This window comes from Cynocephalus volans, chromosome 9 (genome assembly GCF_027409185.1).
Source record: "Cynocephalus volans isolate mCynVol1 chromosome 9, mCynVol1.pri, whole genome shotgun sequence".
Classification (NCBI taxonomy): Eukaryota; Metazoa; Chordata; class Mammalia; order Dermoptera; family Cynocephalidae; genus Cynocephalus; species Cynocephalus volans.
Genome location: NC_084468.1, coordinates 53118907 through 53263085, shown reverse-complemented (window position 1 = coordinate 53263085; position 144179 = coordinate 53118907). Strand labels below are relative to the sequence as shown.

General features: G+C 35.9%; 1 pseudogene; it reads left to right on the top strand.

The window, feature by feature from the left end:
- The first annotated feature begins 35212 nt into the window (after positions 1–35212).
- LOC134386367 (triosephosphate isomerase-like) lies at positions 35213–35991 on the top strand (annotated as a pseudogene).
- The last annotated feature ends 108188 nt before the right edge of the window (positions 35992–144179 follow it).

Genomic DNA, 144179 nt, shown 5'->3' with positions numbered 1-144179 from the left:
TGAAACTCAGTTACCAAATGTGTGAAACTTCTCTCTGTACAAACTTTTGCCCCATATTCAAACACAGGGTAAAATATAGGGGCTGAGAGAATTACATTTGGATTATTGCAGACCTGGATCTGAATTCCAGCTCTGTCATTTCTTAATACAGTGACACTTTCCAAGTTACTCAAATTTTTAAACCTTAATTTTCTCATCTGTAAAAATAGGATAAAAAATTCCTACCTTACAGATGAATAAAATGCTTGCCTTAACTAGTATAAGGTAGGTAAGCTTTAAAGTAAATATTTAATGGATAATAGCTACAGTAGTGGTAATTGCACTAGTAGTAGTAGTAGTAGTAGTAGTAGTACTTTACTCCTTTGAAAATTTATCATATCTAAATGATGACTTATTGGACTAACAGTAGCACTTTATGAACTCCACTTTGAAACACCATTATTACAAGAAGAGAGTGAAATGTTGAAATTTGATTAGTGGAGACAGAGAATTAGTTAAAGTGCTATAGAGCCACTGGAATAGGTTCACTGGGAGCCTTTTATTTAATAGAAAAAAGTAAAATTAACCTCAGTGAAACTGTTTAATGGACTAAATGCAACTACCTGCAATGGTGACAATAGTTAAAATTTATGTTCAAGCCACTGAAAGAAACTTCTATTTTCTCTACCCTATGGTCATGAGTTTCTAATTGAAAACCAGTAAGAAAAAAGGAAGAAGAAATTGTTCAGCAAAAAGTAAATGAGTTCAAAACTGTGTATACATACCTAATACAAACTTCAGGTGACATCTAAGACTGGGAAATGGTTTCTACAATTAGTGAAGGAAGAAGACAGGTCATAAAGATTAAGATCAAAACAGGTTTTAAAATTGCACTTATCTCTTTCAAATTTGCGAACAAGCCACAAGGTATGCTAGAGAAATGAAAAGTGATCACTGTTGCTAAATTACCTGTAAGTAGTAACTAGATGGGTATCATCTTATTCAAAACGTTCATTAAACCCACATCTAAATTAGGTGGTGGGGACGCTCTGACGGGCATCGTGAACAAGGTAGCTTAAAATGTATAGTGTCTCACCGTTTCAGAAAAACAAAAACAAAAACAAAAAACCTGTAAATCTGGCACAAAAAGATAAATGAAATAGCATTAATTTAAACATATTAATAAGAGTATGTGTATTAGGTTTTAAGACAGAAAAAATTAAGAAAGCAGCCCTCATGTTCCAAAAAGATTCTATATGGAAAGAATTCCTTCCAAAAGAATATCAATTTGAAAGGTTATAGTAATTACATATATTGTGGCATATTTCACAAATATCACTTCAGCACATTTGCAAAAACCAGAGGAAATAGCCAGTGTTGGGTACATTCAACAACCCATGAATTTCAAAATTGTCATGTTTAGAATTATCAGAATAAAAAGATCTCTTTATATATGATTTTATATGAGTTTTTGTGTGAGTAGGTGCCTGCATTGTACCATATTTTAACTAATGTGTGACATAATCAGGATATTCTATTATGTACATGTTTGTATTACAGAATGCGTATGTGTCTGTATTGCTTATTGCTGTAGAGAGGGATGCATCAATGTATCTGAGAAGAGGAGGTAACCGGCCAGAGCATTCAGAAGTCTGTGCCCTGCACGTTTCTGAGTCAACATGCCAAACACCACATATCATTAAAAAAAAAAAAAAGTTTAGAAGAATTAATCAAAAATCTTCATGAAATTATTATTTATTTAAGAATAGTCTAACTAGGTATAGAGAATACCTACCTCACTTTTTTAGCACACGTCAGTTCTCGTTGTACATTGAAAACATACAGAAAATGTGCATATGTTTTATAAATGGACAAACTTTGGTTTAAAATGTTCCTTTTATTCTTACGTAAAGAAAAGATACCATGAGCCAATCAAAAAAAAAAAAGAAGAAGAAGCAAGAGCAATTCAAGGAGAAAGGAGAGACTGTTTTATTGCTAATTTCCAGAGGGAATTAAACAATCTTCTGTATTATGATAGAATCAGCATATCGAGGGCTGGATCTATAGATAATGTCAAAGCAGAAGAGGTGCTTTCAGCGTTGTGTGCCTGCTGAATCTTAAATATGAACGACTGCTGAGCTTCTGTTTGCTCCGTGATTTCCGGTCAGGTTTCATCAGATTGGAGCCTGCTGTTTAAGCTGTATTTAGGACATGACCCTAGCAGCTGGCTCCACTGAATGAGCCACTTCAAGGTGGTTATTACTATGCATGTAATAACTAAAGAATTTGGAAGAGCTAAGAAAAGGACTTATCCCTGTGTATTCTGTTGAATATTTTGGTAGATTTGAAATCCGACTAAGCAAGGCACATATGAAAAATGAAAGTACGGTAATTTAAACTAAAAATAATTTTAATATTACCATCTGGATGAGAAAAAATTGCCATATGACTATGTAAGAGTAATGCAAGTCTATTTTTTGTAAATGCCCACAGCTTAAAAAAAGTTTGGAAGTTTTTACTGTTTCATAAATTTAAAAGCATATTGCTGCAAATAACTGATTTTTAAGTAACATCTGGCAAAGTAAAAATGGTCACAATACATTTGCTTTTGTATCCACTGTCTATAAGGATAAAGATTATATCTTATTCACCATTATATCTCAGTAGGACATACTATATTGTAGGACATTTTATCCCTGTAGAACATATTACATTGTAGTCACAAATATGCATTTTTTAAATTTAAAGTTGTCTATTGACATTTAAAAACATCAAATGAGAGCTTTGGAGAATGACTAATGAAATTTAAAAACCACTAAAAAATGTATCTTATAATATGAAAAAATACTGAATACCCCAGAAAAACTCTATCCTGTACTTTCTGTGAAACAGACTGAAAACAAAAGTACAGGCTAATGATAAATATTATATTTCCAATTATTTAGATAAAGATGAAAAAAGAAAGGTAATGATTATATCCTTGCTGGGTCTTATAATTTCCATCTGACTCCAATAAAAATAATATGAAGAAAAGGCAGTATCAATTTTTCATATGATAATCAACTGGAATGTGATCAATATAGTCATAGACACACACATATACCACCAAATACTTCTGTAGCTAGTTATCATTATCAGGGTTATTAAATAATTTGGAGGTACATAATGACATATGCTAACAATTGTTGCTAAGTATTTCCATATAGAGTGGTAAGGAAACAAGTTTGTTTTGGGGTAACAATCAAGGGTTGCTTAAACACTAAAATATTCATAAAAGATCTCAGGAGAGATTGAGGCATTGGAACCTCCTAATATCAAGAGTCTGAACAAAATTTTTAACATAAAACTAAAATGTTGGGCTGAGGGAATGAGGAGGATTAAATGAAGAAATTTTATCAGCATTGAAACTGGGATAAGAAATCGACCATATTTTGTAACATTACATTACAAAGTAGTACTGTTTTCACCGTTGTAAATTATGAAAAGCCATAGAATTTTAAAATATTTCTCTTTCTGTAAAACACAAGTAAAAATTCCCATGGCCTTCTTTATTCCCAGTACCCAACTGAGTGATTTGCTGGAACTAAATTGTATCTGATCAAAAGTTGTTTGGACCTAATCTCTGATGGTAGGCTCAATTTCTGCATTCAAAAGTAGCTCTGTGACTATCCACAATCTCCTTCCATCCTATTATGGTGGCAGTGTCACTTGGATGGGGATATTATAACCTCTTCCAGGGAACTACCACAGCACAAACATTTAATCTCCTAGGAAATCTGGGGGGTAATCTCTTAGGTTGTATAAAGTTAACCTTACATTTATCTTTACTAAGAAAGTTCAGAAATGAACATTTTGTACAGTTATATAAATACAAATAAATGTTTTAAGTTAGGGCTTCTCTCTATTGACCTGTCTCTATTCAACACAGACTTAATGGATTTATTTTGCTTCCACTCAATTCTTTCCTATTCATTCTAAATGCTTAATGCAATTGCAAGTCATTATATTGCAATTACTCAATAAGAAAATACTTTTAAATGAGAGCTTATGAAAACATTTCATTGTATTTCAATTGGAGCCAAAATATAACTGCCTGTACAATTACTATTTTTTAAAAACAACTACACAGTAAGTAAAAAAGCTATGCTTTTTTTTCTTCATGTAGATTGCTAAAGGTCAAATATGGACAGTTAGAAAAATACCGTATTTTGTCCTCTTTTTAAGTAGGTAAATGTGAAGACTTTGGTTGGTGGACAACAATGAATTCAAACTCACTTATTCTATGGCAGTTTTCAGCAATTACATATTAACTTATCCACATATAATAAAGTATTTTTATTTTACTAAAACTGTGTTAGCATAGATAGTTCTTTTTAAAGTCACAATTAAAAAATATTCTAAAATTGAAGTAAAACATTTATACAATAAATTAGTAAGTGCATTTAAATAGCCCATACTTAAGATTCTCAAAATCTTTAATATATTTAGTTTCTAGCCTTTAAATTATATGTTTGAATGACTATAATTTATAATATGTAGTTTCACATGCAACTGCATAGCATTTGCAAACTCCAGCTAATAAATAAAAGATTAGGAATAGTATAAATTATAAGAACAAAAGACATTTTAGTCTGTGTTAAAGTGCTTAGTATACGAAAGAACATAAGTATCGATTCCCGTTTCTTTTCCTTTACATAAGAATTTTCTACACAGTTCCTGACATTTCATACTTAAATACAAAATATATCAAATTATTGTTGTCAATTACTTAATTTTCAGATGATTTCTATATTTGTAAAGAAATAGATATATAAAAAGTTGTTCACCTCTAATAAAATCAATCATTAAACTGTCCAATTTGGAATCAGTGCATATCATCTTTCTTCTCCTATCTTCAAAGTACACAGGACGACTCTATAGTGGTTTCTCTTCTACTTAAAGGAAAACGCTAAACTTTATTTCTTGCTCATCTATTATACCAAAATAATAATAAGCAATTAAAATAAAACAAAGCACTAAATTAAAAACTGTTATGGTGCCAAAAAGAGTAATGAGAGACCAAACCACTTAGTTTTTAGAATAGAGTATACAGAGCTCTTCTGATATAACTTGAATTGGTACTGAATGTATGTTGAAAACACATTAGAGTAAGTTATTTTTTACAATATATTTAAAAGTCAATCAGCAAATATGATCAAGTGGTATTTATTCCTGAAATATAAAGATGTTTCAACAGACAAAAATTAACAAATGTGATACACCATAAAACAGAATGAAGGATAAAAACCACATGGTTATTTCAATTAATGCAGAAAAAGCATTAGACAACATTCAACATCTTTTTATGATAAGAATTTTCAACAAGTTAGATATAAAAGAAATATACCTCAACATAAACATTTCATGTATAACAAGCCCACAGTTGACATCTTACTTAATGGTGAAAAGCTGAAAGCTTCTTTTCTAAGATCAGGAAGAAAACATGGATGCCCTCCCTTAACACTTCTATTCAACATAGTGCTGGAATTCATAGCCAGGGAAATCAGGCAAGGGGGGAAAAAGGCATCAAAATTGGAAAGGAAGAGGTAAAATTGTCTCTTTTTGCAGATGATGTAATTTTATGCAGAAAACACTAAGACTCTACTTTAAAAAGTCTGTTAGAACTAATAAAAAAAATTCAGTAAAATTTCAGAATACAAAATCAATATGAAAAATCAGTTGCATTTCTATACAGTAATAATAAACTATCTGAAAAAGGAATTAAGGAAAAAATATCCCATTTACAAAAGCATCAAAAAGAATAAAATATTTAATAATAAATTTAAAAATGAAAGTGAAATATCCATACACTAAAAACTATAAAACATGAATGAAAGAGATAGAATACACATAAATAAAAATATTCTATGTTTATGTACTCAAGTCACTAATATTGTTAAAATGTCAATACTACCCAAAGAGATCTACAGATTCAATGCAACCTCTATCAAAATTTCAATGTTCTTTTTCACAGAAAATATAAAAAACCCTGAAGTTTGAATGAAACTAAAAAAGACCCTGAATAGCCAAAGCAATCTTGAACAAAAAGCAAATGAATAATAATAATAATAAACAGAGCTATCAGCAACACACTGCCTGATTTCAAAATATACTACAAAGCTATGGTAGTAAAAATATTATGGTACTGTCATAAAAACAGATATATAGGCCAAGGAAACAGAATAAAAATCCCAGAAACAAATTTATGAACTTACAGTCAATTGATCCTTGACACACAACAGAATATTATTCAGCCTTAAAAAGAAGAAAATTCCTGAGGCACCCACACCAGAGCAGGTAGGTACCACTGTGGGATGTCCCCAGCCCAGGCAAGTGCATGCCACACACAGAGGCCCCCACAGAGAGGCCCAAGAGCTGACAGGACCAGGCACCCTGAGGCACCCACAATGGACCAGGTAGGCACTGCCACAGGATGCCCCCAGCCCAAGCAACTACACACCACCCAGAGAGGCCCAAGCTGTCTGCCCACAGGCACTGAGGCAGGCTTGCCAAATTGGCAGTCCTGGCAGGATCCTAGCCAGACAATAGCGTCAAATGAGTGGACCATGAAATCCCCTGCCACAATGACTAAACACCAAAGGAAAGATACCAGAAATATGAAAAATCAAGAAAGTACACCACCAAAGGGTAATAATAACTCTCAAGCTCTAGATCCTACGGAACAAAAAGCCCTTGAAATGACTGACAAGGAATTTTGAGTGATAATTCTAAGGAAACTAACTGAGATACAAGAAAACCCAGCTAGAAACACAATGAAATGAGGAAAATTATACATGACCTGAAAGAAGAAATGTACACGGAAATCAATGCCCTGAAAAAGAATGCAGCAGAGCTGAAAAATTCATTCAACAAAATAAAAAACACAACAAAGAGTTTAACCAGCAAGCTAGAACAAGTAGAAGAAAGAAATTCTGACCTTGAAGATGGGCAGTTCGAAATAACACAGGCAGACAAAAAAAAAAAAAAAAAAAGAAAGGAAGAAAGAAAGAAAGAAAAAAGAATTAAAAACATTGAAGAAAATCTAAGAGAGATAACAGACAACCTGAAGCACTGAAATATTTGACTCATGGGTATTCCAGAAGGGGAGGAAAAAGGTGATTGCATTGAAAACATATTCAACAAAATAGTGGCAGAAAATTTCCTAGGTATAGGGAAAGACACAGATCTTCAGATGATGGAAGCTCAAAGATCCCCAAACTTATTCAAGCCAAAAAGGTCCTCTCCAAGACATGTTATAGTCAACTTGGCAAAACTTAAAGACAAATAAAGAATCTTAAAAGCTGCAAGAAAGAAGCATCAAGTCACCTATAAGGGAGCCCCAATCAGACTAACATCAGACTTTTAGTCACAAACCCGAAAAGCAAGAAAAGAATGGAAGGATATACTTGAAATAATAAAAGACAAAAATTGCCAACCAAGAATACTTTACCAAGCAAGGCTATCCTTCCAAAATGAAGGACAAATAGTATATTTCTCTGACACACAAAAACTGCAGGTGTTCACTAACCACACAACCAGACTTACAAGAAATTCTCAAGGGAGTACTGGGTTTGGTACCTGGAGAACAACCACCTCTGCCATAAGTACTCAAAAAAATCAAAACCCACTAGTAAAATAAAAATGCTAACAATAAAGAGAAAAAAAAGTTTATCTACCACACCAAGAAACCAACAAATATAGAAGACAAACAGTAAATCAGAAAGGAACAAAAGACACTTAAGACATCCAAACAAAAATCAATAAAATGCTAGGAGTAAATCAACACTTTTCAATAACAACTCAATATAAAAGATTAAATTTCCCATTCAAAAGACACAGACTGGCTGACTGGATTAAAAAGGTGGACCCAACTATATGCTGCCTTCAAGAGACTCACCTCACCTGTAAAGAAACACATATACTAAGAGTGAAAGGATGGGAAAAGATATACATGCAAATAGAAATGAAAAATGAGGTGGAGTAGCTATTCTTATATCTGATAAAGTAGACTTTAAAACAAAAACCATAAAAAGAGATAAAGAAGGCCACTACATTATGATAAAAGGATTTATCCATCAGGAAGACATAACAATTATAAATATGTACACTCTTAACATCAGAGCAGCCAGATTTATAAAGCAAACAGTATTAGACCTAAATAATGAGGTAGACACTAATACCATAGTAGCAGGGGACCTGAACACCCCACTATCAATATTGGACAGATCATCTAGGCAAAGAATCAGCAGAGAAACACAAGGTCTAAACAACACTTTAGACCAATTGGACTTGGCAGATATCTATAGAACATTCCATCCAACAACCTCAGAATGCTCATTCTTCTTATCAGCACATGGAACATTCTCTAGGATAGATCACATGTTAGATCACAAATCAAGTCTCAACAAATTCAAAAAAATTGGAATTATCACATGTATTTTTTCAGATCACAATGGATTAAAATTAGAAATCAATAACAAACAAAACTTTGGAAACTGTACAAACACAAGGAAATTAAACAGCATTCTACTTAATGACATATGGGTCCAAGAATAAATTAAACAGGAAATCAACAAATTTATTGAGATTAATGAAAATTATGATACATCATACTAAAACCTGTGGGATACTGCAAAAGCAGTACTAAGGGGGAAATTTATCACATTAAATGCTTACTTCAGAAGAATGGAAAGATAGTGAGTAAACAACCTAACACTTCACCTTAAAGAACTAGAAAAACAAGAACAATCCATACCCAAAGTTAGTAAATGGAAAGAAATCATTAAGATCAGAGGAGAATTTAATGAAATAGAAACCCCAAAAATGATACAAAATGATCAATGAATCAAAAAGTTGATTTTTTGAAAAGATAAATAAAATTGACAAACCAATAGCATGGCTAAGTAAAAAAAGAAGAGAGAAGACACAAATAACAAAAATTAGAAATGAAAAAGGTGATATTGCAACTGATACCTCAGAAATACAAGAAATTATTAAAGACTACTATAAACAGCTATATGCCAACAAATTTGAAAATCTGGAGGAAATGAATAAATTTCTGGACACACACAGACTACCAAAACTGAGCCAAGAAAATGTATAAAATCTGAACAGACCATTAACAATAAAAGAGATTGAAGTTGTTATCAGAAGGCTCCTAACAAAGAAAAGCCCAGGACCAGATGTGTTCACTACAGAATTCTACCAAACCTTCAAAGAGGAATTGATACCAATTCTCTACGAACTATTCAAAAAACATTGAAACAGAGGCCATTCTTCCAAATTCTTTCTGTGAAGCAAATATCACCCTGATACCAAAACCAGGTAAAGATACAACAAAAAAAGAAAACTACAGGCCAATATCATTGATGAATATATATGCAAAAATCTTCAATAAAATCTTAACTAACAGAATACAGCAACACATATGCAAAATTATACACTGTGATCAAGTGAGATCCATCACAGGGATGCAAGGTTGGTTCAACATATGCAAATCAATAAATGTGATACACCACATCAATAAAATCAAAGACAAAGACCATATGATCATTTCTATAGATGCTAAAAAAGCATTTGACAAAATTCAACATTCATAATAAAGAATCTCTACAAGTTAGGTATAGGCGGAAAGTATCTTAACATAATTAAAGCCATATATGTTAAACCCACTGCCAATATCATTCTGAAGAAAGCTTTTCCCATAAGAACATTAACTAGACAAGGATGCCCACTCTCAACACTATTATTCAATATAGTGTTGGAAGTACTAGCCAGAGAAATCATAGAACATAAGTAAATAAAGGGCATCCAAATTGGAAAAGATGAAGTCAAACCGTCCCTGTTTACAGATGACATGATCCTATATATTGAGCAGCCTAAAGCTTCTACAAAAAAACTCTTGGAGTTGATAAATGATTTCAGCAAAGATGCAGGATACAAAATCAATAAGCAAAAATCAGTAGAATTTCTATACTGAATAGTGAACATGCAGAAAAAAAAAATCAAGAAAGCTAGCCCATTTGCAATAGCCACAAAAAAATAAAATACTTAGGAATAAAGTTAAGCAAGGATGTGAAAAATCTCTACAATGAGAACTACAAACCACTGTTGAGAGAAATTAATGATGACACAGCAAGATGGAAAGATATCCCATGCTCTTGGATTGGAAGAACTAACATTGTGAAAAGTCCATATACCCAAAGTGATATACAAATTCATTGCAATCCATATCAAAATGTCAATGACATTTTTCTTAATTGGAAAAAACTATCCTAACATTTATATGGAATAGCAAAAGACCATGAATAGCCAAAGCAATGTCGAGCAAAAAATAAATAAATAAATAAAGCTGGAGGCATAACACTACCTGATGTTAAACTATACTACCAAACTATAATAACCAAAATGACATGGTACTGGCATAAAAACAGACACATGGGTCAATGGAATAGAATAATGAATCCAGAAATCAACCCATACACCTACAGCCATCTGATCTTTGACAAAGGCACCACATCTACACACAGGGTATGAGACTGCCTCTTCAGCAAATGGTGCTGGAAAAGCTGGTTATCCATATGCAGGAGAATGAAACTAGACCCATACCTCTCACTATTTACCAAAATCAACTAAAATGGCTTAAATAATTAAATATACACCCTGAAACAATAAAACTCCTTAAAGAAAACATAGAGGAAACACTCCAGGAGGTATGACTGGGCACAGACTTCATGAATGAGACCTCAAAAGCATGGGCAACCAAAGGAAAAATAAACAAATGGGATTATATCAAACTAAAAAGCTTCTGCACAGCAAAAGAAACAATTAGCAGAGTTAAAAGACAACCAACAGAGTGGGAGAAAAAATTTGCAAAATATACATCCGACAAAGGATTTATATCCAGAATATACAGGGAACTGAAACAACTTTACAGCAAAAAAAAAAAAAAAAAATTTAACCCAATTAAAAAATGGGCAAAGGAGCTAAATAGGCATTTCTCAAAGGAAGATATACAACTGGCCAACAGACACACACAAAAAGGCTCAATATCACTCAGCGTTAGAGAAATGCAAATCAGTCCAGTTAGGATGGCTAATATCCAAAAGACTGTGAATGATAAATGCTGGCGAGGTTGTGGAGAAAAAGGAACCCTCCTACACTGTTGGTGGGACTGCAAAATGGTGCATCCTTTATGGAAAATGGTTTGGAGGTTCCTCAAATAATTGCAGATTGATCTACCATATGACCCAGCTATTCCACTGCTGGGAATATACCTAGAGAAATGGAAATCATCAAGTCGAAGAAATACCTGTACTCCAATATTCATTTCAGCACTATTTACAATAGCCAAGACTTGGAACCATCTCAAATGTCCATCATCATATGAGTGGATATGGAAAATGTGGAATATCTACACAATGGAATACTACTCTGCTATGAAAAATAATGAAATACTGCCATTTGCAGCAACATGGATGGACTTAGAAAAAATTATATTAAGTGATATAAGTCAGGTACAGAAAGAGAAATACCACATGTTCTCACTTACTTGTGGGAGCTAAAAATAAATAAATAAATACACAAACAAATGGGGGGGGGAGAAGACAGAACAATCACAATTCCTTGAAGTTGTTAAGACAAGAGAATAGATATGATGTTGATGGGTGAGAGAGGGGAGGGGGAAGAGGGAGGGAGGACTCGGTAAAGGGACACAAAAATCAACCACAGTGTATATTGATAAAATAAAATTAAATTAAATTTTTTAGAAAAGAAGAAAATTCTGCCATTTGCAGAATATTTGTATGAATGAACCTGGGGGACATTATCCCAAATGAAATAAGCCTGACACAAAAAGACAAATACTGCATGATCTCACTTACATGTGGATTCAAAAAATGTTGAGCTCATAAAATCAGAGAGTAGAATGGTGGTTTTCAGGGGCTGGGGTGTAGGGAAAATGAGGAGATGTTAGTCCTAGGATACAAGGTTTCAGTTAAGATGAATAACACTGGAGATATAATGTACAGCATAACGACTGAAGTTAATAATAATGCATAGTATACCTGAAATTTGTTAAGACAGTAGATCTTAAGTACTCTCACCACACACATACACACACACACACACACACACACACACACACAAATGTAACTATGTGAGTTGATGGATATGTTACTAACTTGATTGTGGAAATCATTTTACAATGTGTATGTATATTGAATCATATATACCTTAAATGTTTACAATTTTTGTCAACTATACCCCACTAAAGCTGAAAAATGTCAATCAGCAAAATTTGGAACAGTGCTTTGTACACTTAATAAGATCGAATTTTTAAGGTATGGGAATGCTTGATTAGTTCTTCTTAGTTCATATTCCTTGTAAGATAGTTACATAAATTGGCTAGTTACACTACAACATAGATATCTGTAATGAAAATTAACAGAAATTGAACATACAAGTACAAAGCAACATCTTAAATCATTAAAAAATCAGTATTCACAAACTAATCATTAAGGAAAAAACTAACTTGGAACTTTTATAGTAGAGACTGCAAATAGCTATATGTTCTTTATCTCTCCAGTAAAAATTCTTTCAGTTAGTTACTATGCAATTAGAGTCCAATGAGGAGACAAAAATACAATAATTTCAACAGGAATAGTTTAATATAAATAATTATTAACTAAAACAGGGGATTGGGGTAACAAGTAACTGGCTAGTAAGAAATAAAAAGAACTCTGAATGATGTAAGAATAGCACAGACATAATGAAAATAGTAGATGTAATATATAATATCCTTTACCCCAATGCTGAAGTAGATCATCCAAGATAGAGTTTCTTCCCTACTTGCCCCCTACTCCCACTCTAGAGCTTAGATCGAGACCTCCTTGGAGAGGGCATGCCCAAAACTTGTTGAATGGAACAGAAGTGCTGTAGTGTATGCCAGTTGTAACTTACTGGAAATCCACCTTCTGGAACTTGCCAGAAACCTGCCCTCTGAGGGCCTGGAGAAGCAATTCACAGGGAGATGCTTCTCAGAATCAAATCAGATGATGTATTAGTCTGTTTCTGTTGCTTATAACAGAATACTAGAAACTGGATAATTTGTAAAGAAATGAAATTTATTTCTTACAGTTTTAGAGTCTGGGAAGTCCAAAGTCCAGAGAACACATCTGGTGAGGGCCTTCTTCTGCAACAATTCAAGGTATCCAATGGCAAGAATGGGCTGAGCAAGAAATCTAAACTGCTCACTCACTCTCCTTATAAAACCATCAAAACCATGCCCATGACCACCCATTAAACCATCAACCCACTACTCCATGAATGGATCAATCCATTCACTAGGGCACATCCTCACAATCTTATCACCTCTTAAAGACCCCACCTTTCAATGACCGTAATTGGATTTTCCACTCTCTTAACACTGTTACAATGGAGATTAACTTTCCAACGTATGAACTTTTGGAAGACACATTTGACCCATAGCAGAGGAGTTACAGAGAAGCAACTGACTGCTGGGTGGTTCTGGTAGCCTTGAACTGCAGAGACAGGAACTTACAGAAGCTTCAAAGGGAGAAGAACACATCAGGACCAGGAAGAGACAGCTCCCTTCTCCTCCAGTCTGTTCAGAGCACTTTACTGGTGAAGTGTAACAAAAGTTCATCGAGCAAAGGACAATTGCACAGCTGAGAGGTAATAAGTCCATAACTGTCCCAGCTATTTATCTCATCAAGGAGGGTGTCTCTTTTACCTCCTCACTCCTTCTACTTAAGTTTGTAGCACCAATTCTCCTGCTAGATTTGTTTTCTGTTCTTAACATAATATAAATAGTATCAACTATAAACTCTTGCCCCCCCCCTTTTTTAATCCTTGTCCCGTTTCCCCCATTATGGTTAAGTGAAGAAAATAGTTTTACCTCTATAATAGTATTTTTTCAATCATGAGCAAAGTTTACTTTAATTACCAGTGACAACCACAAGCTGATGTAGATCTCAAGGCTTTCTAAAGTTTTCATTTTAATAATAGTTGATAATACATATGTGTTTAAATAACCTTTGCTTTTTAAAAAACTAATGTGTATATTATAGGAAACTGACTACATCAATGTCCTTTTGTTAGTTTTTAGGAAGAACTGTCTTCTGGGAGTGTCCTTTGTTAATCCACCTCTTGGGGCTAGACATAGACCTAGTTGCTGGAATGCTGGAAGAGGAAGAAGAGGAAGGGTGAAAGGAAGGGCTCTTTGCTAGTATCTCCAAATCTAGAAGACAGTTTTGGGTTATGACCTTAGGTCTATATGCACATTTTGCATAAGGCAAGATGTTTTTGTGGACAAAGTTTATTATTTCTCAACATCTAAGCTTTTTAGATGTCTTGAGGTGACAATGCATAATGAAAACAAGAGCTAGTGAATTAGTCGATTTGTAACAATCTTTTTGTTATACTTGACAGAAAAGATGGATGTTGGACATGGAATTGTTAAACCACCTGTGAGCAATGTATATCAGGAGTTGTTCATTAAGTTGGCGGTAGAGGGGCAGAAGGGAGTATAAAGAGAGGGATGCATGCAGATGTGTTTGTATTTACATTTTGACAATAGAACATATTTTATAGCATTCTATGGATTTCATTTTTTTTCATAACTTTTAAAACAAACAGCATGATGGAAAAAACTCTTAACTCTATTACACAGGAGACAACTGTGAAGTAGCCAATCCACTTCATATCTTCACTCTTCCCCTTCTCCCCACAAAAATCCTATGCTGTTAGGAAACTGCTTAAAAACTTATTTTGTTTTCCTTCTTTTATAGAATGGAATCTAATCTACTTAACTTGGCAAATAGACCTTTACATTCTGAGCCCAACTTAATTTTTTTATTTTTAATCCCTTATTTCCTTTCAGTGTAGCTCATTCAACATTCCTTGTTGAAATAACATCGCTCCCTCTTTGCTCAAAAAGTCATGCCTTTTTGGAAAATATGTGACTTAATATATTTTATTTCTTCTTCAGGTTCAAAAAGCCAAGGTTAATAAGTGGAGCAATTATGTCCACTTGGTAGAAATGGAAGAATCATACTTGTCTGCCATTTTTAAATATAGTGAGCTAATACATGTAATATGTTCAAAACATTGCTTAGTACTCCATAAGTGCTCTATAAATGTTAGCTCTTATTGTTATTATTTGTTTAACTTCAGTTTTCTCATTTCTAATATTTTTAAAATAGCTTTGATAATGCTACTGCACTTTCCAATTTTCCTACCTCAGAGTGAACAGAAATCTAAGAAAATACAGGACAGTAGATATAGGAAAAATACCAAGTCAATTGCATGAGGAGTCTCACTTCGTATTACCATGGCCAGAAATGTCTTTTATTCTTTGCCATTGTTACTGCCTTTCCAGTCATTCATCATTATACTGAAAAGTAAAAACCAATGAATCATATTAATTCTGATATGACTTGAGTTAATAATTTTGATCAGGTAACATAATGCTAAAATGGGCCAAGATTGAACCATAACATATCCCTGGATCTACTGAAAGTAAAGGAACTGAGTGTAGAGTGGAAACAGAGGCAGCCCACTGGGGAGAAGTGCACATGTCAAAAAAGGAATGGATGAATGCTAGAGGTCAAAACTAAAGGAGCACACTACATACAAGGGTACTTCAAAAAGTTCATGGAAAAATGGAATTAAATGATAATATGATTCTTTCCATGAACTTTTTGAAGTACCTTCATATATCCATAGGGAAATTGCATCGTCTAAAGAATTCTATAGTCTCATAAGCCAGATATACCTTTTGTTATAGATTGGATGCTCCCCAATCTCACTGTAGCTTAATTCCCACTGTAACTGTTGACGGTTGGAAATCCCATTACAGCAATTGAAAGCTGGGGCCTTGAAGATGCGATTAGATTGTCGAACAATGCCATAGTGAATAGAATAAAAACAGTGGTCATGGAAGTGGTTGAGGGCTTTAAAAATGAGAGTGCACCAGGAGCTCTTTCTGCTCCACAATTTTCTGCTAGGTGAGACCCCTGGGTCACTGTTGCCACCAGTAAGGCCTTCACAAATGTGTTACCTGGACTTTGGACTTCCCAGCCTCTGAAGCTGTAAGCAATAAATTTTGTTTTCTTACAAATCATCCCGTTCCATGTATTTTGTTATAAGCAAGCAGCAGAAATGGATTAATACACAATATACCTTGACAATTCAGGTACTTTGATAATCACTTCCGATTCCAATCATTATTTTAGAGAATATACAAATGGCCCAGAAAATGTATATTTAAACTCCATTCTGGAAATATAAGAACCAGGAGTAGAACCTAATTATTTTAATTAGGTTTACTGCTCTCATGGTTATTCTCTAGAAATATAACAATATAACAATATTACTTTAATATGACAAGCCAAGAAATGTACTTAAAGTCAAAGCATCGGCAAAGAAAACTAATAATTTGCAAACTGCTACACACTTAATAGGAAAAAAGGAGTATTCTACTGTACATTGCACAAACCCTTCAAATCAAACCAAAATTCAAAAAACTTCCTAGGAATGCATTTTTCTAACTTTCTCCAAACCCATTGTTTGATATTCTTTTGGCTTTCTGTTTCCTATAAGCTAAGTAACCAGGTTGGTGTTGTGCAGATTTAGCATAACTGTTCACACTATGCTCTTCAGTACTTCCAGGAAATTCTGATGTTCTTTGCTTCCTGATAGTATGCTGTCTATTTTGACATTGATGATAACATTATATAAACTGTATAAAACTAAACAAGCATTCAAAAACTGAGTAGGGGTTACAGATTCACAAGTTCTCATAGGACTTTCAGTAGGGAATAAAGTATTCTAGAGTGGGCCTGTAACACAGAGGCTAAGATGTTTTCCTCGGGATTCAGATCTGAAATCCCAGATAGAATTTAGAAGCTGGGTGACCTATAGCAAGCTCATAAGTTCTTTGTACCTCATATTCCACATCTTTCAAATGGATATAATATTAATGTCAAACCTATAGTATTAATTTTAAGATTAAATGAAATAAAAATGTATAAAGCACTTAATACATTACCTAGCTCACAGCAATCACACAATTAATGCCACTTAATGCTGGTATTGTTGCTTTGTTGCTACTGTAGCTATTCCTGGTCTATGGGGTAAGACAGGGAGTACAGCAGTTTGTATAAGAGGTTAGTAGTCTCTTCACAGACAGAAAATTAACTGACAGAAAAAACACAGGGACACCAACCCTTATTAGTGAGAAAGAAAAGGTCAGCATCAAATGAGCCAGATATCAAGGCCTATAAAGTCAGAGAAAGCATTTATTGTAAGGAATGTCTCAAATATGAATTAATTACAGTAGCTGGCTACATCTTCTTGGGCAACTCATCTCCCCTGGAACTCATTTTCCTCACATCTAAAATGGTGCTGCAGTGTACATTCACTGAGGGATAATCTTTGGTAGGCACTGTTCAAATACTCAAAACAATTTTATGAGTTCAGTTCAATTTATCATTTCTCTCTCACAGATAGGGAAACGGAGCCCAGAGAGGTGACATAAATTTCCTGAATCACCCAAAAAGTAAATGATGGAGCAGAGCCACATAGATCGGCTCCAGAATTCTAGCTCTTAGTCATTTGCCAACTCTGCCTTAACTAGATCAGCATGGAAACTACTTTGTAAGGTTTATCTAAAGATGGAGTGTGATGTTGCATGTAAAATAATGAGCACCAAGTCTATCACGCAGATAAACTGCAATAAATTTTAGCTATTACCACTAATATAATGTTGAAAAAGAGTCCACTGAAATTTGACATCTTTGTAACAGAAAGAGAAAAATGTGTATTTCTTATATAAATGAAAAAAATTCACTTAAATTCATTAGGCAAAGAAAATAAATATATACTTATGTGCATGAATACCTTAATAAGCAACATTTTCAATGTTTTTAAGTTTATTGTATTATATTTGTGTTTATTACATATCTTTTACATGTCTGAAATTTTATATCATATATAGCTTCCATTTCATTTTTGTGTCAAAACAGTTTCTGTTATAAGAATACTAAAACTATACATCCATTAAATCTTGTATTGCCTTGAACCATTTTTTTTATCTGATCTTAATTAGTTAATTGACATGAGTTTGTGCACTTATAAAAGTTATTTAGCCATTTTAAGCCTGGTTCTTGAATTCTCTAAAATATACATCATAATCACTAGACACTTTAGGATGGTGCTAGTTAATAAATGTGATGACAGGTGTGAAAAAAAAATTCAAGTTGTAAAATTCTTTTTAAAAGTAGAGGAATATATCTATTTTCATTTTTATCAAGATGGCTTCAAGAGATCTATTTCAAAAACAGAATTCTAGCCCATGTCTCCAAAGTCAGAGTCTGCAGTTCAACTGAATTATTTCTCTATCTCATTACATTAAATACATCCCCAGCCAGACTCATCATTCGCTCACATTAAGCTAGCAGCCTTTTTCAACCTGTAGAGAAGTATAATATTACAAAAAACAAAAAAACTTCAAGGGCATAGTAGACTTGGGGAAACCAGAGCCCGGATCTTCAGATTTCTAATCCAATACACTTCTGGTTAATTGTAGGCGAGTGTACAGTGTTGGATTATATTAGAGAGACAATACAACATGATGTTTAAACGTGCTGGTTTTGAATTTAAAATGCCCGACTATAATCTTTGCACTGTAATCTACTAGCCCTATAATCTCTGAAAAGTTACTTATACTCTTTGTGCTTCCATTTTTTCATCTGTTAAATGGGAAAAACTTCTACATACTTCAAATGGCAACAGTGGTGATTAAATTTATTAATTCATGAAAAGTGCTTTGAAGAACCTGACATGTATTAATACATTAAATAAATGTGATATTATTAAACAGTTTTTAATTGGAAATGTTCATTAATCATCTCGTCACCTTTTCGAGCTCTCATCAAATGACAACAAACACAAAAATTCAAATGGGGATTAACATATACTACCAACTCTCTTAGAGTTAGGTTGGAGAATATGATAAGGTCTTCTACTCCCCTGGGACTGAAACCTCCAGGCCCACACAATTTTTATTTACTTAAGTGGAGAGACCAGAGAATGGCCTAATACATTTCATTAGGACCACCTCCCAATTAAACCTGGTGATTTTGCCCGGAGAACTGGAATCAAAAGAGGAAAGTACACTTTGAAGGTGGGAGGGCAAGGGGATGAGAATGCATTCATAGCAATCCAAGGGGATCCAATGGATGTGACAGTCAGAAATCAGATAAACCACTCAGCATCCTAAAGAGAAAAGTGACTGAGGTAGTAGAAAGATAGCCTGTAAGTGGTCACAATATTACTCCTCCCTTGAGAAAAGGAACTGACACTTTTCTCCTTAATGGAAAACAAATGAACAAAAATAAAAAGTGGTGAGGGAATAAACATTCCTGAACAGGACATTTCTGATGGGTCAGGATATCAGTTGGATAAAAACAATTTACACAAATATTCATTCTTTTGACAAGTATTGATTTAGATCATAATAAGTGCCAGGCTTTGTTCTGGCACAAGACAAAAATAAATAAATAAATTAACTAATTAATAAGCTGAGATTTATAGTCAGATTCGATGACATACGGATTTTAGATACTGAGCAAATTAGATAGTAGAGGACCCTGTTTAGATACTTTGTGGAACATTTTGTGCTGCATAGTGTGTAGGTAATAATATTTTCCCAAAATGTGCTATAGTGCCCGGCACATGTTTTTTTTTCCATCTATCAAAACACATACTTAAAGCATTTCATAAGTCTTTGTTCTACTGCTGAGAAAGCTGGACTAAATTAATGGTTCTCAAATTTTTTTCTTAACACAAACTCTTGTAAGCAGATAAAATATTATTTTGAACCCTGTAGTGGATTGAATTATGTTCCCCCAAAATTCCCTGAAGCTTGAATTGTGTCCCCCAGGGTTTATGTATTAGAAACTTAACCCCCACTGTGACTTGAAGAGGGTGAGAAACCCTGTTATGGTAATTGAAAGTGGAACCTTGAAGAGGTGGTTGGATTGCAGGACCGTGCAGTAGTGAATGGATTAAAAATGGTGGTCAGGGGTGTGGTTCTGAGGGCTTTAAAAGAAAAGGAGAGTCTGTCTTTCTCTCTTTCTGCTCTCTCTGCTTCCAACATCTTACAATGTGACACCCTGGGTCACTGTCACCACCCCCAGATGGACTTTGGACTTCCCAGCCTCCGAAACTGTAGGCAATAAATTTTGTTTTCTTTATAAATCACTCTGTCTCAGGCACTCTGTTATAGCAACACAAAACAAACTAACACAAACCCCAAAGTGAAAGTTTACAAAAAATTCTCTGCTTGATCTCTGTCTCATCATCTTCAGCTTCCCCTGAGGTACTCCTGAAGAAAATTCATCTCCAAAGGACATATTTGAAGACCACTGGACCCATGAGCAGCAAGGATTCTTCCAGTTATTAAAGTGTATAGTTTTAAGAATTTTCATCTTCAATACACACAGCCAGAGAGCCTAAATGAAAAACCACTGCTAGCAGAATCACTTCCTTTCAAAATGTAGCAAAAAATAGAAAAAAATACACATATTTCTAAGAATGTCTTAGTAAACATGTGCTTAGATCAATTACAATAAGTTGTTTATTATAAAAACAGTATTATATAAATAAATTAAAGTATTGATTTTTTCTAAACATCTATTATTTCGCATAAATGTAAAGTGTGTTAATGAAACACACTCAAATGAGAAGCTGTTTAACAATTTTTCTTTCTTTTAGAGTCTTAATTGGTCGAGTTCTCTAAATTTGAACTATTGTAGTCATTCTCTATTATATTTCTACATATTTCCAAGACCTCATAACAAAATTTAAGATTGAATATGCATATATATGTTTACAGATATATGTATTAAAACTTGCCTTGTCAAGTATTACTTTGCCATCATACATCATATAATAATATATATCAGTCTAGTGTTTGGTAATAACAGCTCTGGCTGTTTTCCTTTTTCTATGCCTCTGTTCTTTCTGCTTTAAAATACACAGCATTGAGAAGAAGTGAAGCTATCAGAATACCCACTTTATATTAGTACTCATAGTACACAGTGAAACTGAAAAAAGAAATTGGCAAAGGATAAGAGCTTGACAGGGTTTTTTCTGTTCTTTGCTATTTTTCCTGGACACATGCAGATGGCTATTTAAGAATGGGCACAGTGTTCAGCCTGAGGTTTGCCAACAATGTAGACTTAGAAGGTAGAATAAAGAAAGTTATCAATGAGCATAGTAATGGCAGGAAATGGTTCAGAAGAGGGCCCTGTGTAGCATACAGAAATATCCTACAGACTTGAATAATCATTAATTATAAAATGTAGATTTTCAATTTTGGCAGAGTGTGCTAAACTAAAAAAAAAAAAAAAAAAAAAAAAAAAAAATCAGAGCCGAATAATTTAGTTATCTAAAGGCTTTTGGAAGCTAATCCTTACAAATAGGTTATCATTAATCCATTTATTTTCATTGGTAACATCAACAAATATTTATAGCATGTTAATGATGTGCCAGACACTATACTGGGAACTAGAGAAAAAATACTGGACAAGACAGCTTTGGTTATGTTCTCACAGAATTTTCACCCAAGCAAAATAGGCATAGTTAAACACACAAATCTAATTAAAAGTGATGTGTCCCATAAAGTATTTTCTCTAGGGAGCCGTATGTTATACTGGAGAGACCATGAGCTTTGGAGTCACAGATAATTTCTTTAAGGATTCTCACACAGTCACATGCCAGTTTTGCTATCTTAGATGGTTATTTAACCTCTAAGAAATTGTTTCACTAACTGAACAATAGCTACGTCTACTTTGTAACATCCCTTCAAAAACTAAACAAAACAGTGAATATAAAAACATAATACCTAGCACAATGCATATATTTGATATTTTATATCTGTTGTCCTAAATTTACAATAATAAAAGTAGAGATTAATGAGTTCCTGAACTTTTACTCAAATTATTCTCAGAAAAATTCTGTGGGCCATTCCAAAGTCATAACTACAGATGGGGTGAATGCTTTGATTCTGTGTGTGTAGTGTTATTCCAAGAGAATTAATTTTACTCCTCTTTATTGTGTCTTGCTTTGATTTCTCCTCTACCTGAAAAGAAATTAGCCTACAAGGAGAAATACTAAAAAACAGAGTTGATTCTCAATATTTGCAGATTCTGTATTTTGCCAGTTTGCCTAGTGGCTAAAATTTATTCGTGACCCCCAAATCAGTACTTTCAGTACTTTCGAGTTATTTGCTGAGGTACAAGAGGACAAGTAATATCTTTTCCTCACCCATCACAAGGTTCGTTGCTGACACCTCTATGACAAAATACAGATTAGCAAGACAAAAGCACACCAATTTATTTAACCAAAGTTTTACATGACACAGAAGCCTTCAGAAATGAAGATCCAAAGACCCATGGGATACTCTGTGTATTTATATGTATGGGTTTGATGAAGAATGGACAGTCATGTAAAAGTATGATTGGACAAAAAGGGGTATGACCCAGGCGTCATAAACTGGGGAGAACTTAGTAAGGACTGTTTGGCCTGTTTGTTCAGATTCTTCTTGGCCTCTGGGTGTAGGACAGACCCCTCTGGAATGAAGATCTTATGACCTACTTTCAGGCAAGGCAGGTTCAGAGAACTTCTTTATGACCATGCTTCAGGGGAGAAAGACAGGAGAAGGTCAGAGTGACCTTGCTTCTGCTGTTTTCTCAGTTGTCAAGGTGCCACATTTTGAGATGGTCAGTTCTGAGCCCCAACACTGATATTTGCAGAGCAGAAAATATTTGAATCACGCAATCCCCACATTCCCACCTAATGTCAAATTAGACAGTGTTCTGCCTTCTTGCTTATTCTCATACAGAGATGACCAGAGGAGGGAGATGGCAGGGGCCAGTGCAGTGCAAGAAGCCCAAGCTCTGAGGCCAGTTGGAGGGTTTGAAGCCTACCTCTCATACCAAATAGTGGGATGGCCTCAGTTAAGTCACTTAACACTTCTGAACTTTGTTTTCTCTTTTATAATAAAATAAAAAACTGATATCTACGAGGATGAGTTGTTTTTACGATTGATTATAATGTGTGTTTGTGTGTGTGTGTGTGTGCGTGCGTGTGTGCGCGTGCGCGCACAGATAAATGACAGATAGATGATAGGTGGATGTACAAATTTCTCCTAGGAGCAATGATTAAACATTTGCTACTTCAGTGTTCCTGAAGACTACAGAATATAACTACTATGAATAATAAAATCTATTGTATTATTTTATTTTTTATTTTTTCAAACTTTATTTTCAACTTTGTATGCTATTAAAGCAACTACTAAATAATGAACGACTTCAGAATATAACACAAATATTTTGGTTAACTTCATTCTGTAACAGAAAAAGTCATTAATGTTAATGCCAGATGACAATGAACTTCACCCAGGAGACAAAAGTTTACCTTTCATTATAAAGTAATTAAACTTTTCCCTGTTTATGACACGGTAAAGGGATTCAGAATGCATTTGTTACTTCTACAGATAAATTTTTTAAATGATGACATGATGAGAAAATTTAATGTTTCAATTTGTGAAAACAGAATTATCAGGTCCTGTCACATTTCAATTACTTAAGTAATCAAAATCCAAGTGGAAATAGAATGTTCGTAAGACATCCTCAATGGCCTGTCATAATATATTTTGTAGAAATAGAGAAAATTCACATTATTCTTATGTTTAGATTACCAATAAATGTAACTAAGCAATTAGATATAACTAATGAAATTTTTTAAGAATCTCATTATTTGAAATCAAATATAACAAATCCTTTGGGGTTTCTATGTGTTAAAAGCATAAACTTTGCATATTTGAAGTATACTTGAACACAGTACTCTTACCTTAGCCTTTATGATCCAAATACCTCAGAGAGAATAGTTGAAGCAAGCTCTAAGTTACTTGAGATTGTGATCTCAAAGAATAGATTCTGAAAAATAAGTCATGATAATTTAAAAGCAATCTTTCTGTGTTAGGCATGAGGCTCTTTTAATAGTTTCCGACAAGATCTGTCAAGCAATGCAAACTGTGATTGAAATTTTAATCTTAAAAATATCCCAGAGACAAGTTAAGCAAAATTGACTGCTCTTAACTAATATTCATATATGAGGGCACTTCAAAAAGTTCATGGAAAAATGGAATTAAAAGTATTAGCTTTCATTAAGATTTATTATCATGAATCTTTTCATGAACTTTTTGAAAATCTGTCATATATTATCAAGTATTTTCAACCAAGCTTGTACTTAAGGAACTGACATAGTAAAAAAAAATTCAAAAAAAGATCCAAGTTAAATATCTCTCATTTGGACAAAAATAGCTTCATGCTCAGAGTGATCTGTCAGCCTAGGACCCTCTTTTTCTTCTTTTTTCTCTTTTTGCCTCACATAACTAATTTAAAGTGTTGACTAAAACATGTGTTGTATATATGAATGTTTATTTTTAAATAAAAACAATTATCAAAGAGAACATGTATTCTATTATTTCTTTGGATGCTGACCTAAAATAAGTTGGCCTTTTTTTTTTCCCAGAGAATAGTACGTGATAATGTTGTAACCTCGATTTTACCAACTTCTAATATTTTCAAGATCCCTGCATGTAAGTGCAAATAGCTAAATTTATCACATTGAAAGGACTAAGAGTCATAATTACAGTACAACTCTGTCTCTGCAACAGTATGATTTCTATAGAAAGATGTAAAATTAAGGAGACAGACACCTGAATAAAATTATATAACTCTCTCAGTGGTCATGTAACCTGAATACAACTTCTGGGGTGCCTCTTTTTTCATATGGATGCAAATTGTTCTGGGATCACAGAGCCTTATTTATTTTCTGAACTCAACCATACAAATAGAACTCTATGGATATCAGTGCAGGAAATAGAACTTGACGTTGTTTAAAATAACATGAGCTAGGTCTCTGGTTCCAGAGATTTGCCACAGAATTGGGCAAAATGAAAGTGAGAATAATGTATCTTGATATTAAATAAAGCCAAGATATTTTTAAGGGGAAGTTCAGTATTAGAAATTCTAGCATCATTAATAGTAGAAGTAACTAAAAGTCAACATATCTGAACCCTTTTGCCAGGTTATTTCTACTATGCCATCGTGCTTCCTTGAAATGACTTTGAAATACAATCACAAATTTTATAAATATAATAGCATTCTATAATAGGGGAATTCACTATTATATGTATTTCAATACACTTTGGGTCAAATCATGTCTCCTAAAACTCAATCTCCACCAAAAACATGTTACAAATAAGGTGAAAAGTCTATAAAGAAAGCATCCAATTTCTATGCTCAAATCACCAGAATTACAGCACTATTTCATTCTTCTGAATTATAAACCAGAAAAATATCAAATTAAAAGCAAAAAATACTAACCAGAGCAGGTTAAATTACTGTGGTAGGCAGAATAATAGGTTCTAATCCCCAGAACCTGTAAACTACAGGTACATGGTAAAAGATTTTGCAGATATGATTAATCTAAGGATTTTAAAATAGGGAGATTATTCCGGATTATCCAGGCAGGATCAAAGTAATTACCAGTTTCCTCAAATGATAGAAGAGGAAGTTAAGAGAGTCAGAACCAAAGAGATAACTGTCTGAAAAGGACTCAGCCCAGCTTTGCTAGCTTGAAAAATGGTGGAATAGGGCCATGCTGTGGATTAAATGTCCCTCTAAAACTCATTGAAACTTGACTCCCATTGTAACAATGTAAACAGGGTAAGAAATCCAATTATGGTGTTTGAAAGATGAGGAGTTTAAAAGGTAATTAGATTGCAAGGACTGTGCCCTTGTGAATGGATTGATCCATTCATGAAGTAATGGACATGGTTTTGATGGATTTAAAAGGAGAAGGTTAGGTGAGAAGATTAGATCTCTTGCTCAGCCTGGTCTTGGATGTGACATCCTGGTCACCCCAGGACCCTGTAGAGAGTTCCCACCCAGAAGAAAGCCCTCATCAGATGTATTCCCTAGACGAAGTTCCCAACCACCAAAACTATAAACAATACATTTTATTTCTTTATAAATTACCCAGTTTCAGGTATTCTGTTGTAGGCAACAGAAACTAATACAGGACATGAGCCAAGGAATGTAGATGGCCTTTAAAACCTGAAAAAAGGCAAGATAGCAGATTCTCCCCTAGGGCCTGTAGAAGGAATGCAACACTGTCACCACCCTGATTTTATCCCATGAGATGATTTTGGACTTTGGACTTCTAAAACTATAGGAAATATAAGGGTACTTCAAAAAGTTCATGAAAAGATTTGTATTATATTTTCATTCTATTTTTTCACAAACTTTTTGAACTGCCCTCTTGTGTGTGTGGGTGTGTGTGTGTTAAAGCAGGTTAATTTTGGGGTGATGGAACTATTTTGTATCTTGATTTTTATTTGTAATTATATGTTGGTGTGTGTTTGTTAAATTCCATAGATCTGTACACAAAAAGTCCTGTATTTTATTATAAGTAAATAAAAAAGTTTTCAAAAAGTTCTTTAAAACTTTTAAAAGTAAAAGTTTATTTGATTTTGAGGAAATATTTCAAATATGTATTTAGAATTTCTCTGTAGTTTTCATTGTAGAGATCTTTCACCCCCTTGGTTAAATTTATTTTTTTGTTCATTGTAAATGGGCTTGCTTTCTTAATTTCTTTTTCTGCTTGTTCATTGTTGGTGTATAAAAACACTACTGATTTTTGAGTATTGATATTGTATCCTGCAACTTTACTGACTTTGTTTATTAATTCTATGAGTTTTTGCATAGAGTTTATAGGTTTTTCTATGTATAGGATCATGTCATCTGTGAAGAGGAACAAGACAGTACTGCTTACTGTTACCACTCCTGCTCAAATTAGTATTAGAAGTATTAGTTAAAGCAATCAGGCAAGAGAAAGAAATAAAGGCCATCCTAACTGGAAAAGACAAAGCTTTTACTACAGTGAGACATTTTCCTTCTCTATCTAATTTGCAAGAGTGTTTATCATGAAAAGATGTTGAATTTTGTGAAATGCTTTTTCTGTGTCTATTGAGATGATCATATGGCTTTCGTTCTTGGTTTTGGTGATGTGGTGTATAACATATATTAACTATCTTTGCATCGCTGGGATGAGTCCCTCTTGATCATGATGCATAATCTTTTTGATGTGCTGTTGTATTCTGTTTGCTAATATTCTGTTGAGGATATTTGTGTCTATGCTCATCCAGGATGCTATCCTGTAGCTTTCTTTTTTTGTTGTGTCTTTGTTTGGCTTTGGTATCAGGACGATGCTGGCCTCACAGAATGAGATTGAAAGAATGGCCTCTGCTTCAATTTCTTGGAACAGTTTGAAAAGGAGTGGTATTAATTCCTCTTTAAAGGTTTGGTAGAATTCAACATTGAAGCCGTCTGGTCCTGGGCTTTTCCTTGTTGGGAGACTGCTGATTACTGCTTCAATATTGTTGCCCATTATCGGTCTGTTCACATTTTCTGTCTCTTCTTGGATCAGGGCTGGTAGGTTCTATGTGTCCAGAAATTTATCCATTTCCTCCAGATTTTCAAATTTGTTGATGTATAGTTGTTCATAACAGAATCTAATAATTTTTTTGTATATTTGTGGTATTAGTTCTGATGTATTCTTTTTTCATTTCTGATTTTTGCTGTTTGGGTCTTCTCCCTTCTTCTTCTTCTTTTTTTTTTTTTTTTGTCTGTCCAATGGCTTCTCTTTTTTATCTTCTCAAAATTTTGTTGTTTTGTTTTGTTGATCTTTGGTATCATTATTTTGGTTTCTGTTGCAGTTGGTTCTACTTTGATATTAACTATTTCTTTCCATCTACTAATTTTGGAATTGGATTGTTATTGTTTTTCCAGTTCTTTGAGGTATAACATTAGGTTGTTTATTGGACATCTTTCTATTCTTTTGATGTGAGCATTTATTGCTGTAGACTTCTCTCATAGTACTGATTTTGCAGTTTCCCTTTGGTTTTGGTAAATTGTGCTTGTATTTTCATTTGTTTCAAGGAATTTTTGGATTTCCTGCTTTATTTCTTTTCTGACCCATTGGTCATTTGGGAGTATGTTGTTTCACTTCCTTTGCATTTGTATAGTTTCCAAAGTTTGGTTTGTTGTTAATTTCTAATTTTATTCCATTGTGGTCTGAATATATATTTGATATAATTTCAGTGTTTTTAAATTTGTTGAGTTTTAATTTGTGGCCTAACATATGACCTATCATGGAAAGTGATTTGTGTGCTGATGAGAAGTATGTATATTCTCCAGTTCTTGGAAGAAATGTTCTGTATATGTCTGTATACAGTGAGAACAACAAAGCATTGCTGAAAGAAATTAAAGAGAACACCAAAATGTTGAAAGATATTCCCTGTTCATGGATTGTAATAGTTAACATTGTAAAAAGGTCCATGCTACCCAAGCGATCTACAGATTCAATGCAATCCACATCAAAATACCAACAACATTCTTCACAGAAACATAAAAAACAATCCTAACATTCACATGGAGTAACAAAAGATCCTGAATAGCCAAAGTAATCCTGAGCAACGATGATGATAATAATAATAATAATAATGATAATAAAACCAGAAGCATATACTACCTGACTTCAAATTATACTGGAAAGCAATAATAACCAAAACAGCATGATAGTGGCATAAAAACAGACACATGAACCAATGGAACAGAATAGAGGACCCAGAAATCAATTCATGTACTTACAACCAACTGATCTTCAATAAAGGTGTCCAGAACATATACTGGGGAATGGAGAGTGTCTCCAGCAGATGGTGTTGGGAAAACTGGATATCCATGTGCAGAAGAATGAAACTAGACCCATACATCTAACCATATACCAAAATCAACTCAAAGTGGGTCAAAGATTTAAATATAATACTTGAAACTATAAAAACTTCTAGAGGAAAACAGAGTAAACACTTCAGGTTGTAGGACTGAGCAAAGATTTCATGAATAAGACCTCAAAAGCACAGGCAACAAAAGAAAAAATAAACGAATGTGATTATATCAATCTGAAATGCTTCTGTACAGAAAAAAAGCAATCAACAGAGTGAAAAGACAACCTACAGAATGAGAGAAAATATTTGCAAACTATACATCTGACAAGGGATTACTATCCAGAAAATACAAGAAACTAAAACAACAGTAATGATGATGATGATGATGATGATGATGATAGTAATAATGATAATAATAATAATAATGCAATTTTTTAAAATGGACAAAGAAGTTGAATAGACATTTCTTAAAGGAAGACATGCAAATGCCTTACAAGTATGTGAAAAAATGCTCAATGGCACTAATCATTAGGAAAATGCAAATTAATACCACATGGAGATGTCATCTTACCCCAGCTAGGCTAGCTATTACATAAAGGACAGAGAATAACAAATGCTAGCAAAGATGTGGAGAAAGGGGAACTCTTCCACACTGTTAGTGGGACTGTAAATGAGTACAGCCATTATAGAAGACAGTATGAAGTTTTCTCAAACAACTGTAGATAGAACTACCATCTGATCCAGCAATCCCACTACTGGGTATACATTCAAAGTAATGGAAATCATCATGTCAAAGGGATACCTGCACTCCCATGTTTCTCACAGCTCTATTTATAATAGCCAAGATAGGAAACCAACATAAGTGTCTATTAATGGATGACTGAATAAGAAAAATGTGGTATATATACACAATGACATCCTACTTAGCCATAAAAAAGAATGTAATTCTTCCATTCCCAGCTACCTGTATGAGCTTGGAGAAAATTATGTTAAATGAAACAATCAGGAAAAGAAAGAAAACTACCAGATGCCCTCACTCATAGGTGGGAGTGGAAGGAAAGAAAAAAGAAAGGAAGAAAGGAAAGAGAGAGAGAGAAAGAAGAAAATAAAACAAGCAACAATCACAATAATACATTGAACATTCAGAAGAAGAGAACAGAACTGTGGTTACTAGAGTTGGAAAAGGGAGAGCAGAAGGTGGGTTAGTGAAAAATTAGTTAATGGACACAGGAATGATTACATTTGGTAATGATGAATATAGTAATTATTCTGATTTGATCACCTCACATTGTACATAGGCATTGATTTTCAACTTTGTACCCCACAAATATGTTTAATCAATTATTTTTTAATTAAAAAAATAAAAACAAAAAAAGAGAAATTTTGTGATTTTTCTTTCTTGTTTCCTGTGTGCATTATTTCCTTTTGCCAGAATGTCCAAAAAGCAAATTAATGTATTATTTTATTTAAAATATTTGTATTGATTAGATCTAAATCTTATGTGTAAACTTCAATACTATTTTGGAAGAATAAAATAAATTATAATTTAATTATTTATTCCGTATGTAAAATGTATTGAGTGTATACTTTATGTACTATATTTGAATTCTGACAAGCATGATGATGTCAAATTCCCAAAATCCTTTAGTGGAGATCTCAGAATAGTCACTATTTACAAGTAGTGATAAACCACTCAGTAATTCGATATTCATAAAATTCATATTCTTTGGAACCCAATCAAAAATTACTGGACATTTAAAGAAGCAGGAAAGAAAGAATCACAACACAGAGAAAAATTTGTCAATAGAAATACCCAGAAATAGCAGAGATGATGAAATTAGCAGATAAGTATATTAAAATATTTATTGTAAATTTATTCAAAAATTTAAAGAAAATGCAAACAAAATAATTTAAATGATAGACACCATTAGATTAGACACTGAAGAAGAAAATATATATGAATTTCAGAATATATCAATCAAAATATCCAAACAAAAGCACAGAGGATAAAAAAGATGATTAAAACGAACAAAGGCAGACTAATCTGTGGGACCATACCAAGCATTCTGAAATATGTGTAACCGCAGTCACACATGGTAAGAGAAAGGTACACACAAAGTGTTTGAATAAATAATGGCCAAATATTTTTCAGATTTGTTGAAAAATATAAACTAGCAGAATTAAGTTTAACAAACTTTAAGAAACAAAGAACACCACGCCAAATCACTTCATATTCAAAATTTGGAAAACTAATGATAAAGAGAAAAAAAGTTTAAAAGCCATAGGGGGAAAAAAAAGACATTCTATGTTAGGGAAATAAAAGATAAAAATAGTTACTAATTTTTTTTTTTTTTGTATAAAACACCTCAAGACAGAAGTCGATGAAACAACTTTAAAGTGCAGAGAGAAAAGGACATGATTTGGAATTCTATAGTCAATGAAAATATCCTTCAAAAATGAAAGCAAGGTTGAACCATTTTTGACTTCTAATTTCCATTTCCTTATGTAAAGAGCTTGGAAGGCACCACACCATTCTAACAACAAGTAAAAATCTGAAAAAAATGAAAACTAAACAACTCTTCTTGAATTTATAAGAGAGGGAAAGATACAAGGCAAACAGCTGCCCCAAGTATTGGAGAGTCACAGATGTGAATACAGGGAGTCACAGCTTTCCATAGTGAGACTCATGAGCAGAAACTGCCATAGGAACCAAAGCTGGGGTAGAAAAACCTGAACAATAATTAAAAGATATCTTGAAGCTCAGTGCAGACAAGTATGACAGCTAAAATCTTCAAGGAGACTCAGTTACAGGGGGACTCATAATTTTGTGTGATTTGCCTTCAGGAGATTGACCAGGTTTCCACAGTAGATATTGGAGAAAAATTCCTTTATGTTTTCAGCAGAAGGAGAGGAAAACTATTTTGAAATATACCAGGGCACTCTTGTTCTTTCTAACAACGCCTGCCTTCAGTAGAGACTGGTTAACCGTGCCTAATCTGCTGGGGGTATTAAAAGAGCCTAACTGACCTTAAGGAAGGAAAATAACCAACTCCATCTCTCTCTAGCCATCATGTCTCACCTAAGGGGGAAGAAAAAACTGGAAAGCACTTTTGCCATTCATAGTTCAGAGTCATCGGCTCACTGAAAGATCTGGAGCTAATCATAGGACTATAGAATGCTTTTCCTCCTCCCACACCTTAACCATCACATTACTAGAGCCAATTTACAGCAGTTCCTTTGTAACAGGTATACCATGTCTTCATGTCCAGTGATCAAGAAGAAATCACAAGGCATGCCAAAGGGCAAAAGTCACACTTTGAAAAGACAGAGCAAGCATCAGAACTAGACATGGAAAGATGTTGGAATTTTCATGAATTTAAAACAACAATGATTAATACAGTACAGGCTCTAGTGAATGAAGAGGACAGCATGTAAGAACATATGTGCAATGTAAGAGATGGAGATCCTAAGAAAGAAGAAAAAAGAAGTACTAGAGATCATAAATGCTGTAACAGAAATGAAGAATGCCTTTGGTGAGTTTATTAGCAGGTTGAACACTGCTAAGGAAAGAATTTCTGAGCTCAATAAATATGAAAAGAAACTTCAAAAACTGAAAAACAAAGAGAATACTTAAAAATATACAAGAGCTGTGAGACAACTACAAGAGTTAAATATATGTGTCATGGGAATACCAAAAAGAAGAAAGAGGGAAAGAAACAAGAGCAATATTTGAAGCAATAATAACTTAGAATTTCCCCAAATTAATGTCAGACCCCAAACCATATTTCCATAGTCAAATTCAGAATTCTCTAATCCTGTTATGGTGGTACATAAATTTCTTGTATCTCTAGTAGAAAGGTTAAAAAAAAACTATTAAAAATAAGAATAGCCTTAATTTATTAATGTACAATATAAAAATATGTAAATTATAAAATCAAAAATTATAAAGTGAGGGGGGAGAAAAAGTGTAGAGATTTTTGTATACAATAGAAGATGTTATCAGCTGAAAATATCTTGTTATAACTATGAGATATTTTATGTAAGCCCTTCAAGAAGGCAATTGGAGTATGTCTATTATACATTGTATACTGTACCAAGAGCTGACGGAGTAAAAAAAGTTAATATTTTATTACAATAAAAATTAAAAAGTTATAATAAAGGTATTTGAAAGACATGGGTATTAGGAGACACATTTTTCCTATTTCTGCATATAAATGACAGTCAATTTACTCCAGACTATCTTTTCAAGAACATTTTTTATAAGCAAACAGCCTTAGAATGACAATGGTTTCATATATTCTAAGGTAAAAAAGAGATATTCCATCATCCTCCTCCCACCCACCCCCTTCCTCAGGGTTTATTTCTATTCCAGAATAGTAAAGATAGAGATAGTTCCTCCTCCTCTTTAACATTCCAGTGTAATAAAGGTAATGTCTCTTTCCATAGGGGTGGATGGGCAGTTTTCCAGAATCCTGTACACAAGACTGAGGTTTTCTAATCTCAGGGTTTCTCTCCTATAACATCATGGCATATGCAGGCAGTACCTTGCCCTCTTTGCAACTTTCTGTGGTAATTGGATTTCAGGGAACTGGCACAAGATGTGACTCTATTGTGGTTGCTGTGAGTAAGAAATACTTTTTTATCTTGGACCCACAAGTCTTGTGTTTTCTGCCATAATTTATGAAACCATGACAGGCTAACTCATCAGCCTAATGTTAGGTAAAATCTCTACCCTACACAGCTCCTGACTTGAAATAGGGGCATAAGAGAGAAAAATTTACTAATCTATACAGAGAAGTTAGCCAAAACTTTGTTATCAGCACTGACAGTGCACCGAGTCTTGAAGACTGAGTAGACATGTCTGACCTCGGAGGCAGGGAAAACTGCTTGTCTTTTAACTTAAAGAGAATTGTTTTTACCTATAGCACCAAAGCCTCATTTTCAATCTGGTAAATAATGATTAATACTTAGTTATCCTGAAGAACAGCAAGTTTTGGAAATAAAGAAGTTTTTTTAAAGTAAGCAAAATCATCTCCACGGGACCCAAAAACTCAGGTACATATCCTCAAAACTCCGTCTCCTAACTCTGAAATGATGTTCCAAATGTTTAGAATCAAGCATAATGAATTACTTTTACAAATGTGTTATACATCTCTTGTGTTCAGGTGGAGAGATAAAAAGTGTTGAGAGCCACTATTATGTAGTCAGTGTCAGTTAAGTGCATTATGGAAAGCTGGTTTTTAAAAAATAAAAAAGAAAGTTTTATAAATTCAGAATACAAGTAAGACAAACTGACTGTTCTCTTCCATTGTTGAGTTGTAATTGATGATGGCAGCCTCCCAGGCAGGGAAAGCAATTTATCCTTTAATCTAGGGGAAGTTTTGTTACATATAGTTCCAGCTGGAGAGAACATTACAAAGCATGATCTGTCTTTGTTTTTGATAAAAATTTGTACTAAAATATTACAAAGTATTTTATACTTCTATTATCCACACAGCAGAGAATAGTAGGTGATTGGTTATATTTAAAGAGTACAAGTGTCAGCTAGAGATCTCCCAGCCACTTAAAATCCAAGTAAAATTGACTTATTCTACAAACCTCTTTCCAGTCATTACCTTTCTCTGTGGCAGTCCAAAGTCCTACATGAGATTTTGGTAAATTCCTTGGAAGCTTTTCTTTTCATATAAGATCTTGCTTCTGTACATGTGGGAAAGGGCATTACTATTATTATTATTATTATTATTATTATTATTATTATTTTGAATCAGAGAAAGTCTTTTTTCTAAAAAAGACATAATTTCACTGTACAGTTATTTTATTAAAATCACACATTTATTTTATTAAATATGGAAAGGCCTAAAAATTAATTGAAAGTTCTCATTGTTCTCGTGCTTTCGATCTTTTCTGCAAGGCTGAGAAGATCGTACTCAGTTTGGTGTCTCTGGCTAACTGAAAAAAAAAAAAAAAAATCATTGAATGCCAGTGCTTACCTGGGTATTTTGTAGAAAACATGGATATGCCTTTGAGATGGTCTACAAGAAATATTACCAGCATAATCAATACCTTTTAACTGGAAGAATGGAACAGAGAAAAATGGAAGATAATATACAGGTACTGTAGCAGAAGCACTGGCTTTAAAGAAACTTCTTGCTTAGTAAACTGTCTAAGATGAAGAGATTTATTCCACAGGCAAAACAGTTGCAGAGACAATCCATGTTCCTGCTACTCCAGCATAAAGTCTTCTCCTTGAAGCATCAGGATCAGGTACTTTAAACACTTAAAGCTGTATTTTAAAAAATTGCTGGTGATTCTGACCTTCGGTGCCCGACTCACAGTGCCATGGCACCCTCCAGGAAGTTCTTCGTGGGGGAGAGCTGGAAGATGAACGGACAGAAGATGTCTCTCAGGGAACTCATCAGCACTCCGAACGTGGCCAAGGTGTGGGCCAACACCGAGGTGGTCTGTGCATCCCCCAACTGTCTACATGGACTTTGCCCATCAGAAACTAAATCCCAAGATGGCTGTGGCTGCCCAGAACTGCTACAAAGTCACTAATGGGGCCTTTACTGGGGAAATCAGCCCTGGCATGTTCAAAGACTGTGGAGCCACGTGGGTAGTCCTGGGACACTCAGAGAGAAAGCATGTCTTTGGGGAGTCAGATGAGCTGATTGGGCAGAAAGTGGCCCATGCCCTGGCAGAGGGACTTAGAGTAATTGCCTGCATTGGGGAAAAGCTAGATGAAAGAGAAGCTGGCATCACTGAGAAGGTTGTTTTTGAGCAAACCAAGGTCATTGCAGATAATGTGAAGGACTGGAACAAGGTTGCCCTGGCCTATGAGCCTGTGTCGGCCATTGGTACTGGGCAAGACTGCAACACCTCAACAGGCCCAGGAAGTACATGAGAAGCTCTGGCGATGGCTTAAGTCCAATGTTTCTGATGCAGTAGCTCAGAGCACTCACATCATTTATGGAGGTTTTGTGACTGGGGCCACCTGCAAGGAGCTGGCGAGCCAGCCTGATGTGGACAGCTTCCTGGTGGGTGGTGCTTCCCTCAAGCCTGAATACATAGATATCATCAATGCCAAAGAATAAACCCTGTCCATCTCACCTACCCTTCCTGCTAAGCCAGGGACTAGGTAGCCCAGAAGCCCAAGAACTGCCCCCACCCTGCACATGCTTCTGATGGTGTCATCTGCCCCCTCTTGTGGCTTAATCCAAACTGTACCTTCCTTTACCATTTACACCTTTTCCCTGTAATGGCTGGGACCGGGCCAATTCCTTCTCCACTTACTATGTTGGTTGGAACTAAACATGTCTCCAAGGTGGCTTCTCCTTGGCTGAGAGGCGGAAGGGGTGGCAATTGCTCATGGGTTCACTCAGGCCCCAGTGAAGGCAGGAAAAAGAAACCATCCTCTTCTCGCTTCTTACGCCATGAGGCCAAGAGCTCCCCCTCAGAGGCCGGTACTACCCTGTCCCACAGTGTTGATGCCTGTGTGTTGTGTATGTGAGCCATTCCACATGTGAGGGAAATAAATATCTGGTACTGAGAAGTAAATAATAAATAAACAAACAAATAAATATTAAACATTGCTTAATTCTTTTCAGAAAAGCTGAATTGTTCAAATTAAAGTGGGGCAGGTGCTAAGGTATGCAATGTTGATTCACTCCAGAAATTAAGCAAGTGAAAAACCTACATTAAGAGTATTCTCTCAATGAAATAATCAAGAAATCTATTATTACTCAATGGCATGAATGAATGTAGGGTGCTTGTATTTGTTATGGACTAAGTTATGTACCCCCCAAATTCATATGAAGCCATAAGCCCCAAATGTAACTGCATTTTTGAGATACAGTCTATAGGAGGTAATTAAGGCTAAATGAAGTCATTAAGACTGGGGTAGTAGTCAGATAGGACAAGCGGCCTCATGAGAAAGGGAAGTAAAGAGATATGAGGATAACTTCAAAAATCTCATAGAAAAATAGAATTAAAAGATAATTGGAATATTTTCATAAACTTTCTGAAGACCCCTTTCTCTCTCTCTCTCTCTCTTTCTCTGCACATGCACAGAAGCTATGTGAGGACACAGAGAGAAGGCAGCCATCCACAAGTCAGGAAGACAGCCCCCACTGGGAACCAAATCAGGCAGCTTCTTGATCTGGGACTTCTAGCCTCCAGAACTGTGAGAAAATAAATTACTGTTGTTAAGCCACCCAGTCTATGGTATTTTGTTAAGGCAGGCAAAGAAGAATAAAACAGTATTTATTTCTTAACTCTAAATCTGCTGACTGACAGACATGTATGTCTCACTCTCTTTCACACTAAGAAGAGAGTATTAGCAGCAAGAGCATAATTTTTAAGAGTTCATGGAAAAGAGAATAATAATTTTTTAACTCAAACTAAAGTTCTAGGTATGCCGGGAGTTATTGTCATACTTATATGTGGTTTACTGTTGCGTTGGACAAGTTTCTTCCTATTGTCTCTTTGGATATATGTTTTCTTTTTCTTACTAACCTAACATTCGATAGCCAAAGGGTAACCTAAATTGTTTGCCTTAAAATCAGGCTTATATATCAGCTCCTTACATCTAGAATGACACACTTATTCATATTCTTTATATATAAAAGATATTTTAGAGAATACAGATGATTTGAAGGTATAAAATAAACTTCATTTTTACAAAAATTATTAATGATAAAAATGCAGTATTTCATTTGGGGTAGGTCAAGGACACCAAGTACTGATCATTCAAAGTACTCAAGGGATATGTATATTTTAATAATATGGGTACACAGGCTTAATTGAAAGTGAAGGTAAATCCTAAATTACCATTACCAATTTTCTAAACTACATAATTTCTGTCTATATAAAATATCTATTTCTGGGTCTGCTTGTAATCCTCAACAGATTAATTCCTTATGTCATTTATTTTATTTTTATGAAAATAGTAAACTTATTTTTATGAAAATAGTAATCTTCATTTTCAATAACATAGTTGAAATTTGTAAACTTTCTGTGTAAATCACTTAACCAAGAAAATGTTATAGAGGACAGACTATATATATATATAATTTCATATACATATATGAGAGAATGAAACAAAATATTTGTATTAAAATGTGTATAAATGTGACTTCTAACTAAAATAATCAGCATAAAACTATTATTTCTATTATTTGCATTTTTCTCAGTCATTTCATTTCCATTCATAAAACAAAATCATGAAGATTTCACTCAATGCTTCATACAAAGTGACAGTACGAAATTAATTTTCTAGGATAAAATTTTTTTAATCATAATGATTGTTCTTTCTATAGAAAACTATAATGACATTTTTTCTTAAGAAAAAAAGAAAATTGAGCAAGACACTAGGACACCACAGCCTTTTAAAAGCAAGTTAAATAATTTATATATACAAACGTTCATACTCATATATATGTTAATGCACACACACACACACATATACACTAGCCAGCATCACCTTTTCTATTTATTTTTACCTAGAGGAAATTTTAAAATAATAATGACTTTCTCCTTTTTTATTTGTATAGTGTGCTTTGTATCAACGCTATGTCTGTCGTTGGAATTAGAACAATAACTTTCCTTCTATTTGAGGAGGTAATGAGCTTTTTTTTAAAGCAGAAATATTTTTTGAATGAAATAAATTGTAAAAATAGAGTAATGCTCAAATTGAGTAAAACTATTTCTTGCATATATATATATATATCTTTATATCAAAAATTATATGGTTATCCGTTTCTTATTTAGTGCTTTATCCCCAATTATTCCTTTCTTCCGTACTTTTTGCTCATTCTATTATTCTCTTCTGAGCTTAAAAACTATTCCTAACTTTTACTGTTGTACATATTCATTTTCAAGACCCTGCCAAGAGTTTTGCGGGGACTTGGAATTTACCCTACTTATAGACTAACAAGGTCACAAGTTAGCCTGCCACAGTTTAATGGATGATGGCAGAAAACAGGAGAATCCTAGATCAGAGACAAAATACTTTGTTACTCATGGCACAGTAAACAGCACTAGTGTCACACTGCACCAGTTCTTGCCCTTCAGGTCCCATGGGCAATGTGAAACAGCTGATGTGCATGCTGCACACAAAGTGGGTTTGTGTGAAAGCCCTGGCACCCACATTTTAAAAACCCCAATCTTTTATAATGTAACATAATAAACATGTAAATATAATGTAATGGGCTACAAGAAAACGTGTGGGAAAATTTCCAAATATTATCTTTATCAACCTGAACAGTAAATAAGCATACCCCTGCTCCAGAGAAATACACTATTCTTTTTTCGAAAGTCTTTTTGCTTGAAAAGATAGTCTGAGGGAAAAAATGGTAGTGCCTCTGCTCACAAGATATGCAGAAATGTGAGAAAGCAAAGGAAAATTGTATCCCAGCATAACCCCCCTTCCCTTTTAACTTTATATTATGTTTATGACTTTAAAAATTTTAGTAGTCACCTGGCCTTATGCATGCGCACACACACACACACAAACACATACTCTCTCTCTCTCACACACACACACACACACACACACACACAACACACAAGCATTTTGTCCTTTTTTATAATTTAGCTTACTTTTCGGATCACTGTAAAACTTCTGTTGGATAGTGCATAACACCGTGCTTTGTAAAGTACAGCATACACACATGTAATTATCACTCTTTCAATTTATTGACTATATCTTCTTCTTTTCTGAATTTATTTAGTATTTCCATGTATGTATTTGTTAACAAAGGTTATGTCTTCCATCAGAAAAAAATTTTCATAACTAAAAGTTAGGAAAATCATGAAGAGAAGGGTTTTATATTAGCAGAATAACTTCTGGAATTTACATTTAACAATAAAATATGCAGAAAATATGATAGTGAAAATATTCTGTAAACTTTTACTTTATAAAAGTAAACATTTTCTTTAAAAACAAGGCCTGAGGTTTATTCTGCCAGGACAGAACTGTCTGACAGAAATTTAATGTGACCACATATGCAGCTTTACATTTCTAGTAACCGTCTTTAAAAAGGCAAAATGAAAAAGGTAAAAAAAAATTAAATAATATTGTTACTTAATCCAATGTATCAAAAGTATTTTTATTTAAACATATACTCAATAAGAAAGTTATTAAGATATTTCATACTCTTTTTTCTCACCTAAGTCTTTAAAATCCAGTGTTCATTTTATACTTCCAGCACATCTTTTTTTTATTCTTATTGATGCAAGTTTTTATTGAAAATACTTCAACGTATTTAGATTTTATTTTTTTCATTTTATTTTATTTTTTTATTTCAAGTTCTCCATTGTCACATGTGGCTATTCATTGCCCTATTGGACAATGCAGAGTTAGAAGCTACTGAACTGAAGGCAGAATTTGTGTTATTTCTCAAGTTCACTGGGTGATCTATTCCCAATATATCCTCTTTTTAAAATGTACTTGAGGTACACATGTTATTTTTTCAGGCCCAGATAATCCATCTTAATGAGTTTGAAGGTAAAATATTTGCCAAAAGAATTTTGCTTAGCATCAGCAAATGGAATCAAACAGCAACAGGAATAAACTGAAATCATATCCTGAATTTAAGAATGGAAAGAGATATGGATCTGGAGAAAGATATGGAGAATAACAAAAGCAAAAATGCATCTTGAGGAACATGTCTGATGAAATAAACCTAAGTTATTGCGAGAAAAACATTACTTAAGGATATAAACACCTGGGAAATTGGAAAGAAAAAAAAAGATAAAAATTTGTGAACTTCTCAGTACAAATTCCCACTCTAATTAAAAAAAAAATGTCAATGGAAGATAATTGATAAAAGCAAAAATTTTAAAGGAATATGATTATAATCTTAATATTTTGTTATTAACTCACAGATCGATTTACAATAGTTAATATTGAGTTAACATTGTAATAACTGTAATATTGTAACAATACTGTGTCTATACCATACAGACTAAATAGCTTAGATAGATTTTACTTGAAAATTTAAATGTCCCATTAATCTTTCCTAATGTACTATGCATCAAATATCTACATAACAAATTCTTAAGGAAAGATAATTTATTTTTAATAAAAGCAACATAAACCAAATGTTTAAAATTTTAATAGGTAGTTTAAGACCTATTTTTTTTAATTTTTTTATTGTTATGGTAAAATGTATATAACATAAAGTTTATCAATTTAGCCATTTTTAAGTATACAGTTCATTGGTATTAAATACATTCACACTGTTGTGCAACCGTCACCACCATCTATCTCCATAATTCTTTTTATGTTGTATGACTGAAACTCTTACTCATTAAGCAATAACTCCCCATTTTTGCCTCCACCCAGCCTCTCATAACCACCATTCTACATTCTGTCTCCAAGATTTTGAATATTCCAAGCATCTCATGTAAGTGGAATCATGTAAGTATTTTATGTGTGTGTGTTACTGGCTTATTTTCACTTAGCCTAATGTCCTCAAGATTCATCCATGTTGTAGCATCTGCCAAAATTTTTCTCCATTTTAAGGTTGAAAAATATTCCACTGTGTGTATATACCACATTTGTTTGTCCGTCCATCTGTCAATGGAACTTGGATTGGTTCCACATTGTAGCTATTGTTTATAGTCGTTAATAACACTGCTATGACTGTGCAGACCCTGCTTTCAATTTTTTTTTTTTAATAGTCAAGTATGATTTGTGGGAGGTAGACAATGTGAATCAGCCTAAAAATAACTCACAACCCTCTGACCAACTTGCTTTCGCTTTTTTTTTTAAGTATATAACCAAAAGTGGAGGTGCTGGATCATGTGATAATTCTATTTTCAGTCTTTTTGTGGAGCTGCCAGACTGTTTTCCACAGCAGTTGTACCATTTTACATTCCCACCCACAGGGCACAAGTTTACAACTTCTCCACATCCTTGTTCCTAATGATTAGTGACGTTGAGCATCTTTTCATGTGTTTATTAGCCATTTGTATACCTTCGTTGGAGAAATGTCTATTCACATCTTTTGCCTATTTTTGAACTGGACCATTCATTTTTTTTGTCATTGACTTTTAGTTATTCTCTAGGTATTCTGGATACTAACCCCTTATCACATATATGATTTGGTAATATTTCCTCTCATTCTGTGTGTGGCTTTTTATTCTGTTAAGAGCGTGTTTTTAATAACCTTTTTTAAATTTTATTTTCACGAAGTTCAATTTATCTATTTTTTTTCTTTTTTTCTTTGTCTCTGCCTTAGGTATCATAGCTAAGAAATCATTGCCCAATCCATTCTATGAAGTTTTTGCCCTTCCAAGCATTTTATTGTTTTAGGTCTTATATTTAGGTATTTGATCCATTTGAGTTAATTTTTATATATGGTATTAGATAAGGCTCCAACTTCATTCTTGCACATGTGGATATCCAGTTTTCCCAGTACCACTTCTTGAACAAGTTGTCTTTAGCCCAGTGATTGGTCTTGGCTTTCTTGTTAAGAAATATTTGACTATACATGTGAGGGTTTATTTCTGGTATGTCTGTTCCATTTCATTGGTCTATATATCTGTCTTTATGCCAGTACCATACTGTTTTGTTCACTGCAGCTTTGTAGTAAGTTTTGGAATCAGAAGGTGTAAGTCCTTCATCTTTGTTCTTCTTTTTCAAGATTGTTTTGGCTAATTGGGGTCTCTTGAGATTCCATATGAATTTTAAGATGTACTTTTCTATTTTTGCAAAAAAAAAAAAAACTCTAGGATTTTGATAGGAATTATGTTGAATCTTCAGATCTCTTTAGGTAGTTGCTGTGGATTGATTGAATTGTGTCACTCAAATTTCATATATTAGAAGCTTAATTTCCACTGTAACTGCTGAGAGTGGGAAATCCCACTATGGTGATTTAAAGGTGTAGACTTGAAGAGGTGATTAGATTGTAGGACCATGACATAGTGAATGGATTAATAATGGTGGTTAGGGGCATGACTCTGAGGGCTTTAAAAAAAAAGGGCACATGAGAGGTTAGTCTCTCTCTTCTCCACAGTTTCTTCCATGTGAGACCCCTGTTTCACTGTCACCACCAAGACCCTCATCAGATGTGTTCCCTGGACTTCCCAGCCTCCAAACTGTAAGCATAAACTTTGTTTTCTGATACATCACCCAGTTCCAAGTATTTTATAAGCAACAGAAATGGACTAATACAGTAGTATTGACATTTTAACAATATTGAGTCTTCTAATCCATCAGCATAGAATGTTTAATTACATTTATACATGTCTTTTTAAAATGCCTTTCAGTTCTGTTTTGTAGTTTTCATTGTACAAGTCGTTTAACTCCTTGGTTAAATTAATTCCTAAGTATTTTATTCTTTTAGATGTTATTGTAACTGGAATTATGTTTGGAATTATGTTTGTTTCTTTTCAGATTGTCAATTGTTAATGTATAGAAATGCAACTGATTATTGTGTATTGACTTCATAGTCTAATACTCTGATACATTCACTTATTAGTTATTACTAGTTTCTTTTTTTTCATTATTTTTAGGGTTTTCTACATACAAAACTAAATCATCTAAAGACAGGAATAATTTTACTTCTTCTTTACAATTTAAATACCTTTTATTTCTATTTCCTGCCTAATTGCTCTGTTTCTCTGACTAGAATATAGAGTACTATATAGAAAAGAAGTGTTGAAAGAAGGCATTCATTTTTTTTTTTTTTCTGATCTTAGAGGCAAATCTAATAGCCTTTCACCATTGACTATAATGTTTGCTGTTGGTTTTTACATATGGCTTTTATTATGTTGGGATAGTTTTTTCTATTCCTAGCTTAGTGGGTGTTTCTGTTTTTGTTTTTTTATTATGATACAGAGTTGAATTTTCTCACATGCTTTTTTTGCATCAATTGAGATGATTGTTTATTTTTCCCCTATCATTCTGTTAATGTAGTGTATTATATTGATTAATTTTGGTATGTTCAGCAATCCTTGCATTCCAGGAATAAACCCCATTTGGTCATGTTATATAATCCTTTCATTATGCTGCTGAATTTGGATTGCTGGTAATTTGCTGAGGATTTTTGTATTGATGTTCATAAGGGATATTAGTCTGTAGTTTTCTTGTAGTGTCTGTGTCTGGCTTTGGTATCAGGGTAATGATGGCCTCATAGAATGAGTTAGGAAGTGTTCCTGCCTCTTTAATTTTTTTGGAAAGATTTGGAAGGGATTGTTAATGCTTGGTAAAATTCACTAGTGAGCCATCAGGTCTGGAGCCCTGTCAGGAAATTTTTGGTTATAGATGTAATCCTCTTACTAGTTGCAGGTATATTCAGATTTTCCATTTCTTCATTATTTAGTCTCGGTAGATTTTGTGTTTCTAGGAATTTGTGTATTTTTCCTAGGTTATCAGATTTGTTGGCATATAATTGCCAATCGTATTCTCTTATAATCTTTTTATCACTGTAGAATAGGTTGTAATATCCCAACTTTCCTTACTGAATTTAGTAATTTAAACCTTCTCTCTTTTTTTCTTAGTTTATATGGATAAAGATTTGTCAATTTTGTTGATCTTTAAAAAAAAAAAAAACAACTTTGGTTTTATTGATTTTCTCTTTTGTTTTTCTATTGTCTATTTTATTGATACCTGCTCTGTAATATTCCCTTTCTCTTGTTAGCTTTGGGTTAGTTTCTTCATTTTTTAGTTCTTTATGTTGTAAAATTAGGTTGTTGATTTGAGATGTCTTTTTTAAAAAGATATTTAATGTAAATGGATATATCAGAATAGAAAATACAATCTGCAATTCTCAGTTTTGGGGATAGTTCAGGACTCCATTGTTAAAGCAACATTACCTCATTTTCTTCTACCCAGGTCTTTCTTCTCCCTAACCCCAGATCTCATGCTTTATTTTTGAGTGCATAATAATTAAATAATTTTTAGCAATTTACTTTGTAAAATGTGGCAAGTGGTTACTCATGGACCATTTCATAAACATGGCTAAGAATTACTTAATATTTTACAAACCTAATCATGATACATACTACACAATAAGTACAGAAACTTTGGAGAATATGAAGGACACCTATCTCCATATGAGACAGGGAAGTAGAACTATCTACTAGGTTCCCATACTTTAAAAGAGCAGATCACGTTTTCACTAAACAGACTGAATCACATATTAAAGTCTGCTCTTTCCAGTGACCACTGTGATAAGCTCTCTTGACATGATATGATTCCATAAACAGCTAAATATAAAACTAGTCTTGGAAGCATTTATTATTAGAAAAGCTAGTGAAGTTTGGCTACGTTAAAAAACAAAAAGATAAGTAATGGCATTCATATATCAAAGATTTCTCTAAGGAATAAGGCAATAAAGTACATATTGACAGGAGGGTTGAATTCTTACTTTTATTCGCAGTATTTTCTGTTTGCTTGTTTAGAATAGAAATAATGTCACCACCAACAAGAACCACTGAATCAGGATGCAGTTGGATGCAATAAATGAGCAATTTTTTTTCCCTAAACACTACTTCTCATATCCATATTTTTAGCAGAATCTTGAAAGAAATCACTGGTATTCAATATCTCATAAATTCTGTTTGGACATACATACAGTTCCCTCTTATTAAAATGATAGCATAGTTTTTAAACTTTTTTAAAGAAAATTGTACTTTGAATTGCCCAGTGTCTTAGCACACAGATAAGCTTGGGTATGTATGTCCCAAGATTTTGATAAAATAGAACTGATTTTGAAAAATAGAAAAATATAAACATAGACAATGGATTCACTTAGCAATTTGTCTGTACATTGTTCTCCTACTGCAACCACATTTATTACTTTACTCCTTTTCTTACTCCAACCTCCGTTTCCATTTTCTTACCAAAAGAGTTTCTCCTGATTCATTTATGTTGGTTTTCTTGACTTAGGCTATCCTCTAATATTAGTGCCTCTTCTCTAAATATCAAACAAAAGAAATGACTGACAAAGATCAGAAGTAACAAACACTACCAATTCAGAGTCCCAGAAATTCTTGGAATGCAGAATTGATGCATTAACACATGTATTCATTCATTCGACTAGCAATATTTATTGAGCGTCTACTATATGTTGGACATGTATTAGACATTGGGATACCTCTCTGAAAAAGGCATAATTCTGTGTAACTTGCTAAACATTGAAAATTGCATGTTTTCCCCTACTGTCTTGAAAGTAACTGTCTTTTTGTTCTCTAATGATTATTCTTATTTTTCAGTGCAACTCTGTGCTGAGATTTTTATGTTTCTTTGGTCTGGACTAAGCAAGGCGGACTATGATTGGTAGGAACGATGCAGCAATAAATTTAACTTCTTAATTGTCTTTACAATCAAATCACTAAGTTTTTGTTTGTTTGTTTTTGATTCTTTAAATAGAGATGACAGATCATTCTAGCACACTGCAATTATTTTTTTCAACTAATTACTTAAAAATAATACAAAAACTTATTGCATAAGACCCAACTATTTTCAGCACTTGAAATTCACATTAGCTGAGTCTGTGGCATCATGACAGATGATATGTTCCTTTAAAGAGATTTCTTTTAATATGAAAATGTGTGCTAAATGTGGATAACCTGCTTATTCTTTTTGAAACAACAGTTTTATGAGCTTTCTACCCAAGATTTAATTAGCCCTTCTGCACTCTGTCCGTTTTTCAGAATTGCAGTTATTTCCATTTTCATTTGGATTAAGGAAAAGGTTGAGATGTATGTTTAAAACATTAGCTAGTCACCAAAAAGTAGAACTGCCTCCTGTGTTCTGCCAAGGAGAGTAAATTGCTTGGAAAGATGTCAACACTGAAAAACTGTCAATAACTTTTTTTGGCTGCTGTTGTTCAAAACATTTTATTAGTATTTGATCAGTGTTTTAAAACAGACCAAAATACACTCAGGATTTATAGACTTTGGAAACAAATGATTATATGGGAAGCCAAAAATTCCTTTCTCATTATATTGTTTCTATTCAATATTATGAATCCATCTTTGAACCTCTGGCATTCTGTTATTTTGATATGAGGCACGTTCCTTCTGGGTCCCATCCAAAGTGCTTTAATAATTAAAGTACCAGTGAAGTATCTCATAATGTTGAGAAAAAAGCACACAACAAAGATTTAGGAGACCTAGATCCAAACATATTTGTCTGGTTTCCTGCTTTACATATTTCAGGAGGTTGTGTTGATATAAAATGAAATCAGTCTGAATAAACTTTTACAAATTAGAATTATTCTATAAATATGTGTATTTCTGTGTTATAGACACCTGGTATCAATAAAAATGTACCAAAGAATTTTAAGACAATTGTGCAATTTTATTAAAACCCATAAAAATATATTAAGTGTAAAGAGCAGAATAGAAATGTATACATATAGTATACGCTCAACTATGTAAACAACACACTTAGAAATACCAGAAGGAAATACACTAAAACATTAACTATAGTCCTCTCTGGATATGATGACTATGGGTAAATATTACTTTCTTTTTTAATCTTATCCATTTTTTTTTCAAATTTTTAATAGTGAGCACATGCTAGCTTTATAAGAAAAATAGTGGTGTAAAACTTGGGAACTATCTTTCTTTTCAGTTTCATTTCATTTATTTGATTTATTAATAGTTAATACAGAATTTAAACTTTTCCCTGCATTACTGAAAATTGCTTAAAAAATAAATATTGGGTTATTTATACAGAAGGTTTCACAATTCTTGACATAGATCTCTCTTTTGAATATATTAACTGGATCTCCCAACAATTGTGAAATGAAGAGAAATATTTTCTATCTTACACTGTTTTTAAAAAATAGTTTTAAAGAGATACTAATAAGGGGAAAGTTGAAATCAGTCTGTGCTCCTTTACTATTCCCACCTTATATGTCAAACCCTAAAAATGTTGATATTAATGTTTAGTACTACATAATTTAGGTCTCTCTTTTTTAAAAACTTACATGAGAAATCCAAGGTTTCAGAAGCAAAAATGAGGGTAAGAAAGGGAATGTTTGATGGTAAGAAAGATAAAATTACCCCTAATATCTATCAAAAGATATTTTGGAATAGCAGAAAGAAACTGAAATGTGGACCATTCCATCCTTTTATTAATGCTCCTCTTCCCTCCCATACAAATTCCACAGAAGCAGTGGATTAATTCTCTCAGTGGTACTTATGTTACCCACACTAAAGTTAATTGAACTCAAAAGACAAGTCCTTCAATACTCTAATCATATTCAAAGGTTATAAAGTATACTGACTAACGAATGAATAAGGCACTTTGAAAACCATCTAAAATATAATATATAATTATCTATACCATTAGTGAAACATAAAAGAAAATTTTTCTTTCGTTTTTTAAACACTTGACTTAAGGCCAGTTTCTCATTTCATTTCATTTTTCTCATCTTGTTCTGGCTTGCATTCAGAATTCCCATTGACTTCCAGAAAGATCTTTGCATTTGGCTCAGTTTCAAGGTAGAAAACAAGATATTGAACAGACTCTTACTGCTTCTGAATACATCTCAAAGAACAAAGTTCCACCCATACACTGGCTATCACACAGTGCATTTTTTATCATCAACTTCAAACAGTTCAATCAACACTGTGCATAACATTTTATAAGATGAATTTTTAAAAAGTAGAAACGTTGCATACTTTTTCATTATTTTTTTAAGTTTTCTAAGTTATTGCATATATATTATTTCATGTGATCCTTATATTTTATGAAATTTATATGTAGATACAAGTTTCCCTATTGAACAGAGGAGAAAACATGGCATAGAATTATTAGCTATTTAATGATAACACCTAGCTCCAGGCTTTTTCCATCAGCAGTCTCTGTACTTCAGATTCCTGAAAAGTTGTGGCGTTGCTGAAGGGAGTTTTACAAATCAGCACAGTGCACTAAGTATTTTCCGTAGAATAGAAGTATTTCTCAAACACGTAGCAATGTAACTTTGAAATTTGCTTCGGTGCTGCATTCATTAATAAACCATTACCCTATGCCAGTAATATAGTATTATCATACAAGTAATATCTTTGTCATTATGTAATATTTCATTCAATGAATATAAAGGACCAACTACTCTTACATGTGAACTCATTTAAAATTATTTTGTGATATTAAAGTGGACTCTTAAATGTAGAGAATTTGAAAAGTTCTGAACTAGCCCAGTCTGATAGTCTGATAGAGAAAGGAGCACATAGAGGAAAAAAAAAAAAACAAAAACACAGATTATTAAGGAGGATGGATTAGGACATTTTGAGCTGAACAAACTTGCCTCAAAGATATATACATATACAGCAGATATATTCAAACTATTGAGGAAATGAAGAGAAACTCTACATCCAGATATATATATATATTGATTGATTCCCCTTCTTTAAATAAGAGATATGCTGTATAATATATCACTCCTAATTGAGACTTACCCGAGGACAAAGAGCCCCAAGCCCCAAGTTAATGTAACTAACTCAACCTTAGAGAAATTAGCTGAGCAGAAGTAATCGGCCTTACCTTTCAATGTGGTATCACATGAATTGATCAGTAAAGTTCTGAAAGGTGCCATTCTTGGAGTCGTTTTTCACTGTCTCATTCCAAGTCAGACTGTAAAAGGATGGGGACTATTCTCAGTACAGTAGCAATATCTTCAGCAGCTGTGTAGCTATGACAGTAACACAAATAAGGCACTGGGATGAGTGAAGTAAGGAATCACATTTGAAATAACACATAAGTTAGAATTTTCTAACTTATTAACAAGATATTGGGTCATGAAGCAATTCCAGTTTCCACTTACAATACTAATAATATCCACTACTGTCTTTTACTGTCCTAGAATTAAAGGGAAAGAAGATGACATACTAAAAGTGGCAGAGAAGAGAATAGAATAAGGAAAGGATTTATTTTTTTAAATGAGTAAATAAAAAATATGGTGGGAAAGAAGGAGTAAAATCAAAGAGTCCACAAATCATAAAAGAAAAATACCTATGGATGAGATGCAACAATGAAGAGTAAAGACAAGAATATTGATTGTATCCTCTAGATGGAAATATCATCACTCTGCTTCCAATTTGGATGCAATTCTGTCTTCTGGGTATAGCACCTTTTCAGAATTAATATGATTCTGACCCAACCCATTCTCCCCCAAGAAAAGATTGTGTAATATTTCAGTTCATTTTTCATGCTGCTGACAAATATTTATCAACTTCAAACCTTGCAGAATTACAAATTACTTTTTGTTTGTTTTCTTCAAGATGATAGAAATAAGATAATAACTTATCAGTGTTTTGAGTGACATTGGATAACAAACTTCAACAAATGAAGGAGAATTAGAGGAAATATATTTTCACATTTAAGATATGCCAAAGAATGAACTATTTGGGGGAGAATTAATGTCTTTTTTCCTAAGTAAAAATTTAAGTTCATAGAAACATAATAGATATTTTGAGTCTAAAATCTGCTGCCTAACATTCAATCAGTGCTGAAGATGAGGTGATATATTAGATGCAGTGTAATTATCATTACAACAAATCTGTAACAAGATCTATTTAGGCATTACAGCTATATAATGAGGTCATAATTACTACTACTAATAATAATCACAATGTGTGATTTCAAGAGACACTCATGCATCAGTTTAGACTGTGGCAGTCTTATTGAAAAGGAAGTCCCAACAATATTTAGAAATTATAAGGTGAATTTGTAGAAATGAGAAGGCATGAATTACTTTATTGTATATAAATGTATGGTAATACATACGTATATGTATATATTTCATATTATATATACATATATACACACACCCTGTACTATCTTTCTAATTTTTATTTAAATCTAAAATTATTCCAAAACAAAACTTTACTTCTAAAATAAATTTAAAATAAGATACTTAATTACAGATTAATAAGTTTCACTTAGTTCTGATCAATTCTAATTATCAAGGATCGAAAACACAAGAGCACTTACTCATTGTTAGTGAGACTGTAAAACGACAGGAATCACTTTAGAGTGATATATACATTATGAACGTATTTGGCTTTAAATAGCAAAACCCCAATTAAGAGGCATTTAAATTTTATGGATATATTTAGGACCTGTGTGGTGAATATTAAAACAGGCCATTCAAATCTCCATCTTCAGGGAATATGATTTCCCAGAGACCTCAACTGATGTATTTTTAATTCTTTCGACAACTTTGTTTCATAAACATGCTGCCCGTGGGAAGGAACATACAGACTATTCCTGGGTGATAAGAGATGAGACTCCTCTGATGGATAAATTTACTCAAAGATTCTACATCAGCCTTACCAAACTTTCTAAGAACTACATCGAAGTCTATAACTCCCTTTCATTTAACCTTTCTTAATTTTTGCTCTTCATTCTAAGGTGCCAGACCACATTATGATCTGATTTCTCTCCCAGACTTCCTTGTTACTTTTCATGGACGCTTGCTCTAAAATTTTGCTTTCATGTCTTGACAAATCCTATCTTGGAGTGTGTTTCTCATTGGACCTGTATTAATGTGTACTAATAGCAATTATCTTTCAATGTCAATGGGCATACCTAAAATAAAGACTGTGGTTGCTAAATACCGTATTCCACTAAAAGTAACAAAGGCTCAAAGGAAAAATAACTGATCCCAGGTATGCAGTGGTGAAAGTGTAAGAAAAACTTCGAACATCTTTCCAGAGAGCAAAGATGTATCATACATTGAAGAGAATATTTCAGAAAGAGAGAGTTATTAGTGTGAAAAGGCTTCTATCAAACAATCGGGGACAATTTGATTACATAAAAACAATGGCAATAATAGATTATACTGCATGATTAAAGAATTTGAGTACATAGTGACAAGACACACAAAAAACACACAAAACTGAGGTTAAAAAAAGTTGTTTTACTGAAGGATGCCAACTAACAAATAAAGCAGAACTGGTGGTATTACAAAATGATATAGGATTATCAATGGATGCTATAAACATTTGGTGAAAAATACTTGAGAAGATCAACTTCTTGCATAACAGCATAGGAAGTCTGCAGTACCACTTTCCAGTAAAACTGGTAAAAAATTATTTTAAAAAACCAGCCACTTAAATGCTTTTGGAAATGGTCCTAAGGGCATACAGCAATAGAAACATCTATTCAAGAGAATCTACAAAAATTCAGTAAGTAAAGTAAGAGTCTGTGGTATCTGAATGAGGACTGCTTCCTCGTACCCCCATGCCAGCTCAGCAAGATGGAAATTCCACTCTAGACTGGTACAAGCGAGGACATAAGGCTTCATCTTTCCCAGGCTTCCAGTCAGAGAATGTCTTCCAGAAGGAGCAAGACTTTAGCATTTCTCATTGTGCTCCCAGCTATCTATTGTTGAGGTTAAGTTCTGTCAACTGCAGTTGAAAGGTGGGAACTCTCTTTTCTACCTAACCCCCACTCACAAATTACAGGCTTTACCTTGGGCACAGGACTGCTGAGAATATGGGGATTCCAACTGCCCTTGCACTAGCTCATAGAGGAGTGTTTCCACACCAGTAGGAATAAATCAAGAAGAACCCAGGCTACTGTCCCCATGCTCCACTGAGTGCTTGTCTTCTAAAGCAGAAAAGTCACTCAGAAAGAAATATGCCATTGTCTCCACCTCCAGATTTAGAGGTCTGTTTCAGAGACTTTGCCTGGGAGAACTATCAGGCTATAAAACATGTAGCTCTTGATCTTTTCTGAATGGAACTGAAGTCTTATACACCAAAATGTGGAGAAGTTTAAATTAATGGTGCTCTTAAAAGCAGTGCAGATTGTGGTAGTGGGAAATTGTGAGGAAATGCATGGATTCCGTGAAGATACAGGCTAAAGTGTAGGTAAACTAGTTTCAAGAAAGAAGGAAGAACATATATGGAAGGAGCCTTTCTTAAGTCAGAATATCAAACACTGACTCCATATATATGTACAATTATGTGTTAATTTAAAAATTTAAAAAAAAACACCAACATCTGGAACTATTCCTTCAACGGAGTCCAAATTTGACTGGAGTAATTTGTTGAGCAATTTATGCCCCAGGACATTGTTGAAAACAACAGGACAGTTATTCAGCAATTAGTGGAGGCTAACAGGAAAAGAGATGAAGAGAGCACTGCCAAAACCCACTGTTATCTCAGGGTGGCTGGGTATACTAAAAGCTGTGCCTGCCGGAGGTGCCACATCAGAGGGTTAATACTGTGGGGGGTTGGGGGAGATAAAAATAGACTTTACTAAAATAACCCAGCCAGTTATTTAATAAATAAACAAGCAAATAACAATTCTATGTTCTGGAGAGGAGAAAGCAATGCCCACAGTGCTACAATACATTATCTGAAATGTCCATTTCCAACAAAAAATAATGAGACATGCAAAGATGCAGAAAAGTGTAGACCAAGCACTAGAAAAATGTTTAAATATCAGGCAACAGAAACTGCCTACAATAGCAACCAGATATTGGATTTATCACAAAAAACTTCAGTCAATTATAAATATGTTTAAAAAGTAAAGGAAACCATGACTAAAGAAGCAAAGGAAGGTATGACAACTAGAGGGGCTCAACATTGGATCTGAACTGTCAGAAGAAGGAATTAATGAACTTGAAGATAGATCTGTAGCCATTGTATAATCTGAGAACAAGGAGAAAAAAATAATAAATAAAAATGAGCAGAACCTTAGAGAAATGTGGATACCATTAAGTGCACAACATATGTGCAACGGGATTACCAGAAGGAGAGGCAACAACAAAAGTTAACAGAAAACATATTTAAAAAATAATGACAGAAAATGCGCCAAGTTTATTGAAATGCACTAACCTACACATTCAGAAATCTCAACAAACTCTAAATATGATAAATGAAAGAAAACTACAGACAGACACATAATAGTAAAAATGCTGAAAGACAAGGAGAAAATCTTGAAAATAGCAATAGAAGAAATGATTCATCATTTGCAATGGAATCCCAATAAGATTAACAGATTAAATTCTCAGCAGAAACAATGAATACTAGAAAGCAGTTGAGTGACATATTCAAAGGGCTCAGAGAAAAAATAAAAATAAAAAAAGACTGTCTATCCAAACTCCTATACCCAACAAAGCTATTTTTTAAAAAAGAAGGTGAAAAAGACACTCAAGATAAATAAAAATTAAGAAAAATTGTTGCTAGCCAGCCTGCCTTATAACAAATATTAAGGAAAATTCTTTAGGCCTAAAGCAAGTGATACTAAACGGCGATTCATTCTCACACACACAAAATAAGGCAAATGGTAAAAGTAATTATGCAATTATAAAAGGAAATACAAATGTACATTTTTTCCCTTTCTTCTCTTAACTGATTTAGAAAACAATTGTAACAAAATAATATGTATATGATGGTTATTTAACTTACAACATACAAAAATAGTGTATTTAGTAGTGTAGTGTATTTATTGTATATTATATTTGCAGAAAACAGCTAAAAGAAGGTGTGTGGAAGTAAAGCTGTGTTGAGCTAAGGAAATGGTTATAGATGGTAAAGTAATAATTATAAAAATGTCTTTTTGAGTTTATGACATTATTATTATTACATTTATTAAACGTATTAATATGTATTACATTTACTAAATATATTAATACATTACTAAGTGTATTAATATGTATCACATTTATTAAATGCAATGTGCATTTCTATAATATAAAATAATGGGAAAAGAAAATAGAACTATATAGTAGTGGTTTCTATATGTTACCAGAATTCAGTATAAATTTAAATTTGATGCAGATACATTAATATATCGATAAGTCTTAGAGTACCACTAAAAAAAATTTTTTTTTAAATGAAGAAAAAATTGTTAAAGGTATTTAAATGCTATAAATATTTACTTAATGCAAAAGAAAGCAGTAAGAACAAATAGAGGTATGAAAAAGATATAAAACACATAGAAAAGCAAAATTAAAATGTCAAATATAGATCCAAATATATCAATAATAACATTAAATGTGAATGGGTTAGACAAATCAATCGGAAGGCAGAGATTGTCAGACTGAACTAAGACAAAATCCAACCATATGTTTTCTTCAGAAGAGACACTTTAGATTCAAAGATCCAAATAAATTGAAAATAAATGGAAAAAATATGTATTGTGCAAACAGAAATGACAGGAAACTATATCACCTACACTAATATTACACAAAATAAAATTTAAAATAAAAAACACTATTAGGTAAAGAGACATTTTATAATGATAAATATCAGACAAATAAAACAGTTATAAACATATATACACCTGATGAGAGAGTACCAAAATACATGAAGCAAAACTGACAAATATAAAGAGTGAAATGATTTAACAAGAATAGAGACTCCAATGTCCCACTTTCCATAATGAATAGAACAACTAGGCAAAAGATTAACAAGGAAATAGAAACCTTAAGCAAACTAGCCCTAACATATCTATAACCCACTACCTCCAACCACAACAAAATATAAAAATATATTTTTTTCTTAAGTGTATATGGAGCATCTTCCAGGATAGACCATATGCTAGCCCATTAAGCAAACCTCAATAAATTTAGAAGAGTGGAAATAGTAATATGAAGCATATTCTTCAAACATTGAAGGGAAATTAGAAATCAATAACAGAAAAACAATTTGACAAACTCACAAATATAATTATATAATACATTTCTAAATAACCAAAGGGTGAAAAAATAAAAAGAGGGAATTCTGAAAACACTTTAAAGATAAGTAAAAATAGAACACAACACACCAAAACTTAACATTCAAAAATCAATTAATGTAATACATTATATTAATAGAACAAAAACAAAAATTACATGTTTATCTCAAGAGATGTAGAAAAACATTTGACAAAATTCACCCCCATATTCTGATAAAAACACTCAACAACCTAGAAATAGAAGGAAACTTCCTTAACCTGATAGAGTGGATTTATAAAAAACCCACAGTTAAGATCATATTTAATATCAAAAGACTGGCTGCTTTTTTCCTAAAATCTGGAAAAAGACAAGGATTTTGAACTCATCACTTCTATTTAATATTGCACTGGACGTTCTGGTCAGGGCAGTTGGATAAGAAATAAAAGAAAAGATATACAGATTGGAATGAAAGAAATAAAATTATCTGTGTTTACAGATGATATTATCTTGTATATAGCATATCCTAATGAATCCATGAAACAACTATTAAAATGAATAAGGTAGAGTTGCCTGGTTAGCTCAGTTGGTTACAGTGCAGTGTTATAATACCTTAGTTCAAGGGTCTGGATCCCTACACAGGCCAGCTGCCGAAAACAGAACAAACAAACAAAAAGAATGAATGAGGTAAATGAGGTTGCAGGATACAAGATTAGTATACAAAAATCAATTGTGTTTTTATACACTCGCAATGAACAACCCAAAAATGAAATTAAGAAAACAATTTTATCTACAATAACAATAAAATTCAAAAACAATAAAATTCTTGAAACTAATATTTTTAAATGTGAAAAACCTACATTCTGCAAACTAAAAAACATTGTGAAAGAAATTAAGGAAAATCTAATTCAATAGCAAGACATCCTAGGTTCATGAATTAGAAGACTTATTATTGTTAGATGAATACACTCATAAAGTTCATCTAAGATCCCAATAAGAATTCTAGATGACTTTGTAGAAATTGATAAGTTGATTCTAAATTCATATAGAATGGCAAGAGACCCAGAATAGCCAAAATAATTTTGAAAAAGAACAAAGACTTCCCAAGTTCAAAACTTGCTACAAAGCAGCAGTAATCAAGGCAGTGTGGTAGTGTCATAAGGAAAGACATATAGATCAATAGAATAGAATTCAGAGTGCAGAAATAAAACCATGTGTCTATGGTCAACTAATTTTTAGAAGCATGTCTACACCATTTAAAGAGGAAAGAAGAGGCTTTTCAGTGAGTGTTGCTGTGACAACTGAATGGTCACATAAAAAAAAAAATACATTAAGCCCTCAATATAAAAAAATTAACTCAAAATATCAAAGACCCAAATGTAAGAGCCAAATCTATAACCTTAAGCAACAACACAGGGATAAATCTTTACGATGTTGGATTTAGGAGTAAATTCTTAAATTTTTAAATATAACACCAAAAGCATGAACAATAACAACAAAAAAATAGACTTTTTGGATTTTATCAAAATGAAAACTTCTGTTCTTCAAAGGACACCATCAAGAAATAGAAAAGACAAACACAAAATAAAATAATTACAAATTATATACATGATAAGAGAATTGCATCTAGAATATATAGTCTTACAACTCAATAATAAAAAGACAAATAAACTAATTTTTAAAATCTACAAAGGATCTGAATACACATTTCTCCTAGGAGGATACACAAATGACCTATGAACCCATGAAAAGATTCTCAAAATCATTAGTCATCAGGGAAAGGCAAATCAAATAAAAACCACAATGTGATATCACTTCATACCCACTAGGATGGCAATAACAACAACAAAAAAGAAAATAAGTCTTGTCAAAAATGTAGAGAAATTGGAACTAACTCTCATCCACTGCTGTAGAAATGTCCATTTCACAGTTGCTGTGAAAAAACAGTTCGGCAGTTGCTCAAAAAATATAAACGCAGAATTAACGTATGACCTAGCAATTCTACTCCTAGGTGTACACCCAAGAGAAATGAAAACATTATGTCCACACGGAAACTTGTACAAGAATGTTTATAGCAGAATTATTCACAACAGTCAAAAAGTAGAAACAACCCAAATGTCTATCAATGGACGAGTGGCTAAAAATATGTGGTATGCTCAGACAACATAACATTAGTCAGCCATAAATAGGAATGTTACGTGCTACAACATGTAACACTGTTACATGCTACAACATGGTTGAATCTTGATAAGGGGCAGGGGGAAATTGAGAGTGGCAGCTAAAAGGTATGGGTTTCTTTCAAGGTGATAAAAATATTTTAAAGTTGACTATGGTCATCAATGCACATATCTATGAATATTGTAAAAACTATCAAACTATATACTCAGATGAATTTTATGATATGTGAGTTATATCTCAATAAAGTTAAATAATGATTAGGGATGAGAATATTTACATGGTAATAAAATATCACATTGTAGGTAATATATTAAAAACTGAAAAAAACATATCTGATATTTTGGCCAATTGAATAAACTTAACATTTCCTCTAGCAGAACAAATAGACACATGCTTCTGATGCAACACAATGGGAAGTACACATCTCCCATTGTGTATTCTTGCCAAATATATTTAATATGAATCTAACCAAAATAAGTAATAAGACAAAGGCAGATTTTGTGACATTTTCAAAGGGCACTTGACAAACATGCTCAAAATGATCAATGTTATGAAATATTTTAAAAGTATGAGGACTGTTCTAGATTTAAAGAGACTGAAGGAACATGCCAACCAAATGTAATCAATGTCCTTTCATTAAATACCTGAAAAAAATAGTAATAAAGGATATTTGGAGATAAACTGGAGAAATTTGAATATAGTCAATGCATTAGACAATGCTACTCAGTAACATTAAATTGTTCAGGTATTGTAACAATGTTGTGGTCATTCAAGAAATGTCCATATTTCTTGAAAATAAATACTGAAGTGCTAGGAGTAAAGGGTCATAATATCTGAAATTTACTTTCAAATATTCCATAATAATAATAAGTATGTTCACGTGTGTGTGTGCATGCAAAAGCACATGTGCAGACAGAGCATGAGTGAGATAGCAAGCAAATTTGGCAAAACTGAAAAAAAAATTACGTACCTAGGTTTTAGCCACAATATATGATTATATACATGTCTTTGTATATACATTATTGTTTTTACTTTTCTATAGATTTGACTTTTTTAAAATGAAAACTTGTGGGAGAAAGAGATTTATTCTTTCTTATACCACAAGAAGCTCATCAGGTAGCTATTAATGTGATTAGTCCAACTGTTCAAAGATGCCTTTAACAATCAACCATTTTCTATCTTTCCATTTCATCACATGTAGCATGTCAGCTTTTTGTCCTCATGTTCAGTGTCTTAAGAGCATAAAGATGGGTCTGCAAGATCAGGCAACACCAAGAAAGGAGGTGCCACCAACTACTCCTATATTTCTCATGACAAACGAAAAAAAAAAAATAGATTAAGAAGCCCCTATAGACTCTCTTACATCTTAGTAGCTATAACTATTTCATATAATCTTGCTTAGCTATAATGCTAGAAAAACAAACATTTGTTTTTCTTAGCCTCTATTATGAAATCGAGTAAAAAGAAAACACATTGACTATGGTTGTTTTGCTTAGCATATTATATAAAGCACAAGAACAATTTGTCAGTATCTAGTAATGTCAAAGATGTATACACACATATATTTCAGCAATTTTGTGACTAGATTGATGTCTTAGAGAATTCTCAACCCTATACACAAGGGTGCTTCAAAAAGTTCATGGAAAAATAGAATGGAAAAATATTACAAATCTTTCCATATGAAGAAACATGTGCAACAATTTGCCTGCAGTATAGTTTCTAATATCAAAAAATTGTCTTCAATTTAAATGTTCTCCAATATAAAACTGAATAAATTGTATTATATTCATCAAATATAATACTATACTGCACAGCAACTAAATGAATAAACTAAATAATATTTATGAACCTACATAAATCTCAAAAACATAATGCTTAATAAAAAATTAGAGAATGATGGCCATTTATATAAATTATATACAGAATAAAACTTTACAAACTTTGAAAATAGACAAAACAATGCTGTTTATTTTATGATTACATACATAATTAGCAATATATAAAACATGCATGAAAGAGCAAATTCAAAATATTGGTTACCTATAGAAAGAAATGAATAACTGTTGACAATTATATAGCACTTATTATGGGCCAGAAACTATTCTTTTTTAAAAAAATATTTTATTTTATTTTATTTTGTCAATATATAATGTGGTTGATTATTGTGGCCAATTACCGAAACCTCCCTCCCACCTCCCTCTCCCAACTCCCTCCCAACAATGTCCTTTCCGTTTGCTTGTCATATCAATTTCAAGGAATTGTAATTGTTATGTCTTCTTGCCCCCATCCCACCCCGTTTTTTTGTTTGTTTGTTTGATTTATATATTTATTTATTTTTAGCTCCCACAAATAAGTGAGAACATGTGGTATTTCTCTTTCTGTGCCTGACTTGTTTCACTTAATATAATTCTCTCTAGGTCCATCCATGTTGTTGCAAATGGCAGTATTTCATTCTTTTTTTATAGCTGAGTAGTATTCCATTATGTAGATGTAACACATTTTCCGTATCCACTTATTTGATGATGGACATTTGGGCTGGTTCCAACTCTTAGCTATTGTAAAGAGTGCTGCAATGAACACTGGAGAACAAGAATACCTTCAACTTGATAATTTCTATTCCTCTGGGTATATTCCCAGCAGTGGGATAGCTGGGTCATATGGTAGATCTATCTGCAATTGTTTGAGGAACCTCCATACCATTTTCCATAGAGGCTGCACCATTTTGCAGTCCCACCAACAATGTATGAGAGCTCCTTTTTCTCTGCAACCTCGCCAGCATTTACCATTCAGAGTCTTTTGGATATTAGCCATCCTAACTGGGGTGAGACGGTATCTCAGTGTGGTTTTGATTTGCATTTCCCAAATTCTGAGTGATGTTGAGCATTTTTTCATATGTCTGTTGGCCATTCGTACATCTTCCTTAGAGAAATGCCTATTTAGCTCTTTTGCCCATTTTTTAATTGGGTTGCTTGTTTTTTTTCTTGGAAAGTTGTTTGAGTTCCTTGTGTACTCTGGATATTAATCCTTTGTCAGATGTATATTTTGCAAATATTTTCTCCCACGCTGTTGGTTGTCTTTTAACTCTGTTAATTGTTTCTTTTGCTGTGCAGAAGCTTTTTAGTTTGATATAATACCATTTGTTTACTTTTCCTTGGCCAGAAACTATTCTAACAAATCTGTATTTGATTATCACATAACAATGTGAAGAAAATTATTATAGCCCCTTTTTTAGACAACAAAACTGAGGAAAAGGAATATTATATAACTTTTCCAAGATAAATAAACTTGCCAATGGAGAATAAAAATCTGATGTGGGCAGACTAGCTCTGGAACCCACATTCTTACCTAGAAGTTTTTACCTTGAGAACGACCTTAGGAAAGATGTAGGAGGAGCAACCACCATAACTGTAAATTGTGTGTTTGAAAATGAAGAATCGGACATTGTCAAAATGTTGGCATCAAGAACTCCGAAGAGCTTGGGAGTTTACTCTATGTGTAAGCTGACATGCTAGTCTGCCACAGTTTTCTGGATGCTGACAGGAGACATTATTGCTCTTGGCAATAGCAGTAGTCAGAGCAGCAGCCTTTGACCAATTCTTAAAGCCCCAATGCCCAGAGCCATGCAAAGAGAGTTAGACAAAACTTCTGAACACGATGTATTCCACTAAAGGAGAGGAACTCTGAGCTTGGGGTATGTGAATCTTTTGTAATGAAGTAAGCATGCCTGCCTTATGCGCCAGAAAGAGACAATATCTCTGTCTTCCAAGACATTTTTTCTATAAAAATATCCAGCACACTAACGGGTACAAAACTATGCTATCTACCCTAAGTGAATTTCAAGCAACCGCTGATTTGGAGTAGAAAAAAATATATTTTTAGTATGGAAAGAGAAACTAGCTTTCATATTTACTATGACAATACCATATGGAGGCAGTTTTTCTAAATGTTTGATCAATGAGTTTTTAATGTACATTAAATGGTAATGTGGTTCCTTGAATGCAAGGATGGTGTCATCTTCGTTTTTGTCAGACTGATGCTTTTCATAAAACTTGAAGAATAGTAATCTCTAAAAATGTTTGCTAAAAAAATACATTAAAGGAGAATTGAAGTAGTTCACTTTATAACACTTGGATTGAAATGTGGTACTTTGCAAGATCATTTCCTCTCATTCCGATCTCACAGTAGTTTTTAAACTGCAGGCTTTGAAGAACTATTTATAATCTCAGGTCAATGCGGAGCTGATCTAATTTGTCACTTAAACACTTTCCCACCACAGTAAAATACTGATAGTAGACTGATGAATGTCATGATAACTCTTCTGATCTTGGCTATTATCAGTGTAAATTGAGAGCACAACAAAGACAGAACAGAAGTGATTCCTTAAACCGATTGGGCCTCTCGCATATATCAAGAAGACATTCAAATCCAGGCTGGGAGCTTATTGAGGAAGAAATAGATCTGGAAATTAAGCTAAATTTTTTTAAAGACATGCGTGTATTAAGTGTTTACATCATGTTAGCATCTCTAGTAAGAATGCTACCTGTATATTGACTTCAACCTGACAATAACCATATGCAATATATGATAGACACTGTAATTAATCCCTTATTGTAGATAAGAAAAGGTAGGTCTACATAGTGAGACAACTTCCTCAAAGAAATTTACATAGCTAAAATATAAACCCACATATTTCTGATTACCAAACCTGCACTTCTAACACCTACACAAAACTATATCCTAGATAAGGGTATGTGTGTGGGGGCAGGGGGGAGGGGTGTTGCTACATTTGACATTTTTTTCTGTGTGAGTTTTTTTATTATTATTCCTAAGATTTCTTATCAAAACAAGAGCAAGAGTTACAAATCTATTATGATTACCCTAGCAGGGGATAGAAAAAATGTTTCCAATATTTCTGTGATACATGATTGGGAACAAAGCCTTGTTCAAAAAACAGTTGAATGGGAACATTTAATATTTATATTTGTAACCAGAATATGATGAAAGTAATTTTTGATACAGTAAAAAGAAAACAGACATTCAGACAAGTGATGTATATTTTAATTTTAGAAGTCTAATTATGAGATTAGAGCAATCAGCACGACATCCCAGTCTTCTTGCATGCATACAGTTAGCATTCATATATTTATTAAACAAACAGAGTATGGCTCTATTAATAATGTTATAAAAATGGATGACATATATCCTCATCTTCAGACACTTTTTATGTAACTATAATAAAGATAAATGTTTAAAATAAGTAAATAAAAGACAGTTAAAGCACAGAACTAAGGAGTACATACAGAATAACTCTTTCTACATAATAAATTTGAGAACTTTCATATAAGTTATGTGGGAAGAGCCTTTGAAGTTCACAAGGCATGAAGAGTGGAGGTTATTCTCGAAAGAGGAAGAAATGTGCTCTGCTAATGGCACATCTTAATTGTTCACCATCACAGAACACATTTTCATCACCTTTACTCAAAATCCCACAAATACACACAATCTGTCACCAAATTGCATTATTTTTACAGCTTAATGCTATAATACATTACTCTCCACAAGAGGGTATTTCAAAAGAATATTAATATCATCATAGAACTGTTATTTAGTATTAGTCGCACTCATAAAACCTTATATTTGAGGTTTTAGTGAATCACTGATACAGATTTAAAACAATAAGAAAGACTTTTGCTTTAGTAAGGCAGACTAGGTAATTTGTAGCAATCCCCCTACTGAGAACAACTAGAAATATGAACAAAATAAAATCTATCCTCCTGAAAGCTTTAGAAAGCTTAAAAATAAAGTGAAAAAAAAAATTTAGATAGCCGAGATCCAGAAGAATAAAGAGTACAGAGAGGAGAACCCAGCATTTTTCACTATTTATCCCTATGGGCATATGTGGATTACAAAAAAGATGACTTCAAGAGGTTAAGCAGCAATCTGGACAGTATAATGATGCTAGCTGTACATTTGAGCTCAGGCCTCTTTAGGCTTGGATCCAAGGGGGCAGGGGAACTGGAGGTAGTCCCTTCTATGAACTAAAGTTCCAAATGAACTCAATTGTTAAAATCAGAAAAGTGATTCTCTTTGCCCTAGCTACTTTTCAGAAGCAAATATAAATCTTCAGTGGAGGAATATACTGTTATTCTTGGTCTCAACTATTTCTACAACTTTAATATATAATGACTGCCTATAAATCAAAAATAATCAAAACTTCAAACCGACAACATTATTTATGATAAAAAAGCAGAAAATAGAAATAGTTCCACAGATAACCTAGTAATGAATTTATTAGAAAGAATTCTGAAAGTATGCTAAATATATTTATAGAGTTAAAAGAAATGATTAAGAATTTAAACATGTATATTTAGAAATTATAAACAAACCATACATAATTGAAAAATAAAATAACTGAGGTAAAACAATAGCTCAATGGATTATTGTAACATTAGATTAGATATAGTCAAAAAAAATAATTGAACTGGAAGGTATATCAAAATAAAATACCTACAAGTAAGTATAAAGAAAAAGAAAGGATAAGAGAGGTGTGAGACAATGCTGAACATGTACCATATCCCCTTTAAGTGTAAAGAAGATAATTCCAGATGGACTTAGCTTAGAGATACAGAAAAGAATAAATAATCAAGAAAGAGTAAAAGTGTGGTCAAATTCAATAACTATTGAGTACTATATGAATATGAGAGCACTATTAATATCTTTTCAGTTTTAAAATACAGAGAGTTAAAATACATAACAAGAGCATAAAAATTGAAAGAGAAAGTAGTTAAGTTAAAATGTTCTAAGTCTTTGCTTGCATAGAAGGAGAAAAATATTACATTTATATTGGACTTTGATAACTTAAAAATGTTTAATATAATGTCTATGTTAATCACTAAATAAATAATAAAATATTGTATAACTAATAGGTTTGTAGAAGGGGAAATGGATTAATCCTCATGAAATATAAATCCAAAGGAAAATATTAAATAAATAACTGTAGAACAGGTGAGGCAAAGAAAAAATAACTATTAAGATGGTAAATTTAAACACATAATAATTACCTTAAATGTAAATAAATTAATGATCTCATTAAAAAGTAAAGAAAGAAAGATTGCCAGTATGCATAAAACAATTTAAATTCAGCTTTTCATGTTATTTACAAGGTACACAACTGAAGTGTAAACAAAAATTATTTAAGTAAATTAAAAATGCTGTCTTGCAAACTCTAAGCAAAACAAAGCTACTGTAGCTCTATCAAGATAAGAAAAAAATTATATGAAGGTATAAAGTTTTACTGAGAAAAAACTCACAAGAAAGCTGTGAAAATTCTAAATTTTTATGCACTTAATAATTAAACTTCAAAACATATAAATTAATACATCAACAAAGCTACAAGAAAAATAATAAATCATAATCAGATTTTAACCCACATCTCTCAGTAAATCATAAAATACATAAAAAAAATTTATATAGATCCTTTTTCTACTATATATATTTTACATATAGTATATATGTAGATATTGCAAGTACATAATATTGCATTAATATTACATAATATTAAATTAATATAATATACATTAAAACATACATTATAATATTCCTGCCTGTATGGAGTAAACACGTGAGCACATGAATCTGAGCGATACAAGCAGTGGACTGTAGAGCACACTGCTGCTACCTCCACACAGATATATGGGACAATGTACATGTTCATTGTACCATGTACAATGTTCGTTTTTGCTACTAATAGCTTATATCTTCCCTGGAGATTGCTTTCAGCTGACCAGGAGACTGTAGGGCTATGCTCTTACATACTGGGACAGCTTAAATCTAATAATGATTTTACATGGGGAATAAAAGGCTTGAACTCTTGCCTCAAGGTGATAGTATGAGTCTAATTCTATTTGGGCTACAGCGTACCCAGATAACGGATGAAACGTTATTTCTGGGTGTGTCTGTGAAAGTGTTTCTGAAAGAGATTAGCATTTGATTCCATAGACTGAGTAAAGAAGATGGTTCTCACCCATGTGGGTATTATCATCCGACCTGTCCAGGGCCCGAAGAGAACAAAAGATAGAGGAAAAGCAAATTGGCTCACTCTTCTTGAGCTGGGCCATACATGTTCTCGTGTTCTCGGACATCAGCACTCCTGGCTCTTAGGCCTTTGGACCTGCACTGGGACTTACACCATTGCCACCCCACTTCCCCCTCAGGTCTTCGGGCTTTCCAACTTAAACTCAGACTGGTGGACCACTGGCTTTTAGGCCTTTAGACTTGATCTGGAACTACTCCACTGATTTCCTAGACAGACATCTAGCTTGAAGACAGCAAATCATGGGACTTCTTAGCTCCATAATCACATCAGGCAATCCCTCATAATACATTTCTTTGTATATTATCTATATATATTCTGTTGGCTCTGTTTCCCTGAAGAACTCTGACTAACACACTCATTTTGGTAACAACTTTGTAGTGAGGTTCATGCTCCAGTGTTCCCTATAGTTTTGGTTGAAGTATAACCCCTTTTCTAGGCCTGTCCTGTTTCCTCATTCCCTTTGTTCTGAGACTAATCCTGCATGCATGCAAATCCCTGTCTTTGATTCTAGATGTTAGCCTTTATATGTCCTGCACTATGGAGGGACATAGACAAAAATTACAGCATAAAACAAAGAGGAAGCAGGGAAGAAATACCTTAAAATTCTCTCTTCTTCTGCCTTCAAGTTTTTGCCAGGACTTATTGTTGTAAGCCAGTTAGCAGAAGCCCAGAAGATATAATCTTTAGGGTCAACCTCCTGAGGATAGATCTGTTTTGGAGTGGTGAGGTACTTTGCAAACAGAAAATAACCTCCAAATTCCTTACCAGAGCTTTTAGGGTTTTTAAAACCATAGACCTTAACTCTGTCTCCAGTAACATCACTTACTCTTCCTCACCACACTTCAATACTCTTCAGTTGTACTGACTTGTTTCAATTTCTCACTGGTATCTTATCTCTCACCATTATAGCTCCTCTTCCCTCTGCATACAGAGCCCATAATTATTATCCCAATTTCACAAGTTAACTGTTCTCACTCATAATTGTTTCATCTTCGATGTGAAGTCTCTCTGACCCACCTTATTAGGAGAGGTGAACCGCTATGTAGTGACCGATAACTAATTATACTACTCCTACCACAGTTCTTCACAAGCCTATGTTTGGTCTCTACCAGGGGGCAGCTCAGCGAGAGCAGAGAACGTTTGCGTTGTTGACTTTCTTTTGCACTGCCCATTTCCTGAAGAGCAAAGATAGTGTATCAGACTGTCTTTGTGTTGCTGTAATAGAATACCTGAAACTGGGTAATTTACAAAGAAATAAAAATTTAGTTTTTAAATAGTTTCAGAGGCTGGGAAGTCTGAAGTCCAAGGAACACACCTGGTGAGGGACTTGTTCTTGGTGGTAACTGAACAGTGATCGACAGTGTCACATGGTGAAATGGCAAAAGCAGAGGGAGAGAGCTTCTCATGTGCTCTCCTTTTGAAGTTATCAGAACCATACCCATGACCAATATTAAGCCATCACATGGATCAATCCACTCACTAGGGCCTGGTCCTTGCATTCTAATCACCACTTCAAGACCCCACCTTTCAATTACCCTAATAGGATTTTCTACCCTTAGTGGGGATTAAGCTTGAGTTTGGAGAGTCATTCAATCCACAGCAGATAGTTTAATATCTTTTTGGTTCATTGATGATGCTGCATAATTGTGAGGCTGGAAGTTTGGCATCTTAACTAGAAATAGCTACAACTCCCTTGATTGGAGTGAGCTTTTATACCTTTAGTAATAACCTTTCTCCTTGGTTGCTGTCATATACTATTCAGTTAGTAGAGAAAGTCAGTAGAAATTTCAGTGCATTCAGATCATGCCAAAACTACAAATTCCTACCTACATCCTTCTTTTGCCACCAACAATCTTTACTTGCAAAAACAATTCTGGGGAATGTAGAAGTTCCCCTGCCTTTTCCTTTGTTTAACTAATATCTCACATTATATTTAGCACAAGATATTATTCAATCAGCAGACTTATTGAACACCCTATTTTATGCCTCCCTCTGTTTCACCAGGGCTATTGTTCCCTATGTTCTTTCATGAATTATTTAACATACCCCACAAAGAACACCCTCTGTGCTATTATGTTGAAAGTTATTAACTTTTTGAATTTTTAATTTTTTCTCTTCTGTTTTTCATGTATTTTGTACACACCTATGTAGCATCCTAATTAATTTTCTTGGCAATTTCCCTTGAAGTTTCCGTTTTTAACCCTAACTACTTAGGGATCAAAATTTAATACAGAGTCTAGGCTTCTTACCAAGTTTTTTCTTCTCCTTTCTAAACCACTATTTAACATACATCTACACAAACTGAGAGAAACAGAGACTGAGATAGAGACAGAAGTTAGAGAGTATGAAAAACTAGGCATTGTATCTTTTTTTTATGACTCTTGGCCTAGTAGCTTTAGTAGCTCCAATGTAAAGGAGCTGACAAGAGATATTATCCACATGATTTAAGATGAAAAAGTCTGTGATGCTGTTCATTTAAAAGAACATTGCCCATGGTTTATATCCTTTCAGTTGGGTAGTGACAAAGTGTTAATGACTATTGGTTCTTGTTTTACAAGTGTCTCTCTTCTCCCCAGGAGCTCACATATTTTGTTTTCTTTGGGCTGTGCAATCGTGTTTTCCCTCTCTCTCCTTTCCCATCTCTCTCTCTCTCTCTCTCTCTCTCTCTCTCTCTCTCTCTCTCTCTCTCTCTTCCTCTCTCTCCTTGCTCTCTTATTCTCTAACTCTCTTGCTCTCTATTTGGACATTTTTAAAATAAAAATTATTTTGAAACTTCTACTTTAAAAGTTCCATGTACAACAACACACACTTGTAAATAAAATATTGATCTCAACCTAAATTAGAAGTCATGACAAAGGGAGTAGAAAATAGTAGTCCTCTTTAAATATCTAAATTGAATAAATGGATAAAAAGTAAATGAATGGAACATAAGTTCTAATCCCCATCCTATCACTAAATACCTATGTGATCCTGGCAAAGTATCCTAGACTCATTACACTTTGATTTTTCTTACAAAAGTAGGGATATTATTATCTCTCCCTCTCTTCCAGATTCTTGTAAGAATCAAATGAGAGAGTACAATGAAAGTCTTTTGTCAATCATAGGTCATTTTTTTCCCCAAATTAGAATATACGTAGATTGAATTTAAGTGAAAAAAAAACCTTTACAGAACAGCAATCTTTAAGTCATTTCTGACTGACAACTGGTTTTTAGGGGGAAAAAAAGATATGCCTTTTTTAAGCACCATATGTTTCCCAGTCTCCTTTCTCTTGAATTTTGAGATTGCAATTATGAGTACTGTTTGTTAGACTATGCTGAAGGTAGTAATACCAGGCAATTGAAAAACTGTAATGCAATTTAGTTTTTCTCATTCAGTATTATATTATTTTAAACTTGAACATTAACTATGAACATCACTGGCTCTTGATGGGAGGTCTAAACAAGTCTTCCAATACTGAATTAAGGAGGAAGCTTGAAAATATATTTATTCTTATGTATCCATTTTTCTCAGTGTTTTCTACCTGGATTTAAAAAGTTACGTTCAAACGAGGTCCACTGGGAAAATAATTCCTTGAATTATATTATCTGAGGAAGAAATTCAGTAAGTAGTACTATCACTGACCCTGCATTTACAAAATCACTTCAGAAAGTATCATGAATGTATAGAATAAACTCTAGAACTAAAAATGAAAGATTAGATTCATAATGATTCTTTATGAAAATCAGTAAAAATAATACAAATGTAAAAGTTGTCCCTTGTACTCCTTATCAGGACAAATACAAACAAGGAAATACAGAAAACATAAAACTTTTCAAAAAACAAACTCTGTAAAAAGATCCACATGAAGAAATGCCAGCTGTCCACAGTGCCTTTGGCAGCTGAGCAACTACTGAGAGGGGGAAATGCAAGATGAGGCTTGGAAGGATTTCATTCAAGCATCCTGCAGCACTTCCAGCAATTACTGTCACCAAACTCCACTAGAATTTGCTGTAAGGTTGCAACATCACAGACACCAACTTTAGTCATCACTCTTGGTACTCAGCCACAAATCCTAGTCACCTCAGTTACCAACATCCTGCTGCCTTCAGGGTCAAGGAGACTTTTTTTGGTTTAAGACAGCCCCATCAGTTCAAGAAGCCTTCTCCCATGACAGACATCTTAACCCACTGCTGCTTATCTCTGACTCACTCTAAGCTTTTTGGAGTCCAGAATTGTTTCTTTACTTTATTTGAGCAGCAGCACCACAGAGACACTATCTCCAAATCCGTGCAATATATTTACCTCCTCATCAGGCTGTGTTACAACAATTGGTTTTAACAGGGCGTATTAGTTTCCTAGGGCTGCTGTAACAAAATACATTGAACTAAGTGGCTTGAAACAACAGAAATTTATTGTCTTACTGTTCTGGAGACCAGAAATCCAAAATCAAGTTGTTGTCAGGGCCATGGTCCTTCTGAAACCTGTAGGGGAGAACCTTTTCTTGGTTATTCCAGCTTCTGGTGGTTTGCAACAATCCTTGGTGTTCCTAGGCTTATCACATCATATTCTTCCCTTTGTGTCTCTGTATCCTCATGCCATTTTTTACTTCTTATATGGACACCAGTCATATTGGATTAGGGACCACCCTAATGATGTGATCTTAACTTATTATATCAGCAAAGACCCTGTCTCCAAATAAGGTCACATTCATGGGTAACTGGGATTAGGACTTCAACATATGTATATTTTGGGGAGTGGGTGATACAGTTTGGCTGTGTTGTTCTCCCCAAAACTCATGTGGAAATCTAATCCCCAATGTGATGGTGTTGGGAGTGGTTTGGGTCATGAATAAATTAATACTGTCCCTGGAGGGTGGGGGTAGTGAGTGAGTTCTCACTCTATTCGTTCCCACAAGAGCTGGGTGTTTAAAAAGACCCTGGCACCTCCTCCCTCACTCTCTCTCTCTCTCTCTCTCGCTTCTTCTTGCCATGTGATCTGCTTGTACCAGCTGCCTGCCACTTTCCATCATGAGTAGAAGCAGCCTGAGGCCCGTGCCAGATGCAGCTATCCCAGATTTGTAGCCAAGTAAACCTCTGTTCTTTATAAATTACCCAGTCTCAGGTATTCTGTTACAGCAGCACAAAACAAATAATACAAGGTGGGGGGTACACAACTCAACCCATAACGAAGAGCTAGAGACGCTTTTCTTCACCCTTTAGTGCTATGTCCTCTTAGAGCTTGCAGACATCAATTCTTATGAGACACCTAATAACTGTATTACACAATTCTCATTTATTTTGAAGTAAAGGAGAGAATTCTAGAGTTTTCATCCCCATGCACTAAGAACACACCACAGCTTTGGGCATATAATTTTGCAGTACCATCCTACTGTGGGTAACCTATATTTTCCTGCCCCACTGAGGCCACATGACTTGCTTGGGCCAATATAAGCAGAAGACTAAACTGTGCTTGCTTGATTTGGCTTGGCTTCTGGACTCCTGCTATTACCCATTAGAGGAACATGTCCCAAGTAACACTGTGCAAAGAAGAATGAGAAACATGTCTTTACTCAAACTTTAACCTGTAAATAAGCCCACTAGATCCATAAATTGGAGCAGTTAACCCTGCTGATCCACAAGACTCTGACCGAAAGGACTAAGTACTTGTTTTTGTAAGCCATGGAATATGGAGATGGTTTGTCTGGCAGCATTTTTATGACAATAACTGGCCAATATGCTGTACTGAATCAAGATATATGCCTGCGTCATCACTCCCTCTTCCCTAAAATGCCCCTGATTGATTTTGCATGTCCTTTCTATTGAAAATTATGTTAGATTTAATTTATTAAGAGAAATACTCAATATTATTTTGTGTGCCATTTATTTTAGACACCATACTTCTGATATTATTTGAGATATTTATAACTGGCCTATTATAAATTCTATTGAAATTAACTCTCGACATGATGGTAAACAGAAGACTCTAAAGCTTTATGTATGTGTGAAATAATTTCAGGGATCTTCTATAGGTAAGGTAACCATATAATTAATCATACACTCAAGGAAACCTTTGAGAATGAAAGGCTCTTAATAATTATGCCAGGATCAGGCATAAACCAGACTTCTTGGGCACACTGGCACATGTGACTACTGTCCTTACAGTAAAATGACTTTAAAGCACATAAGTCAAATTTGTGTTTTGTTTTGGTTTGGTTACTGCCCAGTTAGCTATTTAATGTCTTTTATATAAGTGCTGGTTAAAGTTTTTACATTTAGATTTCCAATGTATTTAGGAATTAGAAAGTTTATGCCAGAAGGCTCCCAAGGAAGAAAACAGCCATTTACCTTTTTCAATATAGGTTGAGTCTGGATTTACTGTTAGAATAAATCTTACTGAAGACAACTCATGAAGAAAATGTTTCAGAAAGAGTTCAGTCTGTCCAGGAAGCAGTTTCATTTTCTATTGACATTTCATTCCAGGACTAGGTAAAATTGGTTTCTTTATTGTTTAGACGGTTAGAAAATTCAAGCCACAAGCCTTCTAGCCTCACATACCCCTATTATTCTCAAAGCCTTCAACACCAGTTTTCAGAATAAAGAGATAAACTGTATATTTTTATGTTTTCCTGTCCTAGTCCACAAGTTCCCAAAGTGTCATTTGGGACTCCTAGGAATTCCTGATCATTTTTAGGAGGTAGAAAAGGAAAAAACTATTTTCATAGTAACACTCAGACTTTATTTGTCTTTTTAATGTGTTGATATTACAGTGATGATGGAAAAACAACTGATGGATAAAACTAGGGGGATCTTAGCAAAAATGAAAGCAGTGACTCAAAACCATACTATAGTGGTCATTGAAGTCTTCTATATCAAGCCCGTGAAATGATAGAAATTGCAAGTTTAAAGAAAGAAACTTGATTAAGCAGTAAATATATTGGTTTTACTAAATCTCAATCCTTGAGTACACATCTTTTTAATTTTCTATGCAATAAAATGAAAAGTACACATAAGCATTTCTCATAGCAATGTTCAATGGTTGTCTCTCACAGAGAGCTTGTATGCAAATGTATGTACTTGTGTGATTGTTTGCCATAACAAGGACATTTTTTATGGAACACTGTTATTTCTTGAAGAACGACTGACACACAAACTGTGGGTTATTTGGATTTGGGTGTTTGGCAGGCTTTTTCTGCCATGAACATGAACAACATGTGCTTTCCATGTCATAGAAAACAAATGACAGGTATGTTGCCCAGATTTCAGGCAAAGAATTGAATCTGGAAAAGTAGGTACCCATTACCATCAGCTTAACAGTTTCCTGATAGGTAAAGAATTTTCTGATGAGATCAGAAGTTATATTAATGAAGGTGATATTTTTCTCTTTGATTTATATAATGAAACATCAACATTTGGAAGATTTCTATAACTCAGTGAACAAATACTTTCTAAATAACCAATGCATGATATAACAAAATAATGCACTGTTGGGTGATGCAGTTAAAGTGCAAGATAAATAGGTGACTTTAAGGTAAAACTACACTGAAAGTAGTAGGTTACCAGAGGCAGGAGAGGGAGGGTAATAAGGGAGGAATTGATAAAAGGCCACAAAAAACAATTACATTTCCAGAGCCAAGGCGGTGGGGGGCTCCAGACCTCGGTCACACCCAGCACAAGCAACCAGCCCAGCAATGACCACCAAGCTGCTGTAGGAAGCACCCCAGGCTCTCCCGAGCCAGGGCAGGGGGGCCCTCAGGCCTCGCTCATACCCCACCAACACTAGTAACCAGCCCAGTGATGACCACCAAAAAGCAGCAAGAAGGGCTCCAGGTTCCCAAGCTGGGGAGGTGGGAGGTGAGAGCTTTTGCCACACCTCCGTCACATCTGCACCCCTCCCAGCAATGACCAAGCCACTGTTGGAAGCCCCCTGGTCTTCCCTATAGGAATGTGGGGTCTGCCACAGGCCTCAATCCCACACCTCCTCCTTCCTCCTTCTTCCATCCCATTTCCTTTTCCTTTTGTCTCTCCTCCTCCCTCCCAACTGCTCTGCAACATCATAGAATGTAAAAAAATAATATTAATAAAATAAAATAAAATAATAAAATAAATAAATAATTAAAAACAACTACATTGTCCAATGTTAAATATACTAATGATCCTGATTTGAGCATCACATATTGTACACAGGAGTTGATATTCAACTCTGTACTCCACAGATATGAACAATCAATTGTTTCAACAAAAACAGAAAAAAGAAAAAAATTCTAACCAACTCCTATTTATTTATTTTTTATTGAAGTGTATTGACTGTAAATATTTATGGAGTACAGAATTGTATTTCAATACATATATATAATGCCTGATGATCAAATCAGCATAATTAGCATATTCATCATTGCAAAACTTAATCATTTGTTTCTGATGTGAACATTTGATCTCCTCTCTTCTAGCTGTTTGATAACATGCAGTAAATTATTGTTAATTATAGATGCTCCCACAACTGTACACCGATAGAACTTATTTTTTCTAACTCGTTCTAACTTTGTGCCCATTAACCAGCCTCTCATTATCCCCCCTTTTTGCTCCCCTTTCCTGTGTCTAGTAACCACAGTTCTACTCTACTTCTAAAACTTCCACTTATTATTAATATTATTATCACTATTACTTATTTATTTGGGTTTTTTTAGCTCCCACATGTGAGTGAGAATATGTGGTATTTCTCTTTCTGCACCTGGCTTATTTCATTTAACATAATTTTCTCCAAGCTCATTCATGCTGCTACACATGGCACAATTTCATTCTTTTGTATGGCTGATTAATATTGCATTGTGCATATATTCCACATTTTATTTATCTAGTCATCTGTCACTGGACATTTAGGTCGGTTCCATGTATTGGCTATTGTGAATAGAGCCGTGATAAACATGGGAGTACAGGAATTCAACATGAATACCATTCCTTTGGCTATACTCCCAATAGTGGGATTGCTAGGTCATGTGGTAGTTCTATCTGCAGCTGTTTGAAAAACCTCCATACTGTTTTCCATAATGGCTGTAATAATGTACAATCACACCAGCAATGCATAAGTATTTCCCTATCTCAGCATATTTGCCAGCATTTGTTATTTTCTGTCTATCTGATATATACATACATATAGCCAATCTACCTGGGGTGTGATGATATCTCAATATAGTTTTGATTTGCATTTCCCTGATTATTACTGACATTGAACATTTTCTTATATATTTATTGGTCATTTATTTGTCTTTTGGTTTTGTTTTTTACTTATAATAGTATTCTTTATTTATTGTTTAATTGTAACATAGTTGATTATAAATATATGTAGTATACAGAGTTGAATATTCACACCTGTGTGCAACGTGTAATGCTTAAATCAGGATCATTAGTATATTCAACATTAGACAATGTAATGATTTTTCGTGGCCCTTTACGAACTTCTTCCTTTCCCACCTACATTTCCCCCTTTCCCACCTCTGGTAACCTCAGTTCTGTTCTCTCCTTTTGCAAGTTCAATGTATTCTTGTGATTCTTTCTTTTCTCTTTCTTTTCTTTTTCCCTCTTTCTTTCTTTCTTTCTTTTCTTTTTCTTTCTTTCTTTCTTTCTTTCTTTTCTTTTTCTTTCTTCTTTCTTTTCTTTCTCTTTCTTTTTCTTTCCTTCCTTCCTTCCTTCCTTCCTTCCTTCCTTCCTTCCTTCCTTCCTTCCTTCCTTCCTTCCTTCCTTCCTACCTACCTACCTACCTACCTACCTATTGCTCTTTCTTTCCCTCCCTCCTTCTTTCTCTCTGTGTTTGTTTTTTAGCCCTCACTTATGAGTGAGAATATGTGGTATTTCTCTTTCTGTTCCTGGCTTATTTCACTTCACGTGATTTTTTTCTAAGTTCATTCATGTTGCTGTGAATGATACCATTTCATTCTTATTACAGCAGAGTAGTATTCTATTGTGTAAGTATACCACATTTTCCTTATGTGGGCATCCGACAATGGACATTTAGGTTGATTCTAAATGTTGGCTCTTGTAAATAGAGCAGCAATAAACATGGAGTGCAAGTATCCCTTCAACATGATGATTTCCATTCCTTTAGGTATATACCCAGCAGTGGGATTACTGGATCATATGGAAGTTCTATCCATAGTTGTTTGAGGAAACTCCATACTATTTTTCATAGCAGCTGTACTAATTTCCAGTTCCACCAACAGTGTAGGAGCATTCCCTTCTCTCCGTATGTTCACCAGCATTTGTTGTTCTTTTCGATAATAGTCTAACTGGGGTGAGATGATATCTCAATGTGGTTTTATTTGCATTTCCCTGATGCTGAGTGATTTTGAGCATTTCTTAATGTGTCTCTTGGCCATTCATATATCTTCCTTTGAGAAATGCTTATTTAGTGCCTTTGCCCATTTTTTAACAGGGTTATTTTTTTTTTTTAACTGTTAAGTTTTTTAAGTTCCTTTGTGTATATTGGATATTAATCATTTGTTTGATGCATAGATTGCAAATATTTTCTCCCACTCTGTAGTTTGTCTTTTCACTCTATTGTTTCTTTTGCTGTGCAGAAGCTTTTTAATTTGATATAAACACATTTGTTTTTCCATTTGCTACCTGTGATTTGTGAGTTGTATTCATAAATCTTTTCCTAATCCTACTTCCTGAAGTGTTTCTCCTATGTTTTCTTTCAGGAGTTTTATAGTTTCAGGTCTTATATTTCAGGCTTTAATCCATTTCAAGTTGATTTTGGCATATGGCAAGAGGTACAAGTCTAGCTTCATTTTTTTACATATGGATGTCCAGTTTTCCTAGCACAATTTATTAAAGAGCTGGTCTTTTCCCCGGTGTATGTTCTTGGTGCTTTGTCAAAGATTAGCTGGCTATAGGTTTGTGGTTGATCTCTCAGTTCTCTACTCTCTTCCATTGGTCTGAATGTCTGTCTTTATATCAGAGCCATGCTGCTTTGGTTACTATAGCTTTGTAGTATAATTTGAAGTTAGGTAATGTAATGCCTCTGGCTTTATTTTTATTTTATTTTTTTTCTCAGGATGGCTTTGGCTATTCATGGTCTTTTGTTGTTCCATATGAATGTCAGGATTTTTTTTTTTTTAATTTTCTGTGAAGAGCGTCATTGGAATTTTGATGGGGATTGCATTGAATCTGTAGATCACTTTGGATAGTGTGGACATTTTCACAATGTTAATTTCTTAAATCCATGAGTATGGAATGTTTTCCATCTTTTTCTGTCCTCTTTAATTTCTTTCAGTAGTGATTAATTGTCATCATTGTAGAGATCTTTCACCTCCTTAGTTAAATTTATTCCTAGATATTTTTGGGGGGTGACTATTGTAAGTGGGCTAGTTTTCTTGATTTTCTTTTCTGCTAGTTTGTTGTTGGAGTATAAAAATTCTACTGATTTTTGCGTGTTGATTTTGTATCCTGCAACTTCAGTGAAAAAATTTATCAGCTTTAAGAGTCTTCTTATAGAGTCTTTAGGCTAATATAGGATCTTGTGTGGTGAGCACTAACATTAATAAAGCAAGTGTATTTCACAGGGCCTAGCCTCCACAGCCCTGTAGTTTCAGGTTTAGCCTAACTTTTTAAAATTATGCATGGAAATGTTAAGCTTGCAAAAGACAGGAAATCTTCCCCAGGCTAAAGTCTCTGTTGTAGATAAAGAATTGTAACACAGAAAAATTGCTAGCTCAAGGACAGACATCCTTGGATCAGGTTAACCTACTGATTGATATGTTAAGAAAGTTGCTTTATTGTTATGTAAAAATACTGAGGAAACTGCTGTAGGAAAAGACAGCATTTTCTAAGAACAAGCTTTTGTTGGTGGATCAACTTAACCTTTTGCAAATTGCATTATGGAATGTCATTTTGTTATTTCACTGATGCTACTAGTCCTTGTGTTCTTTGTAATGATTAAATTGATTGAATTTTGTTGTGAAACTTCCTTGTCTTTACAATAAAAGGGAGAGGCTAACTTTAAATCAGACTGACACATTCAGTTTTTCTCCTCCAAATGGGGAAATTACTGAAGTGCAGTTCATCCAGACCTCAATGCATACATAATGCTTGAGTAATCGCATAATTTCTTTTTTCATCTCCATTACACAAGGAAAAGAAGTGTAACAATCATGTAATCTGCAAATAGGGACTGTTTAGCTTTACCTTTTTCAATCTGGATGCCCCTTATTTCTTTCTCTTGTGCATTTGCTATGGCTAGTACTTCCAATATACTGTTAAATAAGAGTGGTGGGAGTGGACATCCTTGTTCCTTTTTCATTCAGGATGACATTGACAGTGGGTCTGACATATATAACTTTTATTGTGTTGAGATACTTTTTTTCTATTCCTAATTTGCTGAGAGTCTTTCTCATGAAGGAATATAGAGTTTTGTCAAATTCTTCTGTGTCTATTGAGATAATCAGTTTTTGTACCACATTTATTGACTACCATATTTTGAAACATACTTGCATCCTTGAGATGAATCCCACTTGACCATGGTTTATAATTTTTTTGATGTGCTGCTGTATTCTATTTGCTAATATTTTGTTGAGGATTTTTGCATCTAAGTTTATCAAAGATATTGGCCTATAGTTTCCTTTTTTTGTTGTATCTTTGTCCTTTTTTTGGTATCAAGGTGATGCTGGCCTCAGAGAATGAGTTTGGGAGAATGGCCTTTGTTTTAACTTTTTGGAATAGTTTGAAGAGAATTGGTACTAATTCTTCTTTGAAGGATTGGTAGAATTCAGCAGTAAAGCCATCAGGTCTTGTGCTCTTCTTTGCTGAAAAACAGCTGATTATTGCTTCAATCTCATTGCTTGCTGGTGGTCTGTTCAGGTTTTCTATTTCCTTTTAGTTTAGCCTTGGTAGTTTGTATGTGCCCAGAAATTTATCCATTTCTTCCAGGTTTTCAAATTTGTTGGTGTATAATTGTTAATAATTGTCTCTAGTGATTCTTTGTATTTCTGTGGTAATCAGAAATACAAATTCTTTGCATTTCTGTGTAAATCAGTTGTAATGTCTTATTTTTTATTTCTAATTTTTGTTATTTGGGTCTTTTCTCTTTTATTTTGTTAGCCTAGCTGTTTTATTTATCTTCTCCAAAAAAACAACTTTTTGACTCATTGATCTTTTGTATTATTTGGGGAGTTTCTATTTCACTTAGTTCTGCTCTCAATTATTTCTTCCCATCTAATAATTTTGGCATTGGATTGCTCTTGTTTTTCTGGTTCTTTGATATGTAGCATTAGGTTATTTATTTGAAATCTTTCTACTCTTTTGATGTAGTGTTTATCACAATAAACTTCCCTCTGAGTACAGCTTTTTTAGTGTCCCACAGGTTTGGTATGATGTGTTTTTATTTTCATTAGTTTCATGAAATGTTTTTATTTTCTGTTTAATTTCTTCTTGGACCCATATGTCATTCAGGAGCATGTTGTTTAATTTCCATGTGTTTGTGTAGTTTACAAAGTTTTGATTGTTATTGATTTCTAGTTCTAATCCAATGTGGTCTGAAAAGATACTTAAAATGATCTCAATTTTTAAAAACTGTGTTGAGGCTTGATGTGTGACTTAACATGTGGACTATCCTAGAAAATGTTCCATGTGCTCATGAGAAGACTGTATATTCTGTGGTTGTTAAATAAAATGTTCTGTAGATACATGCAAAGTCTGATTGGTCTAAAGTGTAATCTAAATTCTGTGTTTCCCTGTTGATTTGTTGCCTAGATGATCTATCCAGTGCTAAGAGAGGGGTATTCTGGTCCTCAACTATTATTGTATTAGGGTCTATCTCTTTCCTTAGGTATAATAACATTTCCTTTATATCTGAGTGCTCCAATGTTGGGTCAATATATATTTATGATTGTTGTGTCTTCATGCAGGATAGATCCCTTTATCATCATATGATGATATTCTTTGCCTATTTTTATAGTTTTTGGTTTAAGATCTGTTTTATCCAATATAAATATAGCTACTCCTGCTCATTTTTGATTTCCATTTGTGTGGTATATCTTTTTCCATCCCTTCGCTCTTAGTCTGTGTTTCTTTACAGGTGATGTGAGTCTCTTGAAGACAGCATATAGTTGGGTCTAGATTTTTAATGTACTCAGTCTGTGTCTTTTGAGTGGGGAATTTAATCCATTTACATTTACAGTTGCTACTGGAAGGTATTGTCAGTAATCTGGCATTTTATCAATTTTCATTTGGACTTTTTAAATGTCTGTAGTGGTTTGAATTATGTTCTCCCAAAACTCACTGAAGCTTGAACTGTATCTCCCAAGCTTTATGTGTTAGAGACTTGGTCACCACTCTGACTGCTAAGAGGGTGAGAAATCCTATTGTGGTAATTGAAAGGTGGAGCCTGGAAAAGGTGATTAGATGTAGGGCTGTGTAGTAGTGAATGGATTAAAAGTGGTAGTCAAGGGCATGGTTCTGAGGGCTTTAAAAGAAGAGAGAAGAGAACTTGTCTCTCTCTCTGCTCTCTCTCTGCTCTCTCTCTCTTGCACTGTCTGCTCCATCACTCTTGCAATGTGATACCCTGCTATCACTGAAGTCACCATCAAAGGAAGCCTTCAGCAGATGTGCTCCCTGGACTTTGGATTTCCCAGCCTCTGAAACTGTAAGCAATAAATTTTATTTTCTTTATAAATCACTCAGTTCCAGGTATTTTGTTATAAGCAACAGAATGGACTAATACAATGCCTTTTGTTTCTTTCTTTCCCTTTTATTGTTTGTCTGTGGTATTTGTTGGTTTTTGGAGGTGGTTAAGATACAGTTTCTTTCTCTTTCTCTTTCTCATTTGCATTTTTGTTCTACCAGTGAGTTTTCTTCTTTCTGTGTATTCATAGTAGTGATTTTTTTTTTGGATTCCAAATGCAAGACTCCCTTGAGCATATCTTGTAGGGCTGGTCATGTGGTGGTGAACTCTTGTAGTTTTTGTTTGCCTAGGAAATACACTATTTCTCCTTATTTCTGAAGGATAGCCTTGCTGGGTATGGCATTCTTGGCTGGCAGTTATTTTTTTTTTTTCTTTTAGTATTTTGAATATATCATCCCATTTTCTTTTGACATGTAGAGTTTCTGTTGAGAGGTCTGCTGTTAGCCTGATGGGGACTTGACACTTTTCTCTTGCTATGTTGGGGATTCTCTCTTTGTATTTGAGTTTTGCCAATGTGACTATAATGTGCCTTAGAGAGGAACTTTTTGAGTTGAATCTGTTTGGGGATCTTTGAGCCTCCTGAATCTGAAGTTCTGTTTCTCTGCCTGTACCTGGGAAGGTTTAGTAGTAGTAGTAGAAGTAGAAGTAGAAGTAGTAGTAGTAGTAGTAGTAGTAGTAGTAGTAGTAGTAGTATTCATTGAATATGTTCTCAATGCATTTTCTTTTCTCCTTCCATTCAGGAATATCCATGATTCAGATTTTTGTGTGTGCGTGCTAAGGTTATCTACAATATCACTTAGATTTTCTTCATTTTTTAAAAATCTTTTTTCTTTTTCTTTTATTTTTTTGTCTGCCTGAGTTATATTTTGAAGAGACTGTCTTCAAGATCAGAAATTCTATCTTCTGCTTGCTTTAGTCTACTGCTTATGCTCTCAGTGGGTTTTTTATTTTGTTGAAAGACTCGTTCAGTTCCATGAGTTCTGCTACATTCTTTTTTAAAGTATTAATCTCTTTGCAAATATCTTCTTTTATGTTCTGGGTAGTTTTGCTCAGTTTATTGTGTCATCTGAGTCTTCTTGTACTGTACTGAGTTTCCTTAAGATTTTTACTCTAAATTCCTTTTCAATAATTTCAAGAGTTTTCTGCTCTACAGTCTGGTACTTGAGAGTTATTGTATTCCTTTGGTGAACTCATACTTTCTTTGGGCATCTGGTTAGATCAATTGCTTCATCTATCACTCTCTTTACCTGGACTCTGCTGGTGACCCTCCTTGTGTCAATGCAGCTGAATAGTTGGAGGTCCACCTGCATGGCAGCAGTGGTGCTGTGGCCGTTGATATAGTAGGAGGCCATTCTTGCAGAGGCAGTGGTTGCAGAAGTAGCTTTGGCAGGTTGCCCACATGGCAGCAGTTGCTCCAGTGGTGGTGGGCTTCTCACACAATGATGGTGGCTTCCTGGTGGTACCAGTGATGGAAACACTGCAGCAGTGGCAGTTGTAGCAGCCACAGCAATGGTGTCTGTAGCAGCAACAGGTTTACCTTGCAGCAGCGTGAGCAGTGTCAGTAGCTGCAACTGCCTCCCTGACATCTGTGGTGCTTGCAATGGCAGCAGGGATAACTTGTGGAGGTGGCAGAAACATCAGTGACTGCAACTACCTTTCTCATGTCTGTGGTGTCTGCAGCAGCCATGGGGTTATCTCTTGGTGGCAGCAGCAGCACTGGCATCTGCAACTGCCTCCATCACATCTGCACTGTCTTTGGTGACAGTGGGGTTACCTTGTGGTGGCCACAGTGGCATCAGTGGCTGCAATTGCCTCTGTTGTGTCTGCAGTGTCCGTGGAGGCAGTGGGGTTAACTTATGGTAACAGCAATGATGGCAGTGCTTGCTGCCATCTCCCTCACATCTGCGGAGTCCTCAGCTGCAGTACCATGCCACTCACAGGCCTGTTGCTCTGTGGAGAGCTGCTCTGCAATGGGCTATGGTTCTGAGACTGAGCGATTGCTCTAGCAGCTCTAGCAATGGTTGCAGTGGGCCCAATTTGATCTTCTGCAGGACGGACACATCCTAGGCATCTCTAGTCCACCACCTTTCTGTATTGTTTGACTTTTCTTGAGAAATGTTTATTCAGCAACTTTGCCCATTTTTTAATTGGATTTATTTATTTTATTATTATTATTTTTTTTTTACTATCAAGTTGAGTTCCTTGCATATTCTGGATATTAATCCCTTGTGGTGGAATACATAATTTACAAATATTTTCTCCCATTCTGCAGGTTGTCTCCTCATTCTGTTGCCTGATTTCCTTTGCTGTGCAGAAAATTCTTAGGTTAATAAAATCCTTTCTGTTTATTTTTTCTTTTGTTGCCTGTGCTTTTGAGTTACAACTCCTATTTAATTCTTATTTTAAGATGAACATTAATAAAACCTACACCTTACAGTTATCTGTTTGAAACCATGCACTGACAGTAGAAAAATCAATTTGTTGAGGTTTATGTGAAGTACAGGCCGAAGTAAAGGGGCAGTGATATAATTACAATTCTTCTGTTGTGTCTTTTCCAAGAAGTATTATGTGAATTAGAAGAGTTCCACTGTGGATTTCTTCTCTGGATGAGATTATCCACCCATTTCTATGTCCTTATCTATTGTAAGCTGCTTACAAATTGCTAAAGTAATGGGTTGCATAGCTAATGTATTTGTTCAGAGAGAAAAGAAATTGTTTTTCATATACATTAAGAAAAAGGAGTTCTGATGTTTTCTTACAATTAAACATATTTCTTTTTTTTTGTCTTCCCTATTTGGTGATAGTGACTTTTCCTGTTTGAGATTTTTTTGTTTTGTTTTGTTTTAATCTGTTTTTGTTTTAAAGTTTTAGGACTAGGTGATTTTTTTAAATTGATTTTTTATTTATTGTAATTGGTGAATAATCATTGTATATACTTATGTGGATTCTATGATTTTTAAAATATCTCTCAATTTATTTGTTCTCTGATTTAAAGCTTAAGAAGTTCATTGAGGAATTTACTATCCCCCGATGACTTACTGCAGAGTCAGATTCAGGGGGAAATGTAATAATCTAAGTTCCCTAACTTGAGGCATATTCTATTCACTATGCCCTTCACATTATCACTTACTATGCTATAAATGTAAAAGACAAAAATTCTTTAAAAAACAGTAGAAAAACTAACATAGTAAGAATGAATACAATGAATTTTAAAATATGATATTGTAACATATAAAACTCAAGAACAAACTCTCTTACAGATCAACAATCACAGCCATTGGCAAGTCAAAAGGCTTAAAGTGCCTGGGAAGTGTTCTGTACATTGAAAACTTCAGCTCTAATGCTCAGGACAAGAAATCTTTGAGGAATTAAGGGATTAGATGAGTCTACTCAGAATAATAGTAAAGAATTTTTCTCACCCTACATTTCAAGCCTCTAAATTGTTTTAGTAATTAATATCTATAAGGATATTTAAGATCATTTTCTCTTCTATTTTTTAATCAGTATCTACCAGATTTCCTGGCACATGGTAGACTTGAAATATATGGTTGTCAAATAATAATTTGGACTTATTTGCATATTAGGTTTTTAAAATAAAGTTTATTGTGCAAAAGTAATTTAGCCAATGCCCAGATTCCTTACTTTTTCTTAAGGAGAACATTGCCAGTCCACCTCTTTACTAACTCTGGCCCCAAAAGCATCCTCAGTGTTTTCCCTTTTTCTGTTCCAATTCTAGCTGTTAACCTAAAAATTAAATGCATGTGGGATCTAGAAATATAACAGCAAGAAACTTTGGTTGCTATACACAGACATAGGAGTATTTAAGTAATAAATGGTTAATATTATACCAGGAAGAACCAGGACTCTTTTCTTCCTCTCAAGTATAGAATGACCCCATGTTATGGGATACAGCTCAGAAGAAAATGTGTGCCAGAGGTTTACAGAATAAACTATCCAAAGTTCCAGATAGACAATAAAAGTTGCCTAAAGAAAGGAAGGAAGGGACACATTTCCTCTGAAATCTTTGAAATTCTGCCTTTTAAATTCTTTCTGGGATTTTTGGCTATTAAAATGGCAAAGTAGATACAATTAAGAGGAAAAAATGAGAAAAGAGTTGTATTTTACAACTGCAACTTGGGGTGCCAGAGAACTTTTGGGTAAAGAATGAACTTCACAGCAGTATAGGGTAAACATTGCTTGCTGTGAGGTTCTCACATTTCCAAGCTCAGCTGGAGGTGACTATCGGTATAGTAGTGCAATGTTACAGACACTATGTACAAGATAGAACAATTCATTCAATATTCCCATTAAGCAAAAAACTGTGAAGTTGCAGTTCTATGCCTTGTAACTTCCTTTTACAATACAAGAAAAATAATATGTTATAGTTAATCTTGCCAGTGAGGTTGGAGATTTAAATTAACTCATTCAAATCTCAGTGAAAAAAAAGATGTACTTTGGATGGACTGCAAATGTAAACTGAGATTAGACTGTAGTATCAGTGGTACCCCTGGAAGAAGTTCTTAGAGCCCATCAATAAAGATCAAGAAGTGTCAAAATGAAAAAAACTGGAATTTCCAAAGATTGAAATAACTTATTCTGAAACTCTTGGTCTAAGTTATTTCTATGAAAAGTAAATTTATGATATTTGAATAAATAAATGTGCATATCCTTAAAAAAAGTAAACTTTAAAACATAAAATTCAAAAATTATTTTGAAAAAACGCTTAATCTTAATTACTCCCCTTAATGACTACAAATAGTAAAAAATTTAGTCCACTTCTAATTTAGTCACAATTCTAATTTTGAAAAATTATTACTTTTTTTTTTTTACAAATGATTATGTATAAGAGAAATTAATCCAATTATAAATCAGTAGTTTCTCTTAATGATATATTTATCTGTATTAGTCAAGGTTTTCCAGAGAGAAAGATGTATGAATATAGATATATGAAGATACATATATAGATATATGAGAAGGAATTTATTAGGAGAATTGGCTCACTCGATTAAGAAAGCTGAGAAGTACAATAATTGGCCATTTGCAAGCTGTAAACACTTGGATGCTTGTAGCATGGTTTGTACAAGTTTGAAAGCCTGAGAACCAGGGAAGCCGATGATGTAAATCTCAGTTCAAAGCCAAAGGCCTGAGAGCCCCAAGGGGCTGTTGTTGTAAGTTCTGGAACCCATAGGCTGAAGGGCCTGGAGTTCTACTGTTCATGAGTAGGAGAGAAGAGTATATTTCAGCTTTATCAGAGAGAGAGAGGGACATTCATCTTTTCCTCTGTTTTTGTTCTCTCTGTGCCTCCAGCAGATTGGATGGTGCCCACCCATACTTAGGGGAGATCATCCCCACCTAGTTCACTCAGGCTCACATGCTAATTATTTCTAGAAATATCCTCTTAGACACACTTAAAAAGGTATTCCTGAATCTAGTCAACTTGACACCGAAAATTAACCATCACATTGCTTGAGTAAAGCATTTGTATTAGTTGACAAAATTTTATTTAACTAAAAATTTGTATTGGTAGACTAATTGTTCTAAGAAAGCATACAATCAAGACTTCAGGATTTCAAGGTAATCAGCCAGTTATTGAACTACCATCTAGAACACAAATTTTTCAGAGGGAAATAACAGAAAACAGTGTCTTTAAAATAAATCATACAGATAACATCAAAATCAAAGAAATATGTAAAATTTAAAAAAAAGGAACAAGCATGAGAAGAATCTGTGAGAAAATCTAATCCATAGTCAAGAGAAGCAGCACACAGAAACAAACCCTATGTAACACAGGTATTAGGTTAATAAGTAAGAACTTTAATTAAGTTATAATAAAACGTATAAGAAATTGAGAGAAAATCTGTTCACAATAATCAAATAGATGAAAACAGATAAATGAAAACTATAGAAAAAAAATGGAAATTCTCGGACGGAAAGTATAATATCTGAATTTAAAAATTCAAGGGCTTAAGAAAAGTTAAATTAGAGAAAAAGACAGAGAGAGAATATTAAAAAATTGAAGATGATGTATGTAACATACAAAAATAATGTAAATAAAGCGTCAATTTATCCAAGGGCCATAACTATCTATATTAGTTCATTTCTGACACTTATAACAGAATACCTAAAACTGGATTTGAAAGAAACAATATTTATTGCTTACAGTTTCAGAGGCCAGAAAGGCCAAAGTCCAGAGAATGAATCAAGTGAGGGCTTTGTTCTTGGTGACGACTGGAGCTATCAGGGTATTACATGACAAAATGGCCGAAGCAAGACAGAGTAACCTCCTCTCTCTCTCTCCTGGATTTCTTTTTCTTTTTTATTAATTGTTACATCATTTTTATTTGTTTATTTATTGCTTTATTGAAACATTATTGTACATATCTGTGGGGTACTATGTTGAATGTCAATATCTGTGTGCAATATATGATGCTCAAATAAGGATAATTAGTATATTCAATATTACACAGTGCAGTCAGTTTTTGTGGCCCTTTACCAGTTATTTGCTAGCTTCCCCTCCCCCTCCCCCTTTTCTCATCTCTGGTAGCTTCAGCTCTGTTCTCTCCTTTTGAAAGTTCAGCATATTATTATGATTGTTGTGTCTTCCTTTTTAAATTTTTTTATTTTTTGTTTACTTTTTTAGCTCCCACATATGAGTGAGGGCATGTGATATTTCTCTTTCTGTTCCTGGCTTATTTCACTTAACATAATTTTCTCTAAGCTCATCCATGTTGCTCTGAATGGCAGAGTTTCATTCTTTTTCATGGCAGAGTAATATTCCATTGTGTATATATACCATATTTTCCTTATCCAGTCAACCACTGATAGTCATTTAGGTTGGGTGCAACTTTTGGCTATTGTAAATAGAGCTGCAATTAACATGGGAGTGTAGGTATCCCTTTGACATGTTGATTTCCATTTCTTTGGTATATACCCATGAGTGGGATTACTGGATCATATGGCAGTTCTATCTGTAGTTATTTGAGGACCTCCATACTGTTTTCCATAATGGTTGTGCTAATTTACAGTCCCCAACCATTAGCTACACTAACTAAAAAAAGAAGAGACAAGGCCCAAATAATGAAAATTAGAAATGAAATAGGAGACATTACAACTGATGCCATAGAAATACAATGAATCATTAGAGACTATTATATACAACTATAAACCAACAAACTTGAAAACCTGGAGGAAGATTGAACCAAGAAGAAATACAAAACCCCAACAGACCAATAACAAGCAACAACATTGAAGCAGTAATCAGAAGTCTCTCAACAAAGAAAAAAGCCGAGGACCAGATGACTTTACCGCCAAACTCTACCAAAGTGTTAAATAGGAATTAGTACCAATTCTCTTCATGCTATTTCAAAAAATCAAAACAGAAGCCATTCTCCCAAATTCATTCTATAAGGCCAGCATCACCTTCATACCAAAAACCAGACAAAGGTACAACAACATCAACAAAAAAGAAAATTATAGACAAATATCTTTGATGAACATAGATGCACAAATCCTTAGCAAAATAGCAAACAATATACAGTAACATATCAAAAAAATTATACACCAAAATCTAGTGGGATTCATCCCAGGGATGCAAGGATGATTCAACACACACAAGTCAATAAATGTGATACACCACACCAAAAAACCAAGGACAAAAACCATGTGATTATCTCAATAGATGCAGAAAAAGCATTTGAGAATATTCAACATCCTTTCATGATAAAGATTCTCAAAATTAGGTATAGAAGGACAGTATCTCAACATAATAAAAGCCATATATGACAAAACCACCACCAATATCATCCCAAATGGGGAAAAGTTGAAAGCCTTTCCCTTAAGGACAGGAATAAAACAGTGATGCCCACCCTCACCACTCCTATTTAAGATAGTATTGGAAGTACTAGCCAGAGCAATCAGGCAAGAGAAAGAAATAAAGGGCATCCACATTGGGAAAAAGAAAGTCAAACTATTTCTGTTTACAGAGGACATGATCCTATATGTAGAAAACCTTGCTCTGCTTTTAAATCCATAAGAACCATTCCCATAACCACCATTAAACCATCAATAGACTAATCCAAGCACTAGGACATGGTCCTAGCAATCTATCATTTCTTCAAGGCCCCACCTTTCAATTACCATAGTAGATTTCACACCCTCTTAACACTGTCACATTTGGGGTTAAGTTTCTAATTCATGGAATTTGGGGGGACACAATTTAATCCATAGCACCATCCTAAGTAAGCATCAGCTAATAATAGAACCTTGACATAAATGTAGCAAGACCAGGTAAAACCAAAAGAAGTAAATAAATCTACAATTAAAGTTGAATATTTAACACGTTACTTTTTATAATTAATAAAACAACTTGACAAAAGAATCGGTAAAGTTATATAATGTTTAAATAGCAATACCAATTTGCTTGACATTTTTACAGTGCTATATTCAATAACTATAGAGCACACATTATTTTCAACTGTATGTGTAATGCTTATCAAGACAGACAATATGCAGAACTACAAAATATCTTATAAAATTTCAGTAATTAAATTTTATAATGTATGTTACATGATCATAGGGAAGCAAATTTGAAATCAGTAAAGATACTTTCACATTTCACAAATATTTGAAAACTGAATAACACCCTTCTAAATAATCCATGAGTTAATGAAATCACAAGGGAAGTTGGGAAATACCTTAATTAAATTATATCTAAAATGCAACATATTAAAATGAGTGGATCTGAGCTACAGCACTACTAAATGGTATATTTAAAAGTTTAAATGTTTATATTAGAGTACAGGAAGTGTTTTTTTTTAAAAAACACTTAATTTCTAACTTGACAAATCTAATAAGAGCAGTTAAACACAAAATAAGACAGTAAGAGATAATGAAGAAAACAAAATCCAAAACAGAAAACCGACCGATTAGGGAATGTATTAAGAAAGCCAAATTTTGACCATTTAAAAAGAGTATTAAATTTATAAGCCCCTGAAATAAAAAGAGAAATCACTAATCTCCAGAATGTGGGAAGAAGGACTATTGCTACACCACAGACACTATAATAAAATAAAAGAACACATTTAATCGTCATTACTCACGAATCTGTTTTTGTGAATTTAGGAGATTTGTGAATCTCTAACATTGGTTTGTAATCCCAAAACCAATACTCATATCCCTTTCATGATTATTCACAGACAGGGACAGAGTAGTGAAGATTGGAGTAACCCAATGCACATATTTCAGCTGAGGTTAAGCAAGTCAATATTCTCAGCTCCCACACTGGAAACAAGTGCCTGTTTGGGGGGTCAATTTAGCGGCATTTTTGCATTTTTCTGCCTTTTATTGGGGATTTTACTGTTTAAAGTAAAATCAAGTATAGTGCTGATGTGCTGTCTAATGTTACTAAGCACAAGAAAGCTATGATGTGTCTTATGGAGAAAATACATGCGTTAGATAACTTTATTCAGGCATGAGTTATAACAATATTGGCCATGAGTTGAATGTTAATGAATCAACAATATATCTTAAATAAGGGGTCTTTAAAGAAAAAAAATACACATAAAACATATTTATGTATTTGTTAGTTGATGAAAATGTTACCAGAGGCTCTCAGGAACCTAACCTTTTATGCCCAATAAGAGCAATGTTTCAGTATCACTAATTCAGTGTTTCTAGAAGAAAAGCCACACGTTGCTTTATGAATATTTTAAAATATCTGGTGCATGTAATTATTACATTAAAACTACCATGCATTAGTACTTTTCAATTTTGTTGTTAGGAAAGGACACGTAGAGTACTATGCTGTGTGTGTGTGAATAATGAGACTCAACTGCATTATGAATATATTTATACTAATGAATGTCACAACAAAATAAGTACAGGAATAAATTTAAAGTCTGTATTGCCTCATTATCTCCTTAATAAATTTAATTTGCTATATAAAAGAAAATATCTCCCCCCCCAAAAAAACCCAGGCCCAGATGATTTTCCTAGTGAATTCTGTTCAACATTTAAGAACAAAATAATGGCAATACTAAACAATTTCTTCTTCAAAATAAAAGAGTAGAAAACTCTTTAAAACTTGTTTGTTCTATGAGTCCAGCATAACCATGATAATAAAAGGTATAGAAACTTTACATACTGACATGTATCTCAGGAACATAAAAACAAAATTTTTAAAAAGTATTGAAATATCAAATTTATCCATATATAAATGATAGTTTATCATGACTAAGTGGGATTTATCTCAAGAATAGAAGGTTGGTTTAGCATTCAAAAAATCAGTAAATATAATTAATCACATCAAGGAGAAAAATTACATGATTTTCTATTTTGAGCAGTGCAATCATTATACAAAATTCAGTACATGAAATGTCTCAGCAGCAGAGGCATAAAAGGTAATATCTGGAGCCGGCCTGTTACTCACTCAGTTAGAGCATGGTGCTGATAACACCAAGGTCAAGAATTCAGTTCCCCATACCAGCCAGCCACCAAAAAAAAAAAAAAAAAAAAAAGTAATATCTTCAATTTGATAAAGGGCATCTACAAAAGAAAAAAAAAAAAAGAAAGAAAAAGATGGTAACTTTGTATCTAACAGTGAAATACTGAACACTTTTCCTCTCATACTCAGAATATGATAAGAATATCTACTCTCACCTTTTCTATCGAAACTGTTCTGGAGTTCCTACTTCTTAAAATAAATGAAGAAAAAGAAATTAAAGTTTCTACATATACGGTGTCCATAAATGTTAAAAAGATTCTTTTTTTCCTCCACATATAAGGTTTTATGTGCAAATCACATGCTTATCAAAAGACTTCTCAAATTAAATAATGAAGATAGATAGCTGCACAGAAAATTCCTATCTTAAGACCACTACAAAAACTTCAGTTTTCCATATATAAAACAAGAGACAAAAATAAAACTGTGCTTATTGTTCAAGAATTACTAGTTAGGCTCTTTAACATGATCCCTAGAGTCACAGTGAGGTCTCTATAAAATAATAAAGTAGAGCAGGAAAACATAAAATTCCTGCATAACTTGGCATGCATTTTTTTTTTTGCTGTTGTTGTTTGGTTAAAAAATAGTTTATTATAACAGAAGAGATTATTCTTAAAAAAGTTTTTGGAAGCATTGCCATTTGAGAAGTCATGAGATTAAAAATGAGATATCATTCTTACTTTTTAAAGACAGACATACTTGATATATGCTCAAGTAATATAATTCTCTCATTCAGTACTGGCTCACTGTTTTACCTAACAAGGTCTCCTTTAAATGAAAAAAAAAAAAATCATCATATAATTGTTATCTGACAGATGTGATTTAATAAATATTTGAGAATAAAAGCACTGCACAATTTTAATGGATCTGTAATTGTAATTCCCAAGTATCTTTCCTTCCTCAACTAATTGGGTAATGACATTGCTAGAATTAATCCAAGGTCATCAGCTTTCACATAGTACAGATGGTTTCACCATTTTACGGGTATACAGGGGATTCGAGATTACTGTTGCCTGCTGCTTTTCAAACTAATTTTTATTCTTAAAAATCCACATTTTCACGGCAGCTGAACAGCTAAGCCGTATGTTGTTTTGCGAATCCTTCAAAATATCTGGTGCATGTAATTGTTACAATAAAATTAGCATGCATTAGTACTTTTGGATTTTGTTGGACACTTACAGTACTGTGCTATGTGTATGGTTGTGTGTGTTTGTGTGTCCTCTATACCAAGCTTTAGTTTAAATAATGGCCCCAGTGAGAATTTCAACCTAAAATACAGTGGCAGGCTGATCTGCCTCCTAATATACAATATATTCCAGTATACTTCAGAACTTGCCTAATGCTGTCTGAGATACTATGTTAATTAATCTTGCAGCTAGAAGGACTGGCTTTAAAATATCTTTCCACCTTTCCCCTCTGATAGTCATGGTAAATAGGAATGAGGTATTTCCATGCTTTTGTCAGAATTCTGATACGCCATTGGCACACTTGACAATTTGGGGCTTTGAGAAGGCTTTTTCATGTGGTGTGACAGGTAAAATGTCTCTACTAAAAGTAGTAATAGTAATGATACTTTTTATTTGTTAATATTTAATAGTCACCAAAGTGTTTGCATATGAAATACCTTCTTTACACAAAACCAAACTGAGAGATTAGAAGCCAAGTATTATCATTTTGCAGATAAAAAAACTCAAACTGAAAACAATGTAATGCCTTACTCAAGGTCATGCAGTCAATAAGTGACCAAACAAGGTTAGAACTGCTGTTGCTTTGGTTTTCCCAGAGCCTGTTCTGACACAGCAGGCAGGTCCAGTACCCCGTCTTTTTCATTTTCCTCTTCCTCCATTCATTGGCCAGTTATAAGCCATGCAATGCAGATGAACAAGATAAATCTGTATTAGTACAGGTTCTCCAGAGAAAAAGAACCAATAGGAGATTTATAGACAAAGAAAGATATTTATTATAAGGCCATGGCTCCCACTATGATGGAAGCTGACAAGTCCCAAGATCTGCACAATGAGTCAGCAAGCTAGAGTTCAAAGGCAGGAAAAAGCTGACGTCCCAGATCAAAGGCAGTCATGTCAGAGAAATTATTTTTACTCAGGGAAGGGTCAGCCATTTCGTTCTACTCAGGCCTTCAACTGTTTGGATGAGGCCAATCCACATTAGGGAGGAAAATCTGCTTTATTTAGTCTCCCTATTTAAGTGTTAATATCATCCAAGAACATCCCCACAGAAACACCCAGAATAATGATTGACCAAATATCTGGGCACTCGTGGCCCAGTCAAGTTGACACATAAAATTGACCATCACAAAAACAAACTAGGTTTTTTCTATAATTATATATTTTTATAGACCACTTTTCTAATACTATCTTTATACTTTGTTAAAATAAACTTCCATAAATCATTTTGTAAGTAGATGAAATAAACCTGTATGTAAACAAAAACTGCATATATATGTTCAAAAGTCATCAATTTAGTGAAGCAAAAAAAATAAACGTAAGTTTATAGTAGGCTGTATACAGATCTGAAAAGTATTGCACAAATAATCAGTCATCTGTGTTCCAAAGAGGTTGCATCATGGAAGTTGTGTGTGGAGATGAAGCCATCTGAGGTGGAACCTGAATGATGGGTTATAATCAGCTAAATTAAATGCACAAGGATAGCTATTCTAAACCTAGAGAAAATCTTAAATGAAATGAAAAGAGACAAATTTGGTGAGTTACTTGTAATGAGCTTATTGGGGACTATCAAGGATCAAATAAGAGAGGTGAATTAGTAGGGTCATGTATATTATCAAATTCCCGAAACAGGATTTGATCAAAAGAATAATGGGATCAATTGATGATTTTGAGTCAATAGGTAATATGATAAAAGTAGTCGTTTCAGAAAAATTTGCTTTAGTTAATGAATGAAGTGGATTCAAAATAAAGGCATGGAGATAAAAAGTAAAACATAAAAATTCAGAAATGCTGGCACAAATTTATGAGTGTACAAGGGTACTTTTAAAAGTTTGTGGAAAAATAGAATTGAAAGACAAAACAAATCTTTCCGTGAGCTTTTTGAAGTACCCTCATACTTAACAGGGTAGCCCAGGAGGACCAAAAAGAAACAAAGGCATTAAGGAAAACTAAAAATAAATAACTGTTTGAATATGTGAACAAATAAAGTTGTAAGATTCAATGCTATATAAAGATTTTAAGACAAGATAGCTTGGGAAATGATGGTATCTCTGGTGGAAATAGAAAAATCTGAAAAATTTCAAAGGAAAATAAAAAGCTTGGAATGTGTTGCAGAAAAGGTACTTTATATCTGGGTTAAATGCCCAAATGGTAGTTGAGCAAAGTGGGAGCAACAGGTAGAGGTTTTAGTGTCATCATTTAGTGAAAATAGATTAATACTGAGAAAAAACAAAAACCAGGAAAGAAGGAAAAGAAAAAAGGATCATAAGGAAAAGAGGACCAAACTGAAAAATTAACCTGGTGATATAGAATTGAGGATGTGTCCAAAAAACAAAACAAAACAAAACAAACAAAAAAACCCCAAACTTACACACATAAAGAAGACAGAGTTGTCTGGGTTTCCAAAAGAAAATAATTGGTGGAACCATTTTATAGCCCATGTACTAGATGAACATTCCATTCACTAATCAATTGCAGAGGAAAACGTTGTCACTGAATTCTAAGTGCCAACTTTCACTACTTACTCTCTCTGTGGAGAGAAGAATTAGTTACGGAGTGTTTATGTAGAAGGCAGTCATCTTGTTTGCCACAAATCCATTTGCATGGAAAAGTACCCATCAGTTAGATTCCTGTCAAAATAATTAGCTAAGCATGTGATAAGACCTTTTAAATTTTAAAATGTTCTAAGCATTAAATCTTTCTTTTTATATGAAGCCACTCGACTTGTTTTACAGAAATAAGAATTGTACACAATATCATATTTTTCATCATGTTACATTGTCCTTGTTTTTTTTTTAATCTATTCAATAAAGTATCTAATTTAGAAAAATAAAATTTTAGCAACTGGCAATCACTGAGATAATGAGAAATGGAATGTCTTCTCACTTTTTCTCATTCCTCTCATTCTATGTTAGGCATTATGAAATTTAAATAAAGTCCATATCAATTAAAAGGAATCTGTTCTCTTACTTGAAGGCTTGATAATGTAAATTTAGGTCAATCATAATTCAATCACCGTGCATCCATCACCTAACACATTTTCATAAGAATACATGCTTTTCTCTTCCTGGATGGGGTGAAAACCCAAGTCTAAGGAAAGGTATGATAAAAGCGGCTTTTTATTAAAAGCATTCTCAACCTTGATCCTCCCAGGAACACAGAAAAGAAAACCAGAGACCAGGGTTTGTTTTTCTGGAAGATGTGGTATGATTTGTTGATTTCTGCAATACATTTACTTTACAAATTTTTAACCTGATTTTTTCAGTGAATTTACGGTCCACCATCAAGAGTTTGAAAAATATGAAGTTGGTATTAGTTCCTTTCATTATTTGCCTTTTAGATTAATACTTTTAATACAACCATAGTCATTTTCCTAAATTAACTCCCATAACTTTCATGCCTTCAGACTACTTTAAAAGTTGAACAAACATTTTAGTGCTTACTTTGCTAAAGGCTATGGACGTGAAGATGAATGAGAAGCAGGTCCTGTCCTCAAATGTGCTCCATAGTGGCTAAAGTATTTGTAGTTATTGCACTATTAAATAAAATAAAAAATTATTTGAAGGTTACTTCACACACAAGTTCTTGCCTTTCCTACTTACATTGTATAAGTCAAAAACAATCCTGAGCACATAAACATTATAGTCTAATTCAAGGTATCTCAAATTTGACCTCATTGACATTTTGAACTGAGAATTCTTTGTTGTGGGAGGCTGTCCTGTGCATTGTAGAATATTCAGCAGCACCCCTGGTCTCTACTAAATAGATTCTAGTAATACACCTCAAGGCATGACAATGAAAAATGTGTCCAGACATTGCCAAATTGCCGCCTGTTGAGAACCACTGCTCTAGTTGTAGAAGACATCAAGATGAAAAAGGCAATTGGAGGAAAGAGACTCCACTCAGGAGATTCAAAGAGAAATGGAGAAACAGGAGAAAGTCCAAGAAACCAAGAGAAAGAAGAATTTCAAGAAGGAGTCTGTTCACTGGTGTCACATGCCATGTTCGGTAAAAAAGAGGAGGTCTTAGAATGGAACTGAGCATTTCAGAAGTGATTTTTAGATATTGCCCTTCATCACACACCATCCTTCTCTAGCCCAGTAGTTAAGTGGCCATGCACAACTAGGTCACCCAAACATCTCAATTTCCAGAGATTCAAATTCAGTCATTCTTAGGTGTGTCAGGTTATACATGCATCCCTGATTAACAATTTTTCTGTTTCCTTTGTTCCCTCTTTAATTTTTTCCCTATTTTTAGCAGTGTGGAATAGTATAAAGAATATCGTACTAAACTGTTCTGGTCAGAGTTCCTAGTTCACAATTTGACACTAAGTAAATGTGTTCACCAGACAAAGACCCTTAAGCTCTTAACCTCATTTTAATCACCTGTTAAAATTGGGTTGGACAGTTCCTCCAACATTAATTTTCTACATATAATCTGATAAAATAACTACAGCAAACAGACCCCCAATGGAAATATTTTCTGATCTAATCTTATCAGATACAAATATATGTAAATAAAGAAGTAAATACAGATAACAGAACAGATTATATTCTAAAATGTGGTATAACCATCACATAATAACTATGAGATAATATTTCAAATAATATTCTGGGTGCAGCTGAAAAAAATAAATAAAATAGTATATAATATGCTATATTTCCAAATATGACAATTAATGTTCAAAGCAATGTTCTGAGTGATTGTACATTTCTGTATTCTGAAGAATGGAGCCCTCCATAACTGCATATATTATGGATTTTTTCCCACACATGAGATCACTCTACACCTTTATTTTGGAATTTTGCTTTTCATGTACATTTAATGTGGTTATTTTATCATTATGAAAGTTGTCACTTCTATGACCACCAGAGACAGTCAAGAAGCAAGAAGCTGCTGTTGCCCCCAGGGCCACCACCACTGCTTCTCAAACACAGGAGGCAGAAGAGGCAACTAAAGCTACAATCTGTGGATTCGTATGTCTGATCAAGCACCCACCATAGCCATGGCTTCTTAGCAACCTGGAAACAAGGGGATGAATGCAGCAATGCTGGTACCAGATATCTGCACACTTTCAAACTTTGTTTCAAAGAGCCAAGAATCTCAGGAAGAAGCATTTTGCCTTAAGATCCCTTTTCAGAACTCAAACAAGAGTGTCTTGAATTAGTGGAAACTAATTTGTATCCAGATGAAAGGCAACTATTGTCTTGTAAACGTGACCCAAAAGAAGGAGAATAGAATGGGATTTGAGAGAATCTAAGAACCTATCACAATATATTTCTGAATTTTCCTCTTCAGATGGGGTAAAAAGCAATGGTAATCTGAGTTAGTAATCTTTATCCTTGGACATGATGTGGTGATATAAATGAAGCAGCATAAATGATTAGTTAAATATTCAAACACTGGTGTAAGAATACTGGACTGAAATTTTAGCTATGTGAATGTGGACAAATTATTTAAACTCCCTGTTCCTTAGAGATTTTCCTATATGTAAAGTGAGAGTAATAACATTACATGCCTCATTGTGTTACAGTGAGAATTAAATGAGAAAATCTGTGGAAAGCATCTAAGTAATTAGCACTTAGTATAAACATTGCTAATAACAATGATAATTAAGTCAAACTGATTATATTTGTTAGATCTATCCAGGCCACCATGAAAGTAATTTTGAAATTATTATGGTATCCACCCATACACATATATCCAAATTATCTATAGGTAACAGGTCAAATGCTATGTGCATGTGTGTGTGTGTTTGTGTGTGTGTATATATGCATATTCATAAGGTTTTTCTCAGAATAGTCTGTGATTATAATGGTGACCATATTTTACAGCTTATAATAGAATCTTTGGGAAGAAAATTCTATTATGAAAAAGGATAAACTACAGTAAATTTTTTATCAAAATTATGAATATATGATATCTCTATAGTCACTTATAACTTCTTTCCATAATGCTTTATTTGAATCTCTAAAACACAATTTAACCTGTTTACTTAATTCCAGACTGCGTGAAGAGGACAATATTCTCCAGATTACTAGCTCTCTAATATAATAACTAGATAAAGGGAAGTTTCTAGGATGTTGCTGAGCATGTAATAGGTTCTAAATAAATATGTTTCCTTTTATTTCCACAGTTGCCCAAGGGCTTGGACAATGTTGTCTTTATCTGAAAATTAATAAGAGCCCTGTGAACAATATGATATTTTAGAAGAAAGCAACATGATATAGTAGAAAGAACATGATTGCAAAATGCCCACAAATTTCTCCCTTTCCTATATGCATGTCCCTTTGCAATGTGACTAGACCTCTTCTCCTATTAAGAGGTGTAAAACATTCCTTCATTGTTTAAATTTGGGTGTGGCCTTATGATTTGCTTTACCCATGGTACAATGCAAGAATGTAGAGTCTTTAAAACTGTTTGATCACTGAGTGGTTGCCATTTCTTCCTGTTAGAAACCCTCCACCATGTGGACTTGTTGGAGATAACTTCCTGAATGATAAAAAATCTTAATGGAGAGAGGTCCCAAGTCTTCCCATCTACCCCACCTGTTCCAAACAGGTGAGTGGAGTTGCCTAGATTTTTCAGCCTCTTCACAAACTTTTCCAGACTGGAAGAACTGCCCATGCAATCCACAGAATTATAAGAAAAAAACAAACGTTTTGTTTTTAGACACTTTCTTTGGAGGCCATTTGCTGAACAGAAAACAAACAAACAAACAAAATTTATATTTTGCTCTGAAGTTTAATATAGCTATGTAAACTTGGGCAGGCCACTTACTGTGTTGAAACTCAATTACCTTACTTGGAAAATTGAAATAATACCTTCTGTCCATATATGGTTGTGGTGAGAATTAAAAGCGACAAGATGTTTAAAACCCTAGCACAATAGCTGGTACACAGTGGGAACTCAGTAATGTTAATTGCCTCTCTTTTCCTCTCCTCTGAAAATTTCTTTCATAAAATGTGTTTAAGGCTGAAAGTACCAAGCTTAGGGAAGAACTGGGACATATAATACAGTCCAGGCTCTGTTTTCTAAACCGTGTACTCTAACTTGAGTTTTCTCTACCCAGAGAAAAGAGTGCCTTTCCCTAGTTTACACAGAGACATTAGAAGACCCAACTGTAATGTGGGTTTTGTGCTTAACAAATTTCAGTTGAATTAAGTTAAATCATTCAGAAGTGGAAAGGTTGAACTTATAAAATAATATAACAAAAGTTATCTCAGCTGATTTCAAAGTCTAGAAGAATCATCCAAATCCCATCTTTCCCTTTCCTTGCTTGATCTCCAGTGAATTTTGATTCTATTCCATTTTAGTACTTATAAACATGGCTACATTCTGAAAAGTATCACCATTTGTCATTTTGCATCCTCAGAATAGTTAAATGCTATACTTGGATTATAACTGTTATTTTGTACTGTTTGACTCCCTTAATTGTACTGCATTTGGACTTCACCTCTTGATTTCTCCACTTTCTCCAATCTATCAACAGCTTCTTGCAATACTCACTTTGCTAGCCACTCTGGATTGTAATGTATATACTAAACTGATGGTTCACAAATACCCTCAACTTCCTTGCACTTTTTTCTTTCGCCTCATGTGTATTAAAAAAAAAAAAAAAAAAACTTAATGCTGGATGAAGACCAACCCTTCTTTTTTGCTTTTATGTCTTTGTTGCCATGCTACACTAGGGGGATAAAAAAGAATAACAATGTAGTGTTTTACATTTTAATATTCTCCAGCCACAGGTGGAGTTTAAACATTGCTTGGAAGTCCTTGGCCATGCTCCTCTAAATAAATATTTCAAATCTTCACCACACTTCTCAGTCCTCTAACCCATTCCCACTCATCCATTTATTCACTCATTCATCCAAAATTTGCATTAAGTTCCTATCATGCAATGTGTATTTTGATGGGACCTGGAGATAAAACTGAACAAAATATGAATGATCTCTACTGTCATGAAGCTTATATTCTAGTCAGGGAAAGAAAAAATAAACCAATAAACAAGTAACAGTTTTTGGTAAGTATTATAGAAGAAATAGAGTGGATGCTCTGAGAATATCATAAATCTGGTTGGAGAAGGTGGAGTGATTAGTAATCTTAAATGTTATTGTAGAACATCTTATTGAAAATATATTTAAATTAGAATTTGAAAGGTGAGAAGATAGCCTTAAGAAGAGCTATGAGAAGATGCCTAGGCAAATAGCACAGCATTGGCAAAGGTCTTGAGTTTGTAAAATGCATTGTTCTAGAGCCTGTCAGTAGGTCAGTGTATCCAGAGCATGGTACACTCAGGTGTAGGCATTAATTGTGACATAAGAAATAGAATGATTCACTCAGGTGTCTTGTAAAAAACAAACAAACAAACAAAAAAGCAAAGCAAAAGAAAGAAGAAAGGAAGGAAGGAAAGGAAACAACTTAGAACACAGTCTGGCAAATTAAAGTAGTGAAAAGGTCTTATCAAAGCTTAGTAGATAGCTCACAGACTTCTTCCAAGAGTGGAAGGTACAGGCTTGGAGGCCGCACAAAATGGTACTATGTCCATACTACACTGTAGGACTGTGCCAGTGAAGAACCCCTGTCACTGTTTCTGAGATCGGAAACCTCGCTTGCCATCAGTGACCATGAGCACTTGGTACCTGTTCCTCTCTCACCACTGCCTGTAAAAGCTTCCACTGTCATCCTCAACTAAACACGAACCCCATGTGGCACCTGGTTCTTCATGATGATCTCATCTGAATTAAAATTCATGGCAGATGTGCCTAATTAGCTTAGCAGAAACTAGTTTATAAGTCTGTGCCTTTGCTGCAAAGGAGCCTAGAAAAGTGAATAGCTGATTTCTGCCTTAGACTGGAGGAAATTAATTAATTAGAAATTTCCCAAATATAAGAAATACGCTTTCCTGCTAGATACTATAACATATTTATGCTGAGAAACACACATCCCCAAATTTCAGAAACTTACTACAAAATTTCATTTCCTCCTCGTGTTGCATATATAGACTGCATTCTCTGAGTCTCTGCTTGGCGCCTTCTCACTCTGGGACCCAGACTGAAGGAGCAACTCATATATAATTATGCTTTATTGTGGTAGAAACACAATCAAGAAGCTATCCCATTCAATGACATTTAATGCTTCAGTTTGCTAACCATCATGGATACACAAACGTTTTTTGGCCAAATTAAGTCTCATGGCAAGTAAAAAAAATAATGGAATGAGAAAATATACTTCTCTCATGGGATGGGATGGGGGCAGAAGGGTAGGAGGAGGTGAATATTTGTAAACAATAATCTATTATCAAAATCTGCCCTCTTAGTCATGAATATTTATTTTCCTTCCTGCTGCACAGAAAACACACCCCAAAGAAGATATCCTAAATGTCTCATCCAAACATGGCATCAGACTGTAAGTCCATCACTTTGTGATAATCTCCACTTTACATCGAGATGATACTCGTCTAGCTCATGCATCCATCGTAATACGGTGGACTATCCACCAAAAAGCATTACTGTGTGAAAAAAGAATAATGACACACACACACACACACACAGAGAGAGAGAGAGAGAGAGAGAGAGAGAGAGCGGGCACTGGTCCACAGAAATATTGAATTTGGCTAGATAACGTGGGGGGAAAAAGTAATGCCTTTTCCTCACCCATTGCAAGGTTCATGTTGGTACCCATATAACAAAAGACAGATTAACAAGAGAAAAGCAGAACAATATATTTAACAAAAGTTGTATGTGACATAGGATCCTTTAGAAATTATGGCCCAAAGACCCAGAGAAGACTGTGCATTTTTATGCTTATGTTCAATGAAGAATGGACAGTTGTGTAGAAATATGATGGGACCAAAGCAGGGAGTTTATATTCTCAGTAGAATAAACATGGCAGAATGTAGAAAGTCCTGTTCAGATTCTCTTTAGAATCCCTGTGTCTTCATTCCTTTCCTCTGGATATGGGCTACACATGAGGGTTTTATGACTTACTTTCAGGGAAGGTAGGTCAGAGAATTGTGTGTGTGTGCGACCTCAAGGGAAAAAGGTGGGGGAAGGTAAGAAAGAGATCTTCCTATTTCTCCAGCTTTCTCAATTTCCTTCATCTTAAAAAATACTCAGTATGCCCCAGTGTCATAGTTCGGACAGTGGTGTTCTGCAACCCACCAATAAACATTTCATACCCTCTTCCTGGTAGTAGAATGAGTTCCTTGATTAGCCTCTGGTTCTGTTCACTGGGAGAAGCTTCTCAGTTCACTGTTTCCCATGGGTCTATGCTTTGACCTCTGGGAAGAGTATCCTTTTGATTAGTCTCCTTGGCAACATTTGATAAGGGCTTTCTCAAATCTTTTTCTTTCAAACAGAAAATAGAGAGACAAAAGTCCATTTTACATATTGAATAGTAACAAACTATTTCAAGTAAGGCTAACGGTGGTTTTATTTCTTTATTTCTTTTATTTTTTTATTTGTATTTGTCTGCACTTGTGTCTTTATCTGTGTCTATATCTGAATCTATATCTGTGTTTGTTTCTCTATCTCTATTTGTATCTTTCTCTACCTGTATCTGTGTGTCTCTGCTTGTTTTTGAATTTGTGTTTCTATTTGTATCTATGTCTCTACCTGTATTTGTATCTATATCTGTATCAATATGTATCTTCCCATTATCTATATCTGTGTCTCTATCTGTATCTGGTCTGTGTGTCTACCTGTATCTGTTTCTCTTTCTGTAGCTGTGTCTGTAGCTGTGTCTCTACCTTTCTCTATACCTTTGTATACCACATTTTTGTCTGTACCTGGATCTATTTCTCCGTCTTTATCTCTATCTAATCTTTCCCTTTATCTGCATTTTTATCTGTATCTATACCTATATTTCTATCTATATCTCTGTGTGTCTCTTCCTGTGTCTCTAACAATGATTTTAAAAGTACAAATCTAAAAGCTCCACAGCTCAGGAATTAGAGCACTGGTCTCGTAAAAGTACAAATCTCCCAAAAATGGTTTTGGACTTTTTAAAAAACCTATTTGATGCTAGTCGGCTTGTATTCTAACAGTCTCATAAAAAAATTAGTTTTGAGACACACTTTTTCCTTAGGTTAATTGCAAATATTTTCAGTATATGTGACTTTCACTGAATGTCACCTTGGCTTACTTTTTTCTGAGTTATTTTGCCCAACTAAAAAGATTTACCAGAGGCCATATAATAACAAATAAAATGCATGAAATCATCTCCTCAGAGATTTTAACCAAGGGTGGTCTGGTCCAGCCATGCTTATGATTTGTGCTTTCCTTTGAGCATTTGTCTTAATGAGTATACCTACTCATTAAGACCATAGATTTGGTCTTTGACATAAGGATGCATCTTAATGAGGATCTGGGTCACAAATCATTTCTCCATTTTTCTTTTCTTTTTTTTTTTTTAATATGTTTGGACAATTAATGTGTTTGTTTAAATTTTTTATTGAAAAATAATTGATTATACATATTTGTTTAGTAGAGTTGAGTATCAGTGCCTGTGTACAATGTGTGATGATCAAATCAGGATAATTACTATGTTCATCATTACAAAATGTGATGATGCCTTGTGTCCGTTAAACAATCAATCACTAATCCCCCTCCCTCTCCCACTTTCCCACTTCTAACAACCATGTTTCTGTTCTCTCCTGAAACTTCATCACATTATTTTGATCTCTCTCTCTCTCTCTCTCTCTTTTTCCCTCCCACTTATGAATGAGGACATGCAGTTTTTCTCTTTCTGTACCTAGCTTGTTTCATTCAACATAATTTTCTCCAAGTTCATCCATATTGCTGAAAATGGCAGAATTTCATTCTTTTTTGTGACACTAGTATTCTATTGTGTATCTTTACCACGTTTTCCTTATCCAGTCATCCATCAATGAACATTTAGGTTGATTCCATAACTTGTCTATTGCAAACAGAGCTGTGATAGACATAGGAGTGCAGGTATCCCTTTGACATGATGATTTAGGATTGCTGGATCATATGGTAGTTCTATCTGTAGTTGTTTGAGAAACCTCAATAATGCTTTCCATTATGGCTATCATAATTTACAGTCCCACCAACTGTATAGAAGAGTTCCCCTTTCTTCACATCCTTGCCAGCATTTGTTATTCTCTGTCCTTTTGATAATAGCCAGACTAACAGGGGTGAGATGATATCTCAATGTGGTTTTGATTTCATTTCCCTGATGATTGGTAGTGTTGATTTTTCCATATATTTGTTGGCCACTTGTATGTCTTCTTTTGAGAAATGTTTAATCACCTCCTTTGCTCATTTTTAAATTGGATTAATTGTTTTTTCTGTTAGTTATTTGAGTTCCTTATATATTCTGAATATTAATCCCTTGTCAGATGTATAGTTTGCAAATATTTTCTCCCATTCTGTAGGTTGTCTTTTCACTCTGTTGATTGCTTTCTTTGTTATGCAGAAGGCTTTAAGTTTGATATAGTCCCGTTTGTTTATTTTTCCTGTTGTTTCCTGTGCTTTTTAGGTCTTATTCACAAAGTTTTTGCCCAGGTCTGCATCCTAAAGTGTTTATGCCGTTTTATAGTTTCAGGTCTTATATTTAAGTCTTTAATCCATTTTGAGTTGATTTTGGTATGTGGCTAGATGTATGGGTCTAGTTTTATTCTTCTACACATGGATATTCAGTTTCCCCAGCCCCATTTTTTAAGAGGCTGTCCTTTCCCCAATATATTTTCTTGGTGCCTTTGTGGAAGATCAGTTGGCTGTAAGTATGTCAGTAAATTTCTAGGTTCTCTATTCTGTTCCATTGGTCCATGTATCTGTTTTTATGCCAGCATCATGCTGTTTGGGTTACTACAACTTTTCAGTGTAATTTGTGGTCAGGTAGTGTAATGCCTTTTTTGTTTGGTTGGTTTTGTTTTTTATTCCTTAGTATTGCTTTGGCTCTTTGGGGTCATTTGCTTTGTTCCATATGAATGTTTGGATGTTTTTGTTTTTTTTTTTCTGTGAAAAATGTAATTGGTTTTCTGATGGGGATTGCATTGAATCTGTAGATCACTTTTGGTAGTATGGACCTTTTCACAATGTTAATTCTTCCAATCCATGACCAAGGAATTTATTTTCATATTTTGGTGTCCTCTTTTATTTTTTTCAACAGAATTTTATAGTTCTTATTATAGAGATCTTTCACCTCCTTGATTAAATTTATTCCTACATATTTTATTATTTTGGTAGCTACTGTAAATGGGCTTGCTTTCTTGATTTCTTTTTCTGCTTGTTCAATGTTGGTATATAAAAAATGCTACTGATTTTTCTGTATTGATTTTTTACCGTGCTATTTTACTATATTTGTTTATCAGCACTAGGAGTTTTTGGTAGAGTTTATATGTTTTTCTATATATAGGATCATATCATCTATGAACAGGGACAATTTGACTTCTTCTATTCCAATCTGGATACCCTGTATTTCTTCTGTTACCTGATTACTCTAGCTAATACTTCCATTAGTATATTGAATAGGATGGTAAGAGTGGGAATCCTTAGCTTGTCCTTGTTCTTAAAGGAAAAACTTTCAGTTTTTCCCCATTCAGGATGATGTTGGCAATGTGTTTGTCATACATGGCTTTTATTGTGTTAAGATGCTTTCCTTCTATACCTAATTTGTTGTGATCTTTATCATGAAGGAATGTTAAATTTTGTCAAGTGCTTTTTCTGCATGTGTTGAGATAATCATTTGTTTTTTGTCTTTGATTTTGTTGATGTAATTTATCACATTTGTTGATTTATGGATGTTGAACAATCCTTGCATCCTTAGGATAAATCTCACATGATCATGATGTATAATCTTTTTGATGTGTTGTAGTATTCTGTTTGCTAATGTTTTGTTGAAGATTTTTGTGTCTATGTTCATCAACAATATTGGCCTGTAGTTTTCTTTTCTTGTTGTGTCCTTGTCTCATTTTGGTAACAGAATGATGCTGGCATTGTAGAACGAGTTTGAGAGAATGGCCTCCATTTCAATGTTTTGCAGCAGTTTGAAAAGTATTGGTATTCATCCCTCTTTAAAGGTTTGATAGAATTCAGCAATGAAGCCATCTGGTCATGAGCTTTTCTTTATTGGGAGACTGCTGATTACTGCTTCAATTTTGTTGCTCATTATTGGTCTGTTCAGGTTTTCTGTTTCTTCTTGATTTAGTCTTGGGAGTTAGTATGTGTCCAGAATTTTATCCATTTCCTCCAGATTTTCAAATGTTGGCATACAGTTGTTCATACTAGTCTCTAATGATTTTTTTGTATGTTTATGGCATCAATTGTAATGTCTCTTTTTTCATTTCTGATTTTGTTATGTGGGTCTTCTCTCTTCTATTTTTGGTTACTCTAGCCAATGGCTTGTCTATTTTGTTTATCTTCTCAAGAAAACAACTTTTTGTTGCATTGATCTTTTTATCATTCTTTTGGTCTCTCTTTTAGGTGATTTGATGCTTTTTTCTTGCTATTTTTATAATTCTTTCTTTGTTTCTGACTTTTGACAATTTGACTATAATGTGTCTTGGGGAGTTCCTTATGGGTTGAATCTGTTTGGAGTTCTTCGAGCTTCTTAAATCTGTAAGACCACATCTCTCCCAATACTTGGGATGTTTTTGGCTATTATATTATTAAGTAGGCTTTTAATGCCTTTTCTTTTCCCTTTCCCTTCAAGTTCACCCATAATACAGATGTTTTTATGCTTAAGGTAATCAGAAAGATTTCATAAGTTCTCTTCATTTTTTAAAATTCTTTTTTCTTTTTTTGGTCCAACTGTGTTAATTTAAAAAGCCTGTCTTCTAGTTACTGTGGAGCCAAACTATTTAGCATGACATATCCCACAAGGGTCTTTAAAACGTTTCATAGGTAGTTCAGAAAATCTTTCTTCCACTTGTTCTTGTCTGCTGCATATGCTGTCAGTTGTATTTTTTATTTCATTGAATGAATTCCTCAGTTCCGGGATTACTGCTGGGTTCTTTTTTTATTGTTTCTATCTCTTTGTTGAATTTATCATACAGGTACTGCATTTTTTTTTTCTGTGATTTCTATCTATTTTTTTCTATCCATCCTGTTGATTTTCTTTAGTATTGCCAGTTGGGATTCCTCTTCAGGCAATTCACAGGTTTCCTGTTGTTTCTTGTCTGGTATTGGAGATTTGTAGTCTTCTTTTTGGGAAGTAATGTTTCCCTGTTTTTTCATGCTACTTGTATTTCTGTTGATGTCTGGGCATCTGGTAGTGCAGTCACTTCTTTTAATTTTAGGAGTGGTTTTTGAAGGGAGAGACTTTTTCCTGTTAAAATGTTCTATGTTGACATTAGTGTTGGACATTTTAAGTTTGGATCTAGCTGAATATGATAGTGAAGACTCTGTGTAAGTTCTTCAACAGTATTTAATCTTAGAGTTGTCTATGGTGCCTTTGGGGCCCTTAGCAGTTTCTTGTTGGGGTGGGTGTCCCTGGAGAGGGTTGTTGTCGCTGTGGGCCCAGCTGTTCTGTGGAGGCCTGCTTTGGAGGATCAAAGCTCTTGCCCCATATGCTTTCAGACTGTGAGCAGCTGTACACTAGTGCAGCAGGTACTGGTAGCTCTGTAGAGGACCACTGGATCAGCTGTTGAGCCTGGAGCAAGCCTGCATGGGTGCCATGGGACCAAGAGGTTCTCTAGAGGCATGCTGTGGAGAGGGAAAGCTGCTACCTAATCAACTGTTGGTCCGGGAGTAGGTATACACAGGTGCCACAGGGCCTGGCAGCTCTGCAAGTGGCCACCTGATCAGTTGTTGAGCCTGGCACAAGCCTGGAAGGGTGCAGCTGAGCCCAGCACCTCTATAGAGACCTGCAACGGAGAGTCAAAATCTCTGTCCTACCCACTGTCAGTCTGGGAACAGGTATACATTGGCACAACAGGTCCTAGCAGCTCTGTAGAGGGCTACTAGATCAGCTGTTGAGCCTTTAGCAAACCTGTAAGGAAGCAGCAGGCTCTGACAGCTCTGTGGAGGGTTTGGGGGTAGTAGGGGCCCATGCTGTGCTGGCTGCTGACATGGACACCCAGGGAGTCAGCAGGTCCTTGGGTTGTGCAGGTCAGGTGCCCACAAACATAGGGAATAGCTGCTTATGGCAGCTTTCCCATTCAGCTGGTCTGCCTGCTTGCCTGGGGAGGGAAGGGAGAGTAGTCGTGGGAGCTCAGATGCTGGGGTCTTGGTCCCTTTGTCTGGCCTAGGCAGCAGGCAGCTGGGATTGTGGTCCTGACAGTACTCATGCAAATGTGTGCAGGGTTGTAGAGTGGGTGAGGCTACTGCCAGGCTGGCTGGGACATGGTGTAAGCACCTCTTGGTTCAGCAGTTTCATGGGCTGTGCAGCGTGGGCATGCGCAAATGTGGGGAATTGCCACACCTCAACAGATTTTCTACTCAGCTGATCAGCCTGCTCACCTGGGGTGGGGATGGGAGGGTTGCTGCTTAGTTCTGATGCTGCGGTCTCAGCCTTTCTGTCTGTCCTAGGCTCCAGGCAGCCAGGGCCATAGTTCCTCTGGCTCCCATGTGAATGTGGTAGAATGCAGACAGGGCCTCCAGACAAAGGGAGTCAGTCTCAACAAATCCAGGACAAGGCACACTCCAGCCATGGATTCAAATCCAAGCATTGTGCTGCATCGTGTCCACTCAGAGTCGAAGAGGTTTCCTCTCCCTGGGCTTCCACTATGAGACTATGCAACTACACTAACTCCCAGCTCTTCCCAAATGGCCTTGGGTCTCAAAAGGACAGGGAGACTCTCTTATGGTGGGGATTTCTGGCATTTATTGTAGCAGTAGAAATAGCTGGGGTCTTTCTCAGCTTACCTTCTCTCTGCCTGATTTTGAGCCAATCCCTGTGGTGGTGCAGAGGCTGGATGCCCTGCTCTACTTTCTATGGTGCTGTTCCTGTCTTCCATACTTCACAAAGATCCCATCACTCCCCTAGTGTTCTACAGCATATTTCCTCAGTAATTCCTGTCAAAATATGTTTGTTATTTTTATCTCTTTTTGTTGGGGACTAGCACAGACCTCTCTAGTTGACCATCTTAGAGGGAAAACAACAAACAAACAACAACAACAAAAAAAAACACCTCATTTCTCAATTTTGTGTTTACTGTGAAATAGAGAAAATAATCCATATTCCCAACCCTGCTAGTCCCAGATATTTAAAATTCTAATTTCCTTTTTATCCTTTCTTGAAAACAGGCAGGGCTTTCTTCTTGAATTTATCTGTTGCTTACAGCATTTTATACAATGCAGCTTAATAACTAACTCTCCCTAATAACATTTAGTTTCCAAACCTCATTGGTCAAAGCTACAGTTTTATTATCTACCTTTCAGATTATCACAATTGATGGTTTTACTATTTTTCCTTGGTGCGTAATATGGGTCATCATTTTACCCACGTCTAATCACGTTTTTTTTTTGTTTTTTTCTGCCTTTCATTTATCCCAAATCCAAAGTTACTTATATTAAATTTTTCTTTTAGGACTATGACACTTCTAGTTGCCAGTTTTTGTGTGTATAACAAACAAACCCAAAAGCTCAGTGGCTGACATTAGCACAGGTTTACTTCTTAGACCCTTTTACATGCATTCTTTGGGATAGATGTACCTCTGTTCTAGTCCGTGGGGCAGATTTTATGTCTTCTACATTTGCTCTTTTAACTCTATAGACCAGGATGAAGGGACAACCACAATCTAGGATGTGACTTTTCTCATAGCAAAGGGCAAGAACAAAAGAAACTAAGCGATTGTATTTATAGGTCCTGCTCAGAGAATAGCATACAGCAGATCTGCGCACATTAAGTTGAACAATATGAGTTACTTGGTCAATGGGGTGAAAAATTATATCTTTCACTGGGAGGTTGATAGTAAAGGAGAAAGGGAAAATAAATATTTGTGAACAATAATGCAACTTATCACAGAGGGAATGTAGAAATAAATGTCAGATCCAAGTCCATAGGGTGAAAAAAAAACAAAGAAAGAAAGAAAAGATCAACCGTTGAGATAGGAGTATCAGGGAAGTATGAAGTCATGAAAACAAATGAGAAGAAAGTAGTTGTGAAAGAAATGGATAGCTAACTCAGTCAAGAACCATTTAGAGTTTGAGTAAGGTCAGGCCTACAATATGTCACGAACCAGGGCAAAATGAAGACCACAGGTACACTAGATATAAGAAAATTCAGTGGAAAAGAGGAGCAACTTCCAGGAAAAGAAGTTATATTAATGAATGAGTAGGAAATTTTGAAGTTTGAGAGAACTGATAAATAACACCCTTCTTTTTCCTACCAAATTCATAGTCAAATGATAAACAGACACAGTAGTAGAAGATATTGTGATCAAAATAACAAATCTATACCTAGTAAAGCTGAACTACAGCTAGACCTATAGCCAGTATGTGCTTCCTTATGTTTTCCTTTTTGTTATAAAGCATGAGATATAACCACAGGGCAGATTGGGTCTGCAGAACAGGCTTCATATATCCACCCATACTCAAGAAAAAAAAAAAAATGATTGCTTCAGCCACTTCATTCCCTTAGAGTGAGTATATATGGAGATATTAGCTTTCAGGAGTCCTTTCAAAACAGGTCCTCATCCTCAATACAAGCATATTTTCTACATAAAGAGCATGAGCAGTAGAAGAATTCACTCAAGCCTTAGGTAGATGTGGTAGAGATTACTAATTGTCTTCCATTATCACATTTCCTTTCATAACTTTAGAATTGTACGTCCTCTCCACCGAATTTCAGCAGGATGAATGGATGCCTTTCTTGCTTCTGGTCCAGTCCAAGTGCAGTGATAGAAAAGGTGATATGAACAAATTCCAGGTTATATCCTTAGAAAGAAAATATGTTGTCATCTACTTTCTCTTTCTCCCTGTCTGAATTCTGAGACATGTCAACAAATAGCACATCAGAGATGAGGATTACATGTGAAGTACAGCAGAATCACTCCAGCAGCCTGGATCTCCACACCACCTTTGGAAGCTGAGTCACTAGCCACCCAGAACGTTCGTGTTCCTCTGGACTCTTAATGAAAGAGAAATTAAATTCTCACTTGCGTTAGGGTCTAATAGTTACAGTAGCTTATGCTGCACCGTAATTAATATATAATCTGGAACTTAGTAAGATCATGCTGCCAATATCAAAATCTTAAATGAAGCATTGGATTCCCAGGTGGACTGTGAGCATCAAGAATATAAAAATTTTAGTTTTCAAAATCTGGTAATTCTTATTAAGACATGACAAAATATTGGGTAAGTCAGCTGTAGTAGTGTGAAACCTGAACAACATGCTTTCCAAACCGGTAGGCAGTTCTGGAAAGGTAAGTGTGCTGCATGCTGTATGATTTCATCTTGTTGCTTTTAGCAAGATTCTGAAAGAAGTAACTGAAGATAGAAGAGAATTAGCCAGGTTACAAGCAGAGATGTGTAGGATCAAAAAAGGTGTGGTACTTTTTCTCACACATCATAAGGGTAATGGCCACACTCCTATAACAAAAGAAAGGTTAACAAGAGAAAAATATAACAAATTTATTTAATCAAAGTTTTATGTAACATCATAGCCTTCAGAAATGAAGATCCAAAGACCCAGGGAAAACTGTACATTTTACACTTAGTTTTTTTATGCTTAGACATGTGATTGAACAAAAGGAATATGAATTAATGGTAATAGACTGAGGAGGGAACCCAGCAAGACCTGTTTGTTCAGCATTTTTTCCTCCTGGGTAAGGGTGGAAACAAGGGCGTCATCACCTACTCTCAGACAGGTTAGGTCAAAAGTTTTCTTTATGGCTAGCTCTTACACAGAAAGGTGGGGGGAGATTAGAGTAATATTTCTAGGCTTTGTGGCTTGTTTTGAGGGAGGGAGGGGTAGAAGACAGGAGGGCAGGAAAAGGTCACAGAGAGACTTTGGTTCTGAGGCTGCTTCTGAGGCCTTCCAATATACTTCAGTTCAACTTACGTAGCAAGCCAAAGTGCCATATTTTGAGGTATTGTTTTCTGAGACCCAACAGATGGAATGGAACAAATTTCTCCCAAAGGAGGTTTTCTAGTTGTCTTAGCCCATTCAGGTGCTATAACAAAACATAATAAACTGGGTAGCTTATAAACAACAGGAATTTATTTCTCATAGTTCTAAGAGTCTGGGAAGTCTGAGATTAAGGCACTGACAGGTTAGATGTCTGGTGAGGGCCCACTCTTGTGCCTTCTCTCTGTATCTTCCCATGACAGAAGGGGCAGAGTGTCTCTCTGGGGCCTCTTTTATAAGGGCACTAATCCCATTAATGGGCTATACCCTCATGAATTAATCACTCCTCAAAGGCCCTACCTCCTGATACCATAACCTAGGAGGTTAGAATTTCGATATGTGCACTTGGGAGAGACAGAAATATTCAAACCATTGCACTTGTCCTGTGGATTGTAATTTGAATTGACTACAAGTCTAGTGTCTGGATGCCTCATGGTATTGGAAAACAATATTTTTTTTCTGGATAACTCTACTCAAAAACGATAAAGTTGTATTCCAGAACCTTTTTTTCAAAGTGTCTAACATTTCTCGGTTAGATACGGGAGTCAGCCTAGTAGCGATGACCATATTATGGTTTTGCTTTTCCAGCCAAGACTGTTTTTTTACTTATATAGCCTCATGTAGCCTCAGTTAATTTAAGGAATGAAGAATGGATCTAACGTTGTAAATAAATAAAGGCCTAATGATTAAAAACATAACTACATAATGGATATTTTTTGGCTTGCTCAGAAGGCAAGCCAAAAACTGAGGAGGACAATGGACAAATCACCATGAGTCAGGATCTAACCAAGGAATTTTTTCCACTGCCACTCAGGAAGTTTCTATAATTCATGCCCTGCAGGAGTTCATCGTTACTGTGCACTAGCCACTGCTATGTGCTTCCTGTTCTTCCCAATTCCAAATGGCCAAAAGGAGGTTTTTATTGCCATTGCTCTATTCCTATTTCCCACTACACTGTGTATTACAGGTGTGGGTGTGTGTGTGTTTGTGGATGTGGACTGAGAAGTGAGAGAAGTAATTTATCTATTAATTTATATGTCACCAAACCTTAAAAAATAACCTTCAGACTCAATGGAGTATATTGCATATTACCCATAGATCCTGAACTTTGTGCAGAATGCAGAAACTATACCAACTACATGGAAGTTTGTATTACCTTTTTGGACACAAGTGTGGGGGAAATAATATGCATTGATACTTCAGTAGCCAAAAAGGTAAGAACAGTTAATTTTACCTTAATATTTATTCACGCATTTGTTAATAATTTTCCTATCCCTTCGATTTTGAGCCATGACAGCTCATATATAAAGCATGTATCTGAGCTTCCCTAGTAGCTAAATGACCACAATCTCAATTGGATTGTGAGTAGATGGGATATGTTTATTTCATAGGTAACATCTTGTGAAAGAAAATTTATTGCTCTCCGTTTCTTCCTTCCTGCTGCATGGGAGATGGTGACAACTGAAATAGCCACCTAAAGCCAAGAAATGGAAGCCAGGAATTGAAGATCATAGATGCTGCCTCAGCTGACATGCTTAAAATTCTAGAAACAACTGCCAACCTCTGTCCAAAAACTCAGGGAGAAATAAACTTGTATTAGAAACAATGAATCTTTGTATCTTTTTTAAAAACAGAAATTTAACCCATACTGTAACTAATTCAATAAACCATTCATGTATGTTTTGCCCCATCTCCCCAAATCACCAGGCACATAGATGACTCATCTTAAGTGGAAATTGAGTGAGAAAAACTGAAAGCATAAAATTATCCTCCCATCATGTTCTCCTCTAGGTGATGAAGCAGGATTACTGTCCTTCCTTAATTTAGGTGAAGTAGACACTGATTTTACAACAGGACTCTCAGGAATCTGTGACAGTAAGTAAACAATTGAGGCAATCTGAAATAATTGGAAGGTACTTTAGAAAAAGAAAATAGGCTGGAAGATCTTTGTACGTATAGTGATGATAAGGATTCTGATTGATAACACCATAGAACAGGAGACGAAAGTAGAAAAATCCAAATATTTGGTTGTTCCATACTAGATACACCAAGTCAAATTTGTTCAGGAAAGCTAAGCAAATGACAGAAAGGTTTCTTTGGTTGTTTGTTTTGTTTTAAAATAGGTTTTCTTTTGTAGAGCAGTTTTTGGTTCACAGCAAAATTGAGCAGAAGCTACAGAGAGTCCCCATAAGCCTCTTGTTGCTCCCCCCACACCCCAACATAGCCTCCTCCACTATCAACATCCTCCACAAGAGTTACAATTGGTGAATATATACTGACACATTATTATTACCTAAAGTCCATAGTTTACATTAGGGCTCACTCTTGGTGTTGTACATTCTATGGCTTCGGATAAAAAGACATGTACCCACCATAGCAGTATCACACATCGTAGTTTCACTCCCCTAAAAATCCTCTGCGCTGCATCTATTCATCTCTCCCTCCCTTCATCCCTGGCATTCAGTGAACATTTTACTGTCCCCATAGTTTTACCATTTTCAGAATGCCATAGATCGAATCATACAGTATGTAGCTTTTTTCATATTGGTTTCTTTCACTTAGTAATAAGCCTTAAAGTTTCTCCATGTCTTTTCATGTCTTGGTAGCTCATTTCTTTTTCCTTCTGAATAACATTCCATTATTTGCATGTACACAGTTAATTTATGCATGCACCTACTAAAGGACATATTGGTTGCTGTCAAGTTTTAGCAATTATAAATAAAGGTGCTATAAAAATTCATGTTCGGGTTTTTGTGTGGACGTAATTTTCAAATCCTTTGGGTAAATACCAAGGAATGTGATTGCTTGATCAAATGTAAGAACATGTTTAGATTTGTAAGTAACTGTTAAACTGACTTCCAAGCTGACTGTACCATTTTATATTCCCACCAGCAATTTATGAGAGTTCCTATTATTCCACATCCTCACCAGCATTTGGTGTTGGGCCAGAGTTCTGAATTTTGGTGATATAATAGGTTAGCAGTGGTATCTCATTGTTTTAGCTTGCATTTCCCTAATAACATATGATATGGAATATCTTTCCACATGCTTATTTGCAACCCATATATTTCTTTGGTGAGGTGTCTATTAAGATCTTTGGCTCATTCTTTAATCATGTTGTTCATTTTCTTGTTGTTTAGTTTTAAGAGTTTTTTGTATACTTAGGAAAACAGTTCTTCATCAGTTATGTCCTTTGCAAATATTTCTCCCAGTCTATGACTTGTCTTTTCATTTTCTTGGCACTGTCTTTCATAGAGCAGAAATTTTTAGTTTTAATAAATCCCAACTTAATGAATTCTTTCTTTTAGAGGGGAGTTAAAGTCTGCAACTATATAGTAGATCTATCTATCTTTCTCTTGCACTACTACAACCCTAGTGCAGTCTAACTATATCTTTCACTGAATTATTGCAACAGACTTCTCTTTTTGCTGCTTTCATTCTCAACACTATATAGTCTGCTCTCTGCACTGCATATACAAAGTAACCATTTTAAAATGTTATGTTGTACAAGTCTTGTAAACCCTTCAATTGTTTTTCATTTTAATGTTCTAAGTCCTTACAGTTGTTTACAAGGCACTATATCATTGAGCTCTCTGTCATCTTTCTGGACTCTGGGACACCCAATAGTGTTGGAAGGTTGCTTTGTTTCATTTAGAGGCATTAGTGTCTTGCCCCTGGTTTTCTCTGGCAGTACCACGTACAGCAGGGATTTTGAGGTTGGGCTTCTCTCAGCCACATAAAAGACGCATTTTTCTCATTCTCAGTAGAAGATCTAATGTGCTTCATTGGGAAAAACAATGTCATCCAGCATGATCTACAGCAAGCAAGATCTAGAGCTGTAAGCATGATCCTACTGATACATCACATACACTCTAACCTGAAATATGACCATCAGCCCAACCGTAACAACATATGATATTATTTCTCATATCAAAACAATTAAAAAGATAATCTTGACCTCTCCTCCTCTTTCAGCTACCAACATATTTCTCTGCTTCATCTTTATCTACCCTCGCTTTTCCCTAAGCTTATTTTTATCTCTTTACCTGCACTCTCAGAAGATAGGATGCCCTTTTGCATGCCCCACTTCCACTCAAGGATAATTCCTCCACTTTCTTACTATCTCTTTAACAACATCACTCTGTCAATTATCCCCTTTTTATACTCTGTATTGGGTCTCTTTCATTCTACTTGCTCTTGTTTTCAACTTTTCAACGTCAACAAGACTAGTCCACCCTGAAAAAGTAAAATAAAACAAATTTCCCTTGACCTATTTTCCCTATAGCTTTACATTTTCTTTTTCTTTTCACAAACATTCTCTTTTCTTAACTAGCCCCTGAAAGAATATTGGGTCTTCTTTTTAATATGTTGCATTCACTTCTATATCAATTGTTAACTGTCTTTGACCTCCTAACTCTCCATTAAAAGATCCGCTAATAATTCCCTTGTTGCTAATGGAACAGAAAATCTATTTATGTATTTTATTTATTTATTTATTTTTATTTTATGGTGAGGCTTATTTTCTGCTTGTGGCATTGCTCATTTCCTTTTTGTTGTTGTTCTTGTTGTTTTTAATCTTTCCTCTTCCAGATTTTACTGATACCGTTCTCTCATTCTTCTGCTGCTCTATCTTTCCTCTCAGTTTCCTGTGTCACCTCTACCTCTAGGGCTTGATAAATTTAACTTGCTTGATTACTTAAACCAAGGCACCTTGATGTGCTCCCTGATCTATCATACCACTGATGTCTGGTAACAGAGTTTTGTATCATCCGATTTTACATCTCTTCCTGGGCAAACCCACAAACTCTGTGAGGGTGTTTCCAGACTCTATTCTATCTAGCCAGAGGGCCAGCATGGTGTTTGGCAAGCAATCACATGGTTCTGAAGTTGAAGATGCTACTCGATCTCACACCACTCATCAACAAACTTTGTAAGAATTTAATGCTATTGGCCACAGACCAAAGTGATTTGTTGTTGTTACAAAATACATGCCAACACACAGTGGTACTTCTGAGACCCCCAGGGGTACTGAGATTGTTCCTGGAGAGTGAGAAGTCGGTTGCCATGGAAACACTTTAGGTCCTCAGGAACAGAGGGAGCTATTTCCTCTTTTGAAGAAGGTGTGAGAACTGCTTTCCTACACACAGAAGGAAAAGAAAATAGGCCAGGGCTTCAATTTTTTTCTAGAGCTATGTTAGAGAGAGGTACCCACATTCCAGATAGCACAGGAGGATTTTTATAGAAATAAAACCTTGGGCAAAAATCAAACCCATAATATTTTCAGAAAAGAAGAAGTACAGATAAACTTTCTCAATAGACCTTAAATCCCACCAAATGAATTCAAAAACAAAATAGCATAATAATGCTAAATTTTCACACAGCCCTACCGGGTGCCCCCTTCTCCATTAGATAGGCAGAGCAGGAGAGGCAACATTGAAAGGGTTCCTTTAACAACACCTGGCCACATTTTCCTCTCCTGGCCCCAATCTGCCTATCCCATCTTCTCACCAGCTGTTTGCCATTGGAAATCAGTTGCTTAAGCCAAATTCAGCTATACACCACAAATTCCTAGCTCTTTGTTATTTCTGGAATGCTGCCCACCTCCTGCAGTGCTGTCTCTACCTACTTTCTGTTTAGGAATATTTTCTCCATTCTTTAAGGATCCAATCAAGTCTGGTTATTTCCAGAAGACTTTCCCAACTACAACTGCTTTTTCTGACATCTGTGAACTCATAAAACTCTGATAGCCTCTAAGTACAATTTGACTCTCAGTAGAGATGGCCATGTCTTACTGATTTTTTTTTTTTAACCTACAGTATTATCCTCCCCCACTAGGATTAGCTTCTCTAAGGGAAGAACTGAGTCACAATCACCTGTCTCCTCATAAGTCCATAGCAGAGAGTAGGTTCACAGTCCATGTTTATTAAAGGTTGAAACATAAAAGCACAAACTATAAACCAATAATAAGAAATATATAGAATGCAATTATATTCTTCTTGGTAGAAGTTTATGTTTTTACTGATGCTTCTCAAGACTCAACATATCATGTGTGTTAAATTTACTTTTGACTCCTATGGTCTATTCAAAGTCCATATATGCTGTATGCTCACCTTCATGTGATCATTTTTACCTGTGTCCTCTTTTTATTTTTCTAAAATAATCTGAAAGTGGTTGACCAAAAACCAAGTTTCACAGGTGGGAAGTTGGAGTGGCTTAGGTCCTGAAGAATTCAAAACTCTTAAATTGCAAGTGGAGAGTATTTAACAACATATATTTGTCTTTAATCCTACTTCTTTATGGTATTCCTTTGGGTAAAATATTACATTTCTTAAAACAATATAGAATCACACTGTTTTCATACATATATAATATAGAGGTGTTCATATTAAAAATATCACACTTTGTTGGCATGCTATGTATTCTGACCTCAGTGGTCTCATTACAGTGTAACTGTGGATCATCAGCCCTTTGGCAAGTATGCATATGGCATATATTCATTTACTTTCTACACTTACCTGAATGTCACTACCCAGATGATTTAGAATTTCCAGGGAATTTTCAAACTTCTGAGGTGTTTCTTGACCACACTGAACAAGTCCCTTCCTTTCTTTATCATGTTCAGCCAATGTTTAGAATTAATGCACTAGATTTGTTAAAAGCAAAACTTTAGACAAAATAAATGTGACAGAGTTTATTTGACCAAAGAATTATTCATGAATTGGGCAGCACTCAGAACCAGAAGAGGTTCAGAGAGCTCTGCTGCAGCAGCATGGGCAGTGAGTGAGCTTTTATAGAGTGTATGCATAAGAAAAAGACAAGACATTTAATTGGTTAGAATGGAAAGTCCTTAGAGGTTAGTTAGTTGGCAGTCTCTGACTGGTAAATTCCTGGCTTCATTTCACTGTTTATGTTGGACTTCTGTTTGCTTATGCAGGAATTTAAAGCATTGGAGCTTCCCTAGCCTGATGACCTCCCAATTAAAATTTTTTTAACATAGTAAACAAAGTTCAAAATTTTCTGCCAAAAATTATGTTTATTAATAATTGTGATAGAAATTTGCTGGATGGTTCTCATTTCAAAGTGGAAAAGAAATATTCCAAGTGTTTATGGCTGGCCAAGAAAAATTTCAAGGCTGTTAGGATGGAAACTTACGTATAAAACAGGCAGGGAACATGACTGTGCAATCAATACAGGGCAATTTTCATTTCTATAAAAACTGTATTTATGTCTATGTGCAGTAAAGTTTTTTTGGGTAGGGAAGATTCAAATTGAAAAAAAAAAAGGCTAGCTTTGTACTTTTCTCTATTATTATTGCTGGTATGAGCTTTATAGAAACAGCAAAAAGTAGCCAATTTTCACATTTAATAAAGATGATTCAAAAAATACCTGCAATATTACAAGTACTCAACAATTCACAAAATCTGTTTTCCTCAAAATATAAAATCTAAAATGTCATTCTGTTATTTAAGAGCTGCTTGCATTAACCAGGGATGGGAGGGAGGGACATTTATATTGCTCTATGGATAAAAAAAATAGTATAGTATTGAGTGAGCAATATTGGTGAGAAGATAACTTATTGTATTGGAGAAGAGAAAAACATCACGTTTACTTAGTAGATAAAAAAGTAGGTCAGTTTAGCAAATTTAGAGAATAGTGTTTATGTCAATGTGACATTTGTGTAGAAACAAGAAAAATAGGGAAAGAAATAGAATTGTATCACATTTTACTTTTTTTAGAATGCAGAAACGAGGGAAACCAAGAACACAGCTCTGGAATAAAGAAGAAGAACTGGGGTTTCTATAAAGCTAAACAGCACAATCACGGTTCCCTGGTGAACTGGTAACAAACTTCTCCCCCATTTTGTGAGACTGATATTATAATGAAAATATTAGACATAAATAAAGTAATTATGATGCATGTAAAAAAATGTGCCTAGTTACCTTAAAAGATACCTAACTTAAAAGAAAGTCTGTCTAGGAGAAAATGGCTTTGAGACTTTTTTTATGTCATAGTATACATAGAAAACTTATGCATGGTATGTGTAGAAAATAATTTTTGCATGGTGGTATGGTTTGAATGTGTCTCCTTCAAAACTCATGCGTTGGAAACTTAATCCCCAATAATGGAACAGTGCTGGGAGGTGGGACTTTTAGGGAGGCATTTAGTTCATGAGAGCTCTAAGTTCATGAATGGATTTACACAGCGGCATGTGAGAATGAATTCACTCTTCTCTTCGGCTATGTGGGACCACAGCGTCTGTCTCCTTCCCACACTTTTACCTTCCTCCGTATGAGGACACAGCAAGAAGGTCCTCAGAAGATATGGTGCCTTGATCTTGAACTTCTAGGCCTCCAGAACTGTGTAAAATAAATTTCTGTCCTTTATAAATTACCCAGTCTCAGGTATTCTATTATAGTAGCACAAACCAAGAAAGGCACATGGCACACTGACGTAAATGGACAAAGCCGGGCAATTGGCCCAAGCTCACTGGCTGCTCAGTCCTCGAACAACTTCTTTGTAGCCTGAGGGATCAGTATTTTCTGAGACACCTGTAATGCTTTCCTCCAAAGCAGAAAAATCTGGTTCATCTTCAGGCAATGATTGATATCAGTAAGGAAAGAATCTGTTTTGAATGAAGAGATTAAATTGGGCCTTTGTGCTCCTCTTTTTCTGGAGCACACCTGTGGTCTCCTGCTGTTTTAGTTGCAAAAGTCTGAATAAATCAAATACAGTCATCCCTCAGTATTCGAAGGGGATTGTTTTCAGGGCCCCCTGCTGATACCAAAATTTGTGCATGCTCAAGTCCCTGATATCCTCCCATAAACTTTAAATTATCCCTAGGTTATTCATAATATCTACTACAATGCAAATACTATGAAAATAGTGGTCATACTGTATTTTTTATTTGTATTATTTTTATTTCTTTCTTTATTTCAATAGTTCTGATCTGTGGATGGTTGGTTAAATTGATAGGTGTGAAACCCGTGGATATGGAGCATCAATTGTAGTTTCACATTCACAATGCCTGACTAGTTCAAAATACGGGCATTTGCTTTCGAATGAGATTTTGAACTGAGGAACAGAAGTCACCTTTCTGTGTATTTTGGGTCATCCTTGTAGACATTATAGCAACTCGTTACTTGAATTGATTTTCCTACCCTATACTGTCAGCCATAAGAATTTAATTGGTCTACCAACCCAGAGGAAAAAAGCAACAAAAAAGTAAATATATAAGTTCAAGTAGTCATTTTCATAATGTCCTAATGTTTTTTAATATTATGTTGTCAATCCTTTTGAAAATCAGAAGTCTTAAATTTTTTGCATTTTTTAAATTTGGGGTAAAAATAATAATTACACTTTGTAAATAACCTTTGCAATTTAATAAGGCATAGATAAAGAGCACCTTAACTCAAGAATAGAAGATGTTAACACAGATCATCAAATGTTAATCTGTTGCCAAAGTTAGTGATACACAGGAACCACAAACTCCTCTTTTTTTTTTTTTTTTTTTTTTTTTGGTCAATAAATGTCTTCAGTTACCTTGCCATAGGCTAAGCTCTCTGGCTGACAATATCTCAGAATGCTTATCACATGGTGGTTTTCTTTTTCCTTCAAACCCCATATGAGTATAAAAAGATCAGGCAGTTGATAAGTAACAAAATCACCTCACCAGAAATCTTCAATTATAATCAAAGCTATTTTTAAAATTACCAAATAAATAAGGCAGAGAAGGTCAAATGAATGTCCAGCAACCAGTGTAGTCATTAATTATCAGAGCCAAAATACACTGGTCCTTACTAGATAATGATGTGTCAACTTGTCCCTTTGATATTAAAAGCATAATCTGTAGTTCGGACACAGGATCTAGGCCATTAGCATGTTCATACTATGAAAGCATTAAGTTTGAATATGGCAGGGGTTGAAATGCCTAAGGTAGGTTATAGCTGGGTCATTTCCATTCTCTTATTCCTGTCCATTGATTTGTCCTGTGCTATACTCATACTTGTTTTTCTCTAATTTTATGTATACCTTTCACCTCCTTGAGTTCATCTTTTTCCTCCTTTTCTTTTAGTGATTGGGTTCAGGACATGATATCCAAAAACACTGGCATTTGAGAAAACATCAGAAGCAGATAGTCACACTCAACTTTTCCCCTGAAGCAGGCCATAAAACCTATAAAGACGTTTCCAGACTTTTCCCTTGAAACAGGGTTATAAGACCCTCATTGAGAGAAAAAAACATCCTTATCTCTGCAGGCACAGGGACAAAGAGATGAATCCGAGCAAACAGGTCGGATTAGATTATAGATTTAATAACCATCAGATTATAATTTTTTGTCCAATTATACTTCGCTATGACTATTCGCTTACTCATCAACACCTAAAATTTAAAAAAATAAAAAAAATAAAAAAACAGGTTTACTAGTTTGGGTGGGGTCTTAATTTCCTTCTGAAGGCTCCCATGTCACATCACACTCGTATTAAATAAATTTACATTCTTTTCCCTCGTATTAAATAAATTTACATTCTTTTCCCTTGTTTATCTTTCGTGATAGGGACCTCAACCATGAACCTAGCAATGGTGAGGAAAACAAATTTTTCCTCCTCTATATGAGTAAAAAATTTAGTACTTACTTATGTGAAAGAAATCCCTTTTGTTTAATTCATTTTCCTTGCGGAGTAGGAGATATTATTAAGGTTTAGGAAAAGCTGGAATAAAAAAATAAGCATTTTCTGCACAAGCAATATGAGAAAGATATTTTCTTTATGATTTACCACTAATTCTTATGCACAACTACAGCCTGATAATATATTCTTCTTCATTAATATTAATTTAGTTTTGTGAGCTACATTAGAAATACTGAGAAAATAAATATACACAGCCAATCCTATATGTGTTTGCTTCAACTTTAAGCTAACAAAACAAAACCAAAAAATGAATATCTGTGGATTTTCTAATGTACCAATATAGATTGAAATGGCATTTAGAACAACTGAAAGATATATTACATATTAACAGAACTTTCTAAACAAGAAAAACAAAATACTTATTTTGCTTTGTGTTTAAAAGTCAGTCAAAAGATATCCATCCAGTGCTATCAGAAAAATCTTTGCTACCAAGGCAATGCACCTCCACAAAAACTCTCAGTGGTGCTGATAGAAGCAGATATGCTGACAGACTATCATGATACAACAAATCATGAAATGAGCAGAACAAAGGCTTTCTCTTATTGGAAAGGAAAGGGCAGAAAAGTAAAGGGAAGGGACAGAAAGAAAAGGAATGACATAGCACTTTTGAATACAAGTTGGTTACTAAACGATACTTAACAGATGATGACAAATTGATTTGTCTAAACTGTGATCAATATTTTTATGCTGTTAAAACTTATAATTTATTTCTTCTGTCAGACATTATCCATATGGTTACTAATAAGAAACATACTAAGTTTTATGGAATCTTCCAAAGAAAGTATGTTAAGTGTACGTTTAGGGAAATTTGTATCACAGATAAGAAAGAACATGAAATCTGTTTTTGTTTTAATTTTTAGAGTCTATTTGTATTTTTTCTAAAATATTTCTGGGAAAAAATTAATGTTTGTATTTTAAAGGATATTAACATAATAATTGTTGACTAGTATCATCAAAAAAAAGTACTCAATATAGTAGATTTATGAACTTTAGTTTTTTTAGTCCCATTTAAAAAGTAGCCATGCCTTTGTAAAATCACTGACTGATTCAGTATAATTTATGTCACAAAAGCAATAATGAAGAATTTATAAAATATTTTACACATAAAGCCTTTCATTTGCCTTTTTACATAAGAATTATTCAACAATTAGCTCTTCTGCTACTCCCTCTTAAACAGGAAACTTTAACAAAAGCAGTATTCTAATATTCTAAAAAATAATGTTCTAGTGTTCTATTGTTCTAATATAAAAATTTTGATATTTTAAAAATAGTTTTATGTATGAACAAAAGTCATTGAAAATAAATAATATAAACGTTATTCCAAAGTTTTTCTTGTCTTATGGAAAGACAGACTGAAGTGCCATTGAGTTTCTGACTTGTAAAAATTTTTCTACTGCCCTTAAAATACCCCTTAAAAATATCCCCCAAATGAGCAACATATTATTTTCAAGTTTTTAAGGGACATATGTCCATTCAGACTATACAAATGTAAAAGTGTGAACTGAGAAAAGTAATGAAATCGAATGAATCTGAGTCCAAATACTATACATGTTCAAGCTCACAGTTCAGCAGTTTTCAAACACAGGGATGAAATGACTTGTCATGAGCAAGTCTGCATTTGCTTTGGCTCTCCACTAAATGAGATGTTACTGATAACTCTGGGTTATTTGCTATTTGTATTTCCAAATGCTTGCTCCTAGTACAATTTATTAATTACAAATAAATTTTGCCATTTTAATCATTTAGTACTGTTGCAAATATTCAGATACTATCTGGGTGAGTACAAAATGCAACACAAGTGTGTTTTGTTGAAATATGGCTATATATATATATATATATATATATATATATATATATATATATATATATATATATCCACCATTAATGAGTAGCAGAGAAGTTTGTTATATAACAACGTGAAATATATATGTCACAAATGCATAAGTTTGTGTCTTGCATCTTATAAAACAGACTACTGACAAAAGGGATATATCAAAGAGAATTCTTCCTTTGCTGCCATGATATCCTGTAACACCTGCCTCATTCATGACTTCACAAGCCTTTGAAGCTGAACAAAAGTACAAGCTTGCATCATTCCCTTGCAAGGAGTCATTCTCTTGGAAGTCAACCCCTGACATAGTGGCTTATTAATTTTTTAAAATTACAACTTGCAGTTTTCTCAGAATATTTATTCCTTTATAAGGCCAGGGTTATGTTCATTGGTGTTACTTAAGAATTGTCTAGTGTCCTCCTTGCACCAAAACATCTCTGGTATCCAATAGTGTGTATACCACTCACATTAAAATCAGTTCTATGGTGAAAGACACGGGATCTATATAAAACCACTCAGTTGATGTATGGGAAAGCAAAATATTTTGGCCCCCAAATATATTTCTTTGATATATATCAAGATGGCTAATACAGGAAGATTGGAAATACAAGATTAGCTAGAAGGCTAATTTTTTTTATGGAAATAAATTTACATCTGTATATGCAAATAGACCAAATAAATTTACATCTGGATATGTAAACAGGTCCCTCCTTTGGCTGCTATCTACTCTTTCCTTTCCAAGGGTGTCGGGTCTGCTGCCAGCTGACCCAAACAGCCTTAGCCTCGTTATCAGTCTCTCCCTTGGTGGGTGAGCGAATTGCCCAGATTCCTCTTTCCCTCCGGTCCCCACTGGGAGGAGACAGGGGAAGAGAGCCGTGAAGAGAGGTGAGCACAGCCACCGGCCCCAACCAGCCTGTTAAAGGACACTCAGACGCGGTGGGGGTTCTGTCGAGCAGTTCCGATTATTATCACACAAGCACTTGCTTTTAAAGGCAAATGGGGAAGGGAGGTTTTTTACATCCTCCAATCAGCTTAAAGGTTACAAGAGCATGCATCCTGTCTCAATGCCTAGCTATCACAATCACACAGTGTTCAGGAGCCCGGAAGTGTGTATTTGACCAATAAGGGCTAAGGCAAGGTTCCCGCAGACACTCCCACCCTACTTCCTCCCGGCGCTGTCTTAGGCTGCCACGTTAATACGCCCTTGTGGGCCCATAATGGCGCCGCTTGTAATGTCACTTAAAGTGGCGTTAGTTTTTAAGGCCCGACACAAGGGCACCTGCAAAAGTACGTGTATTTTCATTTTCATAATGGGCAGTCTCTACTTTAATTTCTTCCTACACTTGTGATGCCACCTTCTCTGGAGAAATCTAGTCTCAGGCCGCTCTCCTTGGGCCTGTACCCCACCCCTTCTCTCTTATGTACAATGGTATGTAATCTTTGTACCTCATTGGAAAATCGGGAAATTACTTTCTTGTGATTCCCCTATGCTTTGCCCCCTCCCAGAATGTTAAATAATAAACTTTGTTATGCCTTTTCTCCATGTTAATCTCAGTTTATTAGTTGGTTTTTCATAGAACCTTTTGGGGGTTGAAAGGGAAGATTTCCCTTGGCCCTTACAGATGGCAAGTTTAACTTACTAATTGATTAGTATGTAATTTATAAAGAACAGAGACCTAATAGAATTGGCTGCAGGTAAGGTAAGGATTTGTTTGAAAGGAAATCATGACAAAATTTCAGGAAAATGGAGCTGTCCAAAAAGAGCAGGGTGAAATTGAAAGACTCCCAAAGTGGGTAGTCAGTCAGTTCAGGGAGACCCTCCCAAGGAACAGCGAGACCACGAAGACGGATGCAAACAGCAAGAGGTTTATTTGAACACACGGGTACCCGGGCGACACAGTCTTTTGGAAGACTGGCGCGCCGAGTGAAGCTCCTGGGTCCTTTTTATAGCAAAAAGCGCGGGTACAGAAGCGAGAAGCGAGTTTAATTGGTCAGTTCAAATAAGGCCTGGGGTGAGCTTCGGTTATGTGGGAGTCCTTGAAACAGCTGAGGGGCACCCTGGAAACTGGTGGGAGTCCTTGAAACAGCTGAGGGGCACCCTGGAAACTGTTGGGAGTCCTTGAAACAGCTGAGGGGCACCCTGGAAACTGTTGGGAGTCCTTGAAACAGCTGAGGGGCACCCTTGAAACTTTAACTGACTTGTCTATTTCTGGGAACTATCCGCCCTTTGCCTCGGGCCGGGGCCCAGGTGCATAACCACAGATATCCTGTTCGTTATCTGGTCTCAACCTCAGGCTGTACTTTTCCTATGCTAGGGACTTTTAACCAGGGTAATGTTTTGTGCCTTGCAAAATGGCGTTACTACGGCTAGCTTAAAAAGTTCTTTCTTCATTCCCCCATTTCTTTTGTGGATAGCTCTAATCTTAGAGCGGAGTTAAAAGTTATTTTCATTATCTATAGTCTGATATTTTTGTCTAAGAACCAGGACTTTAATTGTACTTATTCTATCATTGATGAATTGGACTAACCTGTTGATGACACAGGGCCCCAGAATGAGCAACAGAAGAAGGAGTACTAGGGGCCCGGCGATGGTTGATAGTAGGGTAGTGAACCAAGGGGAGCTATTGAACCAACCTTCAAACCAGTTTTGATCTTTTTGGCGCTCTAACTGTCTTTTATCTAGTCTTTGTTTGAGTTTGGCCATGGTGTCTCGTATCACACCTGAATGGTCTACATAAAAACAGCACTCCTCTCTGAGGGCCGCGCAGAGGCCTCCCTCTCTTAAAAACAGTAAGTCAAGGCCTCGCCTATTTTGGAGTACTACCTCAGATAGAGAAGTCAATGAGTCCTCTAACTTGCTGACTGAATCCTGGAGGGCCCGGAGGTCAGTGTCCATGGCAGTCTGGAGCTCGGTTAGGCCCCGCTGGAGGTCTATAGGTCCTTTAATCAGAGCAGCCGAGCCGGTACCTATACCTGCCACAATTCCCAGTAGGACAGCTAGGGTAAGTGTGAGAGGTTCTCTCTTAAACCTGGGATGAGGGTTGTCATAGGCCTGCAACAAAGTTTCTTCAGGATGGTAATAGATGCGAGGAATCAGCTGAACCTGGACACAGAAATCCTTAGACTGATTAAAAACTGAGAGGGAAACGCAAGGGGTGAGACCGGTGCTGCAAGCCCACCAGCTATGGTTGGAGGGGAGAAGGTACTGATGGTCCCCGGAGGAATTGATGGATAGGGTCTGGTTGCAAAGATGTTGATGGGTAGAAGGTATTGTTCCTATACATAACCCTTGTCCTGTGACCTCTGTGAGAGTAAGCTTTCCCTGGGTCCCCCAACGGCAACTCTCGGCGCTGGTATAATTGGCCTCTCCCAAAAAGGCTATTCCTTCATAGTAGGGGGGGCTTATGGCCAGACAGAGCCAGCAATGCTCTGTGGCGTTCGGGTTGGTGGCATTTAGAGCTAGGAAGGCCCCCTGTACAAGACCAAAGAGCCTGTCACCCGTGGTGGGGGGTAGAGTGCCTGGTGATAGGAGGCTCTGTGTAGCAGTGCTCCTTTGTGCCGCGGGGGGTTGCCTGCTAGTCATTGGGTACAGCTTGTTGCTAGGAGGTCCCTGTTCTGCAAGGACGGGGTCGGGGCCCACTGCCACAGTTGGCATATTGGTGATATCTAGGCGAATGGTGAACAGTACACCTGGATCGTTTCCCGTCAAATAGAACCTTAGTCCCCAGGTTCTTCCTTGTGCCCAATCTCTGGAATTTTTTCCTTTCTCTGTGAATTTTATTTTAAGGGGGTTACACCAGCCGGTGTTGTCACAGTTTTTACTGCTATCGTTACGTTCTACAGTTATGAGGTCCCATGAGGAACTAGGTCCCCAGTAGACTGTCCCCGTAGTTTCACAACCCCATTCTTTGCAATATAGGGATTCCAGCCCTCCGCACCTTCTAGCTTCTGAAAGGGTCCGGCCATCCCGGGGGCACACGTAGAAGGGGGAAGCGGCAAGCCTGTTTCTAGCTCGGGGATAGCTGCACCCTGGGACCCCCCAGGTGATCTGATTATAAGCTTTTGTGTAGTCTGAATCAGGGGGTCTGATCTGGGCCTAGCCCGATGCTATGTATCCCGGGATATCCCAGGTCTCAATACCCGCCGCCAGGGCACATACATCAGGTTTAAGATCGGGCCACCAAGTCCAAGGCGGCTGGGTAGCCTGTTTGGTCCAGACAACTTCTCCAGTTTGGGACAGTACCTTCCAGGTGAGGATCACAGGCCGGTGGGGGTTCTTACCCGGTGGACTCATTTTTCCGCCGCCGAATACGCAGCTTAAGAGGATGATCAGTCCTTTCCAGCTCCCAGGTCTCGTTTGGTGCCGGGGGTGGTGCAGGCTTGAGATGGGAAGCATGGACCCAGGCAGCGATGCCATCAACTTTTACTGCGGTCGGGGTGGTCAGCAATACCAGATACGGGCCTTTCCACCGAGGCTCAAGGTTGCTGGGTCGATGGCGTCTGACCAGCACTCGGTCTCCGACCTGGAACGGGTGGGGGACAGCTATGGTACCGGGCTGATATGTCTCTTTGATCTGGTCCCAAATCTGGGTCTTCACAACTTCTAGAGCCTTTAAGTGGGTAAATAAGACAGGGAGAAAATTATCATCGGGACCCAGTGTTTCTCCCAACTCAAGTATGGGGGGGGGTCCCCCGTAGAGGATTTCATAGGGAGTTAGACCGAACTGGCCAGGGGTATTCCTGGCTCTGAACAGCGCTAAGGGAAGGAGGGCCACCCAGTCTTTTCCACCGGTCTCTAAGGCCAATTTAGTTAAGGTCTCTTTGATGGTTCTATTCATTCTCTCTACTTGACCTGAGCTCTGGGGCCTATACGCACAATGTAATTTCCAATTTATCCCCAGTTGTGTGGCTAGTCCCTGGCTTACCTGAGCAACAAAGGCTGGGCCATTATCTGACCCGATCACCTTAGGGATCCCGAAACGGGGCAGGATTTCTTCTAGTATCTTTTTACATACAGTCAGGGCCGTTTCCGTTTTGGTAGGAAAAGCTTCTACCCATCCAGAGAAAGTATCTACAAATACTAGCAGATACTTGTTTCTATACCGGCCAGGCTTTACCTCTGTAAAGTCTACTTCCCAGTATACGCCGGGTCGATCTCCCCGTTGTCTTTTTCCGGTCTCTCGGTAGGTGGTAGCCGCATTAGTCATGGCGCAAGCTGGACACCGATTGGCGACTTCTTGAACAGTGGACCGGAGGTTCGGGATGGAGAGGCTGGTGCGGCTTGCCAGTTGAAGGAGCTTTTCTGGTCCTAAGTGTGTTAGCTGATGTAACCGCTGAATGAATTCTTTTCCCTGGTCAGGAGTGAGCTCTCTTGGCTTGGTCCTAGCTTGAGCAGGCTCGATTGGCTCTTGAAGCTTTGTAGTTTTTGTTAGCACCTTGACCGACAGGGCGGCTTGTTTTGCAGCCTCGTCGGCCCTCCGGTTCCCGGCCGCCACAGGGTTATTTCCTCTCTGGTGGCCTGGGCAGTGGATAATGGCGACCTGCTTAGGGAGGTAAATGGCCTCTAGCAGAGCCAGAATTTCTTGTTTATTTTTAATGTCTTTTCCAGCAGAAGTGAGCAGTCCCCTCTGTTTATATATTGCCCCATGAATGTGAGCAGTGGCAAAAGCATACCTGCTGTCCGTGTAGATGTTGATGTTTTTTCCTTCGGCTAGGCGTAATGCCTGCGTCAAGGCTATTAGCTCGGCCTTCTGGGCTGATGTCCCTTCTGGCAGGCTGCTTGCCCATACCGTCCGTTTGCCATCTACGATGGCGGCCCCTGCTTTCTTCTTACCTTCCGCAATGAAGCTGCTACCGTCTGTATACCAGGCAGGCACTCCGGGCAATGGCTGGTCCTTCAGGTCCCGTCGAGTCCCAGCTTCTTCAGCAAGGATTTCTGAGCATTGGTGTACTGGGGTGGATTCTGACTCGACTGGTAGTAGGGTAGCTGGGTTCAGGACAGCAGGGGGCGCGAAAGATATTCTTTCGTTTAGCAGCAAACTCTGGTAATGAGTCATTCTGGCATTGGTCATCCACCGATTGGGGGGCTGCCGCACGATACTTTCGAGGCTGTGGGAAGCAATCACAGTCACATTTTGCCCCAAGGTTAACTTATCAGCGTCTTTGAGGAGGAGTGCCACTGCAGCAACCGCTTTTAGGCAGGTTGGCCACCCACTGGCCACTGGATCCAGTTTTTTTGATAGATAAGCTACTGGCCGTCGCCATGGTCCTAGGGTCTGAGTAAGCACTCCTCGGGCTACACCGGCTCTTTCATCTACGTACAGAGTAAATGATTTGGTGAGGTCTGGGAGAGCCAAGGCGGGGGCAGACAGCAAGGCTTTTTTTATGTGGTCAAAAGCCTTTTGATGCTCCTCGGTCCAGGTAAAAGGAATGTTTTCCCTTGTCAGGGGGTACAAGGGTGCAGCCAGGGAAGCAAACCCAGGAATCCAGAGCCTGCAGAATCCGGCAGTACCCAGAAATTCGCGGACCTGCCTGGGGGTTGTGGGAGTAGGGATCTTCATAACTGTAGCTTTCCGGGCCGGGGTCAGCCATCTTTTTCCCCCTTTGAGCAGGTACCCCAAATAGGTGACCTCTTTCTGGCATAACTGGGCCTTTTTAGCTGATACCCGGTACCCCAACTTACTCAGTTCCTGCAAGAGCTTTTGTGTCCCTCTTTTGCAGCCTTCATATGTGGGAGCTGCCACTAGGAGGTCGTCCACATATTGGAGTAATATGACCTGGGGGTTGAGAGCCCTAAAAGGAGCTAAATCTCGGTGGAGGGCCTCGTCGAAGAGAGTGGGAGAATTTTTGAACCCCTGTGGCAGCCGTGTCCAGGTCAGCTGACCTGTGTTACCTTTTTCTGGGTCTCTCCACTCGAACGCGAACAGTGGCTGGCTGTTGGGGTGTAGTCTGAGGCAAAAAAAGGCATCCTTGAGATCCAGGACTGAGTACCAAGTGTGACTAGGCGGAAGGGAACTCAGGAGGCTGTATGGATTTGGGACCGTGGGATGAATGTCTTGCACCCTTTTGTTAATTTCTCTCAAGTCTTGGACTGGCCGATAGTCATTGGTCCCTGGCTTTTTTACTGGTAGCAGAGGGGTGTTCCAGGGCGATTGGCAGGGCACTAAGACCCCTAGGTCTAAGAACCTTTGGATGTGGGGTCTGATGCCTTCCCGGGCTTCTTTAGTCATTGGATACTGTCGGACGGCCACCGGTGAGGCACCTGATTTCAGCTCTACTACTACTGGTGGGACGTTATTGGCCAGTCCCATACCTGTCTTTTCTGCCCATACGGTGGGAAAAAGTTGGAGCCAGGATGGGTCGATGGAGGGAGAGGCCGGCTTTTCATACAGCCGGTATTCTTCTTCTAGGTTTAGGACCAGGCACATGGTAGAGTGATCTCCCCATGTTACTTGTGGGCCCTCTGTGGAAAACTGGATTTGAGCCTTTAGTTTGGTCAGGATGTCCCGGCCCAACAGAGGAGCAGGGCACTCAGGTATGACCAAAAAGGAATGGGTCACTTGCCTATGTCCGACCCTTAAAAGTCTCTGAGTGGTCCAGGGGTAGACTTTGCTGCCGGTCGCTCCTACTACGACTGTCCGCCTGGACCCTACCTTCCCCATGGGTTGGGTCAGCACCGAATGTTCAGCCCCGGTATCGACCAGAAACTCGATGGGGGTCCCCTCCACTGTCAATGTTACCCTAGGTTCGGGGAGGGGGTCCGAACCCCGACTCCCCTAGTCATCTAGGGATAGAACCTTGGCTTCTCTGATGTTCTTTTTCCGGGGACATTCTCTTGCCCAGTGACCCTTCTCTTTACAGTACGCGCATTGGTCTTTGTCTAGAGGGGGTCTTCCATCCCTAGGTGTTTTCTTTGCCCGGTTGCTCAGGTTCCCTGTCTGCCTATCTCTAGACCCTCTTTCACCTACCACTGCGGCCAAAATCCTAGTTAAATTTTTTTCTTGGCGTTTATCACGCCGCCTCTCTCTCTCTTCTGTCTCTTTTTTTTCTCTTTCCTGTCTTTCTTCTTCTGTTTCTCTCTTGTGGTACACCTTTTCTGCCTCCTTTACTAAGTCTTGTAAGGAAAGGTCTTGGAGCCCCTCTAGTCTTTGTAACCTTTTTTTAATGTCTGGGGCTGACTGGCCGATGAAGGCCATTGTGACCGCAGCCTGCTGCCCCTCAGAAGAGGGTTCAAACGGAGTGTACCTTCTATAGGCCTCCATTAGGCGTTCTAAGAAAACCGAAGGGGGTTCTGCCGGTCCCTGCAAGACCTCTCTTACCTTGGCCAAATTGGTGGGGCGCCGGGCTGCCCCTTTGAGACCTGCCACTAGAGTCCGGCGGTAGACCAGAAGACGCTCCCTACCTTCGGCCGTGTTGTAATCCCATTGAGGTCGATTGAGGGGGAAAGCCTCATTAATGAGGTTCTCGAGTTGTGTAGGGGCCCCGTTATCCCCGAGAACGTTCTTGCGGGCCTCCAGAAGAATCCTTTCTCGCTCTTCAGTGGTGAAGAGGATCTGGAGTAGCTGTTGGCAATCGTCCCAAGTGGGCTGGTGAGAGAACATAAGGGACTCAAGAAGTCCCGTGAGACCTGCTGGTTTTTCAGAAAAAGAAGGATGGTTAGACTTCCAATTGTAAAGATCTGCTGAGGAAAAAGGCCAATACTGCAAAGGGACCAAGCCATTTGGCTCAGCTGGGGGCCCTATGGCTCGGAGGGGCAAAGCTACGGTGGAGTCAGGACCGGAGCCGTCTCTCGGACTGCGAGGTTGGCGGCTCCTAGTCCCCGCAGCCGGTCCCTCAGGGCTAGGATCACCGGGCGCTCGGCCTGGTGCCGATCTGTTTCCCTGAGGGGCCAGAGGGGGCAGCGGAGCCGCCGGGTAAGGTGGGGGTTCAGAGAGAGAAAATAGGTCATCTGGTGTCGGGAGGACGGGGGGTTGGGGAGGGGCGGAAGGCTTCCTTGTAGGTGGCCTTTGAGTATTTTCTGATCCCGAAACAACAGCGACTTTGCTGGAGGGTGGCACCCAGGGAGGGGGATTCTGGGCGAGGTCTTGCCATACCACGACATAGGCAACCTGGTCCGGGTGTCCTCCGGTCTCCTGAAAAACAATCTTTTTAACTGCAAAAATGACAGAAAGGTCAAAGGTTCCCTCTGGCGGCCAACCTACGCCGAATGTGGGCCACTCAGACGAACAGAAAGTCTGCCATTTTCCTTTTTTGATCTCCATGGACAGATTGTGAGCCCTGGCTTTGACATCTTTCCAATGATCTAGAGTAAGGGAGAGAGGCGTAAGGGCACCTTGCCCCATCTCGAAAATTTCCAATAGGGGAACGACGACGCAAAGACCTATCACAACTAAGACAAAAAGAAACCAGAAACGGCGACGAGACCGAGTGCCGTAGAAATAGAAGAAAGAGTCCGATGGCAGAACGCGCCTCCCGAGACGCGGTGAGACCAAAACACAATAATCCTCTGCCAAGGGGTCCACCAGGCGTCCCTGGTCCTCCCCTGATCCTGGGACGTCTCCCAGGATTGCCGGGTGGCGAGCCCCCGAACACGTCTGTTCGCTACCCGCACTTCGCTCCCAGAGCGACTAACCCGGAACAAACTGAAACCAAAATGCGCGCACTCAGAAAGACAGTCAGAGTCACAGGATTAGACACAGAAACGAGACACAGAAACGAGACACAGAACGACTGCTGGCCAGCTTACCTCCCGTTGGTGGGTCGGTGGTCCCTGGGTGGGGGTCTCCGATCCCGGACGAGCCCCCAAATGAAAGACTCCCAAAGTGGGTAGTCAGTCAGTTCAGGGAGACCCTCCCAAGGAACAGCGAGACCACGAAGACGGATGCAAACAGCAAGAGGTTTATTTGAACACACGGGTACCCGGGCGACACAGTCTTTTGGAAGACTGGCGCGCCGAGTGAAGCTCCTGGGTCCTTTTTATAGCAAAAAGCGCGGGTACAGAAGCGAGAAGCGAGTTTAATTGGTCAGTTCAAATAAGGCCTGGGGTGAGCTTCGGTTATGTGGGAGTCCTTGAAACAGCTGAGGGGCACCCTGGAAACTGGTGGGAGTCCTTGAAACAGCTGAGGGGCACCCTGGAAACTGTTGGGAGTCCTTGAAACAGCTGAGGGGCACCCTGGAAACTGTTGGGAGTCCTTGAAACAGCTGAGGGGCACCCTTGAAACTTTAACTGACTTGTCTATTTCTGGGAACTATCCGCCCTTTGCCTCGGGCCGGGGCCCAGGTGCATAACCACAGATATCCTGTTCGTTATCTGGTCTCAACCTCAGGCTGTACTTTTCCTATGCTAGGGACTTTTAACCAGGGTAATGTTTTGTGCCTTGCAAAATGGCGTTACTACGGCTAGCTTAAAAAGTTCTTTCTTCAAAATATCTAAGACAATAGAATAAAAACATTGAGAAAATGAGCTAAAATGAGGATAGAGAGGAGTGTATTGAGGAGACTGGAGAAGAGAAAGTCATTATATTTACTGAATAAATAAAAAATGAGTTAACTTAGTAAATCTAGAAAGGAATGGTGATGCCAATATGGCTGCAGTGTAGAGGCATGCAATATAGGAAAGAAATAGACACATGGATAGAGTGTTTCTTATTCTTTTGAACACCAAAATGAAAGCAATGGTAAGTTCCAGCTTGTCCTCAGTTCCTCTTACTCTGTGTCCAGTCTCCCCAGCTTCTGACTTCACCAAACAAAATCAGGCCTAAGCCCACCCCCACGTGCATGGCAGCCACTTCCACAGAGGTGGGGGTTCCCACAGATGTCTCCCTGACCACCAGATTCATGGTCTCACTTTCGTGGCCAGATGATCACACCTACTCAGACATTCCCATAAGCTCTCACTGTCCACTTTTCTACCTGTACAAGTAATTCATGCTGATACGTTTAGTGACTATTTCTCTGTTCCTTCACCTTCCCCCTTCCAGACCTTCACTTCCCCAGTTCCTTTTGCATCTGTATAACTTTAATTTCTATTAAACTTCTCATTTCCAAAATAACTCATAGTAATTCCATGTTCATGTCTTTTTTTAAAAAAAAAATTCTGTATTCTTAATTGATCACTGACAAATACATGGGTACCTGAGATGGACTTATGTCGGAGGCCGGCTCCGATGAGAACAAAGGTAACCTGAAAGTAGAAGACCGCTGGGAAATAAAGACAGAGAAAAGCGGGGATCGAGGGGGCTAAGAGCAGGGATGCTACTCACTAGCAAGTTTATTCAGGTTACAATCTTATTTATATCCTACTGGTTACAGTCTACGTGAAGGAATGCAACAAACAAGTTTTTTCAGAAACAATACAGATGGCCTTGGTATTTCTTTGTTCTCTGCTCCCACGTCAATGGGTCGTAAACATATAAGGAATACAATGTTTATGGCAAACATCTGAGAAACATGATGTTTATAGCAAGTACCAGATCTAATCTCAAGATGTTTTCTCAAGCAAGAACACACGCATACAATGACCTGTGCATGACCCTTAGTAAGGACACCATTGTTTCAGATCTCCTACTTGCTTGCAGGACATACAAGAGAGACCCCTTTCAAGGCCCTCTTTAGCACCCCACAAGCTAGTCAGGCCTGCACAGGTCCCTACAGACTTATGTTATTATTGGCTCTAATTATCATGCCTCACTCTGTCCATCTTCATACTGCACTCCCATATTGATGCTTGGCTCGTTAGATGACTTGCTTTGGCCAGTGCACAGAAGCAGTTATTATGGAAGCAAGGAGTTGAAAGTCTGAAGATACAGTCAAGCAGCAATTAACAAAAGGGACACATTCTGAAAAAGCCATCATCATTAGGTGATTTTCTTGTTCTGCAAACATCAGTGTACTTATACATACCTAGATGGTGTATATGCTACTACACACCTAGGATATGTGGTATAGCCTATGGCTCCTCGGCTACAAACCTGTACAGCATGTTACTGTACTGAATACTGTAGACAATTGTAACACAATGGTAAGTATTTGTGTATTGAAACATATCTAAACATAGAAAAGGTATAGTAAAAATATGGTATTGTAATCTTATGGGACCACCATGTGTATGTGGTCCGTTGTTAATTGTTACTATGTGGTAAATGACTGTATTTGCTTTTACTCTTGGAGCTATTACCTAATCCAACTCCAGCTGCCTGCCCCAAACAAAAACCCAAGCCTGGTTGTTACAGAACGCACAGCACTCAGCTCCTGGCTGAGACTTGTCAAATCTTATAACCTTAGGGCATTCAGCTCCTGGCTGATGCTCCCTAAAATCTTATTACCCAACTCAAGCCCAGCTACCTACCCCAAACCAAAAAACAAACAACTTAAAAGTCAAGTTAATGGCAGAATAAGAAGTCAGTTTTTATTCAGAAATATGGGTGACCTGAGGAAAGATATTAGGCTAACCCATCTCTTGGGTAAACCTAAAGACGAATAGCCAGACTAAAACCATTTCCTGGGCTCAGATTTACTGAGGGGTTTTTAAAGAGTGGGTTCACCAAATGGAAATAAATGGAAAGTAGGAGGGAGGGGGACAAGAAAGGGGCCAGATGTAAATTCTCACCAAGAATTTCCTTCTGGCTTCTCTTCTCCTTGACATTATCTTAGAGTCCCACAGGATTTTGATTTGCTTCAGGGTGGAGTCAGCATAGCTTTTTTGATGTCTTTCTTGGTTTCTCAGGGTCTGGATAGCACATGTTTCATGGCAAGTTTGCAACTCCAGGCTGACGGGAAAACAACTTTACATTCATCTAAATAATGTCATCTTGACCCATAACCAAGGCTCAAAATATCAAATAACCACAGGAAAAGAGGGAATTCAGAGAAATTCATGATAAGAAAAAAAAACTGTCTTTTAAAATTTTCTTACAGATGAGGTGGTTTTAGGTACTAACATGACTTCAGTCCTGCTCACTCCAACAGAGATGTACTACTGCTGTGTTAACATGCCTAGGCTATCCTGCTCGAGGAGAACATAGAAGACAATAAAGTTATTCCAGATGAGGTTAGTCTAGACAAGTCAGAGCCTCACCGACCCACCAGCTAACCACATACACATAAAGTAACCCAGCTGAGGTCAGTCCCACCTGGTGTAGATCATCATAAGAGCCAGCCAACTAGAAGAACCATGAAAAATAATAAATTCTTTTTGCTTTAAGCCACTAAGTTTGGGGTTAATTTGACATGCCAAAATAAATAATTGATACAGTAAAATAAGTAAAGTTAAAGGAAACAGAACTTTAGGTATGGGCATCTGGATGTGAAGAATGTACATAGAATCATATTGGAAAATGCCTCACCTTGTTGATTAGAACCAGAGGAGAAGGAAACATCACACATAAGGAAGTCTAGAGTAAAGATATGTGGATGATGTATGGGAACAAGCATAAAGCATGACTATGGAAGTAATTTGGGTCACAGAGAATGAGACCTCAAAGTATTGTTTTGGGCATACATGTTGGAGTGAGCTGGACTAAAGCCATGTTGGGACCTAAAACTGCATAGGCTCTAAAAATTTTAAAAGGACACAGGTTATTTTGTTTGTTTGTTTTTTCTTGACATGCATTTCACTGAGTTTCCTCTTTTCCCATGGTTATTTGATATTTTGAACCTTGGCTATGGGGCAAGATAACATTATTTACATAAACGTAAAGTTGTTTTCCAGTCAGCCTAGAACCACAGACTCGCATATATTATCCAGACCCTTAGAAACCAAGGAAGACATCAATAAAGCTATGATGATTCCATCTCTCCTGAAGGATCCTGAGATGATATCAAGGATGGGAGAAAAAACCAGATGAAGCCTTGACAAGACCTTGCACCTGGCTCCTTGCACGAAGCCCCCACAGTTCATGTGCCCCCTCCTCCTGCTTTTCATTTCCCACTTTCCACCCCCTTAACCCCTTCCTTAAAATCCCCTCAGTAAATCTGAGTCTTTGAGATGGCTTCAGTCTGGCCGTTGTCCTTCAGGTTTACCAGAGAGATGATGAGAGAGGAGAGATGTTAGCCTAATGTCTCTCCTCAGGGCACCAGTATTCCTGAACAAAAGCTGAATAAAAGCTGACTGCCATTTTCAGCAGCATTTGACTTTTGGGGTTGTTTATTTTTATTTGGGAGCAGGCAGCCAGACTTGAGTTTGTTGCAGGGGCCACTCAGCTGAAGCTCCCAGCATTGACACTGAAGTCACAGGTCTGGCTGCCTCTGCCCACACAAAAGCAAAGCACTCAAAAGTCAAATGTGGATGAAAACAGAAGTCAGTTTTTATTCAGGCATGCCAGTGCCCTGAAGAGAGATGTTGGGCTAACCCAACTCTCCACTAAACCTGAAGGCGAATGGCCAGGCTAATGCTGTCTCAAAGATTCAGGTTTACTCAGGGAGTTTTATAGAGAAGGTTGAGGGAATAGAATGTGGGAAGTGAAAAGCAGGGGAGGAGACGAGCTGTGAGGGGTTCGTGTCTGAGGCTGGTACTAGGTCTTGCTAAGGCCCCGTACGTTTTCTATTCTAATTTTTGCTGTTATCTCAGGGTGCTGCAAGATTTTTATTTGCTCTGGAGTAGAACCAACTCTTCCATAAAGTCTTTTGAGTAGTTTTGCTGCACAGAGCTCTGGTTGACTTGGCTGGTGCCCAAGGTCAGCTTCCAGTCATTTGGCCTTGATCACTCCTCAAAACTCTACAAGTCTACAAGGAAGAAATGTTAGCTTCACAAAATACCGATTAGTTTCTCAAGCTTGTTTTCCTATTTAGCAAGTAAGATAATAAAGTCAGGGGGGTGGGAAGAAAGAGCGGAGATTAAAAAAAAAAAAAAAAAAAAAACTGTTCTTTTAAAAATGCCCAGGCAGTTTTGGTTCCCAGCATAGCTTTAGTCCTGCTCATTAAAACAAGTTTGGTAACAGATTTTGGGGACTGGGACCCTCAGCCAGGAACTGAATGCCCTTGGGGTAACAAGATTTGCTTGGCAAGCCTCAGCCAGGAGCTGAGTGAGCCCTGCCCCCTGCCCCGACCCCCCACTCACTTTGAATTAGAAGAAATTGGAGGCCTTAGAAGCTGCCTCAAAACCATAGACTTTGAATTTTCTCTTGTTTCTCTCCCTTCACCTCACCCCCAGTGCAGGGAGGGAGTATTTCTGGAATTTCCTTATCTAAGAAAACATCATTACAAAACAAATGCAATTGTATTAAGACAACCCCCCCCCCCCCCCCTTGGAACTTCATGAAATAACCAGGAAAGATTAACCACTGGAGAAGAGAAGACTGAAAATCTTCACCACGCCCAGATAGACCTTTCATCTGTTCCTCTGAGGGAAGCTCAAGATATTACCTAGGAGACTTTATCTGCATAATAAGACAACCTTTGTTTACAGTGAATTTCTACTCCTCAGTCCCATTCAGTTTCCTAAGAGAATCATTTACAAGATAATGCCTGGCTCCTAGGACCATTTCTCCTAAAAATCATTTACAACCCCTCCAGTTGCCTTCATTTTCCTCGTCTCCCTTTCCCTTTTAAAGAGGGTATAAAGGTAAACCTCAACCATCTGTCACTTCTTTAAGTCTCTTATTTTATAGGGCTCCTGTGCTTATGCATGTTAATAAATTTTTATGTCCTTTTCTCCTGTTAATCTGTCTATTGTCAGTCATTTTAGCAAATTTACAGAAAGGGCAGAAGGGAAGGTTTTCCTCCAACCTTATATAAGCAAAAATTATGATCTTTACATTGCTTGTTGATGCCCACAAGTGAACATCCACTACATGAGCCTAAACAAACACATAGGTATAATGACTTAGCCAGTTGATATAAGCCAGCTTCCAACATCAGTTAATATTGGCCAGCTTCTGGCATCAGCTATCCCATTGGTGGCACACTGAACTTAAGAATGAACAAGTTATGATTGCAAAGACAGAGCCTGTGCATGGGCCCAACAGCAAGGGCTCCTACTCACCAAGGGTAATCTAGCTACTGCTGCTGTTCAACGTATAACCTACCATCAATAGAGACTAATAAAGCACCATGTAGGGTGACCAACAGTCCCAGTTTGCCCAGGACGGAGGACTTTTCCAGGACACAGGACATTCAGTGCTAAAATCAGCTCAGTCTCAGATAAACCATCCCTTTGAGAGACCAAACAGTCAATTGGTGGCAGGTTAAGTATATTGTACCACTTCAGTCCTGGAAAGGGCAGTAAGTTATCTTAACTGGACTGGACACAAATTTTAGAAACTTTTGGAGAACTGATCTCTATTGTAACAGTGTTAAGAGGGTTGTGAAATCTGATTAGGTATTTGACAGGTGGGGCCTTTAAGAGGTGATTGGATCCTGAAGACTACGTTCTTGTGAATGGATTATCCATTCAAGGAGTAAAGAGTTATCATGGGTGTGAACTAGTAGCATTATAAGGAGAGCACATGAAAGAATTGTTGCCATTCTCACCATGTGATACCCTGGTCACCACAGAACCCTGTAGAGAGTCACCACCAAGAAGTCCCTTACAAGACATGTCACCTGGATTGTGAACTTCCCAGCCTCCAAAACTGTAAGAAATAAATTTCGTTTCTTTATAAATTATCCAGTTTCAGGTATTCCGTTACTAGTAACAGGAAATGGACTCTAATACAGATCTGCTGAAGAGTTTGTGCTTCCCATTCTACAACCTTAGATTCTAGAGCTTTTGGTTCTCAGAGCAAAAATTCTTCCAAGGGTAGCCTATCAACAAAATTTAAACTACAGCTTTGTTGCTTAATGACTTTAAGCTTCTGATGCCAAAGAGTCACCTGCCAGTGATTATTGATTCAGATCACCAAAAGAAAGTAATGGAGAAAAAAATATATGTTAAGCACACAGATCATCCAATAGGGCATCACTTAACACTTCTCTCCCTAATTTTGACAATAAACAAACAAGTGCAACAGACACTCAAAAGTATCTAAATTTGCTGCCGCTATGTGCAGGACTTTCATTCCCTCACTTAGTCACTCAGTTTTTCTTGGCACTCCAAGCAGAGTAAGGGTTCTCCTTCTCTTCTACCATGGCAATTTTAAACACTTGTATTATAAACTTTCACTCACTGCTATTGTTATTTTTATGCACATTGGTCTTCTCCTACAGAGCGTAAGCAATAAATGGAGAAAATAAGCATTATTCACATTTATATCTCCAGCATTAGAATAGTCAATGATTAGCAAACACTTGTTAAGAAAAAAAAGGAGGGAGGGGGAGAATTGCTAGCTTTTCTTGAAAACTTTTCCCTCACCTCTGCTCCATTCTTCGTGTTACTTGCAGAGCTCTACTGTTCTCTTTGTTTAGAAACATGTCTTACACTGGATTATAAGCAATTAGCATGTGAAAGATTTTTCACCTTTTATCTCCTATGCCTAGGAGAGTGTATCACTCAAAATACATGTTCATAAGATTCTCATTTCAGAAGGGTCCTGCCCCACCCAGGAGGAAGGCATGTTGCACAGAGAGGTCAAGAAGAATCTGAACAAAGAGGGCTTGCTGGCTTTCCCCATCCAGGTTGCTAGGGTTAGATCATACTCTTTTTTTTCTAATCACATTTCTACACAGTTGTCCATGCTTCAATCATTCCTATGCAATGAAGCTTCCATAAAACCCCAAGAGCACAGAATTTGGAGAGCTTCTAGATAGCTGGAGGATTCTGGAGGACGGTGCACCTGGAGAGGGCATGGAAGCTCCGTGCCCCTTCTACCATACCTCCCCTACGCATCTCTTCATCTGAATCCTCTGTAGTATCCTTTATAATAAACTGGTAAATGTAAGCATGTGTTTCCCTGAGTTCTGTGAGCCATTCTAGCAAGCTAATCAAATCCAAAGAGAAGGTTGTGGAACTCTGACTTATAGATGATTGGTCAGAATTTCCAGAGGCTTGGGCTTGCAAATGGCATCAGAAATGGGGAGGCAGTCTTGGGGACTGGGCACTCAATGTGTGGGATCTGATGCTATCTCCAGGAAGATAGTGTCAAAACTGAATTAGAGGAAAACCCCGCTAGTGTCCACTGGAGAACTGCTGGCTTGTTTGCTAGTGGGGAGGAATCCTCATGCATTTGGTCACAGAAGTCTGTCTTCAGTGTTGTTGATTGTTACTAAGAGTAGAGAGAAAAAAAAAAAAACACTTTGTGTATTTTCTATATATTCACACAGCAGCCAAATAATCTAGAAGGGCATGAAGAAACAAAATTTCTTCCCTTTCAAAACAAAAATATATAACTCCTGTGAAATTAAATGAAGACTACCAAAATGAGAATAAGCAAAGCTGTTTTTTCAGAGCTTACTATAAAGCAAGGGAGTCAGCCACCATCACTTGTACTTGGCAGAGACTCGCAGGCAGGCAGGGGAGTGGAAAAGCCTCATCGTGAAAAAAGGGAAGGCTCTGATGAGAGGTTGTTGACATGGGGTAGATGTAGGCAAGCTAACTAGCAGTGTGTGTGAGTTTGTTTTTGTTGCTTATAACATAAACACCTGAAACTGGGTGATTTATAAGAAAACAAAATTTATTGCTTATGATTTCAGAGACTGGGGAGTCCAAAGCCCAAAAAACACATCTGGTGGGTCTTCTTTGGTGTTGGCTTTATAGAAATGCAGGGGTCTCACATGGCAGAAAATGGCAGAGCAGAGAGAAAGAGGCTCTCACAAGCTCCCCTTTTAAAGCCTTCAGAACCATGCTCCTCATCACCACTGTTAATCCATTCATTACAGTCTGGTCCTACAATCTAATCCCCTCTTCAAGGCCCCACCTTCAGTTACCATAGTAGGATTTTCCAACATCTTAATAGTCACAGTGAGAACCAAGCTACTAATACATAAAACTTGGGGTATGCAATCCCTACCAGAGGCTGTCTAAAAGTAAAATGAATTTAATTAGGAATATGACCTTGCAATGGGAATATGCATGCCATAGTAAACTGTGTGCATATTCAAGAAGGTAAAGAAAAACAAAGGTTTTTAAAGGCAAAAGAGAAAAGTACAGTCAATTTGTTTTGAAACAAAGAGACCATTGGTCACAGGAGCTTATCACAGAAGTTGACATCAGTGCATTAGTGAAGACAGTGTCAGGCAAGTGTTCTTGTACATCCAGCTAGATGTCCTTGTGACTCTGTAGCAAGTTGAAATTTGAAAAGTCCTTGGCAAAAGTTTTTGTTACGGGCATATGTGTGTGAAAGTGTCTTTGTAATAATTCTAATCATAGGCATGTGAGGACCCTCCCTTCTCAGATTCCCAGCTTTATTTATTTTTTGTTAGAGTTTGACACACATGACTTCATTTTCATTCTGACAACTTTCCCAATGGAAATACTTTACAGACTTCCATAACTAACAGAAATATGATAGTCTACTATCAGTGCTCCTTATTTATCGATTATAGCCCCAAGAAAAGGGCAATTTTACTGTGAAATTGCTTTTTTACTGGAAATAATTAAATCTGATATATAAAGTA